The sequence below is a fragment of the Pinus tabuliformis genome, chromosome 5_1 (genome assembly GCF_031772625.1).
Source record: "Pinus tabuliformis cultivar Carrire ecotype Pingquan chromosome 5_1, CPIR1, whole genome shotgun sequence".
Taxonomy (NCBI): Eukaryota; Viridiplantae; Streptophyta; class Pinopsida; order Pinales; family Pinaceae; genus Pinus; species Pinus tabuliformis.
In genome coordinates, this window is record NC_142305.1 from 501,721,387 (window position 1) to 501,865,565 (window position 144,179).

Sequence of the window (144,179 nt, forward strand, 5' to 3'; positions counted from 1 at the left end):
AGTGGAGACAATTTTTTTCATAATGTGAGATCGGACCATGATTGACCACAATTGACCATAGTTGGTTTTGGTTGACCATGGTTGACTGTCATTGATCTTATAAATCCAAGTTAATAATAAACCCAAGGGATTGACATTATGAAGCCAAGGGAAACATAAACCCGAGGGATTAATATTAAAACTCCAAGGGATTATGAACCCAAGGGAAAAATATTAAACCCAAGGGACTAATATTATAAACCAGACATTGGTAAAACATAATATTTAATATTACAAACACTAAAATAAACATGATTTATTTTCATGGTGAGACAATCCTTGTCACAATGCAACATTCAACTATGGTTGACCATTGGTGGCTATGATTGACAATGGTTGACCATGATTGATATTATAAACCTACGGGAATAATAAACCCAAGGGATTGATATTATAAAACCAAAAGAATAATAAACACAAGGGATTAATACTAAAACCCCAAGAGATTATGAACCCAAGGGAATAATATTAATCCCAAGGGACTAATATTATAAATCCAACGTATATAAACCCTAAGGTAAACATTATAAACATGATTGACCATCCTTGATTTTCATATTGACATATTGAACCAATGTGGTTGATATAATCTTATATGAATCATTTATACAATCACATTTTTCAATGTGGTTGATATACACGGATATGTTTATATCAACCACATTAATAATTATTATGTGCATTTTTTTAAAAACCAACTATTTGTCACTGAGAGTTCAGAAAAGATATGTATTGACCTCTTACTTGTGATAATTATTTGATGTTTGAAAGGAGTAAACCTAGCTATGTTGAAATATAATTTTTCACATGATTGTTTGTGTATAGGTGTAGGCTACTACCTACTTTTATTAAATGATTCTACCAATGGAATGCGTTAGTTCAGGCTAAATTGGTTAAACAATAGCATGAAAAGTGTAAACTAATTGCCTTCTGATATTATTCCGAGATTGTATAAGTAATGAGAATATTAGTACAAAACTGTAGAAGGTAATAGTGTTAACATGAGAATGATTTAATGATGAGTTATATGATCTAGGGTTAGTTCTCATTATGATCTAGGGTTAGTTCTCGTTCACAAGGAGTTGCCTTGAGCAATAGTCCTTATTCTATATAATTAATACAATACGTTCCCAATTGTGTATAACAGGTCTTGGAAGCATCAAGTCCCACCTAACACTAGAACAACAAGGGAACCGCCACTGTCACAGTGGTAGTCCCTGCCAGGGTTGAGAAACTCCAACTGTGACTCTATGCGTGTCGCCTCTGTGGGTCTTTCTGTTTCGTCAATTTATGTGTGAATTCATATTATAAAATTAATTACTTAAAAATGTTGTCTTCTTAATGATGACACTTGCAGATATATCACAGCATATTTAAAGGTATTGAATGGGAGGGTTAGAGTCCAGATGCAGATCTTCGACAGTTCCCCATATATTCCTCGCAGAGGAAGGGACTTACACTGATCATGGGAACTAAATTTAAATATTGATTATAATAATAAAGTTTTTCATTCGGCTTCTGGGAATTTTTTTTAACTTCATATGCTGATGTGGCACTGAGATTTGGATGAGTGGATATTCTTTTGTCTCTGCATGCTGCCCACCATTGTAGAAAAAGTAGAAAATATTTTTGAAATATTTAAAGGGATAAATAATTTTAGAATGTTCTGAGTTATGTGATTGATATGTGATAAGCTCTCTGGTAAACAGTTGGTTTGCAAATTAGGAATATCCCAAGGTTTATTTTTGGATTTGTATTGTCTTTTTTAAATATGCGGCTATAGTTTAAGATGTTCCTCACTCGACATTTGGACGTAGGTTTGAGAAGTAGTTCAGTGTCAAACCTCACGTTGTGCTTCACTTAAATTTTCTTGGGTTTCTAATTGGGTCAAGTTCAAGAGAATAAACCTGATCAATAACATAAAATATTCCATGTACAGATTATAAAAGTTGGCACATTATCTTAAAATTTCTAGAATATTGTACTGATTGACATCGAGAGAAAAGGAAGATACATTGCATGATCACCACTTGTTACATTGCATGGTATGGTCACCGCTTGTTCCCATTGGAGATTACAATCTTCATTGCATGATAGCCACTTGTTCTGGTTGAAGATTACAATCTTTTGATGAGTAATGTAACAGCAAAGCATAAAGCTGCCTCTATTTTGATCTGCTCAGCGCAGGTTCTAGTGAAATTCGCTCCTTTTAAATTTAATGGAAAACAATGTACAGGGTCGAACAACCTGAAATTTAATTTTGTGCAGTTAATATGAACCTTTCTGGTTCAATAAGCAAGCACGTAACAGCAAGGAGTAGGATGAAGTGGTACGGGAAATCGCCTAGGTCAGGAAGATCACTGACTTCTACTACTGCATATATTCTCTACTTACTTTCCTAGGCGAAGGTTTTTTGACAATCATGGCTACTAGACTAAAATTTGTAACGAATATAGGCCAAAAGTTGTAAAATTTGTAACGAATATAGGCCCAAAAGTTGTAACGAATGAAGGCCCTTAAAAGTGATATCAATGGATGGAATAAAAGTTGCGGCTCTGTTCATTTTTCTTTTATGAAACGGATGTTGTGTGTGGGCTGTACACCTTTTTTTCCTCTCTGGAAGATATTGCCGGTGTGCGCATTTTCCTTTTCTGAAACGGATGTTCCTGCCACGATTCTTTCCTGCTACGAACAAAGCAGGTGGCTATCATTGTCTGGGGTCTGGAACCGCTAAGTTACAGAGTTACACATATCGTTTGAACTTTGAAATTTGATCTATGCTTTGGGAAAATGGATCCCCATGCCCTTCCCGTAGGAATACGCCCAGCTTTGTTCGAATCTCTGGCCATTTTAGCTAGAAGGTCCATCAAATGCCTATGGTTTGAAAATAAAATACGGTAAAATGGGTGAGGCTTCATTCACGGCCCTAGAACAAGAAGGGAAGAATATCCGAGATACCCCTGGAAACACGACGAAAGACAAAGAAAGAGAATGCTGCATGTGTGGCGACGTTGGATTTCAAGAACTCTTGTTCAAATGCCACAAATGTCACCACCGATTTCAACACATGTGAAACTCTGTCTCCTAGTGATTTCATCGAATATTGTCATTCTCTCTGATATTCTGTAAAATAGTTATTTTAATTCTGATATGTGAACTGTGTGAGCACTCTTGCAGATATTGCAGCAGGTTATATTCTGATCAATTACATTTAGATGGCGCAAATGTATGTGACCGGTGTCTCCATTTCCAAGCAAAAGAGAAAATTCAGAGCCAAAAGAAGAAAGTTGAATTGCAGGAAATGGGTAGTAAGAATGCCAAGAAGGTACCTGACAGTGACCTTGTGCCCAGGCCGGCATACACAAGTGCCATGGAGCAGCCTGCATCAGTCACCAGGAAGAAACCCAGAAAGGTTAATGCTAAGAGCTGGAAGGTAATAATCTAGTAATATTCTGCACATAAGAACTTGCAAAAGCAGAGTGATTAATACCAGGAAGAAACCCAGAAAGGTTAATGCTAAGAGCTGGAATGTAATAATCTAGTAATATTATGCACATAAGAACTTGCAAAAGCAGAGTGATTAATAATTTGGTAATATTTTGCATGTACTAAATTCCAAAAGCATCATGTTAATCATTGAAAGAATGCATTTTTACCTTATTTAACAGTGTTTAACAGTGATAAATTGCTTGTTTATTCAGACAGAGGGCTACAAAAACAAAATAGGCTTTGTTCAAGGGTCACCACACATTCTTTTCTCTACATAGGTATGCTTTTTTTACAGTGAATCTAATTATATACTTTAGATTCAACATTAATAGGGTAGGTAGAGTTGAAGGATGCTTAAAACACCTTACCTTTTCTTTTGCTGAAAGGTTGAGTGTTTGAGTACCCTTTTGAATATCTGCCTCTATCTGGCTCTATATACCAACCTCTATGGCCTCTTACCTTTTCTTTTGCTGAAAGGTTGAAAGGTTGAGTGTTTGAGTACCCTTTTGAATATCTGCCTCTATCTGGCTCTATATACCAACCTCTATGGCCTCTGTTCTTGTGATGACTTCTTCGGCTGTTGTCAGCCTCTACTCTATATGATGAATTCTTTGGCTATGCAAGATTTGATTCTGTCTATCGAAATGGAAATGATGCAGATATCACTCACGAGTGGGATCTTGAAACCCAAGAAGGATGTCGAAACCCACGATTGTGCAGCTGGCAGGCTGAGGTGACTTTTGAAATAGGTAGCAGTTGAAATAGGTGGAAGGCTGTCAAGCATAGCTTATGCATAGCTATATCGCTGGCAAGCATAGCTTACGCAGGCAAGCATAGCTTATGCATAGCTATCTAGCTGGTAGGCAAATGAAAGCATAGAGTAGAGCCTGCCAAACTGTTTATCCTAACTTTTTAGGAAAGTACACAGTGGAGCCCCAAACTCTTTATCCAAACTCTTTATCCTAACTCTTGAGAGAAATGTATACAGTTGAGCCAGCAATAAGAGGTCAAAACAAAAACATTGGATAAAACTCTATTGCTTGGTTAAACCTGAAATGTAAGGCAATATATTGTTTGGTCAATGGCAACTAATATGAATTCAACGCTTGATAGAACGCTATAGTCCCTCCTATGCCGGAGGCAAGGACTAATAATAACACTGGGTAATAATATTTATAAGGTATCGAACAAAATCCTGGACCCAGAACTGAGGAAAAATCAATAACTGAAAATGAATTTCGAATGTGGTATAAAACATAAAACTAGTTGGAAGCATTTATGTATACCTGTTTGCAAGCGTAGAATTGTGAATCTGAAGGAAAACAAGCCATGCTTGGAAGCTACACACTTTATTATTTATTCCATGGAAAAGTAATTAGGGTAATTGGTTCATTGTAATTTAAAACAAAAGAAATAACGATCGGATTCGAATACTTTTGAGGTCGAATGGCTGAAGATGTAAGTTCAAGATATGTACCGAACACAACAATTGTTCATTTAATATATACACAGTAAGCGTATATTGGTTCCATTGCACATAAAGGTTGATACGTCCTACCTCTAAGAGTCAGTGCAATTAAATCATACAGAAATTAAACATAAGCGTAAAGAAATGATATATGTATATATAAGTTCACTGTATTACACCCAAACCAGATGGACGAGAAAAATACAAGAGAGACAAGCAGGAAACTATCCTCATAGAACAGTAATTGCTAAAAAAAAATGTATATAAATTACGTGTGTTACAATTCAAACCATAACTGGGCTATGCATGAGCAAATAAAAACTTCGAGAACCTGTAATTCGAGGACTTTTTACAGGACTTTGTGAAGGACAATGCTTCTTACCATTGGTCAGTTTTGATGTTCGCTACTTGTAAAATAATGATGCCAGGGTATCAAAATGAGGTCTGGAGACCCACCTTACACTTATCTTCCAAATTGGTTAATAAAAAAGGAACCGGATGATTCATCATTTAAAGGTTAGATCGAGCTACAATATTTAGGTGGCTTTGAACTAGTTTCAATCATTAGATATTATTGTTGAGTGCTTAAGCAAGAAGTTATTTATTTGCATTGATCATTCTCACCAATCACATCTAACATGAAATGCATGTTATAAATTTACCAATGCTACCATTAAATTAAATTGTTCTGTAGTTTCTTGCTATAAATCTAGAAAAATGGATGGTATTCAAAATTAAATTGTTTTTTGTTCTGTAGTTTCTTGCTATAAATCTAGAAAAATGGATGGTATTGAAAATTAAATTGTTTTTTTAGTTTCTTGCTATAAATCTAGAAAAATGGAAGGTATTGAAAATATAATGGGACTTCATTCTTCATCTTTTCATTAGCATATTGATTGTTTTGGCTACTATAAATAACTCTGTTTTTTTTAAACAAAAAAATTCCATTAATATACAGTTTAATATTTAACTTTTTTTTTAAATTTTAATATATGCTTAAAATTTTCTTAAAATATATATAATAATCTAATTTTAAAGTTATGGATACGTAGTGTTGTATGAGACCCCCTTGTTTATACAACAAGGTACCTAACTCTATGTAATGATTTGATTGCTAACGTTTATAAAGGCATACATACACTTCCCATGATTTGATTGCTAACGTTTATAAAGGCATACATACACTTCCCTTGTCATTTTGAGCCAATAATCTCTTAAAAAAAACACATACTCTTAAGCATTACACTCACTCAAACTATATCATTAAGTCATATATACAAACTCAAATTTATAAATTAAGATACAATAATAACCCCTAAACATTATTTATATTAAATAAACACTTCAACACAAAATATATATATATATATCATTCCATTAACCTTTATGGAACTATATAACTCCAACAAAGTATGAATGCGATATTTTCAAAGGATGAATGCAATAATTTCATGTCAACAATATAATATGGATAACAATACATACAGAATACCCTTAACCCAGCAACAATCAATAATATTAAACTCAATTATGCCTTCAATGGTAAGCTTAACCTTTACCATTTATGATCCTCTCCCTTAAGTGGGTTGCAGTCCCAGAAGTTGTCCCTCTATATGTAGACTTACGGCAAAGATTTAAACATAACGAATATATTTTTGAAAGGCCTGTGGTTAACTTAAGACAAGGACAAAAGAGTTGAAGACATAAAATGTGAAAGGTCTCTCCTGATAACATTATTTGCAATTTTGTAAGAGCATCTCTCCCTTTATGTTCATGGTAGGTGTGTTTCAAAAGGTGAAAAGTAGGGTTTGAAAACACAGGAAATGTAACGGTTAAAATAACAAATACAGGATGAATTTATTAGTAAGAATTTGGATTTAATCACATAACCAATCTTTTGTCGACGCGTTTCGAACCAACCACTGTGGTTCATCCTCAGGACAAGTTCAAGAACCAATCTGGCTTAGCTTGATTAAATAGAGTGTGCAGAGACTCCAAGGGCTATATTGCCAACGACTAATTTTGACTAATGATCCTAGTCAAACTACTAATCTTATTATTAATAAAAACATATAATTAGTTAATAAAAAACCCCTTTTTAAACCTTATAAGTAATAGTTTATTTACCTAATAACATAGTTAATTTAAAAATAAAAATAAAAAAAATTAGTGAATAAATATTGATCATTTAATGAATACAAATTACTAAATTAATTATAAGAGGAGATCTAGTTTACTAAATAACCATTAGGTTTGAATGATAAACAAGAAATTAATATAAATATATGATATACCAATAACATTGGGTTAGTTTGAGTTAGTTATATTATTAAAAAACATACACTTAAATTATGATATTTACCTATTGTAACTAAATTCTAAGAATAATAATGATTTAACTAGAATACTATTTAATTGTTTTTTAATTATATTGGAATTATAAATTATTAAGTAATTATAGATTATTTAATAAACTTAAATTATTGTATATAACTTATTATTTTAATTTCGAATGGGCCATTATATTAAAATAATTAAGAAAAATGATATATTTTAAAGAACAAATAGAGAAGATCTAGTTTACCATTGGACCCTTAGATTTAAATAATTATTATTAAATATATACACAATTACCTATTGTATCTAAATTCTAAGAATAATAGTAATTTAATACTATTTATTTATATAATTTAGGAATAATAATAGATATAGATTATTTAATAAACATGAAGATAGAATTTATTAAGGACCATTATATTTAAATAATAAATATAGATTATATAAATTACATTTAAATAATAATAAATACAGATTATATTTAAATAATAAATATAGATTATATATATTTAAATAATATATTATATTAACTAATTATATGTTTTTATTAATAATAAGATTAGTAGTTTGACTAGGATCATTAGGTCAAAATTAGTCGTTGGCAATATAGCCGTTGCAGTCTCTGCACACTCTATTTAATCAAGCTAAGCTAGATTGGTTCTTCAACTTGTCCTAACGATGAACCACACTGGTTGGTTCGAAACTTGTCGACAAAAGATTGGTTATGTGATTTTGCCGAAGATTATCTAAACAATGTTATGGATCACAGAAGTCTAAATTCCTTAATTTGGATTTAATAACACATTAACCGTGTAAATAAAATATTTAAGAATAACAAATTAAAAGCTTATTTATTTATAAATTATTTAATATGTATATTTTTATTATTCCTTTTGGAATTAGTATATAACTGACATAGAAATTGCAATTATGTTAACATTATATAATTGACATAGTAATTAGGTTCATAGTGTTGTGTTTGTATTTTATATTTAAAATATGTCTGTAAATTTAATTTTACAAAACTTAAAAAAAGATTATTTAAAAAATTTTATAAATATATAAGATATATATTTTATTAATATAATTAAATAATTAGACTATTAATTAAAGTTAATTTTAAAATAATAAATGAGATGATTTTTTTTTTTATTATAAATTTAAATGAATTAAAATATGATTCTATGAATCATTAACGTTCATTTCTAAATTATCAAAGTCAGTTTTAAGCATCTAACTTGTCAGGATCTATATAAATTATAATATAATATTTTTATAACTAGTTAAAAGGATTTTAAGGTAATGTAAAAGATATACCAAATTTTTTAATAATAATATTAAAAAAGATATGATATAATAAAATTTAAATTAATATAATAAATATTATATAATATTTAAATAAAAATTTATATTAATAAATAAGAATTTATTTAAAATAATTTTGACTATTTATTATTACAACATCATCAAATAACCAAAATTAAACACATTAAAACTATTAAGTAATTGTGATGGCAACCTTATCAAATAAAATCAATTAAAACACTTTAAATAAAATATAGTGTATTAAAAAGTTAGAATTTTTTATTTTATTTTTTAAATTAATAAATTAAAAATTTATTATAAAAATACAATATTAATTAGGTGTATGAGTTATACTTTTCTACATTATACCGTGTACTATTTAGTTTTCACCAAGTTATTTATTAAAAAAAAAACTAGTAATATTTATCTTTCACCATGTTATTTATTAAAAAAAATTGTAAATGTTCACTTTAGCATTATTTTTTTCAAAAATAAGAATTTCGAATTAAATTGTAATTTCTTTAACCAATTTTCTATATATCAAAGTTATTTATAAATGTTTTTATAAATTTTTATATAAATTATTTTTAATTTCATTGAAAAATAGGATAAGACAACAATTTTCTACATATTTGTAACATGACTATGTGCAAAAGATTTAAAATAATTGTAAAAGATAATTTTTTTTTTTTCAACATAATCTATTTCTTAAGGATATATATATTTTTTAATTTTCTTTTTGTGAATTTAAAAACTTTGTATTTCAATAAAATTGTAAATGTTTTGGTTTCCCAAAAATAACTTTGTGAAACTGTGGGCAAAGCTCACAAAACTGTGTGGGCAAGCACAAAACTCAAATGTGTGCCCACACAAAACTGTGTATTTAAAAACTTTGTATTTCAATAAAATTATAAATGTTTTGGTTTACCACAAATAACTTTGTGAAACTGTGGGCAAGGCCCACAAAAGTGTGTGGGCTTGCCCATAAAACTATGTGGGTTGTGTGGGCTTGGGCTTGCCCACAAAACTGTGTGGGCTTGGGCTTTTGCCCACAAAACTGTGTGGGCAAGGTAAAGGCTAAGGATGCTTAGGTAAAATTGTAAATGTTTTGGTTTACCACAAATAACTTTGTAAAAGTGTGGGCAAGGCACACAAAACTACCCAAAAAACTTAGGATGCCTAGGTAAAATTGTAATTGTTTTGGTTTACCACAAGGCCCACAAATGTGGGCAAGGTAAAGCCCACAAATGTCGGCAAGGTAAAGGCTTATGATGCCTACGATGGATGGTAAAAAGTAAATGCTATTTTATTTATTTCAATAAACAATACAAGCTATGGTCAACCATAAAATATGGGAAAAACTAGGGGAAAAAGTGCTAAAACATAGTTTCATGCCCAAACTGTGGGCAAGGTAAAGGCTTAGGATGCCTAGGATGGATGGTAAAAAGTAAATGTTATTTTATTTATTTCAATAAACAATATAAGCTATGGTCAACCATAAACTATGGGAAAAACTATGGGAAAAACGAGAGAGTTAGAAGAAAACAAATATTCCTCTCCTCAAAGTGAGATTTTCCCTCTTTCTCTCTCTCGTTTGCACAAAATGAGGTTTTCAAACACCAAAGAGAACTTTATATCATCTTGACTTTGATTTTTCATTTAGAAACCCACTTTCCTAAAGTTGAATTCGCTTTGCTTTAAAAACCATGTTTTTTGCAGTTTGGCTCTTTTTTTAATCATTTGATGAACTGATGCTTGGATGTTTTTGCTTCTTGCAGTTGCAAGAGTGGTGGAGTTGGAAAGGTGACCAAGGGCTGTATCTGGAGCTTTATTACATATGAAAACATTAAAATTACATAAAATTTGTACATGAAATAGAAAAACCCTATTTTCACCTCAAAACAGAGTTTTGAGGTAGAAACCCTTTATGAAGAAAATCATCAGTGAAATTTGTGATTTTATGAAATTATTAGACATCCTCATGTGACTCCTAAACTCTTATTGAGTTTTTTATGACGATGGTGACAAATACTAGACCTAACGAGACCTAAAAACCCTAAAAGGATTTTTGCAAATGGAATGAAATAAAAATGATAGCAGATGACCTGTACATGTGAAAATAGGCCAGCAGATGATAGGCATGAGGGAAATTGACAAAGAACCACTACCATCAGTTGATCCATGACCTAATGGAATGTAGCTGATCGGATGAGACACCTAATATGCATGCAAAAATAGAAATTTGATCACTGATGAAGGGATGAAGATACCGACACTAACATTGGCTCCAATGGGGATGGTAGCTCTTGAGAGGTGCCAAGAACTATAGATCTCTAGAAAGAAGATTAGTGCCTTATTTCATTGGGAAATGGATTCAATAACTTCTGCAAACGAAAACCAATATGTTGTCTCAAAATTGACTCAATTATAAAGACTGAAACTTGACTCAAAACAAACTCAAACAATTGACACTAAACAAGCCAAAAACTAAAGCCATACAATCATCTTTATAGCCATCACTTCGGGCCTTAAACTGAATGAATGACAATAGTATACACTTTGCAATGAGAGAAAGAAAATGGTATGTACAATGACTTATGTCACAACAGAATATCTCAGAGATAATACTGTTTTAGAAGCCGACCATTGATCGGCCCTCCTGAACAATCTTCCTCGTTCATTTCTTTCAGTAGAAAAGCATTTTGACACTAATATGCAGCAATCCTGTATGATCCCTTCCATAGATTCTCGAACTTTCTGTGCTTGCATTTGTCCTCATTTCTAGCATCCCATTTTAGCATTATGTCTTCAATCTGAAACTTATCTGCCTTTGCCTTCCGATCATAAATTTTCTTAATTCTCTCTTGCAGCCTGAAGGTATTCTGAAAAACTTCCTCTCTCATCTGCTGTAAATGGATAATTTGGCTTATTCTTCGCTGTAAATGATATTCCTCGCTGCCAGCTCCCTGTAGAAGTTTAACAACGGGACTGCGAGAGATGTTGGGAACACTGTGTCAACACCATATAAAATCTTGAAAGGAGACATGCCTATTGACTTTTTCTGACTTACTCTATCCACCCATAGTGCATTAACCAGTTTCTTATGCCAGCTCTTTTTGTTTCTTTCCAGCAGCTTTTTAATGATGTTGACCAATGATTTGTTTGAAGATTCTGCCAATCCTTTACCTTGTGGATAGTATGCAGTAGAATGTCCCAAGGTAATTTTTTATTTGCTACAAAATTCAATCATCCTTTTGGATTTGAAGGCTGCTACATTATCTGTAATCAATTTGTTAGGACAGCCAAAACGTGACAAAATATTATTTTCAAGAAACTAAATTATTACCAAGTCGGTGGCCTGCCAAGTGGGAATCGCCTCGATCCATTATATGAAATAATCTATCGCTGTTAAGATCCACTTGTGCTGAGCTGAGGATGTGGGATGAATCTCGACAATAAAATCTATGCCCCACTGCTGAAATGGAGCGCTAACTTCGACTGGCTTGAGAGGTAGAGGCTGCAACTTTCTCCTTCCCTGAAAAATTTGGCATTCACAACAGCTTGTGACAGTTTTATACACATCAGCAAACAGGGTAGGCCAATAATACCCCGCTCTCAAAATTTTGTTCGCAGTCGTCTTCCAAAATAGGTGACCTCCACAGTCTCCTTTATGAAAATCATCCATGACCTGTTTTGCTTCCTCCTCAACCAAACAATTAAGAAAAATACCTCCGGGATCTTTCCAATAAAGTGCATTGTTCATAATGAAAAATTTAGCAGCCTTTAGTTTCAGAGTTCTACCTTTATTTTTAGCCATTCCCAGTGGCGGCGAAAGGTGCTGAAGCACATATACAATATCTAAATACCAAGGAGAATGGAGAAAAATTTCAAATACTTGAACAAGCAAACTATCTTCATCTTCTTCGGATATAGCAGCGATCAGATTTATGTCCAAGGCATGCAAATTAGATTCTGCCATCAATTTTGCTAGACCCTGCCCCTTGATTAGCTTTGTTGGCTTAATATCCAAGTCATATTCTAACAAAGCTATGATCCATTTGCATCGTCTCCCTTCCGGATTTGTTTGTACAAAAACATCTTTGATAGCTACGTCAGGGACATAAGCAAGAATGTGAGAATGCAGAATATATACCCGGGAATCTTTCAAAGCTTTCACCAAGGCAAGAGATTGCTTCTCAATAATGTTATATTTTAAGGTTGCGTCTCTTATTGTCCTGTTGAGAAAGGCAATTGGCTTTTCAAGTTGGTCTCTTTTTTTGCATTAGAACCGGTGCCATAGTATGATCAGAAGCGAATGAAAACAATATGAAATCTTGGGAATAATCCAGGCTGATTAAAATCGGAGCTGAAGAAAGAGCCAAATTTACTAGGTTCAAAGATTTCATGGCTTCTTCAGTCCACTTAACCACACTATCTTTCTTCAACATGTTTGTAATTTCCCTCAAGTGTTCAGCTAGATTTGGCACAAAACGATGTAATAAGTTCATCTTACCGTTAAATGCTTGGATCTCCTTTTTACTATGAGGAAAATCAATTTTCTGAATGGCTTCCACTCGAGTAGGATCAATGTGGATGCCCTCCTTGGATATTATGTGACCGAGAAGATTCCCCTCGTCCATGGCAAACATGCTCTTTTTGGGATTGAGTGATATTCCACATTATCTACAATGCTGAAAAACAATTTTCAGATGGTAAAGATGCTCCTCATCTGAATTTGAAAAGACCGTCAAGTCATCAAGATATACTACAAGAAACACATCTTTTTCATTTGCGAAGGTGATGTCCATGACGCGCTGAAATGTTGCACCAGCATTCTTTAATCCGAATGACATCTTGGCATAATGAAATGTTCCCCATGGAGTGGTGAATGCTGTTTTGTCCTTGTCATCCTCATGAACCAAAATTTGATTGTAGCTAGAATACCCATTGAGCAGCGACATACGAGATGCCCCGACTACTCTTTGGAGTATGTGGTCCATTTTCAGCAATGGATAATTATCTTTCAAGGACACCTTATTCAAATTTCTGTAATAAATGCACAATCTAATCTCACCTGTCTTCTTTCGTACGGGCACCAAATTGGAGATCCAATCTGAAAATCTTATTGGAACGATTATACCAGCCTTGTACAATTAATTCACCCCTTTTTCTATTGATGGCAGCAACTTCAGATTTATCCTTCTCAACTTCTGGCGGAATGGCTTTTGTTCTAGCTTGATTGGAATGATATGATGAATTATACTTTTGTCGTACTCCTTCAAATCTGTATAGTCTCATGCAAATACATCAGAAAATGAAGATAATAAACTAATGTATTTTTCTTTTACGTGCGGAGGTAATGCCTTTGACGACTTCACCATCTTTGGATTTTCCACCATTCTGATATTCACATCCTCAACTCCCTTCTCGGTCGGCACCAAGCTTGGTTTCCGAGCTACATCATCTTGATAAAACAATTCCTCTAAAGGTATTAGGCCTTTAGGAATGACATTGTCCTTTAGCTATAAGACTTCCATCTGATTTACCTCTATGTCTAGTTCGCCATCATCTTGCTCACCATCGATGGAAATGTCTTTATATTTGCCTTCATTTTGCAGAAATTCTTCAATCTCTTTGTTATCCTGAAACACCTGAAAATATCTTTGATTATCAGGAACAGTTGGGCAATGCTTCACATGAATTTCAAACTTATTGTTTGAATTCATCGGGATCTTTAAGTTACTTGTAGCCGTAGCAAGGGAATCTGTAATAATATTTTGTACACAAGGGACACATGTCAAAGTATAATCTGGAAACAACTTCAGAATATCTAAAACTGCATTACGGTAAGCCCGCATTCGAGGATGTTTGTCTTGGTATTCACCCTTGACTTGTTTGATTACTAATTCGGAGTTGCCATAAATTGAAATTCTCTTTGCATTCAACTTCTTGAGGATTTTCAAACCAGGAATTAGTGCCTCATATTCAGCTTCATTATTGGAACAATCAAATGCCAATTTATATGAACAAACTCTTACATTACTCGGGACTTTATTTGGTAGGAAAACTAGGTTGCGTATCCAAATACCAATTCCCGCACCATCCTTACTTACTGCTCCATCAAAGTCCATACTCCACAAGCCTACTTCGTCTTCCAAGTGCTGAAATTCTGCCTTCTCTTCTTCCTTTGGCTATTGTCCATCAATTTTCTACTGTTGGCGGGATGTTGATTGTTCAGTGGTACTGTCAAGCCTTTGTCTCTCTTGATCAAGTACTGCTCTGAAATTTTTTGTTATCTCTGGAATATCTTCCACTTCAACTAATAGACTATTCACATCATTAAAACCACTATTAGAATAAAGAACAAAAGATTCTAAATTTGTATGTCCATAATTAATTGGATGATTCAAAGGTTTCTCATTTCTTATGATCATATACTTCATTTATTTCTCTCGATATAATTTCCTCAACTGACCAAACACAAGAATAGTGGCATAGGATAAATTTAACTGCAATGTCCCTTTGAGTTTTGTCCCCCACGATCTAGATAAAAGCATGCCAAATCTAGGGGGAATGTCGGCCACAACCACATCCATGAGAACATTCTTTGCTAGAATCTGATCTAAAGTCACAACCAAATCCTTAATGAGACCAATACATCTGACCCTACTGGAATCAAAGGAATAAAGATCATGATACTTGCAAGTGATGTCTAAACCCAATTTTTCCATAATTGCCTTTGGCATCAAGTTATGAGATGCTCCTGAATCAAACATGGCATTGTGCAAGACATAATCATTTAATCTAAGGCTGATGTAAAAAGGAGCTACATCACTATCCTCAGATTGGCCTTCTAATGCCATACAAAAGATAAGCTCAGGTTGGTCATCTTCCACATTAACCATATGAGACAAGGGATCTATATTCAAAATATTTGACACTTGACCTTTATAGCTGCTATTCTTTATTAATTTAGTCAAAGGTATCGATACTTTTAACTTAGCAATCTCATTCTCTAAGCTAAAGGCTATAGTTTTCTCTACCTCTTTGAGTAGAGCATCCTTCTTTTTGATCTTTTCCTTTGCTACACCTGGCTGATTTGACTTGTCATTTGCTAATTGTGCTTTGCTGGAAGTAGGATCTACTGCCTCCTTTCCTTTTTTCTGAACATTTGGAGAATCATTCTTTGATGGTGTTGCTTCCTTCTGCTTTGGAATTCGATTGATTGGTACATCCCTGCTCCTAAGTGAATACTGTCTTTGCTACATTGTTAATGCATTCATGTATCTCCTCTGATATTCGTCATATTCTTCTTCTAGGACTGTTTCATTTGCTAAGATAAAACCTTCATCTTTTTGCACAGCTGGGCTTTCTGAATACTCCTCATCCTCCGTGATATAAATTGGCAAACCATCTGGTGTAAAAAAGTGATTCTCCTCTCCAATCAGATTATCATCATCATCTGTTTCAGTGCCATGGAAATGGTTCTGCTATAATGGTGTTTTGACTCGCTGCTGAGCTGATTGATCTTGCGCCCTTTGCTCCCGTTGTTTAATCCTGAACTGTGGTTGCTGCTGACCATAGAAATTTGGATTTCTGATCTGTGTTTCAGGATTATATGCAATAGTTAATTATCAAACATCTTTTCAATCTTGCGAAGCAAATGATCTGAGGAAGAAGCTTCTTCCTTTATGGTCACCTTCTTCTCGGTTTTGGTTGTAGCTCTCTTAGCTAGCAGATTTTCCTCTACACTCACTGCAATTTTCTGCATATTCTCCAAGGTAGTAAGATCTCTTTCTGTCAATTGATATGCCATGTTAGGATCAAAGCCACTGGGAAATTTTATCAAAGCCAACCCCATTGGTGGCTTTATATCAGCTGGAATTGCATTATAAACAGTATTGAATCTAACACAGTAATCCTCGACACTCTCACCAACATTCTTCTTTATGTTTTCATACTCAGAAAGAATTTGGAGTGGATTTTTCTTTATCTCCCAACGATCTAGAAATTTCCTATGAAGAACCGCCAAAGAATTGATAGTCCCAGCCAACAATGCTCATAACCACTTTCGCACTTCGCCTCCAAACGTTTGCACAAATAATCTCATGGTCACATTTTCTTCATCTATCTCATGAAGGCCAAAGAAATCGTTCATCCTATCAACATGTTGCTGCGCTGTGATACCTTGGGTAGCATTAAACAATGGAATTTTACTTTGGTAATTAGCAGGCATAACATCCAAGTTCTGTGGCAAAACGAGAGGTGCATATCGGGTATCCATTTCTCTAGGTGGATTTGAAACTGGCCTTGGGGATGTAGGAGGAGTTGGAACAACAATAGCAGTCGATGTAATGCGTGTATGAGGTGTAGAAGGAGGGGATGAAATGTGAGATGTTTGAGGTGTTGAAGGGGTTGATGGAGGAGAAGAGATAGCGGGTCTCTTATCAGATATGGTGGACTGCACAGGGATGGTGGGGATCAAAGGAGTTTCAGTAGGAATTTCTGATCTAGACACAACAACAGAAGAACGAAGAGTTGCGAATGCAGATTCTAAGAACACAGGAATATTAGTAGCCATAATGGAAGATTGAAGATTCAAAATATAATCATCAATTGATCTATTAGCCCTTTTAGTTTCAAGATCTTTGACAAACTCTGGATTTAGAATAGTAGAACCAACTGCACTTTTAGATTTAGATTCAAACAACGATAGATCAAAATGTTCATCAAACTTGAGATCTTCAAGGTATTAAAAAACAACTGGATATGAATGAGATCTGAAAACCGGTATCACAAAACTTTCTTGTCGGAGAATTCTTGGAATAAGATTTGGGTTTTCATACACAGGAGGGGGATCAGGATCAGGATTGGCCCTAGTGCATTGTCTGGAAGCCAGTGTGATGAATTATGCTCAAAAATCAAATAGACATTACAAATGTGTTAGCCTATCAAATTCTAAACTCATCATCGAAAAGTCTAAAAATGTTTAATGTACTGGGGTGTTTAGAACTTTTGGAAACTAGATGTTCAATTCATAAACTAAATCGAAGATTGACTGAAGCAGCATTCATCTACTATGCACTTGCAGAGCAAGAGTAGTTCGAAGGCTACCTAGCTAAATTTAGGCTCTGTCAGTAGTTTATAAAGCAAATAGCAATAACAAACAAATAAAATTATCATTCCCCAGTATGGTCGCCAATATGTTAGGGCCTAAATCTACCTTAGGCTGAGAAAGGGAGGTCTAGGGTAACATCAAACCACGCTTAACTTGGTAGCTAGCCCGACCAAGTTGGGGGAGGGCTCTCTCCTTGTCAATCTTGAGAAGTATGGAAAATAATGCAAGAGATGACTGATGTAAATACTAATTTTAGGCTAGGTATATGCTCAAAGTAGTTTGATTGAATTTAATGGTTGTTTGTTGGATCAGATGTGGAAGGCAATTTTGGGTCCGGGGAATGAACTCAGTTTTGCAGAGGTTTCTGTGGGGCGAGGTAGGAAAGTGTTTTAGTACTTAGAATTTGGTGTAATGTAGAGTCTTAACACTGTTGAGGAGTTGGAGAGGGCATGAAGGTGTCATGAGTCCTCTTCAAACAGTAGAAAAAATGTAAAGCTAAATAAACACTAAGGCAGAGCACTGAAACATCAATGAATTCCATTTTTAAACTTGATTCATTTAGTTAAGTAGAAAATAGAGAGATAATGACACACATAAACATATGATAACTTGAATCACAGAGGAAAAAACAATACTAATTCACCTTGCCACAAGAATCCCACAAAATGCTGCAAACCCTAGTCTATTTCCTTGCCAAATTGCAGAAGTGATATGCAATAGTGCTCAAAGCATCCACAAGAGTCCAACCTTGACAAATGACTAAGAAAGTACAAGATATAGGCATCAAACCAGCTATGCTAGCCATCAAGGGTTGAATCCATGAGTCAAGGAGTTGTTTCAACAAGATCTAAACTAGGAACTGAAAAATAGGTAGTGGAACAACTTTTCTCTAAAACTATAGAAACTGATTCGTTCAGTTCAAAACCACCTAAAACTGATGTATCTACTTCCTTGAGTCAATTTTTATTATTTTTACATCATATCACATCATGAATTTGACCATAAGAGAGAAAAAGTTAAACTAGAAGAAAACTAGGCGAAATTCTGAGAAAATAGGCAAAATTGGCAATTTTCATCCTATGCGTAGTGCCATTTTTCTATGCGTAGCGCTTTTTCCAAGCTACTTTTGGAAGGCTTTTTGAAATCCAAATAAGGTTCAAGATAGCTCATTGGAAAGCCTGGTGAGTCTAATTTTTGGAACAACTTGAATTTTTTGATTTGTAGTTCATTTTCCCCTCCAAAAATGCAATTTCCCAAGACTACTTCCTGTGTGGCCAAAAAGTGGCAGAGAGGGCATTTTTGGGTGTTTTTGGCCCTTTTGGAGGTCCAAAACTTGTCAAAATTTCCTAGCCATTTCTGAGCATGCATAAATTTTCATGATGAATCCAAAAATGCAAATTTTTCTACAAATGGAGGTCCCCATCAAAAGCGTACTGCTGGTGGCGCTACACACTTGCCGGAAAAACCTGTTTTTTACCTGAAAAATTCAAAAATGCCAAACATTTCACCAAATTCCTTGAAATTTGGCATGAGTGATTTGTGTTAGGTGCTATGCTAGGCCAATGAAGCTTCAGCAAAGATCTTGTGCTTATCTTTCTCTTTCTTGCTCCTCAAAGTTCTCCTTAACTTGGCTTTTAGGATTCATGTGTTTGTTTTACAAATTTTGTTCCAGGCCAAATAGTGATAAGCCATGTGGCGCAACATCTTCTTCTCCTTGTTGGCTTTCTCAAGAAATTTCTCCAAGTGAATGTTTACCCTCTCTAGCCATGATTCTCGGTTATCCTCAATTTCTTGCTCAAGAGGTGTCAATTTGACTTTCCTTCTTTTTGTTGCTTGCCTATTTTCCCTTATGGTTTGTAGCTCCATGATTTTTTGTTTATCCTCTAATTGCTTGTTTTGTTGCTCAAGGTAGTTAATGATACACTTAGCCCTCTCAAGGTTAAGTGATAAGGCATGGATGTCAGCTTCTTTCTCTCTAATGACCTCCTTGAGTCTTGAGTTTTGGGAGATCAAATCAGTATCCTCCTCCTGAATCAAAACAAAATCTCTATCCTGACCTTCAGAAGGCCCTTCATCAAGCAATGGTTGCTTTCCTTTATCCGGTACCTGTACTAATGAAGAAGAAGGCAAAGCCCCTTTCACCCCAGGTGAAGATAGCATTTGCCTGTGGTCTGGTGAAGGAAACGAGACCCCTTCCACCCCAGGTGGAGATAATACTCGTTTGGCAGCTGCAAATAGTCTCCTTGTGCCTTTTGTATAAGTGAAAAATACTGGCACACCTGTAGTTTGAATCTCATGAACCTCTGGCTAATTTGAAGGCCCTCCTTCCTCTTGAAACACTAATGGGGTCACCTGAGGGCTTTTGAAAACCCCATGTGAAATGAAGGTATCCCATGAAATATTCAGTAAGCTTAGCTGATGCAAAACAACAATTTTTATCACTGAAAAATGATAAATGCTACTGAACTGCAGAGGAAGAAGTTTCCTTTGCACCAATGTAGCCATCTTATCAATATTTCTGCATATGAAATAGGGGAGGTTCATCATCCTCATTCTAGTGAAATGCATCAGCAATCTAACATTATAAGTATACAAATGAGAAAACCTCCCTTCATAGGTGAAATATTTGATAATAAGCTTCATGAGTGGAGCATAAGTGTCTTGTAGGTATCTGAAAGGAAAGAAGCTACTGATTTGACTTTGATAGCTAGCCTTGATGTAAGGTTCATAATGCTCTTTGCCCACATGCTATCCTTTACTCCATTGTTCTCCCACATTAGGAATGCCTGTTGCTGTTGCAATAGTTTCAGGTGTCAAAGTTAAGGAGACACCAGCTAGGTTCACCTAGCCATTGTGAAGACGAAGAACAAATAACCTAGCAAGTTCATGGTGATATTTCACCCTCTCCCCCATCTCACAAAACTGGTAGCAAGACTAATATTTAAAACATGTTACTGCAAGAGGGCTAGCTAGTAACTCTGTGAGAGTGGTGGGCTCCTCTCGGATGTGTTTTCCTCCCTTATGTGGTTTTCTTGGTGCATGGACCTCTTGGGAAGAATCACTTACAGTTTCATCATCCCTCTCATATGCTGAATCTGTTTCCATACTTGCAAATGTGGAGTGAATAATGATGAGTATGAAGAGATTCTCTCAAGTATAGGGTGATTGCTATTTTCTTTTTAGGGATAAAAGGGTTGACTGATAGTAGGATTGTGAATGAGGGTTGTAATGATGGCAGTAGGGTTAATAGGGTTTTAGGGAATGTATAGGAAATATGTATAGGACTTAGGGTTTGGTGACAGGGGGTAAGGTGAGTGTTAATGGGAAAGGGACAGAGGAAGGGATAAGGAAAAATTAGTGCAGGGGCATGGGATGTGGGAAAATAATGAAAATGGAGATAAAATAGAAAAACAACAAAAACACTAGACAATTGACAAGACAACTTTGAGGCAAATAGGGTTTTATTTTTCAACATTCAAATCACCACCGTGAATGAAGAAAATCCATTGCTAGACCATATGACAGGGTGAACTTACTTGTAGCGAGGTCAATTGTAAATTTAGGGGCTTGAGAAATTGATACAATGCGTTTTTGAGCTCAACTAATAGATGCATCGCACCAACACCTAGGTGCATAGCGCACTTTCTATTCATAGCGCCCATTCAATTCCCTTTGTAAATCCTGTGCCCGGTGCGTAGCGCCAAGGAGGTGTTGTTGGAAATAATACTGAGAGGGGGGGTGAATCAGGATTATCAAATTCTTTTCAATATATCTTCCGGATTTATACTTTAATTTATTCTTCAGATATTGATCATTAGTTTGAATGGCAGTACCATATAATAATGAGCAAGAACAGGAAAAACAGATAATCACACCAAAGAACACCAGATATAAGGTGGAAACCCAATGTGGGTGAAAACCACTTGCTGCAATATGTCTCTATCTTCTTTCAATTAGAAACTTCTTTTACAATGATTTTGTACTGGTGCAGTCCTTTACCAGTACGCAAGCTACAACCTGCTGAGAGCTACAATCCTCTCTCGTTTTCCAGTCTCCCCTGCAAGGGAGCTACAACCCCCTTAGCTCTTGTACTAGCTAATCTACTAGTACGTAGGTGCTGACCTACTTCTTTTCTTCCAAGGACCACTTTTCATAAATTTTCAAACTAGATCCATAAACGTCAAATAATCATCAAGTACATGTGAATCAACCAATCTCCTTTTTCAATCAACCAATGAATCAACCAATAACTTCTCAGAATGCAGTAACCAGAACAGCAATACCAGTAATCTAAACCCAGAACTCTTCAGCAATAGATAAAAGGCAGCCAACAAATATTTCAAGAAAAGTCTGCAACTTCACCAATAGAATCCTTCGAATATCCGTAGCTCTTCTATGTCTAAACTGCGCAGATCCGCACCTGGTCCTTCTTCTACTCTGCGTACCTCCGCACCTACTCCTTCTGTTGCACTACGTACCTCTGTGTAGATCCACACCTGCGCTGTCTGCCTGATAGCGTACCTCCACACCTGGTCCTTCTGTTCCTCTGCATACCTCCGCACTGTGCCTTCTGCTGCGCTGCGTACCTCCACACCAGCGCCTTCTGCTTCGCTGCGAACCCCCGCACCTGCGCCTTCTGCTGCGCTGCGGACCCCCGCACCTGCGCTATGGATCGCCTGCGGACCTCTGAATAGAGCCAAATTAACAGTCTTCCAATGTGCCACAGACAGTCAGATCCACAGATCTGATCATGCGCCCGAGAGATCATGACCTATCAATAGATTCGCCTTAAATTTCACCTTGATTTAGATCTAGCTTTTCAAACCGATCACCCAAAATTTCAGATCTTAAGATATTCAAATTTCACAAGTGACTAGCCAAGTGATCTCCTTTCCTTTTTATAAGCAAGCCCTTATTCAAACCATGGGACAAAACCATTGAAAACCAATACAAGGGATCCAAACCGGGGTTCAATAATTTAGATCCTATACCACGGACCAAAACCATAGAATCATGAACGTCGGGATAAATACCATGGGCTAAACATAAGAATTCCCACGTGTGCGCGCTTCTCTACATTGGAGAGAGTGAACTGGGGTCCGCACCTTCTGTTCGGATAACCTGCGGACATGACTACACTTTGTGAACAGCGTGCCTGCGGGCCCGTACCTTTTGAATGGTGTGCCTGTGAACCCCTTATTTTCCATCATTTTGAGAGCCTGAACAGAGATTTGCCACTTGAGTGAGTTGCCATCAAGTACAACACCTGTGCCATAGCGCCAAACCTAAATCATAATGCCAACAATCTCCCCCTTTGGACTTGATGGCAACCCCAAGATCCTCAAAGTCATTCTCCCCCTTTGACATCAAGGGCAAAGGGTTATGCTCCCCCTAAGAACATGCTGAAGTCTCTGCTCTGCTGATCACGCTCCCCCTGACTATAGACCAGATATGCAAAAGAAAAATTCTTCAAGAAGAACCATAATCTACCATACACCATTCATGACCTTGACAAAAGAGATAGAGACATATTAGCAACAATATTCAGATCAACATCCATGTTCTTCTTCTGTACTTTCTCCTCCAAGATCTTCTACCATAATGCCAACAATGCATTATTAGAAGAATATATGCTCCCCCTGAACCTGTGCCATTCGATCTTCGACCAATCCATAACCCAGCAAATGTACGCGTATACCCCATATGAAACTCGCGTACAAATAGCAATCTCTGAAACAGATGAGATTCAACAACAAGATGATGCATCAACTACCCCCAGCTTTTGCCTGAGGTATTCAAAGGTCTCCCTGGGCAGTGGTTTCGTGAGTATATCAGCAACTTGTTCCTTCGAAGGAACATACTCTAACTTGACCTTTTGTTCAAGCACTTGTTCCCGAAGAAAATGATATTTGATAGGTATATGCTTGGTCTTTGAATGCATGGCTGGGTTCTTTGAAATGCTGATAGCACTTGTATTATCACATAAGATGGAGATAGGTGGTGTACAAGTGATTTGAAAATCCTACAAGGTCTGCATCATCCAAAGGAGTTGAGTGCAGCAAGATGCAGTAGCCACATATTCCGCTTCAGCTGTAGATAAGGCAATCGAACTCTATTTCTTGTTGAACCAAGATACTAATCTGGAACCCATAAAGAATGCACCACCACTTGTGCTCTTCCTGTCAATCACGCTTCCGGCCCAATCTACATCTGTATAAGCATGAAGTGTGAGATCTATATCTCTAGGATACCATAAGCCATAGTTTTGAGTTCCTTGGAGGTACTTGAAGATTCTCTTAATTGCGTGAAGATGAGTTTCCTTGGGATTTGCTTGAAATCTTCCAACTATTCCCACTGCATGCATGATGTCTGGTCAGGTACCTATCAAATAAAGTAGACTTCTAATCATGGATCTATAGGTTGGTTGATGTACTGTTGCTGATTCATCATTTGCACTGAGGTTGCATCTTGTAACCATAGGGGTACATACTGGTTTTGAATCTTCCATGCCATACTTCTTCAAAATCTGCTTGAGGTACTTGGTTTGAGACAAAAAGATACCGCCTTCATTTTGTTGGATTTGTAGGCCAAGAAAATATGTCAGCTCTCCAAGTAATGACATTTCGAATTCTTTCTGCATCACCAAGGCAAAGTTTTGACTCATAGTTTCTTCATTGCTGCCATAGATAATATCATCTACATACACAACAAGTATTAGCAATTTGTCACTTTCAATTTTTATATAAAGATTGCTATCTGCTGATCCCTTTGAAAAGCCTTGTTGATGAAGATATTTGTCCAAATGATAGTACCAAGCCCTTGGAGCTTGTTTAAGACCATAAAGATATTTTTTTAGTCTGTATACAAGATTTGGTTCATTCCCAAGAATGAAACCATCTGGTTGCTCAATGTACACCTCTTCTTCTAAGTCTCCATTCAGAAAGGCTGATTTCACATCCATTTGAAATACTTTGAACTTCTAAAAGCTTGAGAGAGCAAGGAACATTCGGATGGCTTCAAGTCTAGCAATGGGAGCAAAAGTTTCTTCAAAGTCTATTCCATCATGTTGAGCATACCCTTTACAAACAAGTCTGCCTTGTTTCTAATTACTTCCCCATTTTCATTCAACTTATTTTTGAAGATCCATTTTGTCCCTATGACATTCTTATCTTTTGGTCTAGGAACCAACTCCCAAGTGTTGTTCTTTTCGATCTGCTCAAGTTCTTAATCCATTGCCTTGACCCAACATTCATCTTTTCATGCCTCTCTTACATTTTTTTGGTTCACTGGAGGAGAGTAATGCCAAATAGCTTGAAGCTTCTGCAATTGTTCTTCTTGTTTGTACGCCTGCCTCCTTTTGCCCCAAGATTTGAGATTCTGGATGATTCTTTTGAACATACCTGGATGGAGTCTTCTCTTCTATCCTTATCTGTTCCTCTGGTGTCTCTTGACGTTCTTCTTCATCATCAGTCTGATTTGAAGGATGATCTTCATCCTCTTCGATATTTTCATAATTTACTTGCCTAGGAATGTTTCCTTCTTCATCAACCACTACATCAATGCTGTCAACTATTCTTCCAAGTCATTTGTTGTAACACTTATACGCTTTGCTGTGAGGAGAATAACCAAGGAGAATCCCTTCATCTGCTCTAGGTTCAAAATTTCCAAGATGTTCATCATTATTCTTAATATAACATTTTCTTCCAAAGATTTTGAAATGTTTTACCGAAGGAGTCTCACCATACCAGAGCTAATGAGGAGTTTGAGTGCTGTTCACCCAGACATTTTTTTTGTTGAGAATAACGACCGCAGCAAATGCAGCTTCACCCCAGAAGGTTGCGGGAGTTCCAGATCCATCAAGCATTGCACGAGCCATTTGTTGAACCATTATGTTCATCCTTTCCATTACTCCATTTTGCTGAGGAGTCCTAGCTGTAGAGAATTCCCTTCTTATTCCATGTTCTTCACAAAAATCGAAAAATTCATTTGAGGTAAACTCCCCACCTCTATCAGATCTGAGGCACTTAATTTTGTGATCTGATTCGTTTTCAACCAAGGCTTTGAAAGATTTGAATTTTTCGAAGGCTTCATCTTTGTGCTTCATAAGTGCTATCCAAACCATCCCGGAGAAGTCGTCAATGAATAATATAAAGTATTCTTCTCCTTGAGGTGACCTTTTCCTAGATGGTCCACATACATCTGTATGGACTAGTTCAAGAGGCCTGCTAGCTGATCCTTCCTTCTCAGGGAAGTTAGTTCTGGTTTGCTTACCAAACTGACATGATTTGCATATTGTATTGTCTGGAATTCTGATGTCTGGAAGACCACAAACTGCCTGGTATTTGCATGCTTTCCTTATTTGTGAAAAGCTTAGATGCCCTAACCTCCGGTGCCATAACCAGTGTTCATCATTCTTGCTCAAATAGTATTGTTGTTGTCTTTCTTCAAATATGTATAAATTATTTGGAGTTCTTATGACTTTGATCACTGTTTTTCCTGTATCAAGATCATGAACACTACATCCATTTGATTGAAATATTACCTTAGTTCCTTGATCACACATCTGACTAACACTCAATAGATTATGCTTCAAGCCATCAACATACAAAACATTTCCAGCCTTGACTTTCTCTTTCAACTGAACAATGCCTTTTCCTTTTATGACTGCAGGGGTATCATTTCCAAAAGAAACTTTCTTTCCTTTTTCTAAAGCACTATATGATTGAAGTTTTTCTTTATCACCTGTCATATGCTTCTAACATCCACTATCGATGTACCATTGATTTCCCTGTCCTTCTGCATATAAAGCTATCCCACATCTTTCTGGTTGTGGTTCCTTCATTCTCCATGTTCTGGAATTTGAGGTTTGTTCCTTCTGAGTTGTCTTCCGAAACCTACTCCTGTATTTAGACTCTTCATGACCGAAGTTATTACAAATAGAACATTCAATTTCACTTTCAAGGTCGGAAAAGTTGTTATAGGTCCTTTTCGTGATTCCAGTCATACTTCTTTGTTTTTGAGCTTCTCTAGTCATGATTGTCTTATAGGCAACACATTGAGCTGCTTTGTGACCAAAGTTATGGCAAGAGAAACATTATCCATTGAAGAAACTCCTGCGATTATCAAATCTATCAACCAACCGATTGTAGTTTCTACTGACATCCATTCTTGAGGCAAATTGGGAAGATTTTACCTGTGGCTGGTTGTAGCTTCTGTTTGTCCTTAAGGTAGCTTGCCCCCGATTTTCTTGATAGTCTTTGTTCATTCTTGAGGTAAATTGTCCTTGATTTCCCTGATGATTTCTATTATGCCTTTGCTCGCTCCTCCTTGATGCATCAAGATAACTTTTGGAGGTGGATGCTTGAGATGCTTCTCCATTATATCCCAGACATATCTTGATTAGTGGAGAACGCTGCACATTGATAATCTCATCCAGAGTTTCAGACCCTTTAACAAATTTAAGATTAAGAGCTTTTGTTTTCTCAATCTCTTTTCTAAGACTAACAATTTCACATTCCAATTTTTCGTGATGTTTTTCCCTTTCAGCTAGTTGACATTGCAGAGAATCAATAATCACATTTTTCTCTTCTAAACAAAATTTGAGATTAGAAATCTCTTCATAAAGACCTTATTCATCTACAACATCGATATAATCATCATCTTCAAAAGCCATTAAAATTTTATAATTATTACCTCGTTCATCTTCGTCACTATTTGAAAGTCCATCACTATCTTCATGAGTGTAATAGCTTTTCTTATTTTCATTTTGTTTCTTGTTCCATCTAACAAGTTCGTTTCCCTTGTCAATCTTATCCTTATGAGGACATTTGGAAGCATAGTGACCGACTCTTCCACAGGCAAAGAATTTGAAAGGTAACTTACCTCGGAATCATCCAACACCTCATTGAAGGTTTTTGACAAAATTTGATTCTTCTTCTTCTTCTGACACGTGTCCTGACTCATAGTAATCTCCTTTGCCAGAAGCCTTGAAGGCAACTTCTCTCCTGTCTGATGGTCCTCCTTTCCTCATTTCATAAGCAGTCAGAATTCCATGCAGCTGTGACATGGTAAGGTTTGGTAGATTCTCCTTTTCTTCTATTCCAGAAACTTTAGATTCAAACCTAGGGGATAAAGATCTTAGAACCTTTTCAACCCCAACAACCTCTTTTATTTCTTCACCCAAATTTTTCATACAATTAACAATGTCATCTAAACGAAGGAAATAGTTAGCCACACTTTCATCGTTGTGCATTCTGAGATTTTCATACTGAATTCTGAGGGTTTGAAGTTTTTCTCGTTTTACCTGATCATCTCCTTCATAGCTCAGAGCAATCTTGTCCCATATTTCTTTTGCAGATTTATACTGCATAACCTTCACGGATTCTGATTGAGATAGACATCCTAGTAGAGTATTGACAGTCTTTGCATTTGTTTCATATTTCTTCTTCTTAGCCAGATCTGTAGGAGTTGCTGATGGAAAAGTGTACCATGTATCTATGATATCCCAGACTTCTGTACCAAGAGATTGAAGATAGGCAGTAACTCTTACCTTCCAATATACGAAGTTTGTCCCGTCAAAAATTGGTGGCCTGATAGATGCTTCTCTCTCGTAGTTGCTCATGATGATGGATTTTCCTTCTAGTGATCAAGCTTCTTCAGAAGGACCTGCTCTGATACCAATTGTTGGAAATAATACTGAGAGGGGGGGTGAATCAGTATTATCAAATTCTTTTCAATATATCTTCCAGATTTATACTTTAATTTATTCTTTAGATATTGATCATTAGTTTGTATGTCAGTACCATATAATAATGAGCAAGAACAGGAAAAACAGATAATCACACCAAAGAACACCAGATATAAGGTGGAAACCCAATGTGGGTGAAAACCACCTGCTGCAATATGTCTCTATCTTCTTTCAATTAGAAACTTATTTTACAATGATTTTGTACTGGTGCAGTCCTTTACCAGTACGCAGGCTGCAACCTGCTGAGATCTACAACCCTCTCTCATTTTCCAGTCTCTCCTGGAAGGGAGCTACAACCCCCTTAGCTCTTGTACTAGCTAATCTACTAGTACGTAGGTGCTGACCTACCTCTTTTCTTCCAAGGACCACTTTTCATAAATTTTCAAACTGGATCCATAAACGTCAAATAATCATCAAGTACATGTGAATCAACCAATCTCCTTTTTCAATCAACCAATGAATCAACCAATAACTTCTCAGAATGTAGTAACCAGAACAGTAATACTAGTAATCTAAACCCAAAACTCTTCAGCAATAGATAAAATGTAGCCAACAAATATTTCAAGAAAAGTCCACAACTTCACCAATAGAAACCTGCAAATATCCACAGCTCTTCTATGTCTAAACTGCACAGATCCGCACCTGGTCCTTCTTCTGCTCTGTGTACCTCCGCACCTACTCCTTCTGCTGCACTACGTACCTCTGCGCAGATCCGCACCTGCACTGTTTGCCTGACAGCGTACCTCCGCACCTAGTCCTTCTGTTCCTCTGCGTACCTCCGCACTGTTCCTTCTGCTGTGCTACGTACCTTCGCACCAGCGCCTTCTACTTCTCTGCGGACCCCCTCACCTACGCCTTCTGTTGTGCTACGGACCCCCGCACCTACACTGTGGATCGCCTGCGGACCTCTGAATAGAGCCAAATTAACAGTCTTGCAATGTGCCATAGACAGTCAGATCGACAGATCTGATCATGCACCTGAGAGATCACGACCTATCAATAGATTCGCCTTAAATTTCACCTTGATTTAGATCTAGCTTTTCAAACCGATCACCCAAAATTTTAGATCTTAAGATATTCAAATTTCACAAGTGACTAGCCAAGTGATCTCCTTTCCTTTTTATAGGCAATCCCTTATTCAAACCATGGGACAAAACCATCGAAAACCAATACAAGGGATCCAAACCGGGGTTCAAAAATTTATATCCTATACCACGGACCAAAATCATAGAATCATGAATGTCGGGCTAAATACCATGGGCCAAACATAAGAATTCCCACGTGTGCGCGCTTCTCTGCATTGGAGAGAGTGAACTGGGGTCCGCACCTTTTGTTCGGATAACCTGCGGACATGACCGCACTTTGTGAACGACGTGCCTGCAGGCCCGCACCTTTTGAATGGTGTACCTCCGAACCCCTTATTTTCCATCATTTTGAGAGCCTGAATAGAGATTTTCCACTTGAGTGAGTTGCCATCAAGTACAACACCTATGCCATAGTGCCAAACCTGAATCATAATGCCAACAGGTGCATCGCGCCAGTGCCAAGGTGCGTCGTGCCAGTGAAAACTAGAATTTTTGCTGCAACTTTCACTTGTTTCTCCTCAAAGTGCAATTTTCCCTCTTTCTCTTTCTCTTTTACAAAAAATGAGGTTTTCAAACACCAAAGAGAACTTTATATCATCCTGAATTTGATTTTTCATTTAGAAACCCACTTTCCTAAAGTTGAATTTGCTTTGCTTTAAATACCCTATTTTTGCAGTTTGGCTCTTTTTTTAATCATTTGATGAACTGATGCTTGGATGTTTTTGCTTCTTGTAGTGGCTGGAGTGCTGGAGTTGGCAAGGTGACCAAGGGCTATAGCTGAAGCTTTATTAGATATGAAAACATTAAAATTACATAAAATTTGTACATGAAATAGAAAAACCCTGTTTTCACCTCAAAACAAAGTTTTGAGGTAAAAACCATTTATGAAGGAAATCATCTGTGAAATTTGTGATTTTATAAACTTATCAGACATCCTCATGTGACTGTTGACCTCTTATTGAGTTTTTGATGACCATGGTGACAAATACTATACCTAACAAGACCTAATAACCCTAAAATGACTTTTGCAAATGGAATGAAATAAAAATGATAGTAGATGACCTGTACATGTGAAAATAGGCCAGAAGATGATAGGCATGAGGGAAATTGACAAAGAACCACTACCATTAGTCGATTCATGACCTAATGGAATGCAGCTGATCAGATGAGACACCTAATATGCATGCAAAAAGAGAAATTTGATCACTAATGGAGGGATGAAGATACCGACACTAACATTGGTTCCAATGAGGATGGTAGCTCCTAGCAAGTGCTAAGAACCATAGATCTCTGGAAAGCGGATCAGTGCCTTCTTTCATTAGGCAATGGTGTCAATAACTTTCACAAACTAAAACCAATATGTTGACTCAAAACTAACTAAATTATAAACACTGAAAACTAACTCAAAACAAACTCAAACAACTAATGCTAAACAAGCCAAAAACTGAAGCCATACAATCAGCTGTATAGCCTTCACTTCGGGCCCCAAAATGAATGAATGACAATAGTACACACTTTGCAATGAGAGAAAGAAAATGGTATGTACAATGACATATGTGACAACAGAAAATATCTCAGAGATAATATCGTTTCAGAAGCTGACCATTGACCAACCCTCCTGGACAATCTTCCCCATTCATTTCTTTCAATAGAAAAGCATTTTGACCCTGATATGCAGCAATCTTGTATGGTCCCTTCCATAGATTCTTGAACTTTCCGTGCTCGCCTTTGTCCTCGTTTCTAGCATCCCATTTTAGCGCTATGTCTTCAATCTGAAACTTATTTGCCTTTGCCTTCCAATCATAGATTTTCTTAATTCTCTCTTGCAGCCTGAAGGTATTTTGAAAAACTTCCTCTCTCATCTACTGTAAATGGATCATTTGACTTATTCTTCGTTGTAAATGATCTTCCTCGCTGCCAGCTTCCTGTAGAATTTTAACAACTGGGACTATGAGAGATGTCAGGAACACTGTGTCAACACCATATACAATCTCGAAAGGAGACATGCCTATTGACTTTTTCTGACTTACTCTATCTGCCCATAGTGCATTAACCAATTTCTTATGCTAGCTCTTTTTGTTTATTTCCAGTAGCTTTTTAATGATTTTGACCAATGATTTGTTTGAAGATTCCGCCAATCCGTTACCTTGTGGATAGTATGCAGTAGAATGTCCAAAGGTAATTTTTTATTTGCTACAAAAGTCAATCATCCTTTTGGATTTGAAAGTTGCTGCGTTATCTGTAATCAATTTGTTAGGATAGTCAAGACGTGACAAAATATTATTTTCAAGAAACTGAATTATTACCAAGTCGGTGGCCTGCCGAGTGGGAATCGTCTCAATCCATTTTGTGAAATAATTTGTCACTGTTAAGATCCACTTGTGCTGAGCTAAGGATGTGGGATGAATCTCGCCAATAAAATCTAGGCCCCACTGCTAAAATGGAGAGCTAACTTCGACTGGCTTGAGAGATAGAAGCTGCAACTTTCTCCTTCCCTGAAAAATTTGGCATTCATGACAGTTGTGACAGTTTTATACACATCAGCAAAGAGGGTAGGCCAATAATACCCCACTCTCAAAATTTTATTCGCCATCATCTTCCAAAATAGTGACCTCCACAGTCTCCTTTATGAAAATCATCCATGACCTGTTTTGCTTCCTCCTCAACCAAAAAATTCAGCAAAATACCTCTGGGATCTTTCCAATAAAGTGCATTATTCATAATACAAAATTTAGCAGCCTTTAGTTTCAGAGTTCCACCTTTATTTTTAGCCATCCCCGGTGGCGGTGAAAGGTGCTGAAGCACATATACAATATCTGAGTACCAAGGAGAATGGAGAAAAATTTCAGATACCTGAACAAGCGAACTATCTTCATCTTCTTCGACCATAGCAATGATCAGATTTATGTCCAAGGCATGTAAATTAGACTCCACCATCAATTTTGCTAGACCCTGCCCCTTGATTAGCTTTGTTGGTTTAATCTCCAAGTCATATTCTAACAAAGATGTGATCCATTTGCCTCGTCTCCCTTCCGGATATGTTTGTACCAAAACATGTTTGACAGCTGAGTTAGGGACATAAGCAAGAATATGAGAACGTAGAATATATACTTGGAAATCTTTCAAAGCTTTCACCAAGGCAAGAGCTTGCTTCTCAATAATGTTATATTTTAAAGCTACGTCTCTTATTGTCCTGCTGAACAAGGCAATTGGCTTTTCAAGCTGGTCTCTTTTCTGCATTAGAACCGCTGCCATAGTATGATTAGAAGCGAATGAAAACAATATGAAATCTTGGGAATAATCTGGGCTAATTAAAATCGGAGCTGAAGAAAGATCCAATTTTACCAGGTTGAAAGACTTCATGGCTTCTTCGGTCCACTTAACCACACTATCTTTCTTCAACATGTTTGTAATTTCCCTCAAGTGTTCAACTAAATTTGGCACAAAACGATGTAAGAAGTTCATCTTACTGTTAAATGCTTGGATCTCATTTTTACTACGAGGAAAATTAATTTTCTGAATGGCTTCAACTCGAGCAGGATCAATGCGGATGCCCGCCTTGGATATTATGTGACCGAGATCCTTCCCCTTGTGCATGGAAAACAAGCTCTTCTTGGGATTGAGTGATATTACACATTTTCTACAACACTGAAAAACAATTTTCAGATGATAAAGATGCTCCTCATCTGAATTTGAAAAGATAGTCAAGTCCTCAAGATATATCACTAGAAACACATCTTTTTCATTTGTGAAGGTGATGTCCATGGCGTGCTGAAATGTTGCACCAACATTCTTTAATTCGAACAGCATCTTGGCATAATAAAATGTCCCCCATGGAGTGGTGAATGTTGTTTTGTCCCTGTCATCTTCATGAACCAACATTTGATTGTAGCCGGAATACCCATCGAGCAGCGACATACTAGATGCCCCAACTACCCTTTGGACTATGTGGTCCATTTTCGGCAATGGATAATTATCTTTCAAGGACACCTTATTCAAATTTCTGAAATAAATGCACAATCTAAGCTCACCCGTCTTCTTCTGCACGGGCACCAAATTGGAGATCCAATCTGGAAATCTTATCAGAACAATTATACCAGCCTTGTACAATCGATTCACCTCTTTTTCTATTGATGGTAGCAACTTCGGATTTATCCTTCTCAGCTATTGGCGGAATGGCTTTTGGTTTGGCTTGATTGGAATGATATGATGAATTATACTTTTGTCGTACCCCTTCAAATCTGTATAGTCCCATTCAAATACATCAGAAAATGAAGACAATAAACTAATGTATTTTTCTTTTACCTGAGGAGGTAATGCCTTTGACAACTTCACCATCTTTGGATTTTCTTATCTTTCGATATTCACATCCTCAACTCCCTTCTCGGTTGGCACCAAGCTTGGTTTCCGGGCTACATCATCCTGATCAAAAAATTCTTCTAAAGGTATTAGGCCTTTAGGAATGACATTGTCCTTCAGCTGTAAGACTTCCATCTGATTTACCTCTATGTTTGGTTTGCCATCATCTTGCTCACCATCGATAGAAGTTTCTTTATATTTGCCTTCATTTTGCAAAAATTCTTCAATCTCTTTGTCATCCTGAAACACCTACCAATATCTTTGATTATCAGGAACAACTGGGCAATGCTTCACATGAATTTCAAACTTATTGTTTGACTTCATCGGGATCTTTAAGTTACTTGCAGCTGTAGCAAGGGAATCTGCAATAACATTTTGTACATGAGGGACACATGTCAAAGTATAATCTGGAAACAACTTCAGAATATCTAAAACTACATTATGGTAAGCCCGCATTCGAGGATGTTTGGCTTGGTATTCACCCTTGACTTGTTTGATTACTAATTTGGAGTCGCCATAAACTGAAATTCTCTTTGCATTCAACTTTTTGAGGATTTTCAAACCAACAATTAGTGCCAAATATTCAGCTTTATTATTGGAACAATCAAATGCCAATTTATATGAACAAACTCTTACATTACTATGGAATTTATTTGGTAGGAAAATCGGGCTGCGTATCCAAATACCAATTCCTGCACCATCCTTACCTACTGCTCCATCAAAGTCCATACTCCACAAGCCTACTTCATCTTCCAAGTGCTGAAATTCTGGCTGCTCTTCTACCTTTGGCTGTTGTCCATCAATTTTCTGCTGCTGGCGGAATGTTGACTGTTCAACGGTACTGTCAAGCCTTTGTCTCTCTTGATCAAGTACTACTCTGAAATTTTTTGTTATCTCTGGAATATCTTCCACTTCAACTAATTGAATATTCACATCATTAAAACCATAGTCAGAATAAAGAACAAAAGATTCTAAATCTGTATGTACATAATTAATTGGATGATTCAAAGGTTTCTCCTTGGTTGTGATCATATACTTCATCTTTTTCTGCCGATATAATTTCCTCAACTGACCAAACATGGGAATAGTGGCATAGGAGAAATCTAACTGCAATGTCCCTTTGAGTTTTGCACCCCATGATCTAGATAAAAGCATGCCAAATCTAGGGGCAATGTCAACCACAACCACATCCATGAGAACATTCTTTGCTGGAATTTGATCTAACGTGACAACAAAATCCTTAATGAGACCAATACATGTAACCCTACCGGAATCAAAGGAATAAAGATCATGATACTTGCGAGTGATGTCTAAACACAATTTTTCCATAATTGCCTTTGGCATCAAGTTATGAGATGCTCCTGAATCAAACATGGTGTTGTGCAAGACATAATCATGCAATCTAAGGCTGATGTAAAAAGGAGCTACATCACTATTCTCAGATTGGCCTTCTAATGCTGGACCAAAGATAAGCTTGGGTTGGTCATCTTCCACATTAACCATATCAGACAAGGGATCTATATTCAAAATCTTTAACACTTGACCTTTATAACTGCTATTCTTTATTAATTCAGTCAAAGGTATCGATACTTTTAACTTAGCAATCTCATTCTCTAAGCTAAAGGCTGTAGTTTTCTCTACCTCTTTGAGTGGAGCATCCTTCTTTTCGATCTTTTCCTTTGTTGCACTTGGCTGATTTGACTTGTCATTTGCTGATTGTGCTTTGTTGGAAGTAGGATCTGCTACCTCCTTTCCTTTTTTTTGAACATTTGGAGAATCATTCTTTGATGGTGTTTCTTCCTTCCACTTTTGAATTGGGTTGATTGGTACATCCTTGCTCCTGAGTGAATATTGTCTTTGCTGCACTGTCAATGCATTCATGTATCCCTTCTGATATTCATTAGATTGTTCTTCTACGAATGTTTCGTTTGCTAAGATAAAATATTCATCTTTTTGCACACATGGGCTTTCTGAAAACTCCTCATCCTCTGTGACATAAACTGGCAAACCATCTAGTGTAAAAAAGTGACTCTCCTCTCCAATCGGATTATCATCAGCATCTGATTCAGTCCCATGTACATAGTTCTACTGTAATGGTGTTTTGACTTGCTACTGACCTGATTGATCTTGCCCCCTTTGCTCCCTTTGTTTAATCCTGAACTGTGGTTGCTGGTGACCACGAAAATTTGGATTTCTGATCTATGTTTCGGGATTATCTGCAATAGTTATCTTATCAAACATCTTTTCAATCTTGCGAAGCAAATGATCTGAGGAAGAAGCTTCTTCATTTATGGTCACCTTCTTCTCGGTTTTGGTTCTAGCTCTCTTAGCTAGCAGATTTGCCTCTACACTCACTGTAATTTTCTGCATATCCTCCAAGGTAGCCGGGTATCTTTGTCTTAATTTATATGCCATGTCAGGATCAAAGCCATCAGGATATTTTATCAAAGCCAGCCCCATTGGTGGCTTTATATCATCTAGAATTGCATTATAAATAGTATTGAATCTAACAAAGTAATCCTGGACACTCTCACCAACATTCCTCTTTATGTTTTCATACTCGAAAAGAATTTGGAGTGGATTATTCTTTACCTCCCAACAATCTAGAAATTTCCTATGAAGAACCGTTAATGAATTAATAGTCCCAGTCGGTAATGCTCTGAACCACTTTCACACTTCGCCTCCAAAAGTTTGCACAAATAATCTCATGGTCACATTTTCTTCATCTATCTCATCAAGGTCAAAGAAATCGTTCATCCTATCAACATGCTGCTGCATTGTGATACCTTGGGTAGCATCAAAAAATGGAATTTTACTTTGGTAATCAGCAAGCATAGGATCCAAGTTCCGTGGCAAAATGAGAGGTGCATATCGGGCAGCCATTGCTTTAGGTGGATTTGAAACTGGCCTTGGTGATGTAGGAGGAGTTGGAACAACAATAGCAGTCGATGTAATGGGTGTATGAGGTGTAGAAGGAGGGGATGAAATGTGAGATGTTTGAGGTGTTGAAGGGGTTGATGGAGGAGAAGAGACAGCGGGTCTCTGATTAGATATGGTGGACTGCATGGGGATGGTGGGGATCAAAGGAGTTTTAGTAGGAATTTCTAAACTAGACACAATAGCAAATGAACCAAGAGTTGTGGATGCAGATTCTAAAAACACAGGAATATTAGTAGCCACAATGGAAGTTTGAAGATTCAAAATATAATCATCAATTGATCTATTAGCCCTTTCAGTTCCAAGATCTTTGACAAACTCCGGATTTAGAACAGTAGAACCAACTGCACTTTCAGATTTAGTTTCAAACAACGATAGATCAAAATGTTCATCAAACTCGAGATCTTCAAGGTATTCAAAAACAACTGGACATGAATGAGATCTGAAAACCGGTATCACAAAACTTTATTATCGGAGAATTCTTGGAATAAGATTTGGGTTTTCATAAATGGGAGGGGGATCAGGATCAGGATTGGCCCTGGTGTATTGTCTGGAAGCCAGCGTGATAAATTATTCTCAAAAATCAAATAGACATTACAAATGTGACATCCTATCAAATTCTAAACTCATCATCCAAAAGTCTAGAAATGTTTAATGTACTGGGGCATTTAGAACGTTTGGAAACTAGATGTTCAGTTCATAAACTAAACCAGAGATTGACTGAAGCAGCGTTCATCTACTATGCACTTGCAGAGCAAGAGCAGTTTGAAGGCTACCTAGCTAACTTTTGGTTCCGTCAGTAGTTTATAAAGCAAACAACAATAACAAACAAACAAATTTTTTGTTCCCCAGTATGGTCGCCAATATGTTAGGGCCTAAATCTAACTCAGGCTAGGAAAGGTAGGTCTAGGGTAACATCAAACCACACTTAACCTTGTAGCTAGCCCTACCAGGTTGGGAGAGGGCTCTCTCCTTGTCAATCTCAGGAAATATGGCAAATAATGCAAGATATGACTAATGTAAATACTAATTTTAGGCTAGGTATATTCTCAGAGGAGTTTGATTTAATTTTATGGTTGTTTGCTGGATCAGATGTGGAAGGCAATTTTGGGTCCGGGGAATGAAATCGGTTTTGTGGAGGTTTCTGTGGGGCGAGGTAGGAAAGTGTTTTAATACTGAGAATTAGGTGTAATGTAGAGTCTTAAGACTAGTGAGGAGTTGGAGAGGGCATGAAGTGTCATGAGTCCTCTTCAAACAGTAGAAAACATGTAAAGCTAAATAAACCCTAAGGCAGAGCACTGAAACATCAATGAATTCCACCTTTAAACTTGATTCATTTAGTTAAGCAGAAAAGAGAGAGATAATGGAACACATAAACATATGATAACTTGAATCACAGAGGAAAAAAAAATACTAATTCACCTTGCCACAAGAATCCCACAAAATGCTGCAAACCCTAGTCTATTTCCTTGCCAAACTGCAGAAGTGATATACAATAGTGCTCAAAGCATCCACAAGAGTCCAACCTTGACAAATGACTAAGAAAGTACAAGATACAGGCATCAGACCAGCTATGCTAGCCATCAAGAGTCGAATCCATGAGTCAAGGAGCTGTTTCAACAAGATCTAAACTAGGAACTAAAAAATAGGCAGTGGAACAGCTTGCCTCTGAAACTATGGAAATTGATTCATTCAATTCAAAACCACCTAAAACTGATGTATCTACCTCCTTGAGTCAATTTTTATCATTTTTACATCATTGTTGGAAATAATACTGAGAGGGGGGGTGAATCAGTATTATCAGATTAATCAAACTTTTCAAATGCCCAAAACATATACGCTACTTCAGTTAAGTGAACCAGCGTGTACACGCTACTGTGACGAAGTAAAACAGCGTATAAGCAGAAAACTCACAATTTAGTTGGCTTATTCTTCAATTAAGTGCATCAGGACATTATTCATCATATTAACAGTAAACATGTGCAGTATAACAGAACAGATAAAAAGCCATACACATGAACACCAAGATATAAGGTGGAAACCCAATGTGGGTGAAAACCACCTGCTGCAAGTTGTCTCTATCTTTCTTAATATGAAACTTCAGTTTACAATCTTTTGTACTGGTGCAGCCTTATACCAGTACGCAGGCTACAACCTGCAGAAGGCTTCAACCTTCTCTCGTTCTCCAAACTTCCTTGGAAGGGAGCTCCAACCCCCTTTTGTTTTTGTACTAGCCAAGATACTAGTACGTAGGTGCTGACCTACAATCTTCCTTCTTCCAGGTATCACTTTTCATACATTTTCAGACTTGGATATTCCTGAAGCACAACATTACAATCTGAAGACCACAATTCATTCAATTTTCACAACAGATCATTGAAGCATAAAACAACCAACTTTGAATCGCTGAACCACTGAACCCTGTCAATCACCAGTTACCAGAACACAGAGCAGACTACAGAACTCTGTAATAACAGTCAGATCCCACTGTAAACCCAAATCAAGCTTCAAAAGATATACGCTACTTTAATGAGCAGAAACCGCGTATACACGTGCTTTTACCGAAGCCAACCTGCGTACAGATCTAAAAATAAACTTTCTCAACTTGCAGCTGTACCAGATATTAGTTAGACTCAGAACGTAACATTGCGACAATATGCAGATCTAGAAATACGCATAATCAACCATAACATGATAGTGCATTTCAAACCATTTGATCCCGATCTCTCCTTAGATCTAGTTCTCCATCAACCGATGAGATCTCTCCTTAGCTCAGATCAACCAACTCAGAACCTGCATATCAGATCTCTTTCTCTCTTAGATATTCATGCCTTGTCGAAAGATGATTTTTGCCTAATGATCTTCTTCTCCTTATATAGCCTTAGGCCTTTCTCAATACCAAGAGCCAAAACCATAGTAACACAATACCATCAACTTTAAAACTAGGGATCGACACGCCCGTCGAGACATAATGGTCCGAAATCATAGGCACAACTTCCAAGGTCTAACCACCATGAAGCAAAGGAACCTTTCCACATACACGCGCTTTTTCTGAATCGAACTTGCGTGTACACGCGACTTGGGCTTAACGAAACAGCGTGTATGAGCTTTCTTGCCATGCTGTACTGAGATCTGTCTTCTGATTAAGTTGCCATCACCTGTACTAACCTTTGAGCACCTGTACCATCCACTGAGTGAGTTGCCATCAAGGACAACACTTGAACCATAATGCCAACAATCTCCCCCTTTGGACTTGATGGCAACCACCACACCAAGTCACTCTCCCCCTTTGACATCAAGGGCAAAGGGAGGACCAAGATATTCTCTTCCTTGGTAATCCTTCTGCTGTCCATACTGCTGTCCATACTCCCCCTGAGTACATGCTGAAATCTCGAAGTGTGCTCCCCCTTTGTGAATGCCAAAGAGTACCAATCTATCCATCCTGCTCACCAAGTGCTGTTCATGCTCCCCTTGACTGTAGGCAAGATCTGCAAAAGATGTTCTTCAAGAAGAACATGACTCTATACATCATAAAAGACCTTCCTATAACCAAAGACTCATACATACATCCATTTCTCAACTAAGTGAGGATATACAAAAAAAAAAAAAATAAATAAAAAAAAATGACTCATCCACCCAACCAAGTGGGGATACATCAATATTGACTCATCCGCCTAACCATGATAATACATGAACATTTCATCATTCATCCCAGGCATAGTGGGGAAACCAACAAAGGTCGTTACATGACCTTGACACCATAAAAGAGACAAGAGAGATACATGACATAGAGACAACAGATCTAGACCAAGACTTAGGAAAGACACCAGCAGCATCTGATAAACATCTTGTTAGATCAGCAACGAGAATTTCTTTCTGAGCTCCTTCTTAAACCAATCAACCAAAACATCTGAATGCCAACAATGCTTTATGAGACTTTTGAGCTGCTCCCCCTGAACCTGTGCCTGTTGCACTCCCTGAAACTGTGCCTGAATACTTCTGACATTCCTATTGCTGCTCAGAACTTCAGAGTTTTCCTTTGCTGTTCAGAACTTCATATACGCGTTTTATCCTGTATAAAGCAGCGTATGTACGCGGATATTCTTTCTGCAACAAGCGTCCAGCATACACGCGACTTACTCAACATAAATCCGCGTGTATACGCTCATATCCCTTCCGTAACCTGCGTATACCAACTTTTCTGTAGAACAAACAAATTTCAACAACAGGATGAAGCATCAACTACTCCCAGCTTTTGTCTAAGATATTCAAAAGTTTCCCTGGGCAGTGGTTTTGTGAGAATATCAGCAACTTGCTCCTTAGAAGGAACATACTCCAATTTGACCTTCTGCTCAAGCACTTGTTCCCGAAGAAAATGGTACTTGATTGGTATGTGCTTGGTCTTTGAGTGCATGACTGGATTCTTTGAAATGCTGATTGCACTTGTATTATCACATAAGATAGAGACAGGTGGAGTGCAAGTGATTTGAAAGTCCTGCAAGGTCTGCATCATCCAAAGAAGTTGTGTGCAACAAGATGTTGCAGCCACATATTCTGCTTCAGCTGTAGATAAGGCAATCGAACTTTGCTTCTTGCTGAACCAAGACACTAATCTGGAACCCATGAAGAAAGCACCTCCACTTGTGCTTTTCCTATCATCCACACTTCCAGCCCAATCTGCATCTGTGTAAGCATGAAGAGTGAGATCTGTATTTCTAGGATACCATAAGCCATAGTTTTGGGTCCCTTGAAGATATTTGAAGATTCTTTTGACTGCCTGAAGATGGGTTTCCTTTGGGTTGGCTTGAAATCTTCCAACCATCCCTACTGCATGAGTAATATCTGGTCGAGTACCTGCCAAATAAAGCAAACTCCCAATCATGGATCTATAAGTGGGTTGGTGAACTGCTGCTGATTCATCATTTGCACTGAGGCTGCATCCTGTAACCATGGGTGTACATACTGGTTTTGACTCTTCCATGCCATACTTCTTCAAGATCTGCTTGAGGTATTTGGTTTGAGACAAGAAGATACCTCCTTCATTTTGTTGGATTTGCAATCCAAGAAAATATGTCAATTCTCCAAGAAGTGACATTTCGAACTCTTTCTGCATAACCAAGGCAAAGTTTTGACTCATAGTTTCTTCATTGCTGCCAAAAATAATATCATCTACATAAACAACAAGAATTAGCAATTTGTTATTTTCAACTTTTATATAGAGATTGCTATCTGCTGATCCTTTTGAAAAGCCTTGTTGGTGAAGATATTTGTCCAACCGATAGTACCAAGCCCTTGGGGCTTGTTTGAGCCCATAGAGAGCCTTTTTCAATCTGCATACAAGGTTTGGATCATTCCCAAGAATGAACCCATCTGGCTGCTCAATATATACTTCTTCTTCTAAGTCTCCATTCAGGAAGGCTGATTTCACGTCCATTTGAAATACCTTGAAGTTTTGAAAGCTTGAGAGAGCAAGGAACATTCGGATGGCCTCTAGTCTTGCCACAGGAGCAAAGGTCTCTTCAAAATCTATTCCTTCTTGCTGTGCATACCCTTTACAAACAAGTCTGGCCTTGTTTCTAATTACTTCTCCATTTTCATTTAACTTATTCTTGAAGACCCATTTTGTTCCTATTACATTCTTATCTTTTGGTCTAGGAACCAATTCCCAAGTGTTGTTCCTTTCGATTTGCTCAAGTTCTTCATCCATTGCTTTGACCCAACATTCATCTTTGCATGCTTCTTTCACATTTTGTGGTTCAATGGAGGAGAGTAGAGCCAAGTAGCTTGAAGCTTCTGCAAGTGTCCTTCTTGTTTGTACTCCTGCTTCTTTCTGCCCCACAATCTGAGTTTCTGGATGATTCTTTTGGACATATCTGGATGGAGTCTTCTCTTCTATTCTTGTCTGCTCCTCTGGTTCTTCTTGAGATTCTTCTTCTTCTTGAGGTTCTTCTTCTTCATCATTTCGCCTTTGAGAGTAACCTTCATCTTCTTCATGATGAACTTGCCTAGGAATATATCCCTTCTCATCAACCACTATATCAATACTGTCAACAATTCTGCCAAGTCTTTTATTGTAGCACTTGTATGCTTTGCTATGTGGAGAATAACCAAGAAGAATGCCCTCATCTGCTCTAGGTTCAAGTTTGCCAAGTTGCTCATCAGTGTTCTTAATATAACATTTGCTCCCAAAGATTTTGAAATGCTTCACGGAAGGAGTTTTACCACTCCAAAGCTCATGAGGTGTTTGAGTGCTGTTTACTCGGACATTTGTTTTGTTAAGAATGATAACAGCAGCATGTGCGGCTTCTCCCCAGAAGGTTGCAGGAGTACCTGATTCATCGAGCATAGCACGAGCCATTTGTTGGATAGTTCTGTTCATTCTTTCCACAACCCCATTTTGCTGAGGAGTTCTAGCTGTAGAGAATTCTCTTCTTATCCCATGTTCATCGCAGAAATCAAAAAATTCATTTGATGTGAACTCCCCACCTCTGTCAGATCTGAGGCACTTGATTTTGTGTCCTGATTCATTTTCGGCCAATGCTTTGAAGGATTTGAATTTTTCGAATGCTTCATCTTTGTGCTTCATAAGCCCTAACCAAACAAACCTTGAGAAATCATCAATGAATAATATCAGATATTCTTCTCCTCGAGGTGACCTTTTCCTAAATGGACCACATACATCTGTATGGACTAGCTCAAGAGGCAAGCTAGCTGACCCTTCCTTCTCTGGAAAGTTAGTTCTGGTCTGCTTTCCAAACTGACAAGATTTGCATATGGTGTTGTCTGGAATTTTGATATCTGGAAGATCGCGAAATGCCTGATATTTGCATGCTTTCCTTATTTGTGAGAAGCTTAGATGTCCCAACCTTCGATGCCATAACCAGTGCTCTTCATCCTTGCTAAGATAGCATTGTTGTTGTTCTTCTTCAAATATGTACAGATTATTTGGAGTTCTTTTGCCTTTGAGAACTGTTTTACCTGTATCAAGATCACGAACAAGACATCCATTCGATCTGAAAATAACCTCTATTTTTTGATCACACATCTGGCTGACACTTAGAAGATTATGTTTCAATCCATCAACATACAAAACATTTCCAGCCTTGACCTTTTCTTTTAAAGGAGCAATACCTTTTCCTTTTATAGTAGCAGGAGTATCATTTCCAAAAGAGACTTTCTTTCCCTTTTCTAAAGTAGAATAAGATTCAAGTTTTTCTTTATCACCTGTCATATGTTTCGAACATCCACTGTCAATGTACCATAGATTTTCCTGTCCTTCTGCATAAAATGCTATCCCACATCTTTCTGTTTGAGGTTCCTTTATTCTCCATGTTTTGGTGCTTGTGGCTTGTTCCTTTTTCTCCTGAAACCTGCTCCTGCATTCAGAGTCTTTATGACCAAAATTATTGCAAATAGAACATTCAACTTCATTTTCAAGCACCGAAAAGTTGTTATAGGTCCTTTTTGTAATCCCTGTCATACTTCTTTGTTTTTGAGCTTCCCTAGTCATGATTGTTTTATATGCAACACATTGAGCTGCTCTGTGACCAAAGTTGTGGCAAGAAAAGCATTGTCCATTGAAGAAGCTTCTGCGGTTATTGAATCTACCAGCCAACTGATTGTAATTTCTATTTTCATCTGTTCTTGAGCCAAACTGAGAAGATTTTACCTGTGGTTGGTTGTAGCTTTTGTTCATCCTTAAGGAGGATTGTCCCTGATAGTTTCTGTTTGTAACTCGTCCCTGCTTTACCTGATTATCTTCATTGTTCTTCCGCTCATTTCCTCTTGCTGCATCAAGATAACTTTTTGAGGTGGATGCTTGAGAGGTTTCTCCATTATAGCCCAAACCTGTTTTGTTTAGAGGAGACCGCTGCACACTAATAATCTCATCCAAGGTTTCAGATCCTTTGACAAATTTAAGATTAATAGTTTTTGTTTTCTCAATTTCTTTTCTGAGACCAACAATTTCACCTTCTAGTTTTTCAAGATGTTTTTCCTTTTCATCAATTTGAAATTGCAAAGTATCAATAATCACATTCCTTTCTTCTATGCTTCTCTTGAGTCTAGTGATTTCATTATAGAGATTATCCACATCTATAGCATCCTCATAATCATCATCTTCAAATGCCATTAACAGCTTATATTTATTACCATGTTCATCTTCATCACTGTTTGATAAGCCATCACTATCTTCATGGGTGTAGTAGCTTTTCCTATTTGCACTTTGTTTCTTGTTCCATCTAGCAGGTTCTTTTCCTTTATCCTTATAAGGACATTTTGCAGCATAATGACCTACTTTCCCACAAGCAAAACATTTGAAAGGTAGCTTACCTCTGAACCTTCCAGAACCCCTTTGAAGATTTCTGACAAAATTTGATTCTTCTTCCTCTTCTTCTGGAACATGGCTTGCTTCATAGTAATCTTCTTTTCCTGATGCCTTAAAAGCAGCTTCCCTTCTGTCAGATGGACCTCCCTTTCTCATTTCATAAGCGGTTAGAATTCCATGTAGCTGAGACATAGTGAGAACACGGAGATTTTCTTTTTCTTCTATTGCAGATACTTTAGATTCAAACTTGGGGGATAAAGATCTTAGAACCTTTTGAACTACTATAGTTTCTCTTATTTCTTCACCCAAGTTTTTCATACAATTAACAATCTCATCTACCCGGAGAAAATAATTGGCCACACTTTCATCATTATACATCCTGAGAGTCTCATATTGAATCCTGAGTGTTTGAAGTTTAGCTTCCTTTACCTGTTCATCTCCTTCATAGCTAGTGATCATTTTGTCCCATATTTCTTTTGCTGATTTGAAGTGCATGACCTTCATGAATTCTGTTTGAGATATACTTCCTAATAGGTAGCGACTGCTTTTGCATTTGTTTCATATGCCTTTTTTTCATCTGGATCTGTAGGAGTAGCTGAAGGAAAAACATAGCCTTTTTCTACAATGTCCCAAACTTCTGTACCAAGAGATTGAAGATATGCAGTAACTCTTACCTTCCAATAATTGAAATTTGTTCCATCAAAAACCGGTGGCCTGATTGATGCTTCTTTCTCGTAGTTGCTCATGATGAATGATCTTCCTTCAAGCGATCAAGCTTCTCTGAAGGACCTGCTCTGATACCAATTGTTGGAAATAATACTGAGAGGGGGGGTGAATCAGTATTATCAGATTAATCAAACTTTTCAAATGCCCAAAACATATACGCTACTTCAGTTAAGTGAACCAGCGTGTACACGCTACTGTGACGAAGTAAAACAGCGTATAAGCAGAAAACTCACAATTTAGTTGGCTTATTCTTCAATTAAGTGCATCAGGACATTATTCATCATATTAACAGTAAACATGTGCAGTATAACAGAACAGATAAAAAGCCATACACATGAACACCAAGATATAAGGTGGAAACCCAATGTGGGTGAAAACCACCTGCTGCAAGTTGTCTCTATCTTTCTTAATATGAAACTTCAGTTTACAATCTTTTGTACTGGTGCAGCCTTATACCAGTACGCAGGCTACAACCTGCAGAAGGCTTCAACCTTCTCTCGTTCTCCAAACTTCCTTGGAAGGGAGCTCCAACCCCCTTTTGTTTTTGTACTAGCCAAGATACTAGTACGTAGGTGCTGACCTACAATCTTCCTTCTTCCAGGTATCACTTTTCATACATTTTCAGACTTGGATATTCCTGAAGCACAACATTACAATCTGAAGACCACAATTCATTCAATTTTCACAACAGATCATTGAAGCATAAAACAACCAACTTTGAATCGCTAAACCACTGAACCCTGTCAATCACCAGTTACCAGAACACAGAGCAGACTACAGAACTCTGTAATAACAGTCAGATCCCACTGTAAACCCAAATCAAGCTTCAAAAGATATACGCTACTTTAATGAGCAGAAACCGCGTATACACGCGCTTTTACCGAAGCCAACCTGCGTACAGATCTAAAAATAAACTTTCTCAACTTGCAGCTGTACCAGATATTAGTTAGACTCAGAACGTAACATTGCGACAATATGCAGATCTAGAAATACGCATAATCAACCATAACATGATAGTGCATTTCAAACCATTTGATCCCGATCTCTCCTTAGATCTAGTTCTCCATCAACCGATGAGATCTCTCCTTAGCTCAGATCAACCAACTCAGAACCTGCATATCAGATCTCTTTCTCTCTTAGATATTCATGCCTTGTCGAAAGATGATTTTTGCCTAATGATCTTCTTCTCCTTATATAGCCTTAGGCCTTTCTCAATACCAAGAGCCAAAACCATAGTAACACAATACCATCAACTTTAAAACTAGGGATCGACACGCCCGTCGAGACATAATGGTCCGAAATCATAGGCACAACTTCCAAGGTCTAACCACCATGAAGCAAAGGAACCTTTCCACATACACGCGCTTTTTCTGAATCGAACTTGCGTGTACACGCGACTTGGGCTTAACGAAACAGCGTGTATGAGCTTTCTTGCCATGCTGTACTGAGATCTGTCTTCTGATTAAGTTGCCATCACCTGTACTAACCTTTGAGCACCTGTACCATCCACTGAGTGAGTTGCCATCAAGGACAACACTTGAACCATAATGCCAACAATCATACTATGTCAATTTACATCATATCACATCAGGAATTTGACCACAAGAGAGAAAAAGTCAAACTAGAAGAAAACTAGGCGAAATTCTGAGCAAACAAGCAAAATTGTCAATTTTCATCCTGTGCGTAGTGCCATTTTTTCTATGTGTAGCACTTTTTCCAAGCTACTTTTGGAAGGCTTCACGAAGTCCAAATCAGGTGCAGGATAGCTTGCTGAAAATCCTGGCGAGTCTACTTTCTATAGCAACTTGAATTTTTTGATTTGGAGTCCAATTGCCCCTCCAAAAATGCAATCTCCAAAGACTGCTTCCTGTGTGGCCAAAAAGTGGTAGAAAGGGCATTTTTTGGGTGTTTTTGGCCCTTTTGGAGGTCCAAAATTTGTCAAAATTTCCTAGCCATTTCTGAACATGCATAACTTTTCATGATGAATCTAAAAATGCAAAGTTTTCTTCAAATGGAGATCCCCATCAAAATCATAGTGCCGGTCGTGCTACGCACCTACCCGAAAAACCTGTTTTTTACCAGAAAAATTCAAAAATGCCAAAAATTTCACCAAGTTCCTTAAAATTTGGTATGCGTGATCTGTGTTAGCTGCTGTGCTGGGCCAATGAAGCTTCAGCCAAGATCTTGAGCTTATATTGCTCTTTCTTGCTCCTCAAAGTTCTCCTTAACTTGGCTTTTAGGCTTCTTATCCTTGTTTTACAAATTTTGTTCCGGGCCAAATAGTGATAAGCCATGTGGTACAACATCTTCTTCTCCTTGTTGGATTTCTTAAGAAGTTTCTCCAAGTGACTGTTTACCCTCTCTAGCCATGATTCCTGGTGAGCCTCAATTTCTTGCTGAAGAGGTGTTAATTTGACTTTCCTTCTTTTTGCTGCTTGCCTGTTTTCATTTATGGTTTGCAGCTCCATGATTGTTTTTTTATCTTCCAATTGCTTGTTCTGTTGCTAAAGGTAGTTAATGATCCACTTAGCCCTCTCAAGGTTAAGTGATAAGGCATGGATGTTAGCTTCTTTCTCTCTAATGACCTTCTTGAGTCTTGAGTTTTGAGAGATCAAATCAGTATCCTCCTCTTGAAACACTGATGGGGTCACCTGAGGGCTTTTGAAAACCCCATGTGAAATGAAGGTATCCCATGAAATATTCAGTAAGCTCATCTGATGCAAAATGACAATTTTGATCAATGAAAAATGATAAATACTACTGAACCACTGAGGAAGAGGTTTCCTTTGCACAAATGTCGCCATCTTCTCAATATTTCTGCATATGAAATAGGGGTGGTTCATCATCCTCACTCTAGTGAAATGCATCAGCAATCTAACATGATAATTCTACAAATGAGAAAACCTCCTTTCACAGGTGAAATATTTAATAATAAGCTTCATGAGTGGAGCATAAGTGTCCTATAGGTATTTGAAAGGAAAGACCCTACTGATTTGCCTTTAATAACTAGCCTTGATGTAAGGCTCATAATGCTCTTTGCCCACATGCTATCCTTTATTCCACTATTCTCCCATTAGGAATGCCTGTTGCTACTACAATAGTTTCAGGTGTCAAAGTGAAGGAGACACCAGCTAGGTTCACCTCGCCATTGTGAAGATGAAGAAAAAATAACCTAGCAAGTTCATGGTGATATTTCACCCTCTCGACCATCTCACAAAACTAGTGGCAAGACTGATGTTTAAAACATGTTACTGCAAGAGGGCAAGCTAGTAACTCTGTGAGAGTGGTGGGTTCCTCTCGGATGTGTTTCCCTCCCTTATGTGGTTTTCTTGGTGCATGAACCTCTTGGGAAGAATCACTGACAATTTCATCATCCCTCTCATATGTTGAATTTGTTTCCATACTTGCAAATGTGGAGTGAAGAATGATGAGTATGAAGAGATTTTCTCAAGTATAGGGTGATTGTTATTTTCTTTTTGGGGATAAAAGGGTTGAATGATATTAGGACTATGAATGAGGGTTTTAATGATGGCAGTAGGGTTAATAGGGTTTTAGGGAAGGTATAGGAAATATGTATATGACTTAGGGTTTGGTGATAGGGGGTAAGGTGAGTGTTAATGGGAGAGGGACAGAGGAAGGGATAAGGGAAAATTAGTGCAGGGGCATGGGATGTGGGAAAATAATGACAAGGGAGATAAAACAGCAAAACAACAAAAACCCTAGACAATTGGCAAGACAACTTTGAGGCAACTAGGGTTTTATTTTTCAACATTCAAATCACCACCATGAATGAAGAAAATCCATTGCTAGACCATATGAGAGGGTGAACTTACTTGTAGCGAGGTCAAATGTAAATTTGGGGGCTTGAGAAATTGATACAATGCATTTTTGAGCTCAACTAACAAATGTGTTGCACCAATGCCTAGGTGTGTGGCACACTTTCTGTGTGTAGCACCTGTTTAATTCCCTTTGTAAATCCTGCACCCGGTGCGTAGCGCTAGGCAAGTGCGTCGCGCCAGTGCCCAGGTGCGTCGCTTCAGCGAAAACTGGAATTTTTGCTGCAACTTTCACTTGTTTCTCCTCAAAGTGCGATTTTCCCTCTTTTTCTCTCTCTTTTGCACAAAATGAGGTTTTCAAACACCAAAGAGAACTTTATCATCTTGACTTTGATTTTTCATTTAGAAACCCACTTTCATAAAGTTGAATTTGCTTTGCTTTAAAAACCTTGTTTTTTGCAGTTTGGCTCCTTTTTTTAATCATTTGATGCACTGATGCTTGGATGTTTTTGCTTCTTGCAGTGGCTGGAGTGCTGGAGTTGGCAAGGTGACCAAGGGCTATAGCTGAAGCTTCATTACATATGAAAACATTAAAATTACATAAAATTTGTACTTGAAATAGAAAAACCCTGTTTTCACCTCAAAACAGAGTTTTGAGGTAAAAACCCTTTATGAAGCAAATCATCAGTGAAATTTGTGATTTTATGAACTTATTAGACATCCTCATGTGACTGTTGACCTCTTATTGAGTTTTGGATGACCATGGTGACAAATTCTAGACCTAACGAGACCTAAAAACCCTAAAATGACTTTTGCAAATGGAATGAAATAAAAATGACAGTAGATGACCTGTACATGTGAAAATAGGTCAGCAGATGATAGGCTTGAGGGAAATTGACAAAGAACCACTACCATCAGTTGATCGATGACCTAATGGAATGCATCTGATAAGATGAGACACCTAATATGCATGAAAAAAGAGAAATTTGATCACTGATGGATGGATGAAGATACCAACACTAACACTCCTGTTGTTAAAATGACTTCAATCAGAACTATTTTAAGTCTAGTAGCAGCTGAAGATTTGCATCGTGAGCAGTTAGATGTAAATACAACCTTTCTCCATGGGGATTTGGAGGAAGAGATATATATGCAGCAGGCACAAGGATATGAGGTAAAAGGGAAGGACAAACTAGTGTGCAGGTTGAAGAAGAGATTTTATGGCTTAAATAAGGCTCCAAGGCAGTGGTATCTAAAATTTGACAGGTTTATGTCTTAACAAGGTTATACTAAATGTCACTCTAACCATTGTGTTTATCTCAAAAGGAAAAATGATGGCAGCTATATTATATTATTATTTTATGTAGATGACATGCTTGTTGCAGGTTCTAACATGCAGGAAATAAATTTGCTCAAAAGAAAATTGGTGAACTCATTTGCAATTAAGGATTTGGGTACTGCAAAGCAAATCCTTGGGAAGAATCGAAAATTAACATTGTCTCAAAGTGAGTAGAGAGAAAAGGTGTTGAAAAGATTTAATATGCAAAATGAAAAACCAGTTAGTATACCTTTGGCTAGCCATTTCAAACTAAGTAAGGAGGTGTGTCCCAAGATTGAGGAAGAAATGGCTTATATGTCTAAAGTTCCATATGCATCAGCAGTTGGAAGCTTAATGTATGCAATGGTCTGCACAAGGCCTCATGTTTCATATGCAGTGGGAGTTGTAAGCATGTACATGAACAATCCAAGAAAAGAACATTGGATGGCGGTGAAGTGGATTATCAAGTACCACAAATCAAGTATTATGCTTTGGTTGTTCAAACATTTCTCTACAGGGATATGTTGATGCAGATATGGCGGGTGATAGAGATAACATGAGGAGCACAACAGGGTATGTGTTTAATATAGGTGGAACAACTGTTGGGTTTCAAAACTATAAAGTATTGTTGCACTCTCAACAACGGAAGCAAAGTATGTTGTTTCTACAGAGACTAGCAAAGAAATGATTTGGTTACAAAGGTTTTTGGATGAATTCGATAAAAAGCAGGAGTTGGGCAGGTTATACAGTGATAGCAAGAGTGCCATACATCTTTCAAAGAACTCTACATTTCATTCCAAGACTAAACATATATAGCTCAAGTACCATTTCATACGGTCAGTGTTGGAAGATGGACAATTGAAGCTAGAAAAGATACACACTAGTCAGAATCTTGCAGATATGTTAACAAAAGTTGTAACAAGGAAGAAACAAAGATTATGCTCAGTTTCAATTGATCTTCAAGTGTGATGAAGAAGATGAGAAACATCCAGGTCCAAAATGGATTCATTTTCCAACAAATGAAGTAGTGGTGGAGTTGCTATAATTAGTCTCCAAGTGGGAGATTGTTGGGTGTGGAGCCTGATTATCTTCTTTATTCAGAGGTATCACTACATTGGACCCCAATTCATAATGTGGCAACAATGCCACTCATAATATTTGCACTGCAAGTGGGGCAGCTGCGATCTTTGGGAGCCCCCCCTGGTGGGGGATTGTAGGCAGCGCCCTCGAAGCTAAAAATAAATGTAAAATTGCCTTGTAAAATGTTGTAATTTCGTAGTCAATCTGGGTCGTTCATTAGGGGGAGATCTGACGGTAGAAGTTATGTTTAATTTAGGTTTTTTTGCCCTAGAAGGAAACCCCTCGCTATATATGAGGGAATTGTATTGCGTCTATGTAAGATCTATATTCTGAGTGAGAAAGAGAGAGGATATTGTGTGAGAGAGAAGAGGGAATTACAACAAATCTATTGTAGCTTGTATCTCTTTAGTTTGCTGGATAATATAAAAGGAAGGTCTGACTGTTTCCTATGGACGTGGCCCAAATTGGGTGAACTATGTATACCTATGTCTCTCTTCTTTTATTTTTTTTTTGTGTTTATATTTTTGCAATATATTTTATGTGTTCCATTGCTCTGTTCATCTTTAATATTTTCTAACTGACTTGGTGTATACTCAGGTGGATCCCCGAGTATCCTACGTGATTGTATTGGTAATTGTGGATTTTTCAATTTTTCAATTACACAATATCTAAGTTACATGTAAAGTCTTTAAAAAATAAAAACAACATGGAAAGTAACATGCACTAAAAATCTAGGAGTTCAAACCATACAAACTGACTCTTCACAGAGATTTATAATTACTAGTTAGTGATGAAATCAAACATCCAAGAGATCAAGCTGAAAATATTTATAGAAGTGAGTGTTTGGAACCAGTTACCCTGACAACCTACTTAATCAAACAGTTTCGTGCAGGTAACTCTACTATAAACCATCTCAAGCAAAGATTACCCTCCAAAATGTCCAAGTGAGTCTAGTCAATGTCTGTTCCAAGTACAGCAAGACATTCCCTCTGTTGTCACCTTAGGTAGTGCCCTAGGATTATAGTCCCTAATTTTACCAAATACAACAATTTTACTTGGGGGGACAGTTACAGATCGAACGTACATGAAAGTGCTGAGTAACAAGCTCAATACCCTTGAAGGCTCCTCCACATGATCAATTGGAGGTTTATTTTCAAGTGACCCAAAGTACCTTTGGGTACCATTGTAATACGTGCAAATCACTATATCTAGGATGATGAAGTGGGTATGATCACTTCACCAGATTCAAAAAGATCTCGTGCTTAACTCATGTATAAGAAGAGCTTCCCAAAGAAAAACGGAAATAATTGGATTTTCTCTCCCTAACTCAAGATTCTATTGTTCATTTTTAGCTTTGGAAAGTTTACTTCCTTCCCTATTCCAAAGCCCTACACTAAAGCTATTGTAGGTGACAAGATCTTTAAAAAAAGGTAAAATTCTAGATGAATTTCAATTAACGACGTATTATTAAGTTGTTCTTTACTCAATGGGTGATGAAGGTGAAACTTATGATGTTATGACATGACTCAAAATTTTAATGCACTCTAAAATGCAATAGAAACTTTCAAATTCGATGAAATCGTATTTAGATAAAAGAATGAGTTTCTTTGATTTTTTGAGAAATACAAAAACTCACAACTTTTCCAATTTTCTTAAGAAACCAATTTCACTATTATGTAATGAAAATGTAGTCAACAAACTAATTTCTAGATTTCCCTAGTCATCAAATAAGCCAAAATATTTTTTTTCCTCTAATCACTTATAACTTTCAAGCACATAGAAAAAAATCAAGAGGGTTGGAGAAAATACAGTTTCCCCTATGAATTCTTTGATTTAATGATAATAATAGTGCAATTTCGAAAAAATTTCCAAGATGAATGCAACAACCTCTTTTATCAAGCAAAAATAACTACAATTCTTTCACAAAAGCACAAGGCCTTAAGAAACCCTAATTTGCAATTCAAAGTGAATATGACAACAAATAAGAAACAACTAAGGCTTAACCAATGTATCTGACAGAACAAAATAAGAATATCATAAGCAAAAAAGCACTCTATCTTGTTTTGATCAATCAACAAATCAACTAGGAAAAGCCGTAAGTAATTCTTCCAAAAAGACCTAATTCTCAAAAATCATTAATAAAACATTCAACTAAGTTCAGAAGAGACACAACACAGTATAAACGAAGATAATGAAACTTCCAAAAAAACAAATTCAGGTATAGGTTGAAGAAAAAACAATATTTTCAAAAACATTTCAAGGCCTGCGCGTGTTTACAGTAGGAAATATAGCGCATGCACTCTGTTTCTATAGAAAAACGACTTAGAGGTGCGCTCTGTTAGAAAACAAAAATGATACAGGGAAATAAAACTCAAGAAAAATAAAAAAATTGACAATTCAAACACTTAGATCTAAAAGGCCATTAATTGATAACAACTTAGGTCTAGATAAATTAGAAAAATCAGAAAGAAAAACTAAGGAAAAAGATGAGAACAAAGGCATTTCCGAGCATGCTTGCTAATTTGTTAGACAGGACAATCCCCCTTATGGACAAGAGCAATCTCCCTAAATCCCTGATGGGAACTAGAAACAAGCAAGACAATTGAATAGACTCTTTCCCTAAGTCAAACTCGTTTGAATTATAAGGATTAAAGCTAATGGATGAGCTTCTTACCTCTTAATGAAATGCTTGATGAAGATCCCTTGTTGTGATTCGATGCAACTCTTCAATGCTTGATAAGACTTGCAAACATTTACCATAAAAGGATCAAAATAACATGCGATATAATAATCCAAACGAATTAACCTAATGATCAAGGAAATTAGGAATTGAATTTTCCTTAATAAACATTAGAAACTATTGTAAACCATTCATCATTTCAATAAGACAAATCAATGGAAGAAATTGTTCATTTCTATTAATCAAAGATTAAGAGGATCCTTACAACCTTTTCCTTGATGCTGCGAGGTCCCTCCCAAATTCCTTTGATCTCCTCCTTAGATGACAAGATTTCCAATCTCAAACCAACTATATACGTTTTTCTTCTCTGAGTTCTGAGCTCCTTAATCCCTCTACCCTCTAGTCATTTTACAGGCCAAGAGGAGGAAGTTTTAGATCCACAAGAGGAGGATGAGACTCCTTTATTGAGGGATTAGGTTACCATCAGAGGGTTATAGTTTGAATAGTCATCACCTGGAAGCTTTCAGTTCGAAACTATTCAACCAACTATGTTTCTAGAATGTACTTTCTATTTTTACTTTCTAGAATTCACCTGCATGGGTTTAGAGTGGCAAACAAAGTGCAGCTCTACACTGTCCTTAGAGTCAATTTCAGCACATGCACGGGAGACTCTAGAGAAAATGATGCAAGTGGAACTTAACAAGGTGTGGCATCTATTTTTCTCAAATTTCTCATATATTTCAAAATATTTTGAGTTGTTGGACTTCTGTGGTAGTTGGTTCAAACATGTTCATGGATGGTAAAAATATCCATAAGCTGATCAAGTGTCATGGTGACAAATTGACATGTAACAAGGCTTATATTGAGTAGAGACTAGTCTACTAAATTTCAAGGATAACTTGCCTGAGACTGGTCTAATCTGTGGCTCCCTTACAAAACAAAAAATAATGAAATTAGGGTTAATAGTGAGCCACACATGAAACAAAAAATTAATGAGTTGGAAGCACCTACTAAATTGATCAGTATCACTCTGGCAGAATTGGGGGTCTACTTTTTAGAATCTAGCATTGGTTGCTACCAAACCATGTCGTCATGTATCCCATCAGATACACAACTAGAACTCATTTCTTTCCCTCTAGTTGGTTATAATGTACTATGTACTATAGATTTAAATAATTTATTTTAGATTCTAGTTATGTAAACAATAACTTGTGGATGCTTTATTATGATGGATAAAAATGACAGGATGGAGCTAGTGCAGGTAGTATCCTAATGGACCCCAAAAATAATAAATTTTTGATTTCTTGTGGTTTATAATATCCATGTATGAGGCATTGATTCTTGGACTAAATAAAGCCATAGACCTGAAGGTAGAATGTGTGAATCTAATTGGTGACTCTAAGATCGTTACAAGATGGGTACATAATACCATTCATTTCTTTTACCTCATTTCCAAAACTACTAGTAGGAGGGTTCATGGTTGATTTATACATTTAAATATTTTGGTATTGAATATTCCTTAATAAATAATAATGCCATGACTAACACGTTAGATAATGTTGTTGTTAGGTATACATCTCTTAGGGATGATTTTTATATTGGAATAGTATATAAATTTGTTGTCTCAGATAATTTCACTCATTGGTACATATTTAATGATGATCAATAGATATCAGACTTCCTTTCCAACGTGGACATTTTCAAAAATGCGACCATAGATGACGATAAACACGATGATGCCTTGGAGGAGAGAGCTAAATCATGGGAAGGAAACCTAATTCCCAAAGGTGTTGTGTCACTCAAGAAACTATTTGAATTGAAACACTGGTTTAAAGGACCTCCCAATACAAAGGCTCAAAGTTCTACACTAATGGACAAAGATATCAATCTTGGAAAAGAGGTAGAGCCTAAGTTCATCAATCTCGGAACTTGATTCTCCCCAGAGGAGAGACTATATTTCATTCAGTTATTCAAACATTATTGAGATGTCTTTTCTTGGACATATCATGAGGACCTTATCATCACATTGTTAAAAAAAGAACCCTTTTTCCTATGTGCATATCCACCTATTTTCACTCACTGGTACATTCACACATTCATTGATATGCATACATTTGTTTAACTTTGGAGCCCCTTACTAATCTCTAATATACATTAGTTGCATTGAATTCTAATGTCTATGCATTCCATGATATATATATATATATATAATTCATTATGATGGTCATCTCTATACATGGGGTACCACACCCTACATAGCTTTCTCTTTCCCAGTGCACCTTAAGTTTATATTATGCTTGTTTGTTTTGGGGTTGTTCTCCTAACAATTCCTAACTAGCATGTTACATTTATACCCCCTATCAGCTATAATAAAGTTTAAACCTTATGAATTCCACCTTGCAAGAAGTATGACATGGTGTGAACTTACGTTTATGTATCCATACGAATTCCCTATTGATTTGGTTTTTGATTTAATACCCCCTGGGTGATTTAGCCTTGGGAATAGAGTAACTAAATCCCCTGGTGCCATGACCATCCTGTTCACATGGGCACAAGTGGGTCTTGGGTTCTGTTCAATTGTGGAGACAATTTGGGGGTCGATGAATGGTAGAGACCACCATACCCTAACCAAACCCTAAGCTACTTTTCCGATGGAGGATGGAACCCTACGCCACATTTTCTATTGTTCTCTATATGAGATTGCCTATTGGTGTTGTGGCATCTGGTTTTTCTAGAGGTTAGACTTTTCGTTGCTTGTTGGGGATTGATGGGATAAAACCGACCTCGATTCAACCCATTTGGCTTTTACTTTCATGTCTAGGTATTATAATGTGATGCCATGGCTACCTTGTATGCATTTATTAGATTCCAGTGAGGGTTTTATAAATTTTACCTAATGTTTTCCTCTTTCTCAGGAACCAATCATGGTTTTTTTCGCAAGGACATGCTTATATTCTATGATAGAGTCTTCATAATATCAATCTCATGCCATGATGTGCTCAATTTAGGTAAAGGGTTTCCATTTTATTTGTAATTGTCAAATAGTCTGAGTTATCAATTCATTATGTGACAAGAGTATGGTATATCGTGCTAGTAATTTCTCTCTTGCGTTTTTCGGGGTTTTTGAAGGAAGAACAAGGGATTGGTCTCCTTCATGGGTTGATTTTAAAATTTCAGCACGTTTCTACTCTGATTTGGTATAAAGGGGTGTTACTTCCCTCTACTATGCTTAACCTTTTTAGACTTGGGTCGTTCGCCTTATTCTGAAGTTTAAATTATCCTTTACACTGCTATTTTCCTTTCTTACAGTTTTGTAGGAGAGTTTCAAGTTGTTTATGCATGGTTTCTTCCATTAGGGTCTACACATGTATAACTTCAATTGATTTTGGGTTCTTATGTTTCTTGAATTTATACTATCTACAAAAACCAAATTGGGGTCAAGAAACATTACTTGCCTAATTTACATGTGTTTCTTCCCTTCATTTTGCAGGTAGTCACTATTCTCCTCAGCTATACATCGACATATGGGACTCAGAAACCTCGTCATTCTCTAAGTCCATCTCGACAATTTTGGTTTCAGGTTGGTAAAACCACCTATTGTGAACTACTATGCCTAGGTATCTCTCGCGAGTTATGGTGTCACAATCGTTGTATTTTGTTTTGGGTCTAGTTCAAACGAGTCTAGTTTGCAATTCCTTTTGATGAGACGAAAACTTGGTGTCACTTTGTAATAGGACTTTTGTGTCTTGGAATGTTTGGCAGAGGGGTTCCCGTATTCAAATTAACAATTATGTATTGTTAGTTCTAGGCATTTCAAATTATTAATATGTTAGGATTGTATGTTATATGAAAAATTGAATATGCAATGTTGTTTATTTCTTCAAGTACTCTTGTTAAACTACTTTATACATTACTATATATACACTTAATCTTACTATTAGCTTCCTTACGATTTTTGGGTGCACATTTGGTTTACATCTTTTATGCGGTTGCATGGAATAATACATATGCATATTGTGTTTACATCAATTTGTGTACTCAATCTAATATTTTTTTCTTCTTCTGTGTGGCTTTCCAATGTAATTTTATATTCTGGGTCATGTATATAATTCTATGGTAGTTCATTTTAATTTCTTATTTTGGTCACCGCCTATGGAAAATAAATTTGTCGGTCTAGCTACAATTTGAGGCAATGTATTTGGATGTTGTTTCTTAGCAATTAGCCCTAGTTGAATTTGATGGATCACAACTGGGCATGTTCATTAAAATGTTTTTATTATATGTTTCTTTTCTGCACTCAACTTCGATACATATAGTACCTTGTTGAAATAGGCACTCTTATAGCAATAAATGGATATACTATGTGAGGAATATGAGGCATATGAAACTTTTTCAATTGTTTGATAACTATTGTTGAAAATTTTCTCTCTAAAATCCAATTGTTTCCATGTTGTTCCACAAAGTCCATTCGAAATTATTATTCCCTTAACTCAGTTAAATAAAAAACCTATGCATGGATGAATAGTGCACTCAACGAGCTAGATTTGCACTAGCTCTTACCCCCAATTATAACAATGCCAATTATTATTCATAAATTACATAAATAGATATAAAAATTCCAACCTAGATTAGCTATGCCTGTAATACTATACCACACACACTTCAACAAGTTTCTATCTCTGTTTTTGAGGATAACTTCACACTTCAACTACTTATCAACCACAACTCTCGAGGGAGTACAAGCACATGGAATTTTATCCTATTTATTCCAGACTCTTACATGTTGAAATAGACTCCCTTTGATATTAATTAAACCATGGTACTACATTCCTATGAAACAATAACGGTCACGAAATCTATCCGTACATAAAATTGTAACCTTAAGGACATTAATGTCAGATTTTAACAGTTTTGAATATAAGTATCACATAGTTATAAATCAGTTCATATTTTAGGAAGTTCCTATGATTGGAGTTCCATTTCCCATTTGTAACCATAATAGAGCATCAAATTATACTTCCCAGTATTCATTTTCACCATAAAACTTTATCCTAACTAGAATACCAACTTCGAAGGACTAAAGTTGTGTCAACAAAATTTTAGATAAAAATTGTGTCTACGACTACCTTCACGTATTAAAAAATAAATCAAATAATGAACAGTCTAACCAAAGTTGCTGTGGAGAAATAGATCTGGGAGTAAAACATGTTCGGCACCCAACCGTAGAACTAGGTTCCTCCATTTCACCCCCAAGTTGATATTTCCTGCTATGGTAACAAGAACCTCCTTGATCCCCTCCATGGCTAGTTTATACCCTTCCTTCATGATAATTGTTTCCTTTTTGCAGTGTCCCTCTTTTACGAGCTTTATTACCCACTTGCCTAGGCTTTTGCCTTAACAACTCGCCTTCCTCTCCCGCAGTGTTTTAAGTGCAGCCAACTTAGTATCTTTCCTCAGCTAAGTTCTTCTAAGGGTTTTTCTATTCCATCGCAACTTATCTAGAATTGTTATCTTGAAGGATTTATCCAATCTCATTAGCAACGTGATCCTCTAGATTTCCCCTTTTTGAAACCAATCTCATTCTTGAGTGTCTCCTCCCAGTGCCTAACTTTCATCCATTTTATTAATAAATAAAATACTTATTTAGAATTGTTTTTCTTTTTCAAAGTATCTTCATGGCTTTGCTACCATTCCTATACACATAGATATTTAACAAAAAGGAAACAACAGTACATAGTAGAGGCATATTACATCCTTCCCCCATTTTATGCACACCATCCTCGGTGTATAGTTCATAGGTATTTTTGGCTGAAATAGTGCTAGAATATTTTTCTACACTTCATCTTCCCACTCCCAAGTAGCCTCCTCAAGAGTATAGTGCTTCCATTGCCCTTTAACTTGAGTAATGACTCAATTCCGGAGCTAGTTCTCTTTCCAATCGAGAATGGAGAGTGCTTCTACCATGAAATCTCCTTCGGGTTCCACCTGTAACATTTTCCAGTCAATAATATGAGAGTTATCATGTACATACTTCTTAAGTAAGGAAACATGAAAAACATTATGAATTTTAATGTGACTATGTAGGGCTAGTTGATAATGTACAATTCCTACTCTATCTAAGATTTCAAATGGCCTGCAAAACCGGGGTGCCAATTTTGGACAAGTTCCCATTCTTATTGTACTTTTTCTGGGTTTTACTCTTAAATAAACATCGTTCCCAAGTTTAAATTCTTTGTTTGATCTCTTTTTGTCTACATAACGTTTTTTTCAGTCTTGTGCTACTTTAATGCTCTGTTAAATCCTTCAAATTGTCTGTTCCATTTCCTAAAATGCATCAGGCCCAAGAATCAACTTGTACTCTAGTTGACTCCAAAAAAGTGTTGTATGGCATTTTCTGCCATAGAAAGCTTCAAAAGGGCTCATTTTTATGGATTCCTAATAGCTATTATTGTAGGAGAATTTGGCCAAATGCAGAAAATCTTCCCATTTTGTAGGCATATCCATAACATACGTTTTGAGCATATCTTCTAGAATCTGGTTAGCTCTCTCATTTTGGTCATCTGTTTGAGGATAGTAGATGGTGCTGAAATTCAATTTGGTGCCCATGCCCTCAAATAAAGCCTTCCATATATTTTATATCATCAATAAATACCACCACAAATTTATCCAAATACTTTTCTAAATCTATTGTTCATTAAGCACAAAAAAATTGTAAGGGAATTTATAAGGCCGAATTGTAGCACTACAAATTCATAGTGTCCATATCTTGTCCTAAACATTGTTTTATGAACATCCTTCTACTTTATTCTTAGTTCACAATATCTAATCCTCAAGTCAATCTTTGAGAAAATGGTTGCCCCCGTCACTTGGTCAAACAAATCGTCGATACGGAGCAATGGGTACTTCTTTTTTATGTTTAAATTTTTTAACTGTTGGTAATCGATGCACATTTTGAATGTGCCATTTTTTTTTACAAATACCATAGGTTCCCCCCATGGTGACACACTGGGCTTGATGTAGCCTTTTTCTAACAACTCTTGTAGCTGCATTTTCTGTTCTAGCAAATCAGGTGGACTCATATGGTAAGGTACTGTAGACACTAGGGCTGCACTAGGTACCAAATCGATGGTAAAGTTTATATCCCTATGTGGTGGGAAATGTGGAATCTACTTCGGAAAAACATCTTGAAAATCCTTAATAATGGGTAGAGTATCTAAGGTTGGCTCCTCACTCTATTTTTACCCTCTTCTACATGAATCATGAACAATTGACAACCCTTTTGTTCACTCTTTTTCATTTGCACAATTGAAATTTTCCCTACGAATATGGCCTTTGGCACCCCCTGAATTCTTTGTGTTTGTCCTTATGGATTCACACAAATCACTATTTTTTCTAGGAAGTTTATTATGGCTCCTTATTTATCAAGCCAATCCATACCTATCGGTATGTCACATGATCCTAAGGGAAGGAAATTTAGATTTACTGTTGTTAAATATCCATTTAGATTAAGAGGAAATTACCTCACTTGGCTGGTTACCCTTCTTTTAGTGCTAGTTGCCCACTGCACCAGCCAAGCATTTTTATATTTTTCAGTTTTTAGTTGACATTTTTCCACCATCTAGGGTCCAATATAACTTAAAGTAGCCCTAGGATCAATTAAAACAAAAACATGTTTGTTCGAGAGAATACCTTCAATATCAAGCATAGTTGATTGATGTTTTGCTTGTCTATCCTCTAAGGGAGTGCTTATTATGAGAATATTCCTCACAATATCATTCATGGTGGTGGCTTGCTACACAACTTGAATGTTGTGAACAAATCTGGGATTATGTGGAAAATCTCTTAGCATATGAGGTTCACCACTTCCCTATCATTTCAATGGTTCTCTTTCTTTTCCCCCATTGTTCTTCTTCCCATCCAAATTCGTGGTTTTTGATCCAGCCTGAGACTGTGCTGGCTGGTTGGTATTGCCCTGGATAAACTTTTTTCGTTGATGATCCTTCTGAAAAATTTTCAGATAACCTAGTTTCTGTGGTTTTGTGCCAATTACAAATTTATTTTTGTCCTTATTTGGGAAAAATTTAGAAATTTCTCCCTTTCCTCTGAACTACTTGTAACACAGATTGGATTTTGTTATAGCCTCTTCCATTGTCTTTGGATTGTCAAGTTCAATCCACTCTTTGTTCCCTGTAGTTAGACAGATCACAAACCGTTTTACCTTAGCTTTTTCTTCTTTAATGTAGGATATATATCGTAACAAATTGGTAAACGTTGCCACAAAATCATCCTTCATGAGTTGCCTCAAACTTAGTTCATGGAACTCGTTGTCACATTAATCATAATAGTGTTCACTCAAATATCAATTTTTAAACCATTTCTGAAGCTCCTCCCATGACACAGTCTTTTCCTCAAGTAAATGCACACCTTCAGCCTCTTCCCACTAGAGAGAAACCTTACTTTGCAGCTGGTAAATGGAAAATATGGCCTTCAAGTTCCTCTTGTACTCGTAAAATTGGAAGTATTTGGTTATATTAAGTAACTATGCCTCAACGTCCTCCTCCTTTGACATGTCGAACAAAGGGGGTTTAATATTATGAGATTCTCCTTGTAATTCAATTTTCTTCTTTTTCTTTTGACTCCTAGGATATGTCCTATCAGACGCCCCCCCACATTCAGATGGTTCAGACTCTATGCCCATTTTGACTCCTTTTTCCACTCTCTTATGGCTAGACTTTCCAGTCAGCCCTCTAATCATTCTTTCTTGTTCCTTGCTAGTTTTTAGCAATCATTTGTTGCTCCTCCTTAAGTTTGTCAGTTCCTACTGCAAATTCCTAATCACCTTCATAAATTGGGAAGTTTCTAGGGTAACCCTGTCTCCTGATTCAACATATAGATCTGCACATTTTGTATTGGATAGAGACTCATTGTCCATTTTTTTTAGATCTTATTTCCCTCATACCTTGCAATTACACAAAATTCAAGTTCAGTTCATGTTATCTATTTTTGTTATATATATATATATATATATATATATATATATATAGATATTAACTTACTTGTGTTCCTTTTATTCCTGTGACGGTCCCTCAACCCAGTCGTGTTGCTAGGATATGGTACCATCTGTCAGGACCCTATCATCACACTGTAATATATATATATATATATATATATATATATATATATATATATATATATATATATATATATCCTTTTTCCTATGTGCATATCCACCTCTTTTCATCCACTTTACATTTATACATTCATTGATATCCATACATTTTTTCACATTTGGAACCACTTACTCATATCTAATCTACATTAGTGGCGTTGAATTCTAATGTCCATGTGTCCCATGATATATATATATATATATATATTTAGTTTATTACGATGGTCATCTCTATACATGTGATACCACACCCTACATAACTTTCTCTTTCCTGACACATCTTGAGTTTATATTATGGTTTTCTATTTTGGGGTTATTCTCCTAACATTACCTAACTATACTGCTACACTTATACCCCCTCTTAGCTATAATAAAGTTTCAACCTTATGAATTTCACCTTGAAATAATTCTCACATGGTGCGCCCTTGAATTTATGTATCCATAGGAATTCCCTATTAATTTGGTTTTTGTTTTAATGCTTTGTGAGTGATTTCACGTTGGGAACACAATAACTAAATTCCCTGGTGCCACCACCATCCTGTTCACATGGGCATAGTTGGGTCTTGGGTTATGTTCGATAGTGGAGATAATTTTGGGGTCGATCAATGACAAGGATAACCCTACCCCAACCATAACCTACTTTTTCAGTGGATGATGGAAGCCTATGCCACATTTTCCATTGTTCTCTCTGCCAGATGTCCTCTCGGTGCTGTGGCATCTAGTTTTTGTAGAGGTCACCCTTTTCTTCACTTATACAGTATTCATGGGAGAAAATCAACCTAGATTCAACCCATTTCACTTTTCCCTTTACGTTCAAGTACTATAATGTGATGTCGTGGCTACCTTCTATGCATTTTCTAGATTCGAGTGAAATTTTTATACATTTTACCTAATGTTTTCTTCTTTCGCATGACCCAATCATGGGGTTTTTTGCAAGGACATGCTTATATTTTATGACATAGTCTTCATAATATACACCTCATTCCATGAGGTTCTCGCTTCAGGTAAATGGTTTCCATTTTATTTATCATTGTCACCTAGTCAGCATTCTAAATTCATTATCCGATAAGAGTATGGTATATCGTGTCAGTAATTTCTCTCTCTCAGTTTGCAGGGTTTTCAAAGGAAGAACAAGGGATTAGTCTCCTTCACAGGTTTATTCAATAATTTTTATGCATTCCTACTCAGCTTCGACATAAAGGTGTGTTACTTCCCTCTACTATGCTTACCCTTTTTAGATTTGGATCATTTCCGTTGTTCCGGAGTTTAACTACGCCCTTGCAATGCTCTTTTCCTTTCTTGCAGGTTTGTACGAGAGTTCTTGTTTGTATACAATTGGATTATTCCATTGGGGTCTATATAGGAATAACTTAAATTATTATGACGTATTTTTTTTTCTTGAATTTATACTACCTGTGAAACACCAATTGGTGTCAGGAAGGTTTACATGTCTAGTGTGCATGTGTTTCTTCCCTTCATTTTGCAGGTAGTCAATATTCTCCTAAGCTATACTATGGCCTTTGGGATTTAGAAACCTCCTCGTTCTCTAGTTTCTATCTCCACAATTCTGGTTTCAAGTTGGTAAAACTACCTATAGCGAATTGCTATGGCTAGATATCTCTGGCGAGTTCTGGTGTCATGATCATTGTATTTTGTTTTGGGTCTAGTTCCACTGAGTCCAGTTTGTAATCCCTTTCCATGAGACGCAAACTTTGCCTCACTTTGTAATGAACTTCATTTTCATTATCTCTCTCTCTCTATATATATATCACATAGGACATTTGTGTCTTAGAATGTTTGACAGAGGGGGTTTTGGTATTCAAATTACCAATTATGTATTTTCTATTCCAGGCATTCCAATTTATTAATATGTTAGGACTATATGTTAAATGAAAAATTGAATATGCATTGTTGTTTACTTCTTCGCTTACTCTTGTTAAAATTCTTTATAAAGAACTGTATATACGCTTAATCTTATTGTTAGCGTCCTCACAATTGATGGGTATGCATTTGGTTTACATCTTTTATGCCATTCTATGGAATAATACGTATGCATACTGTGTTTATATCAATTGTTGTACTCAATATTAGTGTTGGTTTTGGTTTTGTGTGGTTTGCCACATTCTGGGTAATGTATATAATTATGTGGTAGCTAATTTTAATTACTTATTTTGGTCATCGCCTATGGAAATCAATTTGTCAATCTAGTTATTGTTTGAAGCACTATTTTTGGATGTTCATTCATAGAAATTTCCCCTAGTTGAATTGTATGGATCACTATTGTGTTCATTTAAATGTTTGTATTATATGTTTCTTTTTTCTGCACTCAAATTTGATACGTACAGTACCTTGTTGACATTACCGATCTTATAGCACTAAATGGATATATTTTGTGAGAAATATGAGGCATCTCAAACTCATTTAATTGTTTGATAACTAATGCTTGAAATTTTCTCTCCAACATCCAATTGTTTGTGTGTTATTCTGGAATGTCCATTCAACATTGTTTTTCCCTTAACTCAGTTTAATTAAAAACCTCTGCATGGCTGAGTAGTGCACCCAACATGATAGCTTTACACTAGCTCTTACCCCAGATTATAATAACGCCAATTATTATTTATAAATAACATAAATTGATCTACAACTTCCAGTCTAGATTAGCTACGCATGTAATACTATAGCACACACACCTCAACACGTTTTTATAGCCCCTCTTGGCTATAATAAAGTTTCAACTTTATGAATTTCACCTTGAAATAATTCTCACATGGTTCACCCTTGAATTTATGTATGCATAAGAATTCCCTATTAATTTTGTTTTTGTTTTAATGCTCCCTGAGTGATTTCACCTTGGGAACATAGTAAGCTAATGCCTTGGTGCCACAACCATCCTGTTCACATGGGCATAGTTAGGTCTTGGGTTATGTTCAATAGTGGAGATAATTTTGGTGTCAATCAACAATAGGGATCACCCTACCCTAACCATAACATGCTTTTTTAGTGGACGATGGAAGCCTATGCCACATTTTCCACTATTCTGTGTGTTGGATGGCCTCTCGGTGTTGTGGCATCTAGTTTTGGTAGAGGTCACCCTTTTTGTGGCTTGTACGGTATTCATAGGAGAAAATCAACATGGATTCAACCCACTTTGGTTTTCCCTTTACGTTCAAGTACTATAATGTGATGTCGTGGCTACTTCCTATGCATTTTCTAGATTCGAGTGAATTTTTTATACATTTTACCTAATGTTTTCTTCTTTCACAGGACCCAATTATGGTTTTTTCGCAAGGACATGGTTATATTTTATGACATAGTCTTCATAATATTGACCCCATTCCATGAGTTTCTTGCTTGAGGTAAATGATTTACATTTTATTTATCATTGTCACCTAGTCTGCATTCTAAATTCATTATCCAATAAGAGTATGGTATATCGTGTCAGTAATTTCTCTCTCTTGGTTTGTAGGGTTTTCAAAGGAAGAACAAGGGATTAGTCTCCTTCACGGGTTTATTCGATAATTTCTATGCATTCCTACTCACCTTCGGCATGAAGGTGTGTTACCTCCCCCTACTATGCTTACCCTTTTTAGATTTGGATAATTTCCCCTGTTTTGGAGTTTAACTATGCCTTTTCAATGCTCTTTTCCTTTCTTGCAAGTTTGTACGAGAGTTCCAAGTTGTATACACTTGGATTCTTCCATTAGGGTCTACACAGTATAACTTAAATTAATTATGATGTATTCTTTTTCTTGAATTTATACTAGGTGTTAAAACCTAATTGCTATCAGGAATGTGTTTCTTGCCTTCATTTTGCAGGTAGTCACTATTCTCCTGTGCTATACTATGGTCTTTGGGATTCAGAAACCTCCTCCTTCTCTAATTTCCATCTCCACAATTTTGGTTTCAAGTTGGTGAAACTACCTATAGTGAATTGCTACGCCTAGGTATCTCTAGCGAGTTCTGGTGTCATGATCGTTATGTTTCGTTTTGGGCCTCGTTCGAGTCCAGTTTGTAATCCCTTTTGATGAGACACAAACTTAGCCTCACTTTGTAATGAACTTCATTTTCATTATATATATATATATATATATATATTTCTTAGGACATTTGGGTCTTAGAATGTTTGCTAGCGGGTCTCCCGTATTCAAATTACTAATTATGTTTTGTCTATTCTAGGCATTCAAATTTATTAATATGTTAGGTGTGTATGTTCAATGAAAAATTGAATATGCATTGTTGTTTACTTCATCACTTAGTCTTGTTAAAATTCTTTATAAAGAATTGTATATACGCTTAATCTTATTGTTAACATCCTTACGATTTCTGGGTATTCGTTCGGTTAACTCTTTTATGCCATTCCATGGAATAATACATATGCATATTGTGCTTATATCAATTACTGTATTGAATATTAGCTTTGGTTCTGGTCCTGTGTGGTTTTCCAATGTAATTTTCTATTCTGGGTCATGTATATAATTATGTGCTAGTTCATTTTAATTACTTATTTTGGTCACCTTCTATGGAAAATCAATTTTCCAATCTAGCCATTGTTTGAAGCACTATTTTTGGATGTTCGTTCTTAGCAATTTCCCCTAGTTGAATTTGATGGATCACGAATAAGTGTGTTTTTTCAAATGTTTGTATTATATGTTTATTTTTTCTACACTCAACTTCGATATATACAGTACCTTGTTGACATTGCCACTCTTATAGCAATAAATGGATATGTTATGTGAGGAATATGAGGCATATGAAACTCCTTTACTTGTTTTGTAAGTAATGCTCAAACTTTTGTCTCTAACATCCAATTGTTTCCATGTTATTCTGGAATGTCCATTCGACATTGTTTTTCCCTTAACTTAGTTTAATTAAAAACCTTTGCCTGGCTGAGTAGTGCACCCAACATGCTGGCTTTGGACTAGCTCTTACCCCCAATTATAATAACCCCAATTACTATTTATAAATTACATAAATAGATCTACAACTTCCAGTCTAGATTGGCTACACCTGTAATACTATAGCACACCCAACTCAATAGGTCTTTATCTTAGTTTTCGAGGATAACTTCATACTTCAACTAATTATCAGCCACATCTCCCTAGGGAGTACAAGTACATGGAAGTTTAGCATATTTATTCTAGACTCTTACCAGCTTCAATATAATCCTTCAAATATTAAGTAAAGTATGGCCCTACTTTCCTATGCCACAATAGTGGTCACGAAATATATCCTTACATAATTTTGTAACCTTAAGTACATAATTCACAAATTTTAACAGTTTTGAATACATGAATCACATAGTTATAAATCAGTTCATATTTTATGAGGTTCATATGCCTGGAATTCCATTTCCCATTTGCAACAATAATAGAGTATCAAATTATACTTCCCAACACTCATTTTCACCATAAAACTTTATCGTAACTATAATACCAACACTGTAGGACTAAAGTTATGTCAACAACAGTTCATATAAAAACTGAATCTACATCTACTTTCACGTATTACAAAATAAATGAAACAATAAACATTCTAACCAAAGTTGTTGTGGAGAAACAGAACTAGGATTCAAACACCTTCACCACCCAACCGTAGAACTAGGTTCCTCTAGTTCACCCCCAAGCTGAGATTTCCTACCAGGGTAACAAAAACCTCATTGATGCCCTGCATGGGTAGTTTCTCGTTAGGATATTCCGACACATAATAAATAGTTAAGTATAAGCTAGTCTAGTGTAGAGTTAGGTAAAGTGTGTTTCTTTACTATGTACTTTTGTAACTTACAATCCGACGGTCATGATATGTTATAGACATTAAGTGATCTGACAGTACATTCTCTCCTCAGTATTACCGACACTTAATCCATGACTTAACGCCTGATTGATCCATGATCTCTATTTAAAGAGCATGGAGGGTCATTTTTAGCGGGGCCGTTGATGACAGAAGCTTATGTAAATTTTCTTTCTATTATTAATAAATTGCTTGAAGTGGCCACGTTGGCTTAGGCCATGGACTATTTCACTCTTTCAGGGTTTTAACCATGTCAACAATACTGGTGTATTGACCTATGATCTATTTGTGAGAGGTGTTCTTTGGTGTTCTATCTAAGGAACTTACTGTGTAAATTCCTACATGGTATCAGAGCTATTTGAGGGCTGCATCCGTTGGTGATCGAAATCCGAAGCCGGTACAAGTGCATACGACTGTCATTTCCTATATCTACTATTTCTGATTGCTTTCAGGCCGAGCGATATACTCTATTGTGTTAGGAGCATTTGTTCTAGTGAATAACCCCTTTCGTTTCACACGAAAAGGTTTCCAGTAGCCCTAACTACGTCATTTTTAAGATCTGGAGGTATATAATCTTTATTTCTAGTTTTAGTTATTCATCTCTCTGTTTAATTCTGTTTATTTAGCTCTCTATTTTTTAACCACCGGACCTATACCTTTCATTTATTTGTATTCTCTTTGCCCTACGACTCTGTGTGATCTTGGCAAATCAGAAATAGAAAGGAAGGATTTTTCTCATGCGTATGCTCTTTTCCGCTGTGCCTTAGTGTGATCTCAGAAAATCAGAAACATCGAGGAAAATATTTAGTTTCTGGCAAAAGCTAAATTCAATCCATAAGGTTTGGTTTTTCTTGTATGTCTGTGTTGGGTTGTGTGGTTTTCTTTAGTGACTAAAAAAAAAAAACCTTCTTCTTTTCCAAAAATTACTAACCTTTTAAACTAGCTCACTTGGTCCAAAGTTACTTTATGAGAATCGAGGTCTTGAGTTCAAGTCTTTCTTTTCGCTGAATTACTTTTTCAAAAAGCACATGTAACTTCTGTTTTAAAGTTACTTTATGTAAAGGTGTTCTCACCCATTATAAAAGGTGAGTCACTTATAATTCTAAAATCTCTCTATCTTTTATTTAAGTTACAATTTAGTGGGTAGCTCATAAAGTACCATTGTAAAAGTGACTTTCACTTATTTATAAAAGTGGGTCACATATTTTTTTTTTTAAGTGAGCTAATTAGATTAATTTTGGAAAGGGGGGGGAGATTTTTTTTTTTTTTTTTTTTTTTTAAATATAACATTATCATTTACCTCTTCATATTCACACACTTCATCGACATCTTCAACAACTTTTCTTCAAAAAGCCATAACTTCTTCATCTGGAAGCCATTTTTAGAGCCGTTTTTTTTTAATCGGCCCACTTTTTCAAGATGTTTCCATTAGAACACTTATTTTTAGCATCTACAGCTTTAGTTTCTGTTAAAGTGAAAAGTCCATGCCAAGTTATTCTTGACAGCACCAACTACTTCCAATGGTCGTCCTACATTGTGGATTTACTTAGAAGTAAAGGTCTTTAGAGAATAGCCAGAGGCAAAGAAGCTAAACCTAAATATGAAGAGAAGGAAGTCAAATGGGAAAGTAGGAAACATCAAGCACATGGGTTGATAGGGATGTTTATTTCTCTAGACCTTAGATTTAATATCATAGAACTTGATACCCCTAATGAAACAATGAAACAACTCACTAAAGTTTTTGGAATTAAAAATGAAATTAGAGCCCATCAACTCGAAAATGAGTTCCTTACATTGGACCCCAATACGTTTTCTTCCATTGAATATTTTTTGTGCAAGTTCAAGACCCTTAGACTTCTCTTGGAAGGTGTTACAGTTAAGAAAGAAGATTGTAGCCTTATCTATTCCATTCTTACTAAGTTGGGACCAGCCTACTTTGTTGTTGTTTCCACCTTCCATTCTACTAGAGAAGCCTTTATTTCTCAAACACAAGACTACATGTCCCCCTCCTTTGATGCCTTTTGTGATTCTTTAATAAGAGAACAAGAAAAAATCTTACATCTTGGTCTTCTTAATCCTGGAAACTCTTCTAAGAAAGCCTTAACCAGCCAACAACAACCAAATTAAAAGAATCCTAAGAAGCAGTGTCCTAAAAAGAATGGTCCTAAACCAAACAAGGGTTCTATGCAATTTCAGTCTCAAAATGAAAAATCAATTCAACAAAATGCTAAGGCAAATAAAAACAAATGGAAGAAGACTAATAGACATTGCAACTTTTGTAATCGAGATGTACACTTAGAATCCAAATGCTATAAGAAGATGGAAGCCTTAGAAGAAGCAATGAGGAAGCATAAAATCCATTTGGAGAACTCTTCAGCTTCAACTTCATCTTCAGGAATATCACTTTCTAAATGTGGTTGTCAAGCATCTCGATCTAGTTATGCACTAAATGTATCTTCTTCTTATAATTCTCATGAGTGGCTCATTGATTCTGGAGCTTCTTATCACATGGCCAAAAACAAAGCCATGTTTTCTTCTTTAAATGATTGTAACACCAAAAATATATATATTGGTGATGATATATCTCCTAGTGTTGTAGGGACTGGAACGGTTCATCTAGACAATGTTCAATTTAATGATGTATTATGTGTTCGAACCTTATTCTACAACCTTCTATCTGTATATTAGATAACTCATTCAGGTGAAGGTAAAATTGTTGAATTTTCACCTCATGATGTTGTAATTAAGGACTTAAGAGATCCTAAATAGATTTTAGCTACTAGCATTGTTGATGATTCTACAAGGTTGTATAAGTTTAACAACTTTGGGTCATCAACTCTTCCCTTGGTATTTGTTGCTCATAATGATGAAGTGAGCAAACTTTGGCATGAGCAATTTGGTCACTTAAGCTATCGCTCACTTCAAAATCTATGTAAAGAGAATACGGTGATAGGTCCTCCTATGGTATCTTGCAATGATGGTGTTTGTTCTAGATGTGTACTCGGAAAACATCATCGAGATATTTTTGAAAAACATGCCTCTTGGCATGCCTCAGCCCCTTTACATCTTGTGCATAGTGATTTATGTGGTCCACTTCCAGTTGTTTCATTCTTTGGCTACAAGTATTTCTTAACTTTCATTGATGATTTCTCCAGATGCACTTGGGTATACTTCTTAAAACTCAAGAGTGAAGTATTTAACATGTTCTTGGCCTTTAAGGCCTTTGTTGAAAACCAATCTAGACATCAAATTCTTAAGCTAAGATTTGATAATGATGAAGAATATGTTAACAACAAATTCATCAACTTTTTCACTAAGCATGGAATTCAAATGCAACATATTGTTCCATATAGTCCAGAACAAAATGGTGTAGCTGAAAGGAAGAATCACACCTTAAAGGAAATGGCTAATTGTATGCTTCAATCTAAAGGACTTAGTCTTAATTTTTGGACAGAAGCAATTAACTGTGCAAATTACATAGTAAATCTCACTCCTACTAATGTTTTAAAGAATTTCACTTTAGAGGAAGCATGGAGCTCAATTAAATTGGACGTTAGTCACTTTCATGTTTTTGGAAGTGAAGCATGGGCCCATATTCCAGATGAGAAACATAAAGCCTCAGAACCTAAGAGTGAAAAATGTATTTTTGTTGGATATTGTGAAGATATCAAAGCATATAGGCTTATTCCACATAAGTCCAGAAATTTTATCATTAGAAGAGATGTAAAGTTTGCTAAAAATATATCGATCTACGAGGCTAGTTCAACGGATGTGACACCTCTTTCTATCCCTTCTACTTATAAAAATATTTCTTCTTCAGATTATGATAGCAAGGATGAAAATCCTCCCCCACCTTCCCAGGATCCTCCTTCAGCTCTTTAGCTTCCAAAATGGGTCCGCGCTATTCGGGATGTAGCAAGTGCTCTTGCAGGTGATCCTACAAATCAGTGAAGTACACATTCTCAATTCGATAGAGCCTTTTATTTACTAGCTCAAGCTTCAATGAATTATGATCCTGACACCTTTGTAGAAGCTTCAAGCCATCCACATTGGGACGTAGCTATGAATGAAGAATATCATTCATTATTGGCAAACGATACATGGGATCTTGTTCCTCTTCCAAAGGGTCGAAAGCTTGTTAGATGCAAATGGGTTACAGAACCGAGTTTGGACCAGATGGAAAAGTTGATAAACATAAAGCTTGTCTTGTTGCTAAGGGTTTTTCACAAGTTGAAGGCATTAACTATACTAAAACCTTCTCCCATGTTGTCAAAATGAACTCTATCTTCCTTATTCTTTCCCTTGCTGCCTCTTTCAAATGGGAAGTCCATAAGATGGATGTTAAATCTGCCTTCTTGAATGGGGAATTGCGTGAAGAAATCTATATGGAATAACCTCATGGCTTTATACAAATAAACTCCATCCTTGTATGTTGGCTTAAGAAATCCCTTTATGGTCTCAAGCAAGCCCCTCGGGATTGGTATGCCAAAATCGATAGCTTTCTTTTAGATATTGGGTTTTCTAGGTGTCATTTTGACAATACTATCTACACCAAGAAAGTGGGTAAGTCTCTTATCATTCTTATTCTTTATGTTGATGATCTTATCCTTACTGATAGTGATCCTAGTCTTATAAATCATGTGAAGTCCAGCCTTAAAAAGTACTTTTGAAATGACAAACTTAGGACACTAGCATTATTTTCTTCGTCTTCAAGTCTTGCAATCGAAGGAATGTAGTTCCCTTTCCCAATCCAAGTATGTCTGCCATCTTCTACACCACTTTCAAATGGAAGACTATAAGCTAGCCCCTTCTCCCTTTCAGTTTGGAGTGAAACTTTCAGTCACTTTTACTTCCCCTAAAGTTGATGCTACCTTATACCGTCAACTTGTAGGAAAACTTTTGTATCTTACCCATACCCATTCTGACCTTTCCTTTGTTTTTGGCTTTATTGCTCGGTTTATGCAAAACTCACATGAAAGTCATTGAAAAGCAGCTAAAACAATACTTTGTTATGTTCAAGATACAATTCAGTTTGGGATTCATTACAGTGCAGAAGCATCTCCTCTATTAGTTGGATTCACTGATTCCGATTGGGCTGGTGACCCTGATGATTGGAAGTCTACTACAGGTTTTGTGTTCACTCTTGGTTCTAGACCTATTACATGGGCTTGTAAGAAACAAAGTTCCATTTCTCTTTCTTCAGTAGAAGTAGAGTATCATAGCACCGTAGAAGCTAGTAAGGTAGCCTTGCGGCTTCGTCAGATCCTGTCAGAGTTTGTCTTTCAGCAGCAGCATCTGACTACACTTTGGTGTGATAATCAAAGTGCCATTCAACTATGCTAAGATCCAGTCCAACATTAGCACAACAAACACATTGGACTACACACGTAGTTCATCAAAAATCTCATTCATCACCATTTTCTTGAAGTGAAATATTGTTCCACTGATGATCAAGTTGCAGACATCTTTACAAAGGCTCTGACATAGGCGAAGTTTACTAAACTTTGATTTATCGTTGGAGTTTAGGATGTTGTCACTAAGGGGGGATAGTCTCTAATGCCTCATTGCTTCTCCTATTGTGTCATACTTGTACATCCTTCAATCCTATCCCAAGTTGTTCGTAAGGGGGGATGTTAGGATATTCCGACAGATAGGAAATATTTAAGTATAACTTGGTCTAGTGTAAAGTTAGGTAAAGTGTGTTTCTTTACTATGTACTTTTGTAACTTACAATCTGATGGTCACGATATGCTCTAGACATTAAGTGATCTGATGATTCATTCTCTTGTCGGTATTACCAGCACTTGATCCATGGCTTAACACTCGATTGGTCCATGATCTCTATTTAAATAGCATGGAGGGTCATTTGTAGGGGGATCGTTCATGAGAGAATCTCATGTAAAATTTCTTTCTTTTATTACTAAATTGCCTAAAGTGGTCGTGTTGGCTCAGGTTGTGGACTATTTCCGTCTTTGTGGTGTATTGATCTGTGATTTGTTTGTGGGCGGTGTCCCTTAGTGTTCTATCTGAGGAACTTACCCTCTAAATTCCTACATTTCTTTTTTTTGGTGTCCCACTTTTGTGAGCTTTATTGCCCACTTGCCTAGGATTTTCCCTGAACAACCTGTCTTTTTCTCCCGTGGTTCTTTAAGTGCAACCAACTTAGCATCTTTACTCAAATAATCATTTCTAAGGCATTTTTATCTTTCATCCCTTAGTCATATCTAGAATTTTTCTAGAACTGTTATCTTGAAGGACTTATCCAATATCATTAATAATGAGATCTTCTGGATTTTCCTCTTTTTGGAAACCATTCTCATTCTCCAGTGTCTCTTCCTAGTGCCTAAGTTTCATCCATTTTATTAATAAAGAAAATACTTATTTAAGACAAATTGTTTTCCAAAGTATCTTCATGGCTTTTTTGTCATTCCTATACACATAGATATTTAACAAAACGAAAACAACACTACAGAGTAGAGGGATATTACACCTATGAATACCTAAAGGCATATGATACCTGGACCATACAAAATGTCGTTCCAATAAAATATGGGGTAAATCCTTTCCAGCATAAACTGAGAAAGGTACATCCAACACTTGAGCCTCTCATATAGAACTAAATAAAGACGTTTTTAGATGAAAGGATTATTTTCAGAGTTAGGAATTCAATGTTGGTCTCAAATATCATTCTTGTAAGAAATAAATCTAGAGATATTTATTTATGTGTTGGTTTCTAAAATCTCAGTCGAGCTTTAGATAAATATAACTACCCATTTTCCTCAATGGAGAAAATCCTTCAAATGGTTTTAGGCTATGAGATGTTCTCTTTACTTGATGGATTTTTTGGTTATAACTAGGTTCTAGTAGCTAAGCCAAAAAAATTGAATACAACTTTCAAAACCAAATGGGGAACATTTAAATTTAGATGCATGCCCTTTGGACTTATTAATGCCAGGGCTACTTTTCAAAGAGTAATGGAAATTGTGTTTAGAGGCTTGATTTGTCAAAGTGTGGCGGTATATATCGATAATGTGTTAGTATTTTCAAAGAAAAGATTAGATCGTTTGCATCATCTAAAGTACATATTTTAACACTACAAAAAATATGGCATATCGCTCAACTCTAACAAGATCATTTTCATCATTTTCGAAGAGAATATCTTAGAATAGATCATAGAAAAAAATGGTATTACAATTGGCCATGAATGCATCAAGACATAACCTGATCCCATATCCAAATGGTAAGAAATATATGTAATCATTCTCGGGAAAAATCAATTTTTTTTTATATTCATTTTGTATTATGGCCAAATCATTAGGCCATTGTAGGTTACGATAAAAATGGATGTAGTTTATAAATGGAACCAAAGGGATAAGGAAGCTTTCATGCAAATAAAACAAGATATAGTAGAGGCTCCCACTCTTTACAACCCTGATTTTAATAAATATTTCATGCTATATACTTTTGTGTCAGATTTTTCATTAGCAACCATTTTGACTCAAAAAGAAGACCTAGGAAATGAATGGCCAATTTTCTTTAAGACTATTGGCATGCAAGGATCAAGGTTTCGTTATATACAAAATCAACCTTATGCTATGTACAAGGTTTTCAAACACTTTAGGCATTATTTTCTTAAAAAACATATCATAGTGTTTGTTCCTCACCCTATATTTAGATACCTAATTGTGAAACAAGAGCTAGGAGAATGTAGATCCCATTGGATGACTTGTTTACAAGAATATGTCCTCGAGTTCAAGCTAGATCACATAGTCAAATGTGATGGATTATGTAATCTTGTTTCCAAAGCCACTATCCAAATGACTAAGAAATATTAGAATGGGAACAAGAGATTGAGATGTATAACAATGATTTTACACCCACACTTATTTCACCATCATCTTGGTATGGGGAATTAACGAAATATCTGGAACAAGGTACTTTACCTTCTAGTTTATTGACAAAGTGGAAAAGGGCCATCAGGTTAAAATCCTCTTCTTATAACTTTTTCCATGGAAATATATATCGAAAATACCATAATGGAAATTTTTGAAATGTCTATAATCTTCTAATGTTGAGAAGGTATTAAAGGAAGGGCACGATGGACTGACAAGAGGACACTAAGTTGATAATACAATAGTACACAATATCATGAGGGTAGGTTATTATTGGCCTACATTATTTAGAGACTCTCATGCTTACACACACAAATGTTCCATTTTTTAAAGGTTTTCTAGAAGAGAGATACAATTAGGTGATCCACTCAAAACCATTGCAATAGAAGAGCCTTTTCAATAATGGGACCTAGATGTAATTGGAGGAATCACTTTGCATTCATCAAAGTATCACAACTATATTCTCAAAATCATGGATTACTTTACAAGATGGTAGAAGTTATGCCACTCAGTTAAGTGAATTATTAGGAGGTAATTCAATTTCTCAATCAGAACATCATTACCAGGTTTCGTGTCCCAACCTCACTTATTTTTTATAGTGCAACTTATTTTTCATCATTGAGGTTGTATGATTTTTCTTTGGAGAATGGAATTGTGTTTAAAACATTTTCTTACTTACTCACCCCAAGATAATGGACTAGCCAAGTCTACCAATATGAACCTAATTCATTCATCAAGAAAACCATGCGCACTCAATAGAGAAGTTTGCACAATGCTATTTGGGCTGATCAGGTTACTCCTAATAATTTTCTTGGTACTTCTCCTTACTTCCTCATGTTCAGAAAAGAAGCAATCCTATCGAATAACATGTAACTCCTTGATTTACAATTTTCCCCAGAAATTCATGGTTGGTTGTGACCAATTATGAAAACTATGATTGACACTGTTAAAACTTGAGTAAGAAAGGCGAAAAACCTAGGAAAATTTTTCCTCACACCAGAATTGGATCAAGAGATGGTTCAATAAGAAATATGCAGGTAATAAGGAATTTTGTGTGGGAGACCTTGTTTTGAAATGGGAGAAATCCCATGAATAAAAGTAAAAGTAAACCCAGTTTCAATCCCTATGGGTTGGTCCATATCAAGTCGAAGAAAATATTGGCCAAAATAGTTATTGTCTCCAAACCCTATATGGGAATACCAATTCCATTCCCAAAAATGGACAAGACTTGAAGTTATGTTTCGGTTACCATCTCTCGTAGCTTCTCTCTTCTTTGTACATATTACTTTCATGGCATTTCATTTCATGCCTTTATTTTCGAGTCATGTTTTTAGTTCACATTCATTTCCTCGTGCATTTTCATATCAATCTTAGCCAAAAGGTTTATGTACATAAATAAAAGCCCTGTATAAAAATAAAGTGCTCTAGGACATTACTAATAAGTTGAATGCTTCACAGAGAGTGTCGTAATGGTTTAATCATTAGCTAGATTTATATCTCTTTCCATTGTTTAGTCTCAAACGTCTTTATAGGTCAATGATATCCACAAGGAAAATACAAACTAGATTTTATGTTGAACTATAATAAGTTGAAAACCCCCACATCCTTAATAGGATTTATATTACTTGAATTGGATTGTAAAGTGTTCTAATTGGGTTGACCTGGTAGTTATAGAAAGGAAAGGGAGAAAATCGATAGGGAGAAAAATCTTTTCTGAAAATCTTAGAGTTGGGTGATTTAATTGTGAGTTAAATCCATACCATTAATTGTTAGTGCGGGGTTTGTAGAACTGATGAGGTATACCTATACTATATGTAATATATGGGTATTTATCATAATATATTAATATAATGCAACTAAAACTAATTACAAAGAAAATTAAATCAATCTAATCCAAACCAAACCAAACATAAATAAATTGAAATCACACTTGCATAAAGGAAATCACACTTGCTTGAATTGAAATCACACTTACTTGAATTGAAAACACACTCACACCTGCTAAGATGAAATCACACTTGCTGAAAGGAAAAGCACACTTGCATAAAATGAAAACACACTTACTGAAAATAAATGAAATAAAACAACTACACTATGTTACCAATATGTACAAAGGTGTGCAAAGTGTCTCTAATGGGGGCCCTCCATTCCTCGGCAAACACACTAAAAAAAAACATCTTGGAGATCAAAGTAGTAGTATGCATTTCATAAAATGAGATACAAGATATTACAAGAATTTTATATCCTCACTTTACAAATCACATCTTGGATGGAACTTGGAACCTCCAACTAACAAATCTAACACCTAACAACTAACAACATCACTAACTAGTTAACAACTTTTTATAACCCTTTGTATGAAGGGTTTACTCATATTTATACAAAAATTGAGGATAACTATTCAATAAATATAGATCCTTAGATCTCTCCTAAATCTAAAGTTATCTCTTGTGGTTACAACCAATCTCCTTAAAATGTAATATGCAAATACTCTCAAAATTCTCTTATCCATGATCCTTCTCCTTTGAATGTGCATAGTTAATGATCCATGTCTTCTACAATTATTCCCCAAATCTTCATAGTTGGAATTTGAAATTCCAATTTGTGGTTGGGTGGCCAAGTAGGACCCTTCTAGAATCTCCAAGTAGGACTACAATATCACAAAACTCATAACACTTTTAGATATATATGAAAACACTTTAATTTTCTAATATATAATCACAAATTCTCTTAAAATACTTAAAATTAATGACTTGGAAAATAATAATGATAAACCCATGTGATTATGAAAATGGTTACTTAATGTAAGGTTTTGGGCCTATAGAGTTACATAATGAGGGTAAAATGATGGAAATGAAGGTGAAAGTGGATGATATTTTGGAGACTCAACATTTAGTCTTTGAAAGAAAAGAAAATCTTCTCTTGCCATAAAATAAGTCGGGATCCATCATCCACCATAACATAATTAATGTCTAATAAATTATGCCAATGTGCATGTAAAAGAAAAGTAGTTAGATAAAGGGTAAGGAATGAGAAATGCTTCTTGGGTAGAGGTGTGGCACAGGTAACTTTGCTAGGGTACTCAACACGCCCATTAGCAATGAAGCAATGCTTTTGATTTCTTGAGTGACTCCATCAGGGTATTGAACAAGCTTGCCGACAGAAGAGAAAAACTATAAAATCACTTTAATTTTGAACATATTCAGCTCACATATTCACTATTATAATACCTTATTGAATTTATTACTGTCATCTCCTAACTTATGAAGCTTTTCTGGAAGAAGCCAATAAAATTGATAGAGAGACTACACCGATAACCAGGGTTGCACAATGAAACTAGTGGAATCGATCAGTCTAAGACACCGCTTCCTATGGGTTAAAATTCATCTTAGAGTACAGGTTGAAAAAATATTTTGATCTCCTACCATTAAATTTCTAGTTGTTGTAGTCATTTTACCCACTTTACCCAATTCCTTCTAACATTTTTCCTATGATTTCTTAGGCTTTGACTCATTTTTTGACCTATCTATGGTTCCATTTCATCCTAAGCATCTTATATTTAAATATTTAAAACTTGTATCTTTTTTCCCTTATCGCAAGTTGAAATCATAACTTGTAGAACTAGGTTCCCTAACCTCTAAAAGTGTGATTTGCAGCTTACCTTAAGAGAATCACTCTCTTAAGTCGGAAATCAAATTCATAACTCCTAGCCATTTCTGGTTGTGAACTAAAAGTGTGATCTGTGACATGGATTACCTCTAGCTCATGCAAAAAATATATGTCGCAATTTCAAGTTGCGACCTCTCTAGACGTGCCATCTCCTATATATCAAAAGTCTTCCCTTCTTTCATTTCATTTTGACTTCAGCACTGGATGAGCAAACATCTCCTCCAAATGAAGTCAATGATTGTGATTGTATGGTAAGCAACACATCTCCCTTGTAATTACTACCTTTTATTTTACTTTCCAAGTGTTAAATTAATTCATTTCCCACAACCTTGTGTATTTATAACTCCTAATGTGCACCTTCTTCCCTATTATCTTCACATGCAACCATCAAACATTTTCCTTCAACATCTCTATTGACTAGATAAACTATGCTCTCAAAGAGGCGTTGATTCTCCTCTCAATTTCAAGACTCAACACTCATAACCTTGAACCATAGCCCATCATTCTGCTACTAAGGCTTTCTACCCTCGTTTTACACATTATTCCACGCTTGAATTTAATTCAAATTCCTTACAAAGGCTATATCAAATTACCCAAATCAAGTACATTCATTGAAATTCCCCAATTTAATTGTGTGCATCCATTAATTGGTAAAATCGTATGGTTTGTGGCTTGAAATTATATGAATTTATTGAGGGGAATCAATTTTTTAAACATTGTAGAGTCATTCCACTCCTTTTCAATAATGTTTTCAAACCCATACGCTCTCCTTGCAATCAGTTAATAACAAAATCCCCCTTCAACCAATAAAAAAATTAACACTCTCCTTGGTATCCAGACCCATTGTGATCAGGAAATGTGACTAGCACGGTGTTCCCCTTTTGGAAATTCATATATCGCATTCTTAAGTTATAGTGTCACTAGAGATTGAATGTGCAACTATTATAGGAAACATCCACCCTTGAAGTCGGAAATTGCACTTATACTCTGCAGTTAAAATAGAGTCAAAAGGTGTGACTTACACAAAAGCCTCCAACTGTGATTATTACTAGGTTGCACTTCCAACATCTAGTGAGGTTGAAGCTTGAAAATGTGACTAACCATGGCCTTAGACCCCTTAAAGTCACAAGGCACCTTTCTAGTTAATAGTGACACTATTTCCAAAATGTGACCTCCACTATGAAAAAGATATGTGACTAGACTAATCCCACCCTTCCCTTAGGCCAGAAATCGTAGTTATAGTCCTTAGTGGCACACTAACTAAAAATAGCAGCTTGCCCTATATTTTGGAATTACGACCTATAGAGAGACTTCATCCCTAACAAACATGATCAACCTAACCCTACCATCCCTAAGCATGACCTTAACCATGACATTTTTATTTGTAGATAGTAAATATTGTTCCCATAATCTAACATATTGTTTCAAAGATGAATATCTCCGAGATTTCAGGTACCATTAATATATATTTCCTCAACATATCTTCTTCTTCCAGAAATATGGTTTAGGATTTCATAAGGGGGTTTAGAAGAAGCTCTGGTAGGTTAGAAAGAAACATTATGGGAGTAGTGAACATCTCTCGTAAGTTTTTTGTATATGGTGATACTACTTGTTATATTGATAAGGAAATGAAGCTTATGTTAGGTGACATATATACAACTCTTTCTTGGAAAGACATCCCACAAGATGAAGAATTTCAGCTATACATCAATATAGATAAGTCTTGGCTACACAAGATTGTGCACACCCACTAGTATTTCCATGTGCAAATACTATAGAGTGGACTCCTTAGCACATAGATGAGGAGAAATGTGTAGTCAAAGGTTCTAAAGGAGAACTTGTGGCATCATTTACAACAACAAATATTGCAAAAGTATTATAAGTTCCTCAAACATCAAGAGACCTTTATAACTAGGTGGTTTCCTAGCTTCGATGGTACAACCAAGGATGTATTGAAGTCTTGGTGGAAAGAGAAAAATAACTTTAGGCATAGAGAAAATGGGATATAAAAGACTAAATTTCTCATGAAAATTTATCAAGTTTTGTTTGCTATGATGTGTGGACTCTATGTCAAACCAAATGCAAAAACCTTTCAGGAAACCTGGGTCCCCTTGATGCATATATGTGCCACTAAAGGGGGCAATTTTTAACTAGGCAAGGATGCTAGCATCTTCCATTAAGTCTACTGTCCATATAGTAAAGAATCTGATGGAGGGAGAGAAAACATAATTTTATATGCAATCTTACATATTGGATGAAATATGTGTAAAGTGTGACTTTGAAGGGCTTGGTTTGAAATGGAGTCCCGAAGAGGAATTATCTTTGCATATATATTACAAAGGATTGTGGAACATGAGGTATATAGGTATGTATGAAAATATTGTAGAATACTCCATCTCTCCCTTATATTATGATATTTTTGGGACAAAGCCTCCATGCATGTCTGAAAGAGCCTCTCTACATTTTATTGTAGACTAGTTTCCTCATGCGGGTGTTACTTATATCAAAGTTTTTGGTGCTTACAATCCTCCTCATGCTCTTCTTACATTCGTTATAGAAAAAAAAGTGTTGCAGGAGGTGGCTTACCAGCTCACCACATGTTAGTGCAAGACCTTTGTTAAAGCCAATAAAGCTCCATGGCCCATATTCCCACTAAACATCAGATCTTATTCTATTAAAAGTGCCAAGGGAGTGGAAGCAAAAGTTGAAGAGTTACAACATTTCCAATTTCGTGAGTTAAATTTCCATATATATGACCCAAGGTTTATTTTCATGGCACATTGCAAAGCAATTAGATTTGATTGGGAATGTGCCTCAGTCATTGAAGCATAAGAGGATAAAGTTTAAAACATTTATAATTCTTCCAAAACACTAAATTCAGTTCTGAAAATTGAAGAGGAAGAGCAATTAGAGCATGACACCAAACAAAGCATGACCTCATAAGTAAGAGAATCTATTCTCAAGAGGATGCGGGTAGGATAAACAAGTAAGGCAAAATAAAAGAAGCAAAAAGCTGATAAGGAAGAAGCACAAAAGAATAATGAAGAAGAAGTAGAGGCTCAGAAGAAGAAAAAGGAGAAAGTCATGAGAAAGAACCAAGAGGAGTGAGAGATGAGAAATAAATAAGAAGAAAATAATGAAAAAGTGGGAGGAATAGAGGAGAATAAAATATCCCATAAAAATAAAGAACACAGAAGAAATAAAAAGGAGGAAAAAGAAGTAGCAAAGAAATGGAAAGAGAGGAACAACTAAAAGAGAAAGATAATGAATAACAATAGAGGAAATAAGAAGAATAAAGAAAGAGAAAGGAGGAGGAAGAAACCAAGATGCAAGAACAAGCCCTAGCAGAACAACTTGAGCAACGATTAATGAATAAGGAGCATGACGATAAGTTATCATAATATTTCAGGTTAAAAGGTCGAGAAACATAGTTGGAGCCACCCACATTGAATGTCCCACTTCCTACTTCCATCACTGGGGGAAATTTATCATCACAAGAACTAGGCATCACAATAGAAGAGGAAGAGTAGGTATTGGATCTCTCAAGGCTTACCTTTAACCAAGTCAAATGTAAGATCATTAAGGAAAAGCATATATTCTTGTCCAAGAGTCTAGTGAATCGCATATTAGTCATCACAGAAAGGGATATAATAGTGTATACTACAATGAACCATGGAGTGATAGCTTCTGTCAGGACCACTTTTAGAGTTGCCACAAAAATACATATAGATCAATTAACAAAAGAGGTTGAATAATTGAAAGCCAAGTTAATTGTTTCTGAGGAGAAGATTCTACATTTACAAGATGGGAACCAAGCTTTTCTCATCTCACACTCCTAAAGTGAGGACTTGTAGACATCCATTTTGGAAGAGGTTAAGATCCTAGGAGAAGCAATGGATCTGGTTTATAATGAGATGTTCACCTTGGATCTAGTTATAGCTCCATTCCATAACATGAAAAGTGAGTCAAAAAATAGAGGAATGTTAATCAAACTAGCCACCTCAATAATTGACCTCATATAGGAGTGAATCATCAAGTGTACTAATGCAATTGAAGAGCTTCCAAGGAAAAAATGGATAACAACGGAGGAGGATAAAACTGACATTAGGATCAATATTCAATCACATGAGAAGTTGAGCAGAGACTTGGGCAAGGTGTTGGCCACATATAATACCTTATATAATAGGTTGGAATCTCTTGTCAAGGTATGATATATACCTTCCATTTTTACATTAGGTGAAACAAGATATAAATAATAATTGAAGCAAGAGATTCAATCATTTCTAGATCACATAAAATAAGCTATTGTAAGAGACAATTACGAAGCTACAAAATAATTGATTGTGCAATATGTCGTTGAGATCGTGACGTTGCCCACAAAGCTCATGATACTATTGAACATGTACAAACTAAAAATCCAACCTTGATAATAGATTCATTAGAATGTCTCACAAGGCATGGAGGTTCACTACAACACAAGATCTTGACAAGCACACATGCATACAAAATTTGGCCAGCATACTTTGTTTGAGATCTACATATAGAGACTCTAGAACATTCCATCAACAAGCTAGATGGTTGTGAATATTTTTGTTTCTTTAATTTTGATGTAATTTCTATTTTATTAAAAGAAGATTAAGATTTAGAGTAGAGAGTCATATGGAATGTGAAAAGTGATTTGGAAGTTGAAGAGTCACGAAAGTAGGTTAAAGGTCATGGTAGGTGAAAAGTAACGCTACCTTCTATAAATAAACCCTCAAGGAAAGATCCAAAGGACATTAAGTTTTAGATTTGATTTGTGCATATTGTTTGAGAGATTATATATATTTTTGAGGATTCAAGTGGTAGCTCTACATTTCCACTAATGAATTTCATGGTAATTTCATGTGATTGTGTTATGGATTTTGAACTTTATTTTAGAAGCTCTTTGAGCCTAGGCGCATAATTCCCTACATGTGTTGTTTAGTATTACGAGACTCTTCTTGCAGTGATTTGATGGTATCATACATGGGATTGTATGCTTTTAATGATTTCATTTTTGTTTACAATTAGGTACTAATTCATAGTCTATGGATGAAACTTTCCCTTTATACACGTGTTTTATTTGAATTATTGCTAACTTAAGCTTCTTTTAAGGTTCATGTCATGTTATTTAGTTGTTGTTATGTTCACAACATATCATATGTTCAACTTACATAAAAATTATTAACTTGTGTTTGTCAAAATCTTGATTTGTTTTCTAATGCTTGTTGTTCATCCTATCCAAAACAGATCTCCAAGAAACATGTTCACAGCCAGGCCCACATACTGGATGGGAATCCTATCCCAAATGGTGTAAATACTAATCAAGATTTTGCACTCGGGAGATCCCTTAACTATTGGTGGAAAAATTTGTCCCATCAATAGGGCCTCTCAACCCAGCTAATATAACTTTATAGTACCGAGTAACAAATCCAATTATAGATATAAAAAAATTAGTTTCATGATTCGATCAAGTTGAATGAATTAGAGTTTACCATATCTCACTACTTGGGAATGTGGTGTTTGGGGTAGGGTGTATTCCTGTTTTGGTATCTATTGAGGCTTTCAATTCTATGGTGGGTTTGTTGATGATTCTAAATTTTGTTTCTTTTGGTACTCCTATTTTCTATCTCTAGCCCACACATATATAATTCGTTTCCAACTAGGGAAGTGTTTTCCAAACTGTATTTATAAAAAATAAAGGTGCCACTATGTAATAATGAATGGTTTGGTCTTACTTGTTGGGTTGGGATAACCCTTGTTTCTAGCTTCACCATTAGAATGATGCGTTATAGAAATTTAAATTTTTGGTGAACAATCAAGTGAAGTAGTAGTTGATTTTCATTTATTAGTTAGTCCTTAAATATCATTTTTATTATAAATGAAGTATTTATGTAGAAATGTTAGGATGATGGACCTTTTTCTTAAACAATTCATTATAGGCCAAAAGTGTGAATAACTCATGGATATGAAACTAGTTCCTCATTAACATAAATAGTTATGACCCTTAAAGGTAGTATTGTGAGCCACATGAAGGCCAACATGAAATCCATTAGAAACCTAATGAAGATGGCTTCAATTCCTCACACCGAATATTAATTAATTGTAGGTAAAATTAAATAGATGCATAACACTTTTAACATGTTTTTCTACTATAATTTACAAAAATTATTACCAAGTCAATTTTTCATTTATATGCGTCATCCAACTTCAATTCAAATTTCGCATAGTTTTGAGGGTTGATGACAACTTTACTTCTTGCAACGATAAGGAAAAAAGGTATGTTCATTTTTAAATAAATTTCTCTATTTCTTTCGAAATAATTATAAAATGACGGGGCTCTTGTTTCCTCTCTATATTTTGCAAGATTTTAAACATCTAAGAAATGCAATTATTGATAGATTCTACCAAACAATAAGTCATTAGAGAAATCGTATTGAGTAAAAGCTCCCATTTATTACAATTCTTTTGTGGGTTGTCTAACTATTATTAGCTCATCATTCAAAGACATTTCACTCCGATGGTAAATATTCAAATGTATATAGATTTTGTCAATTCATTATTAGTATAGATTTTCATGGATAATAAATATTCAAATGTTCATATCTCAATGCAAAATTAACTATGAATATGTTATTCCATGTATTCTAAATATCAATTCCAATATTCTAATTTCTTGGTATCTTAGTGAAATGACATACAACTTCAAACCCATTTTTTGAGATTTGAATAGAAAACTCTTCGTATAATAGAAAAAATTCTTGTGATTGATGAGAACTTGACCTAAACTAAGTGTAAGCATATAAAGTGGAACTCCATTAGCCTAAGTTGAGTGGAAACATGGAAAATTGAACTACACCATTGAGGAGGAATAAGTGAGTTACTACAAGAGATAAAGTAAAGATAAAAGAATAGAGAAGTTGATGGGACTTGAAGCAGTTCAAAGTCATGAAGTGATAATAAACCACTTTCATTCAAGGGCCAACACATCAACCTAGGAAACGTGTTTGCACATAGGGAAGACATGCCCTTATAAGAGAGGGTAGTGTGTAAATAACTTTGAATTTGCATTTATATATAAAATGTGTGTTAACATAAAATTCTAATGAATTAATGCTAGGTTAGAGATAACATTAGTTCAATCATGTGCAATGAAATATAAATATGTGACCTATGTTTCCTAAGTTTTTGAATTAAATTTTGTCCCTTGCATCGATCAGAGGCAAAATAAGAAGTCAAAATTTATGATTGACTAAAAAACTTTGCTACAAATATTTAGTATGCCTTGGGAACATTGTTCAATACAAATTGGGGTAAATATTTAAGCTAGTTTTTTTTTTGCATGCAAGGATTGAAATAAAATAGAAAATAGTTGACTATAGTCCTTATTTCCTTTAAGCATGGACCAATAAGGTTTCAAATATCATGATTTCTACACATAATTCAAAAATCTAATCCCTACTAACAATGACCTATCTTCTCAGAGTTGAAATATTAGGAAACATATTTTTGATCTCATGATTTTTACATTAAACTAAAAAGAGTCAATCCCTACTAACAATAACCTAACTTCTGAGAGGTTAAATCTTAACAAAAGTCTAAATTTTATGCAACATTATGTCCTTCCCATTGTTCAAGAGCTAGAGTGTCAACGCAAATTCTCTATTTTAACTTATTAACTAACATGTATTTTCAATAACATATGAGGGAATTCAAAGGTGTGTGAATCCCTACCAATACTCAAAAGGGTACAGTATGGTGGAAACCGTTTTTTCTTGTTAAGAAAGTCATCAATGTATAATATCACCTCGCACTTATGGTGATCAATTTAGTGGTTGATACAAACTTTTTGGAGCATCTCACCTTCTCTTTTTGTTGGTAATGAAGATGAATTAGGAATATGATATAGATCTTATAGTTAACTCAACACTGATTCCTTACAATATTGTACTGCATCTTGTTACCTTCAACCCATTGCAAGTGTATATGAGCACAACTTTTCCACATTATGTTATGTGTGTTTCAACTTGTTCTCTATATTGGGAAAATGTGAATATTCGAAGAAAATAAACTTTTTTTAAATGTCAAGCATTATATAATGATATATTGTAAATATATTGTCATGCATAAATTTGGAAAAAATACACTTTTTCACCACCCCATAATTTGAATAGTAAATTGCTACACGAAATGGATGTTAATGAGGTTAGGAGGTGTTATAAGAATATATGAAGGACTAAATGGGATGCGTTATAGGATGTGTAGTGAACTTGTCAACTTGATATTTCACACCAGAGAGAACCTTAGTTAAGAACATAAGGTGGAAATTTAGTTTGAAATGGTAACCATGGGATCACAAAATCATTACTTCACATGGTACTCATGAACTCGAGTCTATGACATCTTCTTGGTAATGATGGCTATCACACATCCTAGAGCTTGTAGTTTCTCCATTTTAAGTCACTAAAGGTTGAAACCTTGCCTACTTTTTCTTTTAGTTTCTCATCTAGGGAGGGTGCTTGATAAAGTGAGAGTCTGTGCTCGAGGGATATGAAGGAAGTTCCAACATATCTTAGCTATTTCCCTCACCTTATTTGTTCATTCTATAAACTCTGATTATTTCGGGTGGTTCCACATGTCAAGTTGTGTTGGAGGAGAAATTGCCTTCTAAGCTCAGAGTATTCTAGTAAAATCTTATCTTCACCCTCCCTAGCAAGTTTCCTCCAAATGATAAGAGCTTGGGGTAGCTTCAACATGCATTTGGATATTTTTTATTCATTCACATCTTTGAAAGTTTATTTATTGAGGATTTAGTATCCTCCTTGAGGTTTTATAGTTCATTCCAGCTAAGTCAAATATTCTCCCTCAATCCCCTAGATAGCATCGTAGTCTATGATCAACCTACTACTCCGTTTTGGGAACTTTAGGATCTTCATGTGGCTAGACTCTTCATGCTGACCAGGGCCCTCATAGGTTTATCATCTCATAGAGACCCAACCCCCATCAGTCTAGTCACCCTCTCTGAGAAGCTGCCACTAGTCACCCATAGCTCGAAGTGGCATCATTTTAATACTTTTGAAACCCTATTTTAGCTTCCAAGCATCATGCCACATCAGAGAGAAAAGATACATCGAGGTGTCTCATACTACCAGGAATGTGACCTTTCAAGGGTGAAAATGTGGGTCGGGAGCTCAAAATCTAGATACTGAGAACTCACCCCTTAAATAAACTTTAAGAGGAAATTGCTAAAAAAATAGAAATTAGTTGATGAAACACACACTGTCACTTATGTAGAGGTTTTAGTGGAGGTGGCAGACTAGGTTCGATATGTCCTGTACATTAGAGGTGGCTACAACCAGTAGATGGACATTGTAGATATTTATTGGCATTAGAAATTTCTTCTTCGAAGAGTTTTAGCTGATAGAAATGAAATCAAGGAAGACATCTTCCTTATCATAAAATAGATGAAAAGGCACATGATATTGATGGATCAAATGCGTAAGTGTTTAGAGAAGAAACTGGGAATCTCTCTTGATCCTAGCTTCTCCTTAGGAAGCAACAAGGGGCCATTCTAGTTTAGTTGAATGTCCTACAGATATGTTGTCTTTTTTTATTTCAATATTTAAGTTCAATAATTTTTTACTTAGAAATGACCTTAAAAAACTAACAATTATCCATATTATTTTTGTTTCTATGACTTCTATTAGAACTCTTTCTTTTAGAATAATGAAACAATTGAAATTTTGTATTAAGTTTAGTTTCTCCAATAGTAAACCAGAACAAGCTTATGCAAATATATATGTATATTTATTATTCGAAAGAATATGTAAAGCTCATAAATATAGAATCTATGAAGAATTAAACCTACAGAAATTATGGATAACAAGGTCATAATTAGAACCATTATTTTCTCAAAGGACATAAACGTTTTTTTTTTTTTCTAAGTTAAGACTAATCTAAGTACCCACGGGGGATTTGAACCGGTGACCTATCGCAAGGAGTGCCTTAACAAGGTACCCATTCACCGTCAATCCAAAGCCCCGTGGGCAAAGGACATAAACGTTGATGTACTTAAAAAAAACCATTTAAATCTTGGTGGAAGATGTTAAAAAAAAAGGAGAAGTGTGAGGGTGATCATATCAACAATGGGGTTATTCATATCGACAACGAGGTTGTTCATATCAACAGCATAATGTTTTCGGTAAGTATGATTGGAAGAACAAGCAAGTTGATGTAAATGACGCTATTTTCACATGATTTAAGGGCAGGCCAAGCTATGGTAATTTAATTTTTATTCTTTATAAATAAAAGCAGGTCACTAAGTTAGTTATATATATATAATCTCGCGTTGGCTTATATAATATCAAATTAATCGAACCATCAAAAATTCGTTTTATTACTGAAATAAGTTATTAAATAATACGTGAAAAATCTGGGACAAATATTTTCACAAAATTGATCTGTCCTAGGAAAGATTGCATGGTCTTTTTGTTATGGGGCATGGATATCTCGGAAATTTCTTTGATTCTGGCAGGTTCGATGTGAATGCCCGATTTGGACACTATGAACCCTAGCAATTTTCCTTCACTCAAAGCGAAAAAAGATTTCTTCGGGTTAAGCGAGATTCCATACCTTAAACATCTTTGAAAGATTTGCTTCAAATCTTTGAGATGGTCGCTTCGTTTTTTGGAGTACACAGTTATATCATCCAGGTAAATCACTACTGATTTATTGATTAACCCTTTCAACGCAATATCCATAGCTCTTTGAAAAGTAGCGCTGGCGTTGATCAGACCGAACGACATCTTTTGATACGCGTAGGTACCCCATTTAGTTCGGAAGGTGGTTTTTAGCTGATCGTCTGGGTGTACCAGTACTTGATTATATCCTGAAAATCCATCCAAGAAAGACATCAATTCTGAGCCTGCTATAGCCTATAATATTTGCTCCATAGGTGGGAGGGGAAAATTGTCCTTCTGACAGGCTTTGTTGAGATTCCGGAAGTTGATGCAGATTCTAATATCTCCGTTTTTCTTCCTAACAGGTACCATATTGGATACCCATTTGGAATGTCTGACCGGAAAAATTATTCTGGCTCTCAACAACTTATTCAGCTTAGTTTTTATCTGATTTTCCAGGTTGGGGTGAATTTTTCTGAGCTTCTGTTGGACGGGTTTCTCGTTGTCGATCATAGGGATAGTGTGCTGAATGATAGAAGGGTTATAAGTTTTCAGCTCATCGTAGTTCCAGGCAAAGACGTTCTTGTACTGTCGTAGAAGACAGATGTATGCTGATTTTTCTTCAGGAGCTAGGCCTTGGCCTAGATTGACGTTTTGGGGTTTCTCATCGGTTCCTAAGTTCATTGATTCGTAGTTCAGAGTTGAACTGTAAATTTTGGCGTTAGCTGACCTTTTGAACCGGCTTTTTAAGTCATACAAATCTTCTAATTTGACCACTGATTTGGGTATGGCGTTATCAGTGCCATTTTGTTGTATTTGGTGGTCATGACAGTCCTCGTCGATTATCTGGTTTGAGTAGGATCCTTCAGAGGTAAGGAAACTTACGATGTCTGGGTCGTCGTTGAATACTCTCCAGTTGGTGATGTTGTCAGGGATAGACGGTTTAAAAATTAATTCTATCGAAAACCTATCTGGACTAAAGTCTTCGGAGGGAATGAGTCTGGAGGCTACGTTTGCTAGCAGGTCTGCGCTCGCATTGTGAAGTCTTGGGATTGATGAAATATTGAATGCTGTAAAATGCGCAGTGAGATCTTGCACTAAAGATTGGTAGTGCTTTAAATGACTAGACATGCAGTGTATGGTGTTATGTACCTATTTGACGACGATCTCGGAATCTCCAAAGACTTGAAGATATTTGACGTTGGAGCTGATTGCTTTGTATAGGCCTTGCACCAAGGCTTCGTATTCCGCTGTGTTGTTCGTGCAATCGAACTCTAGTCTGCATGTGAGCATGGTCTTATTTCCGTCTGGGCTAATCAAGACGCATCCTGCTCCCGCTCCGTCGTTGGACTTAGAGCCATCAAAATATAATTTCCAAAATAAAGAAGTATTTACAGGGTTATCTAAGAAACTAACACATTTTGAATCATCAGTCTGGGAAAAGTTTTCTACTTGGGACACGACTGAATTTTCTAAATATGGTGATATGTGAGCATTGAAATTTCCAAGGAAAGAGTCTACCGAATAGTTGCCTATGATGCTGCTGTTGTATGCTATGGCTTCGTTCTCTCCCTCCAGATCCATCACTATGTACTTTTGGTGCAGTTCTCGTTCAACCTTTATTTGATTTGGCTTCCCATTGAAGGGTAACCACATGTGCGACTAGTCAGTCGAAAAATATCCGTGGAGCTTCTCGGACCAATCCCTGCTAAGAATTAGACCATAAAATTCAGGGATGTCAGCAACTAGAATATCGATGACCTGGCATACCTTGGGGTTGGACGATAGTCTTATGTTCACTTGATTAAGTTCGCCTATCACTTCGACTTGTGATCGATCAAGTTGAACTATGCACACTGCGGATTTTTGCGGTTGAACATTAAGTTTGGCACATATTGACTTGGGTAGAATATTGGTGGAAGCACCAGAATCAACCAAGAAGTTATGCACATTTCTGTTAAAGATCTCGTAAGTGAGGAGGAAAGGGGGAGTGTGAGATCTAGACCTCCCTCCAATCAAAGCGATGTCATTTGGATCGATTTTATTGATCGCGTTGATTGGGAGTCTTCCTATATTATGGGAAGCTATAGCTGTAGGTAGAGGCGCAGTAGGTACGGCGTGTAACTCTTTCATCATGATCTTCTGTTGGTGTTTCAATTTGCTCAGCTCGTACAGGGTGATATTAGCCCTAGTTTTCTTCATGTCGTCGATGATGTTATACTCCATTTCATCCGACACTATTAGTGTCTTTGATGGAGGCGATTGCTCTGATTGGACTGGGCTAAATGAGGTCGCTTTAGGGGTTGTCTTCTTTGTTGCGACCTTTTCTTTTGCTGGAGGGCTTGCGCCCTTCTGTTTTGGGGTAGTCTGGGGAGGATCAAGTTGATTTCTGCTTCTTGTGCTAACCGGAAGTGCTTCTTGATCTTCCTCTTATGGGAGGATGAAATCCCACATCCCTTGCAGTTCCACCACTTCTTCATCGTCGGTATGCGTTTCAATGGTGTTCTCTTCTTCTTCTTCTTCAGATTCCACGTTAGAGACCACGCTGGGTGGCTTCGTCTCCATAGGAGGATTTCTCTTAAAACTCCTAAAAGGCTTTCTTGGGGACGATTCTGCTACTTGTTTCCTGATATCAATCATCTCATTTGACATGGCCTTTAATACCTTTTGTAATCCTTCCATGTCGAAAGGATCCTTCGTTTGCTTCTTCTTGGTTTCTTCTTTGAAAGAGATTTTCTTAGATTTATGCTCTTCGATTATAGATCTCTTTTCTAGGGCTACTACGCGTCTTTCGACTGCCAATGCCTCAGCCAAGTTTTTGACTAAGGTTGTCTTGCTTGCCCTATCTACGAAGATGGCCAAGTTTGAAGGTAAGGCCGTGATGTACCATTCGCATCTTACTTCCTCGCTGGGTTGGGAAGCAGCGGGGATTTTATTGAGGATCTTGTTGAACCGTAAGTTAAAATCTTTAATGGGTTCCCGAGCCTCAGCTTTAAGATTGGACAGATCGTTGATCAGTTTCGCTGTCGATCTATCATCGCCGAATTTGGTGAGAAATTGATTTTGAAAAATATCCCAGCTGGTGATAGATCCGGAGGGTAGCGAAAAGTACCATGACCCGGCCGTCCCTTGCATCGTATAGGGGAAGAGTCGGACCACGGCGTCTTCGTTGGTAACTCCGTTGAGATTAACAGAAAGCATGAAATTATTGATATGTTCTTCAGCTAGCATTCCAGTTTCTGGATTGAACATTGGTAACCACTTCTCGGGATGGGCAGGTATTGGACTCAGGGGTGGAGGCATTAAAACCGCCCCAGGGTTGTTCCATGGAGATTGTGCCATCGCTGAGTTGCTGGTTAGTAAAAGTGTAGAAGATGATCTTTGAGGTTGAGAAGATAGAGAAGTTATGATCTTTGACGATTGTGGAGGAAGGGTTGCGGAAGATGGATGAGTGATTTGAGGTGGAGATGTGGGTGGTTGACTTCGCGGAGAGGGAGTTGAAATGGATGAGGTGGATGAAAGAGTCTCTTTGTCAGACTCTTGAAATGCTTTCCTTGCTCTTTTCCTAGTGGGGAGAGGGATTTCGGTTGGCTGAATGCCAAACTTTTCACTCTTCAATTGGGTCAGGGGATGAGCAGGGTTGTATTGCGAAGTCAAGCTGCCTTTAGATTTATCAGATTTCTGGTTAAAAATAGAGAATCCCTGGAGTTTACAGATCAAGGTTTGAACTTCAGGGGGATCGACAATAAGTTGTTCTGATGTATATGGATGTATAGCAGCAGTGGATGTCCGAGCGACTTCCAGTTCCGAGTTTAGTCGTATTGGGGAAGTCGGGGAAGTTGGTGAGGGTGATTTGCTCTTAGAATGGTATTTGGATTTTGAATTATGTGCCATTCATAGCTAGGCCCTCCTTCTAGCGCCAGAAATGTTGAGGGCCCCGAGGTCGGGTCAACAACAAGGGGGATACCCACCCGGTCCGGAACCTGTTTGGCGGGTCCTTGCCCGTTTGGAGTAGCGGGTCCGACTGGGGGTAATGGGACCAGTTTCCCAATGTGATGGGTGTGTGTGTGTGCGTAGAGTCTGATGGTATTAATCTAGTGGGGGGGGGGTTCTTCTAAACTAGTCTTAATTCTAACTTCTAAATTAACTCTATGCTAATGTAATCTAATGAAGAAAAATACATCTAATCTACGCTAACCCGGGGTGTTTTTCTTTTGTTATGCGATCTAGAAAGATTTCTAACAGCAGCCGGTAATAAATATCATTCAACTGATATCAGAATATAAATCGATAAAGATAAACCATTCTGCATAAGAAGTTAGGCAGAGTAGTTGTGAACAACATATCGCATAATCCGTTTTCTATATGTTAAACATAAATAAATGACCCCACCGTACAGAAGTGCCAAATGGTAATGCAGACATTCATGCAATAACATACAAAGAACTCATCCACATATCACTTTAGGAATACTAGCAGAATCTAGCCAAGAGATAAAAGTACCATTTATGACTAACTTCACTAATAAACTTCAAGTAACAATGATTTATTTCTACTTGTTCTAACATCTGCTAAGAGTACAGAAGTGCAACATCAGTAACAGATATTAAAATGCAAACATAAATAAATCTCGATCCATCCATTCATCAAAAACCTCCTCTGAGGGTGCAGAAGTGCATGTTGTGAGGATAAGTTTTTTGACAGATTTCCGGACCCTTCTCCAAAAACCATGATAAGGGTTAAATACTACTAACTAATCAATCTTAATTACATGAAATTAGGGAATCGGCCTCAAATGACCGCCCTTTTACTAAAAGCAACTTTATTTCTAAACTTAAAATCTAATTTCTGACCGTTTCTGTATATTCTCTTTAGTGCTGTCAACAGTGTAATGCTTTCCTGGGAAGAGTCGGCTGGCCGCCTTCTTGTTTCGCTCGGGAGATAAAAGTGGAAATAACAGGAGCTGGCACTTCCTTCCGGCAGACCAGAAGATATTTTCGAAAACCTTTCTCTAGCTGGGTGTATTCGCCGCGTGTATACTTAGCGTGTCCCAGTTTCTTCTCGAACTGATTTTGCTGTTGCCGTTTTCGGTTTCTGGTCGTGCGAATGACTGAGTGGGTTAGGAGTCGTGCTGTATGGGCAAGTCCCTGTGTCGAGAATTTCTTCCGTTCTTTGTTCCAGGTTTTCCTGAAGCGTCCTTCTTCACTTGCATTTCTCTTTTTGCTTTACCCGGTCTGAGCTTTAGGATCTTTTCTGAACATGCTGCTTTTGTGCGCCTTTGACTCTGAGTCCTGGATAGTCTAATTTCATCAGTGCCGGTTGGCTGATAGCCTGGAATCTGTGGTTCTGCTGCATGCGGCATCCGTTTGCGGAGGCATTCTCTCTCTGCTATCTGATTGGCGCTTTCCTCTTTCCCTCAGATGTTTCCTGCATATAAACTTATATCAGTTGCGTGTCTTGCAGTCTACGCAAAGGGGAAGTGAAATGAAAAGACTTGACATGAAAGCATTAATCTCTAATGAATGCATAATTCTGACATTCATCATAACTTGACTCTTCGATAAATGTAACGCAATCATTCCTAGATACTTAAGCATGCGGTTATTAAATTCTTTCAAGGCGCGTGCTTAATGCATGGGTCTATCGTGTGATAAGTCTTTTCAGGTCGCAGGTCGCAGATCGCAGATCGCTGCCATCGCAGATCGCAAATCGCAAATCACAAATATCGCAAGTTCTCGTTTAATGGTTACGTCGTATAGCGTGATGCTTGCGATTTGCGATATCGCATATCGGCGATCGTATTGCTCGGAGGTTTTTCTTTTAAGGGGCGCATGTGAGGCATGCGATGCGATTTGAGCCTTAGGGAGAGAAATACAAAAACTTTAGAAAAAGTATTTTTTGGGATTTTCGTTCAGGGTCCCCTCTTTGCTTGATGTTATTGCTAATGTCAAGTGAAGAAGGGGGGTTGTTGGTGGCCACAATAGGTGTTTGATGAACACCACAGATGAAAGGTCATCACATGATTCGATGGATCTTCACCCGGATTTCCATTAAATTTAGGAATATCTGATGTTTATGCGGGATCGCTGGCCATGAAGGGGCATAAGCGATTGGATCGTTTGTTAACCAATTTAAATCAGGTAACTCTAAAGTTGCCACGAAGGGTAACTATTGATTCAGGTTAGGTGAAGCATACCCAGGATAAGATGGGATTGGCTAAGCAGTTGGTCTTTGCATACCGTCATAATGCATTTGATGTTGGTAACTTTTGTAAGGTTCGTGGGCATGACCATTGTAAAATGGTTGAATTTGACCATTTTGAATAAACGGTTGCCGACTATTTGCAAATATTCGTTGCTCAGAACCTTGGTATACTTGTTGGAATTGCGGTTGTTGGTATTGTAATAGCCATGGTTGTGAAGCCATGTGCTGTTGCCCGATACTAACTGTTTGACCAAGATGAGGGTAATTGTACCCGTCTGAACCTGTGACATTCCACCAGTGGCCGATTGTGGTTGAGTCGCAGGGTCAAGTGGTTGTTGCATTACAACCTGAGAAACGTGAGGTTGGCATACAACAGGCAGCGCTTGAACTTGCGACACCGTCACAATAGCTAGCGTAGTTGGTATGTTTGACATAGGTAAGCATTGTTGCATCGAATATACAACTCTTGGTTGTTGAGGTACTATCGGTACCCAACCGCTTGAAGTAATTCTAGCATAACCCGAATTTTGTTGTGAACTCCCGTATGGTTGTCCCCCCGGAGGGGATAATGAAAGGGTATACTGCCCCCCATACGGTGGTAATCCAGAACTCAAGGGAATAGTTTTCCCTTAAGGGGCGGACTACCCAAATTGACCTCCAAATGGATCAATTTGTTGAGACTCAACATAAGAGTTTCCGGATATTAATCTGGATGAACAAACAGGAACAGGCCATACTGTCGAAATGGCCCCTGAGTGGGCTCCTTCTAACAATTGAGAGCTAGTTGGGATAGATGGTATACCAGTGAACATTGTTGGAGTGATAGTAGGGGGTTCTTCCGTCGCTGTGTCAGATGACACAGTCCTAGATGTTGATGGTTGTTCAGACATTTCTAGTCTATCCAAAAGATTACCTAGCGATTCTACAGGAGCTTCCGCTGGCGGTAGACTAACTTCTGACGAAGAAGGATACAAAGTGATCCTGACTCCAAATTTCGATGGAGTACTAGTTGGAGGATCTTCCACAATCTCTTCTATGGCAATCAAACCAGGTGGAAGGGGTAGACCGTCAGGTCCGTAGAATATTTCTGGTGCCGAAGAAGGTATGGAATCGGTAGCGACAGATGTTTGAGGAGCAAGACTCTCCGAACCGGTTGTAAATGGAACTAGTTCGGTAACACAAGTGTTTACCCTCAGACTAGGATCAGTACTACTGTCCTTTTGTGGCTGCTGAACTTCTTCTGTAGAGGCAGGGAATCCAGAAATGTTTGGAGTAATCAGAATCTCTGATGTTGTTGGAACACTTGTTCTAACTTTAACAAGAGATTTGGAACCGGTTAAATGAGTTTGCTTTGTCTGTACTAGCATCGATTCCTGAGACAAAGACGGTTGACTCGTAAGCCTCCGCGAACGACAGGGTTTCAATTGACTTTCTTCCACGATTGTGGATTACTCGATCAACTAAAAATAAAGGGGAAGTATGTTTCTGAATTAAATGAATTTTAGACTCTTTGACACAACTTGTTTTTTCAATTTTCAAGAGTCGAGAAAAAACAAAATATGACTCTAGTCTCCTTCGATTTTTAATGAGCCTGAAGTGACAAGTGCTCAGATGGACCTTTTCTGTTAAAGAGTCTGAAAAGGAACGAAAGGGACTGCTCTGGAAATCTAGGTAGAGGAATTACCAAACCAATCGCAAAACTGCAGAATACTTTTTACGGTACGACAGTCAATCTTCCTGAATGATGTGTTCAGTGCATTGCGATCGATAGGGTGGTAGACACGGCTTCCTATGGATAAAGGATTAAGCCTATTGGGGTCTCCCAAAATATACTTGACGGTACGTGGGAGCACAAGTCCGTACTGGCACTTATCGTCTCAAAGTGGAGGAATCACCTAACCATCAGTGAGAACAACAGTTACTAGGCTTTACGACACTAGAATATGTCTCTAGCCTAGACTTCTAAATGTAGTGCATTAGGTTCCCAAGCGTTGTTAGATTCATTGAATTTATTTTATAGTTGATCTTGTTTATCAAGTTTGCCTTTCAGGTTCACCGTGAGATGTAGATGTAATTCCTAAAATGCAATCTAAGATGATAAACAATCTTTTTATCTTCTTTGTGCAATGAAAATCCTAGCTACTAAGGAAAGAAAGACAGAATTCTTTCACAAAGAGCAAAGAGCACACTCTAAATGCACTTTCCTAAATCAAACCAATCAGACTGTCTAAATGCAAATGCACATGCATGTATTTTTTTTTTACTTTCTTAGTATATGAATGATAAGAAGAAAGTTGATGCACAAATCTGAATTTCTTTTCAAGCGACAAATATCAACAAGTTTCTTTTTGAAATAAAAAATGGAGACAATCACAACACCTTACGATTTTGAAATGAATACTTGTTTTGACATTAGAAAAATCACAAATTCAGACCAAAAACAATAGTAATAGGATAATCGACCATCAATAGCAATCAAACAATTTCCTACGATTGAAATCGACACTTGTGACAGTTTCAAATCAAAGGATGACAGTATGATTACGCTACTTTTGCAAAGGAGAACTGAAAATGACTCAAAAAACACACAAAAACATTTACAGTTCTTTTGTACAAAGGAGGCAGAATAACAGCAAGGAAAGGGGTTTCAAACAGACATATACTGATCACAGGCAGCAAAATTCAGGAATGGAACTGGAAAGAATGAATCACAGAAACCAAGACTGCACAAAGTCTGGCCTGATCAGCGCACCTGTAACACAAGGAATTTGAAATGCAGCGCACCTTCTACACTCAGGACGTGCGCTGAATTTCAGATTCCCATAACGGTACCTGCACTGGGCCAGAATCGAGACTTTGCTTGGGTTCTGAGTCACAATTTGCAGTTCAGTTCATGGGTTTTGGCCGAGCAAAAGGTAATCAGTAATTCAACAATCAGGGGTAGATCTAAGGAGGATCTAAGAGCTATCACAAGGGCAATCAGAAAGTTTGTGAATCAGTTGTTTAAATCATAAACAGATCCCATAGATGGACTGAAAGAGCATTTATCTACTTTGCATTTTCTATGGAAAATGCAGTTCGAATGCTACCTATAAGTTTATGAAATAGACAACAAGGAAGATAAACAAACAAACTAATTCGTCCCCAGTGGAGTCACCATTTTGTTACAGGGAAATTGTCTACTCAGAACTGCTTATCCCACTAAGGTGTGACAGCTACCTTAGAAACAAACAAAGTAAAGCTACTTTCATTTTTCCTTTATGAAGTATAGATAGAGAGGAACAAAGAAGACCAACCTCTGTCTTGCGCTAATCTCCTGGTTCGATTCCTCTCTTCTTTGATAGTCTTTCGCTACTTGTTCCCTTGCACGCCCAACTTCACAGAGTACCTATAAGATCACAGTAGCATAGCACTATACAAATACATGGATCTATAATCATAAACAATCTAGGATCAGATGTAAATTGACCATACAAATGCAACAAACATAAATGACACAAGAGTATGGAGGAAAACTTGAATAGCTTTTATTGATAAACAAGAAAGAAAAGCCAAGAGGAGTTACAACCAGTTTTTCTGACCCAGCATCAACCTCTCAGCAAGGAAGCCCCTCTTCACCTCATACAAAGCTTAGATCACCCAACAATCTGATGTTTGTCTCGAGAAACCAACATCAATTCCTTACAATATGCAAAATTCCAGCCCCCTGGATCTCTGGGATGAGGCATCCATATATAGATATTTGTAATGGAGATGAGTCAGCTTATGATTTGATTATTGTCTTCTCTCTGATAGTTCTTGCTTCCACTTGGATATTGATGATCTCTTACTCATCCTTGGTCGAATTCAGAGAGGCAAGTGTCACAGGAGAAGTTTCTGGAAGCTTCCATTGCCTCTCCACCACGCGGAATGACACTGCCATTTTTAATTTCTCGCCCATCGCACCCCATAGAAGGGCCTTTTGAAATGCAGTGCACCCACCCAGTGTATTTAGGTGAGATGCAACGCACCTAGCCTGTGGAGCAGCTGAAATGATCCTGTTTTGACCCATTCTGAGCACGTTTTCATGGAGAACTTCTGGGAGAAGCTGTAATCTGTTGACCTTGTTCCTTTAGGGGTTAGAACAACAATTTTAGGGACTTAGGAGCCATTGGTTTATGGAAATTTCATGCTTGGGGTTGTAGTGCCCAAAAATGTCTATAACAACTGGTCAACTAGATATTTTGATCGAGTACTGACCCTAGGCTTCACTCCTAAAAAAAAACTGCGTAGAAGCTATCAATATGCCTAGCTCCCTTGACTGAATAAATTGCACACACATGAGAGAGAAGAACCTACTACCTGTCATTGCACTATCTCTGGAAATTTTGTATTTCTATCATCCAATCCCACTGTCAGTCGACATGCTGCTCGTCTTGAAAGCTACATGGTTGTCTTGGATTGTCCTCTAGCTTCTTGACAACCCACTCAGAACGGAAACTACACAGACATGTCCTTCATGCCTACCTCCCAGTTCTACGCATTTTTTTCCAGCAAGCTCCTGCAACCCACTCCTAGACTCCCTTAAGAATCTGTGCAATTTTCATTAACAATGTCCTCCCTCCTACCTACACTGCCTCCGAACTAAGCTAGATCCCGTAGAATGTCACGTTTATTCTAGACTGCTCAACCCGACCTCTCAATGACCTCTTTTCAAGTTTCCTTTATATTTCTTTGAAGCTTGAACCCCAGCCTGAAATGTGCTTTCTATAGTTTCAGAGCCTTCTCCTCTCTCTCGGTCACTTGCACCCGAAAATTAAAGACGATACATCATGGTATACTAGGAGATTTCTTGATTTGATGTTGTATTTTCATGAGTGATTACAGATAGAGGTACATGGACGAGACATGGTGCGACAACGAACAGGATGAACAAGGAGTGCATGTTAGCATACTTGTTTGTGAACAAACGAACACATGAAGCATGCCAAGTACCAGCGAAGGGGATACATGCACCTGCAACATCAAGCAAACACTAAGACCATCGAAGGCTCCACACGCCTTGCCATGCGGAGGTGAAGCAATGATACACCAAGAGCACACCAAGAGCACACTCATCACTTAGAAACACTATAGCTCAACATGGACACAACCATTAACATGAACATACCAACACTGCCATGTTGATTCATCTCATGAGTCATATCGAGCACATCTCTACTATGGGCCATACTATTGTAATCAATGTAATGTAACGTGGAAGTCCAAGAGACCCACATGTAAAGCTAAAGAGTCATGTCAGTTGAAGAGTCATGTAAGTCAAATAGTCATGAGGGAAGTCGAAGCGTGACAAGCATCAAGTTCGCCCTTGGCTATATATACCGCTCATTTGTACATGAAAAAAGACTTTTCACCTTGGCTCCTCCCACATAGACTTGAGAGCATGTAATATTTTCTTTGAACAACGAGAAGTGGCTCCAATGCCCCGCTATCAGGCTTAGTGATGTAATGGTGTACGGATGTGTCTTAGAACTTTCACTTAATTTAGAATAATGTTAACATGCAAACAAATTTTTACACATGTATTGTATTCATTTGTAAGATTATTCTTTGGATGCTTGTAATGGATGTTTCTTTAACCTCTATTAAGATGATTGAACTATTTTGGTTGTTTTAGTACATATGTTGTTGGAAATGTGTTATATCAGTTGTTGACATTATCTCACCTGTGTGGACTATTTCGTCGGACACTCGATAGATTCATTCTTGTAAACTTGTTATAACGACCATCACATTCATGTGGACTATTCCGCTAGGTATTCTACGTTTTGTCTGCTCACATTGTGTTTGTGATTGATGCGTCCATGTGGACTACTCTGTTGGAAGTTGTGCATGTCCTGCTCTATTGTGTGTCTCTAATAGAGTTGGAACTATTTCCTTTTGAATTGAGACTCACTTTGACCCTCTCGCTCTATAGTGAAAGAACCTTGACACAAGTGATGATAAGCACTCACCAAGAACGTGAGCCTCATGGTTTGAAGACAAAGTAAACCCCTTTGATGTGCTACCAAGAAAGAGATAAGGCAAATCTTTAAGATAATGGAAACTAGGCCATCATACCAGATGGGACTCCTACACTAAATGCTGCCATTTCTAGTTGGGACTTCATATTAGGGAGATCCCTTGAATGTTGGTGGATCTAGCACCATCAACAATTTGTTATTAGTCTGTGTATTCCAAGATTTGGGTATTTCTGAAGTTTTCTTGTGTAATGAAGGTTTGTGCTAGTAATGTCAAATTTGTACGTAGGTTTGATAACCTAAAATGCGCATACACACATGGGTTTAATACTTGTAAGATGTGTATATATTCATATCTTTACGTGGATTTTTTTCCTAAAAAGCACGTATACATGCGGAAATGTTTTGAGGAAATAACGTATATAAACTAGGGTTTTTCTGAAAATGATGTCTGATCAGTTTAATCTATCTTGTTGTGTTTTTGTTATGTGTTAATGAAGTCTCACTTGATGATATGAGCTTAATAGTAATGTTTTGATTGAACATTGATTGATTCAGGAATGATGAAGCTACTAGTTATTTGTGATTGAAGATCAATGATGGTTCTATGATTATTTCAAAATGATGTAGTGAATCTATCTATGATTTAGTATTTATTTTAAAGTGACAATGGTTTTGTCTCAGGGTTCAATGTTTTGATATATTTACGTGAATATGCTTCAAGGAAGTTGTGTATACACGCGGATTTGCTACATTAAAGTAGTGTATATAGTCTGATATCTTGTTGATCAGGGCTTTCAGTTGATTAAGTGGATGCAGTATTTGGATTCAATATTAGTACTATGGTTACAGTGATCTAAATGCTTTGGTTGTTCGAGGATAAGTTGATTGATTTGGGTTTCATTTTATTGAGTGATTGGTTGATTCAGTTGTTTCAACGGTTGAGATATACTGATTAGTTTTCAATTTTTATATTTAGTATTGGTCTTAAATGACTGGAGTCTGTCCAGTTTGAAAATTTAATGAAATGATGCCTACAATTGTGATGGGTTGTATAAGGTGGATCCAGTATGAAAATTTATGAAACATGGTCCGTGGAGGTGTTGAGGGTTGGAGCCTTCAATGAGGAGGTCAAGGCCTCCTTCTAGTGGGTAGCTAGTAAATTAGATAAGGGGGTTGGATCTCCCTTCTTGTGGGTGCCAGAAAATGAGATCAGGGGATAGGATCTCCCTTCCAATAGGTGTTGGAAAATGAGATAATGTTGTAGCCTTCTACAGGTAGGTTCCTGTGTGATGGTATGATGTTTCACTAGTAAAATATTATAAGAAGCTTTGCTTTATAATAAAAAGAAGACAGAGACGATAGCAACAATGATTTTTCCCACATTGGGTTTCCACCTAAAAATCTTGGTGTTCATGTGTGTTGATGTGCTGCTTATGTGTGATGATTATTTTTTTCTTACTACTCATGGTTACTATTTATTAATGTTTAATGAGGTATTGATACCCTAGCTCAAGTTAAACAGATGATGAATTAACTGAAAAGTAAATTTTATTGGATATATGATAGCTTTCTGCCTAACAGTCACGTACATATGTGATTTCCCTTCATTAAAGTCACAATGAGAAATATGGATATGAAATTGAAAGATTTAAATATTTGAAAATACTAATTCATCCCCCCTCATTATTTTTCCCAACTACGGAGAGTCCATCAGACCAAAAGAGTACACCATCTAGAATTTTCAGCGTTGGGTCTGCAATGATTTCCTGGTATAGCAAGAAGCAAAGCTCTGTCACACTCAGCTCGACAGAAGTGGAATACATGGTTGCAATTCAAATAGAATGTGAGGTGATATGTATGAGAGACATACTTGTTGGATTGTTTGGTCCAATGATGGATCCAACTATGATCTACTGTGATAACCAAAGCTTCATAAAGCTCTTTAAGGATATTGTTTGTTCAAGATCGATCCAAGCATATAGATATTTGGTATCACAACTTACGAGACTATGTGTAAAGGAAAATATGTTGTTGTAGTACATTATGATAGAGGAAAGCGATGTTGAGATTTTGACAAAGGTCTTTTCAGGAGAGAAGTTTGAGTTCCACAAGTGCAGGATAGGAGTGGTTGATGACCCCTTTCTTGCTGAGAGCAACTGTTGAAAAATGTAGCAAGAAATTCTCAATTTTATTTGGCCTTTACTGAGTTGGGAAAATTTGAATTTCCACATCAACAGACAACTTGGATGATGTTAACTTATGTTACATGTCTTTCTTCACCCAATTTACTTAGTAAATTTTAGTTGGAGGATATAGAGTTCAATTCAACGTTTGTCATTGCTAATATGTAGAAATCAAGGTCAGTTATCTCAGGTTGTTTTCACTTAAACTAGTTCCAACTTTTGGAGGAACTAGTGGAAGGCATGTTAAGCAGTGGGACTTCAGTCAAAATCAGTGATCATCTATTTAACTGATCAATCAACCTAAAATAGCTAGTGCATGCAGAAAATTCGAGTTAACCAATTGAGGTGGAGATTCCAAGGTACTGTAACATTAGCTGTAGACTAGTCTTGCGGGTACACATATTGCATGCAATCATAGTGTCAACCTAAAGGAATTGTGCAATCAATTTTAGGAATTTCTTAAATAATAGGGGCCTAATTTCTCAATTAATAGCTAAAGGAAATTGGACCTCCAACAGAGGAAAAATTTGACTAAGTTCTGGTCAAAGCCTTTCAATGAGAAGAGAGATAGGTCATGCAGTTGCAGGGTGTTCTCAGTTTAGCAAAGAAATTGTAATACATCCCGATTCTTCTTATTTAATGTAAGTGGGCATTGGAGTTTTTAGTAGTTTTCTTTCCTCAGGAAATATGCTTGTTGCATGTATGTTATTTATTATTTCATGTATAAATTTTTTGTTCTAAATTGTGAATGGTTGTCCACAAAGTAGTAGAGTAGGTTATTGTCTTGTGATTTTGATTAAAACTTCATGAGAAGTTACAAATATTCATCGTAATTTTGAAAGTGGGGTTTTCCCTGGTCATTGAACCTAACTCTCAGTATCTTATATTTATGCTTGGATATCTTCATATGATCCTTAATTTTATGTTCAACTGTAATTACTGATATGAAAAGTTTAGAAGAAGAATTATGCATTTTAAGTAATTGCAAAAACATAGAACATTTAGTTTTCATCAAAGTACATTTTTATTTCTGCAAATTACATCCATTTCCATTCAATTTTTTGCAAAGTACATTCAATTTCTGCAAAGTACATTAACTTTTCTACATATTATATTCAACTTTCTGCAAAGTACATTCAACATTTTGCAAAGAACATTGAGTTCCATTCAATTTTCTACAAAGCGTGTTTAGTTTTCTGCAAAGTAGCTTAAGTTTTTGGCATAGAACTTTCAAGTTTTTGCAAATAATTTTTAAATTTCTGCATAGAACTTTCATTTTTTAACATGGTATTAGAGCCCCAGTGAAGACAAGTCTAAGGTGATCAGAGATCATATGAAGGGACACCACTTCCTACCAAAGTTTTCTCATCAAGATGACTTTGTCCTATTTCAAGGTAGAGGATATGCTAAATGATGCTTCAAACTTTAGTCTATGGAAAGCAAGGCTGGATATCACTCTTGAAGAACATGAATTTCTGGAATATGTTGAAGGCACAATAGTTGATACACTAGATAATTCAAGTGTTGCTTTCAAATCCAAGCATAAAAAGGGTGCAATAAAATCTAGGAAAATTATCTTTGACTATATTAGTGATCATCTTATTACTTATGTTTCTGGATTGAATAAAGCTAAACAAATGCTTGACAAAAAAGATGGAATGTTTGCAATTAGTAACATGAACCGGATTATATCCTTGAAGAATCAGCTAAAGGACATGAAGTTGAATAGACAAGAGACATTTCAAGCATACTTCCTAATAATGACCAAAATCGGGAATCAATTTTCAACTTTTGCTGAAGTTGTACTTGACAGGGAAATGGTGTTGATTACGCTTCGAGGCCTTTCTCTTGTTTGGGAGACTTTCATCACCACCATCAGCAATATCAACATTATTTCCACATTTGATGAGCTCATGAGAAAATTTATCCAAGAGGAGGTGAGAATGACTTCTAGAGGGATAATTTCACATCCTCAAGAAGGAGAACCTATTGCATTTTCATCCTATGACAAGAGGGAAAAAAAAAGGTAATAAAAAGAAATTTGCTTTCAAATCAAAGAAAGGGAATCGAGACATGTCAAAAGTTAGATGCTTTAACTATCAAATGCATGGTCACTTTTCTCATGATTTTAAAGAATGAAGAAGATCATATAGATAAAAAAACAAATGTAATTATAGAAAAGACTCCTCTGAAAATCAAAGAAAAGGGCATCCCAAGAAAACAAGAAATACAAGATATAGAAATACTGCAGTAAAAACTCAATCAAAATAATTTATTGTTTCTTCACTTTCTAGTTCTTTTGTAGATTCATGTGATACTTGGTTAGTTGATATAGTCACTTTTGTATAAATTAGTTTGTATATTTTCAACCTCGGATGAAGTTTTAATCAAAATCACATGACACATATCTACACTACTTCTCTATGGACATTATTTCAGAATTTAGAATACAAACTTCAGACATGCAAAAAAGAATAAAACACATGCAACAAGTATTTTTATCTGGGGAAATCAATCTAATAAAAACCCTAATGCCTCGTGCATTAATCAAATGAGGTAGAGGTTTATTACAATTTATTTTCTCAACTGAGCTTACCCTGCAAGTGCGTAACCTATCTCTCTACTAACTGAAGGCCTCTAACCCAAACTTAGTCAAATTTTCCCTCTCTTTATCTCTTATTTCCATGCATTGTTCCTTGAGGAATTAACCCTTATTATTTAGGAAATTCTCTTAATTGAATTGCAAAATCCCTTTAGTCTAATCATATTACTACATGTAAACATTATACACTCAAGACTGGTCTACAACGGATGTTACATTTCCTTGGAATCTGCATCTCAACTGGGTAACTCAAATTCTCTACATGCACTAGTTATTTCAGGTTGATTGATCACTTAACTGGATGATCACTAATATTGACTAATGTCCCATTGCTTAACTAAAATTCCACTAGATCCTCCAAAGGTTAGAACTAATTTAACAAATTGGAACCTTTATTGCTACAAATTAGCAATCACATATGTAGAACTGAACTCTAACTCATCCAACTCAAATTTACTGAGTAAAATGGGTGACACAAGCCATGTCACAAAATTTAACATCACCCAAGTTATCTGCTGATGTTGGAATTCAAATTTTGTCAATTTAATCAAGGAAAAATAAAATTGAGAATTTCTTACTGCATTTTTCAACACTCCCTCTCACTAAGAAAGGGATTATCAACCACCCATATCCTGCACTTTTGGAACTCGAGTTTCCCTCTTGATAAGTCCTTTGTCAAAATATTGGCATCTTGTTCCTTTGTCGGAATGTACTGCAATAAAATTATCCACCTCTGCAAGCAATCCTGTAAATGGTGATACCATATATCTTTATGCTTGGATCGAATGTGAACAACAAGATTTTTAGAGAGCTAGATGCAACTATGATTATCACAGTAGATCAAACTTGGACCCATAATCTGACCAAACAATCCAACCAGTATGTTTCTCATTCAAATTTGTTAGTGTGAAATTTCTTGGAAGGTGTACCAAAAACACTTCACTTAATTCACTAGGTGACAAGTGACCCTAACAACAAGTTCATGGTTGTCTTCAATTTAGATATGCAATAAAAATGGAAAACCTGCAACAAAAAGTATAGACAATCCATAATAGAAACTAGAAGTCAAAATATTCATTGCAATAACCCAAATGGAAACACTTTAATTGAATAAATATTTTATTAAAAACACCTCGTGAAGGAGAACTACAGATGGGTCTATAAGTCCCCTTCCGTGAGATGGGTCCTCTGATGTCCTTGATACTTCAGAAAATGATCTTCTCTCCCAATACGTTAAAAACCCAGACAAGATTTGTAGAACTCGAATGGGAGCTCAAAAGAGAAAAGATAATAATTGTAGCGATGATTATGATCATGGTGAAGAATGAATGAGAAACTCTCCTATTTATAACAAAATATTGAGTTAATCTCGAAAATAAAGAATAATCACATAATATTAATCAAATTAAGATCTAATCTCTTGGAATACTTTAATATATTTATTAGAGGGGGAAAAGATATTTAATATGGTTAAATATCTTTATTTAGAAATAATTAACAAATAAAATGAGTTCTTAATTATTTTGGGAGAATTAAGAATGGTGTGGTATCAAAATAATTGTTAAATGGTGATTTAACAATTATTCTAATAAGAAAAATAAGGAAAATTAAATAAATAGTGATTTATTTTAAATATTCCTAAGGTACTTAGTCAAATGTGACAAGGAATATTTATTTGAATAATCACTTAATAATTATTCCTCGAGAAAATTAAATAATAATGATTTATCTAAGTATTGTCATGTGGTTTTTCTATTTAAATTAGAAAATAATTTAATAAAAGTGGTTTACTAAATCGTTTTTCATAGTGAGGGTGATTTTACTATGGTAAAATTAAAACTACATGGTGTATTTTGATCCACCTTGTTAGAAATTGATTGGTGAGCATTTTTTGGTGACAACAATATTGCCTCACATGTTAGCTTACTGAAAGCCTTGTGTTCAGCTTCTGCCACAAATATTTTCTTGCTACTGTACTAAGAAATCATTACAGACCAACAATGAAAATTCGACCTAATGTACTCTTTCAGTCTGATGGACTCCCCATCCAATTTGCATTTGTGAAGCCACATAGCTTCACTCCCTTTGTTTGTTTGTACCAAAGTCAAAACTGAGTAATGCATCTAGGGTACCGTAGAACATGCTTAGTTTCCCTCCAAAATAATTTGTTTGGACTAACCATAGCTTTGCGGAGTTGGTTGACTTCCTATCACATATCTAGTCATGTGTGCACATGATACATTAGTGAACCCACCAATGGTCGGTAAACATTAACATCCACTTCCTCACCTGAAATTATATCCTCTTTCCTCCAGTTGGTTGTTACAGGTGCCTCCATGGGTTTGCAACTCTCCATGGAGAATCGCTTAAGTATCTTGTTGGAATACTTTCCCTCAGAGACAAAGAGTTCCACATCAGCTTTGCCTACTTCCAATCAAAGGAAGTAGTGCATGAGACCCATGTCCTTCATTTCAAACTCTCTTGCAAGGTCCTCCTTGCAAGATCCAATCATCTTCTCATCACCAATTAAAATCAAGTCATCAGCATATAAGAAAATAATCAACAATTTAATTTCTACCAAGATATGATAGATGTTTTCATTTGCTTCACTTTTGGTGAAGCCCAAACTAGTGAGATAGCTATCATTACTGGTATACCTAGCACAGGGTTGCTTGAGATTGTACAACACTCACTTGAGTTTGCACACATGAGACTCCCGATCAGAAGTCTCGAAGCCTTTTGATTTCTTGATATACACCTCCTCCTCAATAAATCCATTAAGGAATGTTGTTTTCACATCCATCTGGTGGATCTTCCACCCCATATGTGTAGTCAGAGCACAAATTGATCTAATTGATGAGTACCTTGCTATAGGAGTAAACGTCTCCTCATAGTTAATCCCCTTAACTTGAGAGGACCCCTTAGCCACAAATATGGCCTTGTAGTTTTCTATGATTTAATCTACTTCATGCTTTACCTTGAAAATCCATCTCAAACCCACAACTGATTTATCTATTGGTCTTGGGACTAGTTCTTAAACATTGTTTTTGCAATGGATTCATATTCCTCCACCATTGAATCAACCCATATTGGTTTCTCTATTGCTTCCTCGAAAGAGGATGGCTTAGTGTCTACAATCTCAGTCATTAGAACCTTGTATCTAGTGGACCAATCTGGTGACCTTCTCTACCATCACTAATTTAAAGGAACACCCACATTCTCCCTCACATCCCGCAGAAGTCTCTCAGCCTCCCTGGTCCTTTTGCTGCCTTCTCTGGATGGTTCTACTTAAGTGGTTATCGGTGATATTTTCTCCTCCACTTGTGGAAGCTCCACAACTTCTTGAGGTCCCTCCTTTGGAGCTAAAATATCCTCTTTTTATGGGATTTGAAGCTCACTCTTAAGAGAGAATCATATAAACTTGTCTTCATAAAATTTTGTATTCCTTCACATAATTGTCATTCTAATGGATGGAAAGTACACATGTTAGTTATGGGGAGCTTCTTTGTAACACACAAATACCCCCAATTATGCTATCATCTCTAGCTTCTACCTTTATCCTTTGGATACATGGTAGTAAACAAAGGCCCTAAAAATCCTGAAGTGAGACACATCTAACTTTCTCCTCATGAAAGCCTCCTCTAGTGTAATCATGCAAATAATCTGATGAGGACTCCAGTTCTGCAATTAGACTATTATGTTGTAATCCTCAAACAAAAAATGTAGAGGTAGGCCTTGATCATGCAACATCTCCCTCGCTACTCCCACAATGTTATGGTTCTTCCTCTCAGCTACCCCATTTTGTTGTGGGTTGTGGGGTGCTATCAACTCTCATCAAATTCCTTCTTTTGCACATAAATTTTTAAATTCATTCGACACATATTCACCTCCATTATCGCTCCTTAGAGCCTTCACCTTCTTACTCATTTCTTTCTCAGCTAGTGGCTTGAATTCTACAACATTGGAGAATGTCTCATCCTTCTTTCGGATCAAGAAGATATAACACTTTCATGAGAAGTCATTAATAAAAATGACAAAATATTTGTGCCTTCTAGTGGAATTTATCGAGAAAGGTCCACAGACATCAAAGTGGATCCTTTCTAGGACTGCATGTTCTTTGTTTTCCCGATCATGTGGATGTTCTGTACTTCCCCAAAGTACATACTTTGCATACATCCTATTACTCAAATGCTCCTTTTCGGAGACATTTGGTTATATGTTGCGTGATCTTCAAAGGGCCATGATCGAAATGGTGAGGTATTATATGCCAAAGTTCACTAAAATTTCTCCACCTTCTCTGCCTTTATTCTCAATGTAGCACAATCCTCCACCAGTAGCTTATACAGGTTCTTCACACGAACCCTGATCTGCTTCACCTATCTTGTGGTTTTTTGTCTTAGGAATGCCTTTCCTTTGCTACATATCACATCATAACCATGGTCTTCCAACACTACAATAGAGATGAGAGTTTTCTTTAGTTCCAAAACAAACATGACATCCTTGAGCTTGACGGATGATCCCGACTTCCTGTGAAAGGTGATTGTACTAATCTTGGTCATGATTACCTTCCGCCATCCCCCATCGCGATGTGCATATATAAAACTATTTCTTCCATGTCACTTAAAAAAATTATATTCCCCATCATCTCGACAAGGTACCTAAGTCCACGTACCACACGCTTCCCATCACTGTGTTGGACATGCATGCAATGACAGTAAAGTCAAGCTTCAACTTTCAATCCAAAGCCTCACTTGTTGCTCCTCCTAAGTTATTCTTTCTTGTCTTCTTTTGTGGACACTTCATGGCATCGTTGCCAAATTCATGAAAATGGAAGCATTTAATTTTTGACAAATCTTTATTCTTTCTGCCTTGACTTCGTTTTGGTTTGCATTAGGTTTTCTTCCCTTTTCCCTTCTTTATCTTTGTAACCAATAAAAGTTCCCTCCTTGACTTGATTTTGGTTTGCATTAGGTTTTCTACACTTTTCCCTTCTTTGTCATTCCATCTAATGAAAGGCTTTCTCCATCATTTCCCTTGGATGAAGTCCCATCTCTAGTATTCTGCCTTATTTCCTCTTGTACCAAGTTAAACCATAAGCACTCCCAACTTGGTAGTTTCTCCCTCCCATTCACAGAATATTGATAGTTGTGCTAGCTCTTGGGAAGGCTCAGAAGGGATAAAGTTACCAAGTCTTCTTCAGGGACATTAACACCAACCCTGCAAATTGTATCACGACACTGTTTAAACTTGCTAAGGTACTACAAAATTATGTCATTCTTTTGCATCTTCATACTTCAAAATTTATCCTTGAGTGCCAACTTCCTATGGTCACTACTATTCTCAAAAAATTCTGTTAGTTCTTTCCACATCACGAATGAAGTTTCTTTTCCATGGAGATTCGAGAAAATATGATCCTCTAAGCCCTCCAAGATGATTCTCCTCACCTTGGCCACATCTTTCTTCCACTGAGCAAGGTTCTAGGCATTAGATGCTTGAGGTTTTATAACATATTTATTGATGTATTTTAGTAACCCATTGTTATCCAATACTACCTCCATGCCATCCTTCCATGCAACAAAATTACAGGTTCCTTCCAAGGCATACTCTAGCCTTAGTCCATTGAAGTCCATCTTCTCAACTCTGAAGAAATCCTACTACACTAATATTCAAATTCGAACCTCTCAGAAATAACTTTGAATTTCATATTCTAATGTGAATCCAGCTCTGATACCATGTAGAAATTAGGTTGTATATTTTCAACTTCTCATGAAGTTTTAATCAAAATCACAAGACACAAATCTACACAACCACTATACAAACATTATTTCATAATTTAGAGAAAAAATTTCATACATGCAAGAAGAAATAACACACATGAAACAAGTATTTTTATATGGGGAAAGTAATATTCTAAAAACTCTAATGCCTCTTCAATTAATCAAATTAAATAGAGATGTATTAGAATTTCTTTGCTCAACTAAGATCACCCTGTAAGTGCACAACCTATCTCTCTACTCACTAAAGGCCTTTGACCCAAACTTGGTAAATTTTTCCCTTAGCTTGAGATATTATTTCCTTTCATTGTTCCTTGATTAATTATCCCCTATTATTTAGGAAATTCCCTCAATCGAATCGCACAATTCCTTTAGGTTGATAATTTGACTGCATGCAACACATGTACACTCAAGACTAGTCTACAACTGATGTTACACTGCCTTGGAATCTCCATCTCAACTAGGTAACTTGAATTCTCTACATGCATTATCTATCTTGGACTATCTGATCAGTTAACGATATGATCAATGATGTAAACTAAAGTCCCATTGCTTAACTAACCTTCTACTAGTTCCTCCAAAAGTTGGAACTAGTTTAACAAAAAACAACTTGAGATAAATGACCTTGATTGCTAAAAATTAGCAATCACACATGCCTAACTGAACTATAACTCCTCCAACTCAAATTTACTGAGTAAAATGAGTGACACAAGCTATGTCACACAAGTTAACTCATCCAAGTTTTCTATTGATGTGGAAATTTGGATTTTCTCAATTTAATCAAGGCGAAATTAAAGTGAAAATTTCTTGCTACATTTTTCAACGGCTTCCAAAAATTTTACTAGTTACAAAGAATAACTCTTTAATATAGTTGGGAGAGAGACCAATTTAAATTTTATCCTTGGAGATAATTTTGGTCACCAAGTTAAAGGTTATAGTTTAGTTTCATTTAAGTTAGATAATGGAAATCTATTTTTCTATAAGAATTTTTGTATGTACCTAGTTTGAAAAAGAATCGTGTATCCATATCTACTCTAGAAGATAAAGGGACAAAATTCACTTTTATTAATGGAAAATTTATAACTTGGCCCTTGAACTCAATTAAAAGAGAATCCTTCACTCTTGGATCAAGATGTGAAGGGCTTTACAAATTCAATGGTAAACCCATTCATGCATTGGTCCATGATACCGATCTTTAATGTGAGAAATGGAATATAATATTTTCTCACCTACACTATAAAGCCTTACCTCATGTAAGGAATATGGTCTCTAGAACACCTTAAATCATAATGGATCATGAAGGATTTTTCCGAGGATATGCAAGTGGAAAATATATAAACAGCCATTCGCTTCAAACCGAACAAAATGTAGTCAGGTTCTTCAACTCATACATTTTGATTTATGTGCACCTATGCAAGTTACTTCTCTTAGTGGCTACTTTTATTTAATTATTATTATTATTATTATTTTATATGCTTTTTGACGCAAGACATGGATATTCCTTTTAAGAAATAAAGGGAAATTATTTGACCTATTCAAAGATTTCAAGGCTCTGATTGAAAATCAAATTGGAAAGTTGATCAAAGATTTTAGATCTAATAATGGGGGAGAGCTCACCTCCAATTATTTTAATGATCTTTGCAAAGAAACTAGAATACATAAATAAACCACTATCTCGTACAATCCACAACAAGATGGTATGGCTGAGAGGAAGAATATAACTATTATGGAAGCAGTTAGAGCCATGCTACATGATTAAAAGCTACCAAAGTTTCTGTGCGGAGTAGTTGCAAATACCATTGTTTATGTGAAAAATGAAACTCCTTGTCCAGCCTTAAACAATAATATTCCTGAAGAAGTATTCACTGGTGAAAGGCACGAGGTGAGTCATTTAATAATATTTGGTTGTCCTGTATAATTCCCTGTGCAAAAAGAGAAAAGGAACAAGCTAGAAGCTTAATGTAATAAAGGTACATTTGTTAGTTCTCATGATAATTCAAAAACATATAGATTTTATGTACCTGGTGTTAATGTTAAATTTCTTGGAAGGTGTACCAAAAACACTTCACTTAAGTCACTAGGTTACAAGTGACCATAACAACAATTTAATGGCTGCTTATAATTCAGATCTTCAATAAAAATTGAAAAACCTGCAACAAAAACATATATGATCCAGTACAACAAACAATAGTAAATATATCCAATGCAATAACACAAATGGAAAGACTTTAATTGAATAAATTATTTATTGAAAACACCTGGTGGAAATCTAAGATGGGTCCTTTTATGTCCTCAACACTTCAGTAAACAATCTTCTCTCTCGATATGTGAAAAACCTGAACAATGTGAAGAACTCAAATGGGAGCTCAAAAGAAAATAGAAGATAATGGTGATGATGATAATGATCATGGTGAAGAAAGAATGAAAAACCCTCCTATTTATAAAAAATTATTGAGTTAATCTAGAAAATGGAGAATAATAAATAATATTGACCAAATCAAGATCTAACTGCTTGGAATTCTTTATTATATTTATTGGAGATGGAAAAGGTATTTAAAATGGTTAAATATATTTATTTAGAAATAATTAACAAATAAAATGATTTATTAATTATTTCGTGAGGATTAAGAATGGTGTGAAATTGAAAGACTCATTAAATAGTGATTTAACAATTATTCCAATAATGGAAATAAGTAATAATAAATAAATAGTGATTTATTTAATTATTACTAGGAGATTTAGTCGAATGTGACAAGGAATAATTATTAAACAATGATCTAATAATTATTCCTAGAGAAAATTAATTAAATAATGATTTATCTAAATATTCGCATGGGTTTTCTTTATTTAGATGAGAAAATAATGAAAGAAAAAGTGGTTTACTAAATTATTTTCCATAGTGAAAGTGATTTTACTATGATAAAATTAATCCTACATGGAGTATTTCGATCCACCTAGTTAGAAATGGCCACGTGATCATTTTTTGGTGATAACATCTTAGCCCCCAATGTACAAGTGCTAGGAAAAAATCGTATGACCAAAATACATTATAGGTTACACTTTCATGAGACAACAAAGGGAAGTCAAAGAGAGAGAGAAAGAACTAAAGAAATGCAAGGAAAGACAAAAAATGGAGGGGGAGAGACCTACTAAATTGATATAAGTCTCCTTTTATGTGGGAGTAAATTATCTCAAATGAGGTGGGCAAGGCATACCCATACCTGTCGAGATAACTACATACAAAGAATAATTATGAGGCCAACAATGTGGGACTGAGCTACAAAGTCCATGATACATGATACATTGGCATCAATGGCCTGACAATGACACAATGGATACCATATACATAATGTTCCTGGAAAAACATAGGTTAGGACTCAATACAATAATATCTTATAACATGAGACATAATGCCCCTCAAACTGACATGGGGAGGGGGTATTGCAACCAGAGAAGCACTGCTAAATAGGAAAGGGCTTTGAGTATATGAAAGGATAATCTAAATGAGACATGCATGTTGTGGGTGCTGCAAGAAAAAAAAATTGAACCCATCACATCTGCGAAACTACATCTAAGGATGGATCAACATCTGTGGTCATCTGGGCATGTGGGGGGATACCCAAAGGGCCACCCCGTTACGAGGTCTAAAACATCTCACACACACACGAGAATAAATGGGGTAGTCATCTGGATCACCAAATTGTCAAGTGTATGAATCACTATCATGTGATAATGAGCTCGTGTCGATCACGTGAGAAAAACCAAGTCAAAGGGAAATGTTGATTCCCTCTGTTTGATCTGAGGTATCGAACAAAGATGGAAGCTCAAACCAAGATATATCTCCCTCTAGACCCCTCTTCTGGAATAAATGTGTTGAGGTCAATAGAAGACAACCCACTAGAGTTAAGGCAATAAGGAGTCCTCAATAGAGGCACGAGGAATCATAGTAGAGTGAGTGATGGACTTACACCAGGGAAGATGGAAGGAAAAAATATGGGTGGTTTACTCATGAATTCCCTTGTCATAGCATAATAAGGATGGTTGACCTAGTATTGACACACTCGATTCCTGAGAGGATGGTCAGTGACTCAAATGGTGGTTCGACAAAGATGAAGCAGTAAAGATGGAGGCCAAATATCAATAAGTGGATAAATGCAACACAAAGATGTATGGAACACTGTAATTGGACTCAAGGAGACTTGTAACATAGTTTATAGATACAAGGGTGACTCATGTCAGATGCTTTAAACAAGGGTGACTCGATGATGCTGCCACATGGCAGAGGCCCAGGGAAGATAATGAAAACATGATTAAATGATGGTTAGTCATGAAAAAAACCATTATTTGAGTCAACTAGTGCAAAGATAATGTGGTACCAGAATATGGGTGGCTGAAATGAAGAAACTTGATTTTAAGAGGCAGCAAAGTGAGACCTCGTGGAAAAAATGGCTTCACGATGAAGTGTCAAATTATGAAGAAAAAAGGACCCATTATAAAAATAAGTGAGAGCTTCCTAGTGGTGCTGGTGGTTTGTCAAATGAAGGTACGGTTGGGTCCCAATGAGCAACAGAAAAACTATGGTTTTTCCTATAAAAAGGATTTTTTGCCCCCAAATCCAATTCATTTGGATAGTGAGCTGTGGAGAATTTGGAGAGGAGGAGAAGGACCTAAATCTTGTGGAGATCATAGTGGAAAAACCAACCACTAGAATCTAGATCTGTGACTTTTAGGTAGGTGGCCTTACTTGTCTAAGGATGACATTAATGCTTCTTGGAAGGATGGTTCCTAATGAAGAATCAAGGCAAGGAAGGAATACAAGAATGAACTACTAGAGAAGGTTTAGAATCATCCCTACCCACCAAGTCAAGCATGGGGACTAGGTGCTAAGTGAGGCATCACATTGAGTAGAACTTTTAAATATATGGTATCAAGGATCTATGATATCTAATGTGCATATGGCTCGCCGAAGAGGCTAGTAGGACAAATTATCCAAATAATGAGAGGGTAATCGACCATACCTAGATCATTGGGGTCTATATCAAGTCTTATGTTAATCAATTGAGAAGGTGTTAATTTTATGATGGAGGAGACTGATCAAGTGCGAATGATTCCCCCTAGCTGGATGAGTTTGTGAAGTGCCATGGTGTTCCAAGTGCTCAAATAAGGGATTCAAGCATTCATTCATACTAGCACAAGATCCTATAGAGGATCATGAATAGATGTAGGGAATATGTGCCCCATAGTAGCGATAGATGGAGTATTCTATGGGCATAATGGATGTATTTAAAGTAGTCGACTCCAAATACTTTTTGATGATGTGGTTTTCCATTTGTTTATGTTATGGTTATATTCGTGTGGGAAGAATAGATAAAGGATGTAGTAAGAGATAGGAAATGGTGGATTACCAATCTCATTTGGTAATGCATATATGAATCAAATGGACTTATTTTTTGGGTTTGCATACATGATGTCGCTATACCAAAGAGTGGCTTCAGATGCAATGAACTGCTACCCATCTAGAAAACAGGTGGTTGACCAGTAATAATGTTTAACAGAATGGATTGTTAATGTAATATGTAGGGATCATTAAGTGTATCATCCCCATGGTGATCCGAAGTGATATGAGACTCTAGATGTTCTTTTACATGGGGAAGAAGGGCGAGACTAAAGTCAACAATACTAAATGCACTAGGAGGGTTGGGGAGATTTACTTCTCCTAGACTCTAAAAAGTGGATGCCCCCTTACCCAAATACTGAGTGTCAATGTAATGACTACAAGTTGGATGTGAATCGAAATTATGGGCTCGAAGTAAGAGGCTATTGAACCAATCGACCTAACCTTGAATGAAGTATTTGGACTCCACATAATACTGGTCCTAGGCTTACTGCGGAAGCAAGTACGCACGATCGTGCATATCATCCCAAGAATAATGAGAAGTGTTCATAGCTTCAATGATGTCTTCATCAGAATGGAAGATGGGCGGACTAGAGGAAGAGGGACCAAATGATGGAGAAGATCTACCTAAGGAATCTTTATGAGAGACAAGGTTCACATATGCATCATCGAGGTTGGAAGACATATGACAAGTAGATGGAATATCTACCAATGTTGAGATCAGGGCATTCGTCGAAGAAGGTTTAATAGAATCGCAATAGGATACATTGATCTCATGGATGATGACAAGTAGAGAATGGTAGTGATACTATCCATCATTTCAACATCAAGGGGAGGGATTAAAATGGGTGTTTAAGAGATCTCATGTTATGGTGCAGGAGTGGGATCATAATCCACAGGTAGAGGAGAGGTGGATTCACTACGATTAGCCTCTAAATCGTGAAGCACTTGAAGTGTATCACAAAAATATTCAAGATGGGTACAATGATGAAAATAATGTCCATAATCATCATGCAAAGCACATGGGTGATTCGTGCGTAATGATCTGTTCTTCTTAGCTGACTCAAGTAAGTTGACATGGACCTTAGGAATGTTAGAATTAGGGAATGTATCATAGACCACATCCTTGAAATGAGGGAGTTCAGGACAATTATTGGTGGCATGACCAACAGCATCACACAAAGCACATGGAGAAATAGGCTTTGGTGACTTAGGAGGTGCTAGAGTTGTTGGGGGTGCTTTGTCTTTGGTTCCGTTTTTATTGGATTTTCCCCCCTCGCCATATTATTTCACAACAGGAGTACACTATTGAGGTTGTTGTGGAACTAAAGAAAATATAGGTGCAAGAACAACAGGCTGGACCGAGATGAAATGATTGTAAGGTTTAAGTTGTTTGGATGGAGTGTTTGTGGGAGGATTGATGTACCACACTGGGAAACCCAAGGTAATGTTAGGTAAACTCAAAGTAACCATAACACGTGTAGAATAAACTCTAAGGCGGATAAGAACGGTATCTGACTAAAAGGATAATGGCCTGTATGAACTTCTCTGAGATGGTTAAGATATGGGGGAATGGTTCCAGGTGGAAATGGACTATGAGATATATCAATAAAAGGAAAAGGTCCTTGGGGATTAGTACTAGAAGGTTGGGTCATGTTAGGAATAGCAGTTTTCAGAGTTGTTGTCTGCTATGAAAGAATTCTAGACCATTTGTGGGTGGCCCATAATTCATGGAGCATGCAAAAACTAGACGAGTCAGGCTTAGAAGGGGTAGGTGGTGGACCATAATGAGCACCAAGGGAAGTGGAGTCTCTAAAAACTCTTGGAGATACATTGGCGATGGACGAGATAGTCTTATTTTCAAAAATAGACTAGATGTTGGACTAAGGTGAAGTCTGGGCTTTTAGATCATAATACGTCAACTGATCAATGGTGATGATCTTTCCATTATGGGGAAAGCACATCTTGCGGTGAACCGCAAATGCAAGAGATGACATGGAATAGGTATAAATACAACCCAAAAGGATATTATAATCTATGGGAGCATCAATAGCTTCAATTTCAATATACACAGTCTTGCTGGTAATTATGACTAGCCAATTGTGAAACAAGCCTAGGGGACGTGAAGGATGTCCATCCCATGAATGAAGAGTGATGGTGGATGGGGATAGGTCAGGGGAACCAAGTTTCTTCCAAAAACTAGTAGCCATCACATAGGTGGAGGCGTCTTTGTCGATGATACACCAGTGAATAATGGAGTTTCTTATGGAGACTGGTATTTGAAATGCAACGGATGAAGGTAGGGGAGGATTTTCTGACTTGTCAACATGAAAGAAAATCATATCATCATCTTGGGGATCCATAGAACTCAAAGAATATAGTATATATTTTTGTTGGGATGGGAACATCTGGAGGACTTCCTACATTGACATGGCAGCAGGAGACTGTGCCAGGTCATTTACTATGTTATAGGTATTGGTAGATTTAGTAGAAGCAACATTTCGACGTAAATGTCCTTTAGGATCTTGGGAATAACCTCAAGCTTAGGATGAGGTATTTGTAAGGTACCATTGGATGATAATAAAGGCTCAAAGGAAACTTGGTGTTGAGACTGAGTTGCTCAATTAGCGGCTGGATTTTCATATTGGCACGATCAAGTCTGAAGGTTGACTTGCTTGGTATTGAACTCATAAGAATCTGGTAATCATAGTGACTAGATGGTGGAGTTGGATGAGTTGTCTTATCTTGTGCTAGTTAGGTAGAAATATATCCTTGGTGAGGGAAAGGATTGGTAAGCATTTTCGGTTGAGTTGAAGTAGGAGGGGGAGGAGGAACGATGGGATGCGGTAATCGAGAAGCAGCTTCTTGAACTTCTCATACTTGACACATCTAAGGTAAAAGGGGATAATCATGAGTATAATGACCATATATTTCGCAACAGGCACAAGGTTTGTTCGTATGAAGACCCACATTTTTCTTAGGTTGACCTCCCTATTTCTAGGTTGTTGGATTAGGCTGAGGGCCCTTAAGTGCATTGGGTGGAGGACAATAGTTGCCTTGATTACCTGGAGATTGTTGGTTCTTATTACCCTTCCCCTTTTTCATTTTCTTAGGGTTGGGGGGATTGGGTCTACTCTGTTGAGCATACACTTAACCTTATGGAAGAGGTGGTTCTTGTGGCAGAGGGGGAGTATGCATGGGAGGATGGGGCATTGGAGTTAGAGGTGTTGGAGCACTAGGTCATGCATACTGATAATAAGGAGAAGGTGAAACATTGGTATTAAAAGGTGGTGCAATAGCTGACCATCGCATCTGTTGATCCAGTTGGGGATATGCATATGGTGTGCTAGGACTTGGACAAGAGTTGTCATGTGGAAGATTAGGGGAGGAATAATTGTAAGAGGAACTGGTCCCTCGCTGAGGTGGACCATAACTCATCGATGGTCGAGCATATGGTTGAGGGTGTGAAATGGTTCCAACTATTCCATCCGCAACATGAAGTGCCCCTGATCCATTAGTAGGACCAAACCAAGGAAGATTGAGGATGGCAGTATAAATATAACCTTACTGGCATAGATCATATCAAATTTTAAGGCTACTTGGAGAGCATCTTCCTCAAACTGAGGGAAGTGTGATGTGACATATTTACCAATGGGGGCCAAAGGGGATCTAACGAAAAAATCCATATAGATGTGATCTTTAAATTCAAGAGCTCTACATACACTCCACCTTTTATGCCATTTCTAAACATGGTCGAATAGGTTATTGGAAGAAGTTTGACAGAAAAATGTCAAAAGTTCGGTACTAGTGTCATAACGGAGAAGTAGCTAGAAATAAGAAATAAAATCTTTGGCAAGGGTCAAAAAAGTGGAATGAGTGGCTCTAGGTCGATTGACATACCACTTAGCAACCTCTCCAGTAAGCATGCATTGTAAGAAATGAAGACAAATGGAGTCTTCAGTAATGGAATTTGATGAACACCATTTGGGGAATGAGCAAATGTGATTAGTGGGATCTTCTCTAGGATTACCTTCAAACTCTGGGATGTCTGGAGGGAGTTTAGTAGGGATAGTGGGCCAAGTGTGGTCATGGAGAAGAGGATCATTGATGAGCTGGCTAAAATTTGGGAGACTCAAACCAGCCTTAAAAGGAAGCAATGGAGTAGGAGTGACCACACTTGTGGGGGTCCTACTGGTGGGGGTACCCTGGTTGGTACCTAAGTTACCACCCTAGTTTCCTACACCCATGTTGGTTCCTAACATGGTGGTGATACAGGGTTGAGAAGATGTAGAATCAAAGGAGGAACTGGAAGAATTAGTAGAGTCGGGATCATAATGATGACTTGATGAAGGACTAGGAGGATGAACTCTAACTCGATCGAGAGGTGTAATATGTCATAACGGGAACAAAGGGTGAAGACCTTGAACTCTTTGCAACAAATGCTGGAGGGGAACAATGATGTGAAGGAAATAATGATCTAAGGACTAAAGGGTGATCATAGAAATAAAAGACTAATAAACAACAAGAAAACACCTAGTGTAGTGGTGCCAAATGTAAACTAACTATATTAATGATGTTACTCTAATACAAGAAAACATATCCTATCAAAGAAAAATAAATCGATCCTATAGGTGATCCAAATCCTCAAACTATCCTAGATATAATGTTCCATATAGCCTTCCAAACAACGTCTTACTTGATGGAATCTCATCCCCACAAGCAGAGCTATCCAAAGAAAGGTAGGGTAGAAACCAACTTCTTCCCACAACCAATGTTGTAGGTTGTTTTCCTAAGATTGGTCACTATAGTTACCTTCATCCCATAGGAGTGGTAGAGTCTTGAGCTTCTTGGTAGTCAACCAACGCACGGAATTCCATGCCCCTAGTTGGGTAGCCTCGAGGAGAACCTTTTGCACGATGACCTAGCCTAACCGCCTCTAAATCAGGTTTCTGACGCACTCTTTCTTTGGACTATGGGATGGTGAAGGATTTTAAGGTCCCTAATATTCTAAATTCTATGTCTCAATTATAGAAATTGATGGTTATTAGTGGAAGCATATACCATTGATCCCACACCTACATTAGAAAGATTGTTTGGCCCTAGTGCCCAAGTGGACTTAATTTATGTGTGCTGATTTATTAAGGTGTAGTGTTTCAAGTCTTGGCTTGGCAGTGTTAACCAAGCTCAAGTTAGCCTAGGGTATGAGCGTGTGAAATTAATTTATCAATTGGATGAGTTAAATGAGCATGTTTTATGATACTATGCTACTGAAAACAAAATGTTGAAATATTGTAAATAAATCTAAAAATGACAGAAAATAAATAATCAATCAAGCACAAAAAACCACACCCACAAGGGTTACCAAGAAGCTAAGAAAGTAAGGGAAAACAATCTACTCAAAGGCATATAAAAATGCCTTAATGATCTAATGTGAAGGGATTTAGATCTAGAGGCAGTGGTCTACTGTAAATGGTGTAGACAATCAACAGAAATCAAAGGTGAAAAATGTTACAAAGGATAGGTGTGAAGCTCTAAAACCTAGGATGCTCAAGGGGATCCTAAGGGGTAAAAGGAAAACCCAAACTCTAAATGGAGAAAAGGTCAAAGAAACATATCTAAAAGTGTTGAAAAGTAATGGATCAGAATTTGAACATCATTGGTTGAAAATGTTGAAACCCTAGACTACTCACTAAGCAAATTTCATCCTAACAATGTGGAGGTGTACTCTAAACCCTGGGCATGGAAAATTTTAAGGGCTAATATTCGCAAATGGGCTAATTTTCCACAATTTTTGCACACAAAAAATTGCTAATTTCCATTTTTTATAAAAAAGATTCGTCGAAATTTTATAATATAAAATTATTTTATCTTAAAAATTGCCAACACTATATAGACACTATATTAAAATCATAATAAATTTGAATAATTTTAAAAATATGTCAATAAACATTTTAGAGTTTGCATATTAGGGATTAGTAATATTCGCCAATGTTTTTAAACTTCAAGATAATTTTCCATCCTTAAAATTTTCCCTAACCCTAGGGTTATTTTTCCTTCCTAAAAGAGACAAATTAAGTGTATCTAGGCTTAGGGGAGACTTAAAACAAAGATGAAGTACCCAATCCAGTATGCATACAACACTTCTCGGTAAATATAAAAGAAAAAATATGAAAATTTTCTAGAAAAATACCAAAATGCACGTACTCACGTGGAACGATGGAAAACACAGCTTCTGGGCCAAATAATGTGCTCTGGAATGAAGATCAGTGGATGAAAAATGTGTCTTTCTCTTGGGACTCTTGGTCGATAGATCTCACATAAATTTCATCGTCTCCTACTCGGCTGGTACCTCTGACCTACAGAAAGTCCCAAAAAACCACCAAAATCTGAAAAATTTGAAAAAAAGAAGAAATAATACTATAAATAGAAATTCAGAGGCTAAAAATAGCTATAGAAAACCTTGAAATTTACTGAAACTTCAGTCACCCAAGAATGTTGTTGGTACAACAGTGTACTGTCCATTTGTTGTTGACAAATGTAACTAAAGTCCCAGTGGAATTGCCATTTGTTAGTGTGAAATTTCTTGGAAGGTGCACCAAAAATACTTCACTTAAGTCACTAGGTGACAAGTGACCACAAAAATAATTTAATGGATGCTTATGATTCAGATCTGCAATAAAAATGGAAAAACTTGCAAGAAAAACATATATGATCCAGAACAATGAAAAATAATAAAGATATCCAAGTCAATAACCCAAATGGAAAGACTTTAATTGAATAAATTCTTTATTGAAAGAACCTAGTGAAGGAGATATACAAAAAGGGTTTGCAAATCACCGTTCGTGGGATGGGTCCTTTGATGTCCTTAATGCTTCAGTGAACGATCTTCTCTCTCAATATGTGAAAAACCCAAGCAATGTAAAGAAATCAAATGGGATCTCAAAAGAAAAGGGACAATAATGGTGATGATGATAATGATCATGGTGAAGAATGAACGAAAAACCATCCTATTTATAAAAGAAGTATTGATTTAATCTCGAAAATAGAAAATAAGAAAATAATATTGACCAAATCAAGATCTAACTATGTAGAATAGTTTATTATATTTTTTGGAGAGGGAATCGATATTTAAAATGGTTAAATATCTTTATTTAGAAATAATTAACAAATAAAATGGTTTATTAATTATTTCACAAGGATTAAGAATAGTGTGTAATTCAAATAATTATTAAGTACTGATTTAACAATTATTCCAACAATGGAAATAAGGAATAATAAATAAATTGTGATTTATTTAATTATTCCTAGGGGATTTAGTCAAATGTGAGAAGGAATAATTATTTAAACAATGATTTAATAATTATTCCAAGAGAAAATTGAATAAATAATTACTTATCGAATTATTTTCATAGATTTTTTTATTTAAATCAATAAATAATTTAATAAAATTGGTTTAATAAATTATTTTCCATGATGAAAGACATTTTACTATGGTAAAATCAATCCTACATGGCATATTTCGATCTACCTAGTTATAAATGGCTAGGTCATCAGTTTTTGGTGATAACACTTGGTCAAAGAGCTATAGAGTTTAAATAATTCTTAACATTTGATGAAGATATAGTTGTTATAAAACTAAGAGACTCACCTCCTCCGGCCATCATTGAAAGACAAGATGTTAATGAAAAGGAGGTTGCGTTTGAGTCTGAACTGGAACTTGAGAATGAGTTTGTTGATAAGACAATGGGTTCCATGGATCCTTTAGATCCTCCACCACATGATCCTCCTGCCATAAAGAGACCACTATGGTTCCGAGATACCTTGCAATATGATGAACAACATGCTTCCCCAAGAGGAACATTTAGAAAAAAAGTAAAAATCCTAGTTCATTTCAGGGGTATGTTGCTACAATGAGAAACATCATTTAGGCAAAACCATGCACCTCTGAAGAAGCTACAAAAGAAAAATTCTGGAAAGATTCCATGACACAAGAATATGACTCCATCATCCATAATGATGTCTAGGAAGTCATTCCTAGACCTATAGGTAAATTTGTTGTCACTGCCAAGTGGTTGTTTAATATTAAACATGTTGCAGATCGTAGTATTGGAAAATATAAGGCTAGATTTATAGATTTCTCTTAGAAAGAGGGAATAGATTACGATGATATTTTCCCACCTATAGCTTGATATACTACTATTTTATCCATTTAAGGGATCAATTATTCAACAAATGGACATGAAAAGTATTTTCTTGGATGGCTTCCTCAAGGAAGATGTATTTTTGGAAAACCACATAATGGAAGGGAAAACTCATTTATGCAGATTGAGGAAAGCCTTTTATGGGTTGAATAAATCTCCAAGAACGTGGTATGCTCACACTGATTGCTACCTGATAAAGCTTGGTTTCACAAGAAGCAATGCAGACTCAAACCTCTACTTCAAGGCAGTCCAAGTTATACCTTTGATTTTGGTATTATATGTTGATCATTTATTGTTGATGGGTGGAGAACCTATTATCCTCCAGTGTAAGAGGGAGTTAGAATGTAAATTTAAAAAGAAAGACTTTGGTTTGATCCATTACATTCTCAATCTAGAGCTTTGGAAAATACTAGGTGAAATTTATCTTTCTCAGGGAAAATATGTTGTGAAGATTCTTGAAATATTTTCTATGGCTGACTGTATGTCCATGCATACACCTATGGAATTGAAATTTAAGAAATTATGTGGCAAAGTTGTAGGACCTAGTGTGGAAAATCCCATAGAGTATATACAACTCATTGGTGCTTTGATGTTTTTGGTAAACACCAGGTCTGACATATTCTTTGTTGTAAACAATTTAGGTGTGCATATGATTGATCCCTTTCATGCCCACTAGATTGCTGCAAAACATGTACTCAAATACTTTCATGGAACTATCAATATAGGATTGAAATACAAAGCTAAAAATGTAAGACTTCATGGATATACAAATGTTGAATGTGATCGTAACTCTGTTGATAGAAAGAGAACTTCTAGTTGTTGTTTTGGGTTGGGATTTGCCACGATCTCTTGGATTAGTGGAAAGTAGAAGTTCGTTGCACTGAGTACAGTTGAAGATGAGTACATTGTTTCTAGCATGGCTAGCTGTGAGGATGTTTGGGTGATAAATGTTTTTGGGGAGCTATTTGAGCAAGTTCCAAACACAACAGTTATATATTGTGACAGTAAGAGTGGGATTTGTCTTACAGAAAATCCTATGTTTCATGATAATTCCAAGAATATTGAGATAAAGTATCATTATATCTGGGATATGGTACAGAGAGGAGAAGTGAGGCTCCATCACATCTCCACTAATGATTATATAACTCACATTCTTACCAAGCCTTTACCGAAAGAAAGCTTCTTGGTTTTTAGTGAGAAACTTGGAGTGATGGATGTTACCCTTTCGGGAAGCATTCATAACTGATTGAGAACACTAATATGCCTTTACCCCCTGTTAGAGTTCACAAGACTAGGGAATGATGTCAAAAAGATCATCAGGATGAGGGACCTTTTGTGTAGTGTGTGACACAAGCGTAGGCCTTAGTATGCATCCGACCCACGATCTTGGACATAGGAAGAGCCACATATCTGGCTAATAGGTGTAGTGAGACATGTCTGTGTGACTTGTATAGGATGCATGTGTTCCACCACTTGACACTTGGTTGTGTTTGATTCTTTTCTGGATGAATTTTTTAATTTTTATATTTGATGCCTATGTTCTATCACCTAATTTTTGAGATTAAAATTGGTTGAGTGTAATTGTTGTGTATGTCTCATGTGATGATCCTTTCCTTTCCAAATTTGTGTCAAGTTGATGATTCTTCTTTAGATTGTGACTTCACTATTAGAGATGTTTCAAAGCAGATGTTAGTTGAGATGAATAAATGAGATCAGAGGAAGCATAGATCTTTTATGTAGAAATAAATACCTCCCTAGCTAAAAGGGAGTGTTAAAATTTGGTAGCTCAGGGATGAATTTTTCCTAGAAGAAATCATATCGTTTATTTATGTTTGAACCTCCTATAACAAAATTTCATTTCTTACAATTTTAATATGACTTTCCAAAAAATAGTAAGTCACATATCAATTTGGAAGTGACTTTCCAAAAATAGAAATTCATGTCTAAATAATCAAGCATGATCTCGACATACAGAACCCACTTTAAAATCAATAAATCATGATTATACAAGTCAAGAATTAATATATTTATGCTTACTAGTATTATTATTGTTATGATGATACTATTATTTATAAAACATTCTAAAGGCATTTAACTCTAATGGATTAATAAAAAAAGACAAATTCTCTCATGGAATAAGTTTATTAAATTGATAATATCTTACTGGGAAAATCGAACCTCTCTCTTCGAATAAAACAATAACTCCACACTTAAGAAAATATAACTCTCCCTCACTAATTCAAGGTATGAAAATAGTGTAACTCCTTCTCCTTAAATTCACTTGTAACTCCCTCATTCAATTCAATTTGTAACTCTTAACAAATATTCTCTCATGTCTAAGTGTAACTCTCTCTCTCCATAATTCGTATTGTAACTCTGTGAGACAAGTCTATCTCTCTCTATTATTGGGATGAGTTACACTTCACCTCAAGTAACTTCTCCCTCCTGGAATTCAATTTTTCTATTATTGGAGCAAGGCATAAATTCATTTTGAAACTCCTCCTTTCTCATCTATTTAAGCAAGAGAAAGTGAGTATTGAGAGTAACATGTTCATTGTGAAGAATAAGAGCTAGTGTTGAGTGTGTGTAAGAGAAGTGCGAGAGAAAGTGAAGAGTAAGAGCAAGGGAAGAGCTAGAATAAGTGTGAAGGACAGGACATGATCAAGAGAAGGAGATATTCAAGCAAAGAGCAAGAGCACTTCAAGTACAAGTAGATTAGACATTGGTGAATTTATTCTCTCTCTATGTCTCTCTCTCTCTCTCTCTCTCTCTCTCTCTCTATGTACTATGCATAACAATTGAAAAAAACTAATAGAAGAAGAATCATTTGGGTTTTCCCCTTGTGGGTTTTTCCTTTCTCATTGGATCTAACTCGTAGTGTCTTATATTTGTGCTTGGATGTCTTCATATGATCCTCAAGTTTATGTTCTATCTATTGTTGATCTGAAAATTTTAGAAGAAGAAATTTACATTCTAAGAAATTGCAACATATAACATTTAACTCTCTGCAAAGTACATTCAGTTTTCTCCAAAGTACATCTCACCTTTTTGCAAAGAACATTTAGTTCCATTCAATTTTTTGCAAAGTACATTCAGTTTTCTACAAAGTACATTCATTTTTCTACAAAATACATTTAGTTTTCCGCCAATTATTCAGATTTATTCAAATTACATTCAATTTCTACAAACTACATTTAGTTCCATTCAATTTTCTGCAAAGTACATTCAATCTTCTGCATAGAACTTTCAAGTTTCTACAAAGAATTTTTAAATTCCTCCTGTTGTGGTCACAACTACCACCTTATTGAAACATGCTCTTACAATAAATTTTCAATGGGTCCCCTAGAAGTTTGATTTTTCATCTTCCGGAATGATCTGTTTTATCACATGGATGTTAACTCCTTGCCGAGTCAAATTTTCAAGGCCTGATGGCTAAGCCATTAAAATAAACCTCTACTACATGGGTCATTCATGACATAGGGTGTCCCTTTATTCTCTCCCTTCATCAGGATCTTTCAATCTTCACAAACATGCATGGTACATCGACGCCGCACAAACCATCACCCTTACTCTTATTATAATCATTTGTTGATTTAACTCACAAAACCCCCATCGTGTCATTATTCCCATTACAATGCCTTATAGGGAAAATCCTTCACAAAGCATGCTTAAACCCTTTTGGGCCCATCGCAAATAAGACGAGGCATTCATGGCTTCTAAACCTGACAAGTTTTATTAACTCAAATGTATACATTTCGGGTCCGGAGCCCCATCGCAGATCGCTATCAACCCAGCTCCAAAGCTATATATAAAGGGTGCATAAATATCTCAGACTTGTTGATGATTATAAAATAGAGCACATTAATTTTCAAGTCCTGCCTTATGGCTAGATACACAGGTTTATTGCTTATACCCTTGTGTTTCTGGAAAAACATTGTAGTCGGGGTTTTACAAAGGGAAGGGTAACCTTGCGGACCCAAAGGGATTTATGAACCTTAACTTATATGTGCTTCGGGTCTACAGCCCCATCGCATATCGCATATTGGCGGGCGGTTGGGTCTTATGCACATACGCATCGCAATCTGCCAAAACTGACAGCATGATCAATTATATTTCATATATGTTGTGGATCTGGGGCTATATCGCGCATCACTATCAACCTTGCCCCAAAGCTTATATATATAGTGTGCCTCTGTCTGCCGGACCCACCGAGAATTGTGAATCTGGGCATATAATATTTCAAGTCCAGCCTAACAATCGAACTCGGGTTTTCCTGTGTATTTCTTTGTTTTCGAAAGATATTGAGGGCAAGGCTTTTTCAAAGGAAATCCTACATGGGTGATGTTGCGTGTAATGTGCCATCGGGATGTGCCATTACGACTCGTTCGCGGCATGATTTTTGGCTAAACCATGGGACATTCTCTTTCACGATAGCTCCTTTTTATTTTGCAGCACCTTATCATTTCTTTTGAAGTTTTGATGATGGTGAGAATTGTTCATGAGCGCTTCTATCATATTTTATAATCACAAATAATACGAACTATCTCTGCAGGTGAGTCCAAGTGGATCTGGTCGCAGATGAAGGCGTTGAATGTCAGGATGACACCTCTGCGCCACTAGTGTCAGTATTGCAAAACACACTTTGCTAAAGGGGAGATGGACCTCCATAGTGCATAAAAGGCCCTCCTGTAGTTCAATGGGAGCGTTGAGGACAACGCTAATCCACCTGTTAGTGTCGGTATCTTCATCCCTTCGTCAGTGATCAAATTCTCTTGCTGCATTGCATGTTATGTGTCTAACTCAGTCAGCTACATTCTATTAGGATCATGGATCATCTGAGTAGTGGCTTATTATACATTTTCCCTCGTGTCCTTTACCTGCTAGCCCATTTCCATTCATTTATATCATCTGCAGTAATTTTTTGTCTTTAAATCGGCAAAAGTCATTTTTAGGGTTTTTAGTCCCATTAGGTCTAGGGTTTCCTCCATAAGGTCTTCAAAATGCTTAATGGTGCTCAGAAGGCACATGAGGGGGTCAAATAAAGTTCTAGCAACAATAAATTCTATAATCACATGCTCGGAAAATGATTTTTCCTCAAAACCCTGTTTTGAGGAAAAACAAAGTTTTTTATGTTTTTATGTATAAATTTGATGTAATTTCAGTTTTTTCATATGTAAGAGCTTCAATGGCAACCCTGGTCACCTTTTCAAGCTTCAGCATCTCCATCACCTACAAGGAAAACACAAAATCAAAGCATTCAGTTCATCAAAAGCAAAAATAAAGCAAACTACCCAAAAATAGAGTTTGAAAAGCAAGTCAAATGCAAACATTACAAAAGTGGGTTTTTATAAGTGAAAAATTAAAATCTATTGTATATAAACCATTTTTTATGTTCAAAGAGCTCATTTGCATCTAAAGAAGAAGGAGATAACAAGAGAAAGGTTGTGTTGGAGGAAAAAGAGAAAACTTACAACAAACTGTGCAAGTTTCAAGGGCGCGGTGCATAGGGAAGGCACGGCACATGGGCCACCCTCCATAGTGCAAAAAATACACAGGCACGACGCATTGAAGTGGTGTAGCACATTGGATTTGTGGCGCGCCGCACAAGGCTTCAAGCCCGATTTCACCCACAAACTCATCCAAACTGCCAAATTTACTCAATTTCCACTTGTTGAGGTAAGCCAAGCCTTCTTCCATTGCTAGTGAGTGAGTTTCTCTTAAATGTTATGGTGATTTAATGAGATAAACTTCAAACCCTACCTCCTTGCAATTTTTCTCAAAAAAAATTGCTTAGGGTTTACAATTTGTGTGTTTGATGCCAAATCCACTCCATCACTCCCTCACTCTTTGATTCCCTCATTTATTTTCCAGTTTCATAAACTCATTCCCTACTCCCCATATCCCTAAATTCACTAACCCTATATCCCTAACTCCCACTATCCCAAACCCTAGTTACAAATTCATAAAAACGCTAATTGCTATCCAAAAGCCCAATTACTATCCCTAAAACCCTTCTAATACCCAAAATCCTGTCAAAAACATTCCCAAAACCCCTCACACATTCTCATACATTTGGCAGCAGAAAACTAAAGACACCATAAATCTCTTCATACTCATCTAAGAAAGCTCAAAAATTGGTAAACATGGAGTCTGATCCTTCTTATGACCGAGATGAGGAGACACACAGTGATTCTTCTAGAGAAATGCATGCACCAAGGAGACCTCACAAGGGTGGTAAACATATACAAGAGGAGCTTACTTCACTTGCAAAACTGCAGGCCTGCCCTCTTGCTGTCACATGCTTTCAACATCAATCAAGTTATTATTTTTGTGAGATGGTAGAGAGAGTCCAGTACCATCATGAGTTGGCTAGGTTCTTTGTGCTCCATCTTCATGATGGCTAAGTCACTCTAGCAGGTGTGACATTCACCTTGACAACGAAGTCTATTTCTATAACAACTGGCATTCCAAATGTCGGTGAACAGTGGAATACAAGGCAGCAGATTGACATAGAACATTATGAGCCTTACATCGAGGCTAGTTATTAGAGACATCTCAGCAGAGTTTTTCCCTACTGGTATCTGAAAGACTCATATGCTCCCTTGATGAATCTCATAATTAAGTATTTCAGCTGTGAGGTCTGGTTTTCTCGCCTATATGCCTATCATATCAGATTGTTGATGCACTTTACTAGGGTGAGAATGATGAATCTTTGCTATTTCATTTTCTGGAACATTGAGAAGATGAACACCTTAGTGCACCGGAAGAATCCTCAGCAGCAATATAACAACATTTATCATTTTACACTAATCAAAATTGTGGTCTTGCATCAGCTTGGTTTATAGAACATCTCATGGGAGGATTTCATTTCACATGAGGTCTTCACAGGTCCTCAAATACCTCCAGCAGCTTTTCATGAGATAGGTGGACCTTCACATCAATAGGAGATTCATGAAACACAAACCACTAGTGTGCCAGTGTTTATCACCTACCAAAAGGGCACTAGAAGGTTGTTTGCAGCAACAAAGCGAGTATTATCTCCACCTGGGGTGGAAGGGGTCTCGCTTCCTCCATCAGTAGAGAATGTTCAGGACAAGGGCAAGTGCCCATTACATGATGAGGGTCCTTCAGGAGGGCAGGAGACAGATTTCATTCTCATTCAGGATGATGACACCGTTTTGGGCCCACAAAGCTCAAAGCTCAAGTAGATCATTCAAGAGCAACAGGTGGACAGTAATGGTTTGTCCCTCAACCTAGAAAGAGCCAAGTGGATAATAAAATATCTATAGCAAAGAAATAAACAACTAGAGGGATCAACAAACCATTATGGAGCTACAAAACATACGAGAAAATCAACAAGCTCCCAAGAGGAGGAAAGTGAAGCTCACAACACTTGAACAAGAAATAAATGCTGATTGACAATCTTGGCTTGAGAGAGAAAATATCCACTTAGAAAAGTTGCTAGAGAAGGCCAACAAAGAGAAAACTATGTTGAGGCACATGGCCTACCATTACTTGGCGAGAAACAAAAGTTGCAATGCATGAATCAGGAACTTGAAGGCCAAGTTGAAGAAAGCATCAAGGAAGCGAAAAGAGCAATATAGACTTCAGATATTGGCTGAGGGTTCCTTGTCCCAATATAGCACTTAATGGAGGACACTCAACCCAAATTTCAAAAAATTTGGGACACTTTTTTCACTTTTGGAAATTTTGGCCCAAAAAACAAGTTTTTCTGTCTGATGCGCCGCGCCACTTGGTGCTCGTTTTTGATGGAGACCTCCTTTTGAGGAAAACTTAGCATTTTTAGATTTTTCATGGAAAAATGTGCATGCCTACCAATGGCCAAGAAATTTTGATAGGTTTTGAGCTTCCAAAAAGGTCAAAAACACCTCAAAAATGACCTTTCTGCCCCTTTTTAGATACACAGGAAGCAGTGTTGGGAGAGCTCAGTTTTGGAGGGGCAAATGGAGGCCAAATTAAAAAATTCCACTTGCTATGCAAACTAGACAGGTAGAGATTTCCAACAAGCACACTTGAAGAAAATTTGGACACTAGGAAGGCCTCCAAAAGTAGCTGATAAAAAGTGCTACGCATAGGGAAATCAGTGCGACGCATTGGAGGAATTTTTCTCAGTTTGACCAAAAATACTCTGTTTTCGCCTACTTTCTTGATAGCTTGACTTTTCTCCTTATAATTGTCAAAATCATGATGTAATTTAATGTGACTTGATGGATTTTGATGTAATTATGCTAAATTTTTACTCACAGAAGTAGATTCATCCATGAAAAAGTAGTTTACAACTGAATGAATCAGTTCCCTAGTTTTTAGAGGCAAGATGTTCCACTGCCTACCTTTTAATTCTCAGTTTAGAATTTGTTGGAACAGCTCCTAAAATCATGAGCTCGACCCCTAGAGGCTAGGATGAGCTTTTGGTTACCTATATCTTTTAATTTTTCAGTCATTAACATGGTTGGACTTATGGGAAAGCTTGGACCTTCATTGTATACACAGTTCAGTAGTTTGGCTAAGGAATAGACCAGGATTTGTAGCACTTTATGGGATTCATGTGGCATCTTGCTTTGGTATTGTGTTTCCTTCTGTAATTGTAAGTTTAAATGTGTTTTATGTATACCATCATCTCTCTTTGCTTCATCTTAACTAAATCAAACAAGATTAAAGGTAGAATCCATTGAAATTGCAGTGATATACCTAGGGTTTGTTTAGTTATTTATGTTTTCAACTATTTGAAGAGGATCCCTGAGACTTTCTTGCCCTCTTCAACTTCCCACCTATCTAAAGCTCTCCATTTCATTCATTTTGAAGTACCAAATCATTTTCCTACCTCGCCCTATAAAGATCTCTACAAAACTGAGCCTTATTCCCTAGATCGAAATCTGCCTTTCCATTTGAGCCAACAAACATCATCAAATTCAACCAAACTCTTCTGCACACATACCTAGCCTAAAATTAGTCTTTACATCAATCATCTCAAGCCTCATTGATCATATTTTGCTGAGATTGACAAGGAGAGAGCCCTCTCCCAACCTGGTAGGGCTAGCTACCAGGTTAAGCATGGTTTGATGTTATCCTAGGTCTTACCTTTCTCAGCCTAAGATAGATTTAGGCACTAACAGAGTGGCAACCATACTAAGGAAGAAATTGTTTGTTTGTTAGTTTTCATTGTTTTATAAACTACAGACGGAGCCTGAGATTATGCCAAGTAGCATTCGAAATGCTTTTTCTTTGCATTAGCGAAAGTAGATAAAAGTTACTTTAGTCAATCTCCGGTCGAGTCTTATTAATGGAATATCTAACTTGCAAATTGCCCCAGTACATCTGATAATTCTAGACTTTTGGATGATGTGTTTAGAATTTGATAGGCTGAACAAGCTGGTAATGTCCATTTGATTTCTTGGAAATAATAACATATTGGCTTCCAAAAGACACACCAGGGAAAATCCGGATCCCGATCCACCTCCTGTGCATGAAAATCCTAATCTTATTCTGACAATCCTTTGTCAAGAAAGTTCTGTGATTCCTGTGTTCAAATCTCATTCATGTCCTGTGGTTTTTGAGTATCTTGAAGATCTTGAGTTTGACGAGCAGTTTGATCTGTCATTGTTTGAGACTAAATCTGAAATTGTTGTTGGTTCTACTATCCTAAATCTAGAGTTTGTCAAAGATCTTGAAACTAAAAAGGCTAATAAATCAATTGATGATTATATCTTGAAAGTCCAAACTTCCATTGTGGCTACAAACATTCCTGAATTCTTAGAGTCTGCATCTGTAACTCTTGGGTCATCCGCAATTGCATCTAGTTCAGAAATTCCTACCGTACCTCCTTTCATTCCCACCATTCCCGTGCAACCTTCTATCTCTGATAAAAAATCTGCAGTGTTGTCACCTCCATCTACTCCTTCTACCCCTCAAACATAAAAAAATTTGTCACCTCCATCCACACCACCTACACATCATACATCAGCTACACCGACTCCCCCTACATCCCCAAGACCTGTTGTAAATCCACCTAGAGCAATGGTTGCCCGATTTTCACCCCTTGTGTTGCCTCAAAATTTGGATGACATGCCCCCCGATTAGAAAATAAAAATTCCATTGTTTGATGGCACTCTTCAAAGTATTACAGCTCAACAACATGTGGATAGGATGGCAAATTTCTTTGACCTTCATGAGATTGATGCTGAAAATGTGACTATGAGACTGTTTGTACAAAACTTTGGAGGTGAAGTGAGGAAGTGGTTCAGAGATTTTCTAGTTGCAAGTATCACTACATTGCCTAATCTTCAAAGACAATTCTCGGATCACTGGGAAGTGAAGAAAAATCCTCTTCAGATCCTTTCCGAATATGAGAAAATCAAGCGGAACATTGGTGAGTCTGTTCAAGATTATTGTATCAGATTCAATTTTGTTTACAATGCAATTCTTGCTGATATAAAGCCACCTATGGGGTTGCCTTTGATTAACATTCCAGATGGTTTCGATCCTGATATGGCCTATCAATTAAGATAAAGAGATCGGGCCACTTTGGAAGACATGCAGAAAATTGCAGTTAGCGTTGAAGCAAATCTGCTTGCCAAGAGAGCTAGAACAAAGGCTGAAAAGAAGGTAACAATAAAGGAAGAGGTTTCCACTTCAAATCAAGTGCTCCGTAAGATGGAGAAGATGTTTGACAGACTGACAATTGACAAGCTTGAACCACAAGTCAGAAATCCCAACTTCCGTGGTTAACAGCTGTTGGGCCGTTAATATGCCATTACTATTATCACTTTTGAACACTTATTCCACCCATTTCTATTATTCTTCATCATGTCATTTATTATAATTTATTATATAAATCCATTTTATGATGATTTATGCTTCTATGAATGAATATTATTTATTCTCCTTTATTTCTAATAAATTGATGATTATGCATGATTTTATCAATGATAGTTTTAATAAATCAGTTGTAACATTATTCACCATTTTTAGCCTCCAAGATAATTTCCAGATTGAAGATTTGATCATTAAAAGTGCCAACTCAGAAATTCGCTGGAATAAGAAGTGACGGTTTTGTGGTTACGATTCTGAGCAAATGAAGCAGAATATGGAAAATCCGGAACATGGGTTTTGTCCAGAACGGACCCAGTTAACTTTAAGAAAGAATGGTTTGCCCAAATTCAGCTTGTACTGAGAGAAACGTAGGGTTCTTTGAGCACGATTTTCTCAGATTTGTTGTTGTGACCGTCCTCCAAATCTCAGCTACGAAGCCAAATTCGTCTTGCTCTTGTTGAAAGCTGGATGGAAATATATCTTCTTTATTATCAATTGGTTGGAAATAATCCAATTTTGTAATATAAATCATGTTGTAGTTATCTCTATTGTAACTGCTCTCTGATCTCTCTCTATTTAAATGAAAACAGAGATCAGAGATGGGGGGATTCGAATGACGGAAAAATGATGGAATTGAGGATTTAGAATTAGAGATTTAGAATAAGAATTCATGATAGGATAGAAGGAAGAACAGATTGTTTCAGGCTGTAAGTCTCAAAGCTGCTGCTGGTGTAATGATTTTACCATTTAATGATTAATACTTGATTTGGGAGTTGTTTTTCATTCTTTTCATCTGAAGTAGCCCAGCAGCATCCGCTGGCAGCTAAGGGCCCAGCCTCTGGTGGAGTACGCTGCTGCTGTGTATCATATCTTTACAATTGCTGTTGTGTGATGGTTTGATTTATTTCCTATTCTTTTGAATTGCATTATTTTATAGTTTCATGATTTTATAGTGTGCTATTAGAATATTTGATGGAATTGTTTTATTTCACAAGTTGAGATTGAATCGCGTGGCTGTTCTTTTCCATCATAACAGAGATTATTATCCTTTTCAACTTATATTGTTATGCTGTTCATTTCAAATGTAAAGCTTTGCTGTTCATTTCAGATTGTTGGTTATTCGATTCCACTAATCAGAGTTTATTGTTTAGATTTATTAAATATGATTTGTTGTTTAATTCCTTTAATTATAAGTTTATTGTCCATTTACTTCGCTGTTCAGTTTGGTTGATTAATTGCAAGAGTTTGCTTTTAAAGAGTTTTCCTAGTTTACTTTCAATGGCAGCTTTAGTTAAATTTCGATTTCCTTTTGATTGCTTTAAAGCAGGACTGTCAACTGTAGAGAACATTGGTTATTGCTTCCTCATTCCCAGATTGATTGTCTTGTTCTGGTTTGATTTCAATTGCATCAATGTCCAAAGGAATGAGTTATTGATACTGTATCCTCGATTGATGGTTGTTTGAGTGAATGATTTAGTTTAAGAACATTTCAGTTTGTTGCTATTCCATTTCTTAATTGTTGTTCCATTTCTTATCTGCCGTTCCATTTCTTGTTATTCGCATCATCTTTGCTTTGGTGTGAAGAACGATCTGAAACTGTAGTGGGCATTGGCATTTGCTGTCTAGTCCACAGATTGATGATCTGTTCCTTGATTACTTTTGGTTACATCAGTTTCCAAAGGGATGTGTTATTGCTACTGGACCCTTGACTGATACATTGCTTATTTTTCCGAATGCATGATTTAAGTCTTAAAGTGCTTTGCTGTAAGTAGATTTTATTTCCAGCTTTCATTTACTTTTGGATTTTGAGCACTATACTGCAAAACATTACTCTTGAGTAAATAGCTGCCTCAGACTGAGTATACTCTTGGAATAAAAAGTCATCCCGGGGTTGATAATTAATGTGAAGGTAATTAGGAGTTAAAAAGACACCTTTTTATCGCTTGACAACAGCAACCACAATTTAGAATCAAGCAAAGAGAGCAACGAGCACAAGACCAAGCAGCACAGCAACAAGTGAAGAGACCCTTACAGCAGAATTTTGTACATGGTCTGGAATAAGATGATGAGGAGAATGTAATTGGAGAAGAGAATCATTTCTTTACACCCGATGATATGCCAATTTTTATCACTGAAGACGATGAGTATTCTAAGAACTCAGCTATACAAAGGGATGAAAATCTCATCTTGGAAAATGAAACAGTTCTTGAAGAAGAGTCTGATGAATATTAGAGAGGGTACATGAATTCTTTGACAACCCAATAGCAACAATATTCACTCAGAAGTAGAGATGTGCCCATAAATCCAATTCAAAAAAGGAAGGAGACGACACTGCCAAAGAATGATCCTCCCATTGTGTAGAAAAAGGGAAAAGAGACAATTGATCCTACCACCAGCAAAATGCCATCAGCAAATGGAAGATCCAATAAGCCAAGTATATCAAATTAAAAAACTAAAAAGAAGGACGTTTCAGCTAAAGAGGTAGAAAAAACTTCGGTTTTTAACTTAGAAAATGAAATTTCTAAGTTAAAATTATATATTCCTTTGACTATGTTGATGAAGAACAACAGCTATAAAGGTTAGGTGTCCAAGATTTTGAATTTAGATCCATTATCTGATATGGTAAATGTGGAGGATGATTGACCTGAGTTGATCTTTGGCCTAGCATTGGAAGGCCAGTCTCAATATAGTGATGTAGCTCCTTTTTACATCAGCCTTGGGGTGCATGACTATGTGTTACACAATGCTATGTTCAATTCTGGAGCCCCTCATAACCTCATGCCTAAGGCAATCATGGAGACACTGGGATTGGATATCACCAGAAAGTATCACGAACTTTACTACTCCGATTCTGGTAGAGTAAGATGCATTTCTCTTATCAAAGATTTGGTGGTCAATTTGGTTCAGATTTCCAGCTAAAAATGTTTTGATGGATGTGGTTGTGGCAGATATTCCTCCTAGATTTGGCATGCTTCTTTCCAGGTCTTGGGGAGAAAAACTTAAAGGGACATTGTAGCTTGATTTATCATATGCTACTATTCTCGTGTTTAGTCAGATGAGGAACTTATACCGGGAGAAAAAGATGAAATATATGATCACTAGTAAGGAGAAACCGGTAAATCATCCAATCAACTATGTACATACTGATTTAGAATCATTTGTTTTGTATTCGGATAGTTTCAATGATGTAAATAGCCAAGTAGTTGAAGTAGAAGACATTACAGAGATCACTGAAAATTTCAGAGAGGTCTTAAATCAAGAAAGACAAAGACTTGATAGTACCGCTGAGCAATCAGCCTTCCGACAGCAGCAACATATTGATGGAAAACAAGGAAAAGTAACAAATCATACAGAATTTCAGCATTTGGAAGAGGACGAGGTTGGCTTGTGGAGAATGGATTTTGATGGCACGGTAGGAAGGGAAGGTGATGGAATTGGCATTTGAATACGCAGCCCTATTTTCACCCCAAACAAAGTGCCAAGTAATGTAAGGGTCTGTTCTTATAAATTGGCTTTTGACTATTCAAATAATGAGGTTGAATATGAAGCTTTAATTGCTGGTTTGAAAATTCCTAGAAAGTTAAATGCTAAAAGGATTTCAGTATATGGCGACTCCAAGTTAGTTATCAAGCAACTGAAAGGGGAATACCAAGCTAAGCATCTCGAATGTGGGCCTACCACAATGCGGTATTAGATATCTTGAGATTGTTTTTAGATTACACTTTGACATGTGTCCCTCGTGTTCAGAATGTCATTACAGATTAACTTGCAACAACAACAAGTAATTTGAAAATTCTGATGAATTCAAACAAAAAGTTTGAAATTCATGTGAAACATCACTTGGCTATCCTTGACAGTCGAAGGTATTGGCAAGTGTTTCAAGATGATGTAGAGATCGATGAATTTCTGCAAAATGAGGGTAAATTCAAAGACACTTCTATCGATGTGGAGTATGATGATGGTGAGGTGGATATAGAAGTCAATCAGATGGAAGTTTTGCATCTAAAGGACAATGTCATTCCTAAAGGTATAATACCTTTAGAGCAGTTGTTCGATCAAGATGATGTAGCCTGAAAACCGAGCTTGCTGCCAACTGAGAAAGAAGTTGAGGATGTGAACATTGGATCAACAAAAAATCCTAGAACAGTGAAGTTATCAAAGGCATTGCCTCCACAGGTAAAAGAAAAGTATATCAGTTTATTATCTTCATTTACTAATGTATTTGCGTGGGATTATTTAGATTTGAAGGCATATGACACAAGCATAATTCAGCATATGATTCCGATCAAGCCAAATCAAAAGCCTTTTCGTCAGAAGATAAGAAGAATAAATCCAAAGCTGCTGCCCTCAATAGAGAAGGAATTGAATCAGCTGTACAAAGCTGGTATCATTGTCCCTATAATATTTTCAGATTGGATTTCTAATTTGGTGCCCGTGCACAAGAAAATAGGTGAGATTTAGTTATGTATTGATTTTAATAATCTGAATAAAGTTTCTTTGAAAGATAACTATCCATTGCCCAAGATGGATCACATACTTCAATGAATAGTTGGAGCATCCCGCATGTCACTACTTGATGGGTATTTGGGTTATAACCAAACTCTGGTCCATCAGGATGATAGAGATAAAACAACATTCATCACTCTGTGGGGAACGTTTCACTATGCCAAAATGCCTTTTGGATTGAAGAATGCTGGTGCGACTATTCAGTGAGCAATGGATATTGCATTTGCTAATGGAAAATATGTCTTTCTAGTTGTTTATCTTGATGATTTGACAGTTTCTCTAATTCAGATGAAGAGCACCTTTATCATTTGAAGATTTTATTTCAACGATGTAGGAAGTATGGTATATCTCTCAATCCAAGGAAGAGTCTGTTTTCCATGGATGAAGGCAAGCTTCTCAGTCATATTATATCAAAGGAGGGCATCTCCATCGATCCAACTCGAGTGGAAACCATTTAAAAGATTGATTTTCCACG